General features: G+C 38.0%; 5 protein-coding genes across 6 annotated transcripts in view; 3 read left to right on the top strand and 2 right to left on the bottom strand.

The window, feature by feature from the left end:
* Positions 1–29,898: 29,898 nt before the first annotated feature.
* On the top strand, positions 29,899–68,599 carry LOC145781365 (ATP-dependent RNA helicase A-like). Its single transcript, XM_082593150.1, has 29 exons — positions 29,899–30,033; positions 38,269–38,409; positions 39,187–39,299; positions 47,312–47,432; positions 48,333–48,481; positions 48,799–48,845; positions 49,116–49,255; positions 56,530–56,781; positions 57,169–57,246; positions 57,642–57,761; positions 58,206–58,323; positions 58,904–58,999; positions 59,344–59,426; positions 59,805–59,961; positions 60,384–60,496; positions 60,759–60,879; positions 61,498–61,590; positions 61,667–61,761; positions 62,228–62,301; positions 62,570–62,722; positions 63,141–63,246; positions 63,420–63,586; positions 63,993–64,154; positions 64,322–64,436; positions 64,911–65,150; positions 65,348–65,463; positions 67,418–67,624; positions 67,759–68,005; positions 68,315–68,599. Exons 1-29 carry the CDS (start codon positions 29,923–29,925, stop codon positions 68,384–68,386), a joined length of 3,807 nt encoding a protein of 1,268 aa, XP_082449276.1. The 5' UTR covers positions 29,899–29,922; the 3' UTR covers positions 68,387–68,599.
* Positions 68,600–72,471: 3,872 nt separating this feature from the next.
* Positions 72,472–78,910, bottom strand: LOC145781411 (kelch domain-containing protein 9-like). 2 transcript variants are annotated; one of them, XM_082593199.1, is made up of 7 exons: positions 78,740–78,910; positions 78,026–78,110; positions 74,767–74,891; positions 73,893–74,047; positions 73,623–73,791; positions 73,250–73,412; positions 72,472–72,883 (listed from the first exon to the last, which is right to left on the bottom strand). In XM_082593199.1, the coding sequence occupies exons 2-7, from the start codon at positions 78,104–78,106 to the stop codon at positions 72,539–72,541; spliced, it is 1,038 nt and encodes a 345-aa protein (XP_082449325.1). In that variant the 5' UTR covers positions 78,107–78,110; positions 78,740–78,910; the 3' UTR covers positions 72,472–72,538. The 2 variants fall into 2 exon arrangements, with proteins under 2 accessions (XP_082449325.1, XP_082449326.1); XM_082593200.1 differs by lacking the exon at positions 78,740–78,910 and having other exon boundaries at positions 78,026–78,159.
* Positions 78,911–80,716: 1,806 nt separating this feature from the next.
* LOC145780927 (calaxin-like) lies at positions 80,717–90,658 on the top strand. The gene is made up of 6 exons (XM_082592594.1): positions 80,717–80,735; positions 86,804–86,963; positions 87,435–87,569; positions 87,918–88,022; positions 88,552–88,703; positions 89,288–90,658. Exons 2-6 carry the CDS (start codon positions 86,903–86,905, stop codon positions 89,444–89,446), a joined length of 612 nt encoding a protein of 203 aa, XP_082448720.1. The 5' UTR covers positions 80,717–80,735; positions 86,804–86,902; the 3' UTR covers positions 89,447–90,658.
* An 11,258-nt stretch (positions 90,659–101,916) lies between these two features.
* Positions 101,917–110,221, bottom strand: LOC145781106 (mitochondrial dicarboxylate carrier-like). The gene is made up of 9 exons (XM_082592862.1): positions 110,123–110,221; positions 107,508–107,627; positions 105,766–105,874; positions 105,232–105,322; positions 104,524–104,638; positions 103,592–103,684; positions 103,053–103,133; positions 102,816–102,872; positions 101,917–102,484 (listed from the first exon to the last, which is right to left on the bottom strand). The coding sequence occupies exons 1-9, from the start codon at positions 110,219–110,221 to the stop codon at positions 102,386–102,388; spliced, it is 864 nt and encodes a 287-aa protein (XP_082448988.1). The 3' UTR covers positions 101,917–102,385.
* A 22,956-nt stretch (positions 110,222–133,177) lies between these two features.
* The window catches only part of LOC145781109 (uncharacterized), a 5,752-nt gene continuing 3,486 nt past the window's right edge, over positions 133,178–135,443 (top strand). Inside the window, exons 1-2 of the mRNA XM_082592865.1 lie at positions 133,178–133,272; positions 135,394–135,443. The exon at positions 135,394–135,443 is cut by the window's right edge and continues 66 nt beyond it. Coding sequence (XP_082448991.1) covers positions 133,255–133,272; positions 135,394–135,443 — 68 coding nt within the window. The 5' untranslated portion in view covers positions 133,178–133,254. The remainder of the gene's footprint in view (positions 133,273–135,393) is intronic.

The following is a 135,443-nucleotide window of genomic DNA, read 5'->3' as shown; positions in this document are numbered from 1 at the left end:
CTAAAAAAAGTTGGCCCCCCTTGCTCTGCGGTCTGGCTACGGCCCTGACCCTAAATAAAGCAATTTGGCTTAAATACAAATAGTTTTTAAGACATAAGACACTGCCATCATCCATATGCAAACCTCTTGCAAAACGTTTTCTATACGAGCAGGGATTATTTGCTAAAAAGTTTTAAAAAATTGAGGGAAAATTTCTTGAAAAAAATTGAGGGAAAATTTCACCAGATTTCACCAAAAAGTTATCTGGTTCCAAGGTCAAAAAGCTTGGCAATAAAGACCTCCAAATTTCACCAGAGTTTTTTAATTTGATATTCTATTTCCCCATCTGGCAACGCTGAACGAAAGCGCAACTTAGTTGCTGTCAAGCGGCAGACGAAAAGAATCGCTCGGAAGATGCTGATGTGGCAGGTATGCTGGGGTGTTTCAGAGCCAACTCCTTTAGCAGGGGCATCTGCTCAATGTTGTTATGCCCACCTGTCAAACTATCGCAGAGTCGCATACGCACGTGGATTGAAAAAAGCATTGTGCATGTGTACAAAGCGTGAAGAAAATTGCGCGCTTAGTTTCTTTGATTGCTCATGCGAGCGAGTAACGTAGAGTTGCATGCGCCGTGCGCGCACAACGCGTGCACAATGTTTTTGAAAGTGCGGAACTGCGGATGGTGTCAGTGCAAAGAAAAAGTGAGTAAACCACACTTTTTTTCAGGTCACTGTCTCCAGCTGACAGCTTGCACAAGACTTATTATTATTATTATTATTGTAACTGTCTCCGCCGCCAGTGTAGCCAAATCGTTTGGCATCCGCTGGCTTCGATCAGTCTTTCAACAAGGTTGATAGGATCTTTAAAACTTTAAAACCTTTAAAACCGAATCGTATTACCCGGTTTTATTGCCGTTTCGGATTCGGATAGTTTAGGATCCGAATTCTTCTGGATTCGGTATTCTGAATTGCCCATCCCTAGCCATGATCTCAAAGTCGTCAATGATTGTGCAGAGCGGGCACTGGGCAGTCAAGTTAGCTACTGACTTCAATGAAGTCCTTACGGAAAATGAACAACAGCGCCAGCTCCCCTATCAGGTGGTCGAGCATCACAGAAAGCTGCTTCCAACAAGTGCAAGTAAAAGCCAACATGCCAACAGCTCCATTAAATAAAATCAATGGCTTGACTCTTTACAAACATTCTTTTGCTTTTTCTGGGCAATGTGTTGTCACCTGAAGCGTTGCGATCGTGACTGGTGAACATACTTTTATGCGGTTTTAGCTAAAGTTTAGTGCATTTAATTTCATACCAAACGCTTGTTAATGTGATCTATTTTGTGTATTATTTCTGTTTTTCTGCATGTGGAACACTTATTGTATGATAAATTTAGAGTAAAACAATGGTTAACACAAAAATGCTGCAACTGCAATGTAGATAAGTCAAAAAAGAATTACGTCACATATTCAAGGAATTTTGACGAATTATGCCAAAGAAAGCAAATTTAGAGGTCGGTGGGAGAGCACTTCCTCTTGTCGGATTCACTTCAAATTTTCACAGTGTCATTTTTTCATGAATCCTCCTCAAATGAGAGGGTGTGCAAAAAAAAAAGAAAAAATTTCAATTTTTTTGGCCAACCCAGTGGACAATGTGCTTTTTGTCCAGTTGCACCCAATGATGAATTAATTTGAGATTAAAAAGTACATGTAAAGAACTGTGAAAAGTGTTCAAAGTAGCCTCACCTTATGGTACGCTTAGTCGCTTACAGTTTGGCTGTGGATTAGGCTATAATGGTAAAAGACGAGGGACCGGACCATTTTATTTTGGATGCAACCTACCGGTAGTTCGTACCCTGAACAGTTTGTACCCTCAGTTCGAACCCTGAAAAAATCGAGAGAAAAAATTAAAAAAAGCGGAACCCGCTGATCGCAGTTTCCGCAAACATTTTAAAATTTTCCCTTGAAAAGATCAAGAGAAAGATAGTACAAAGCCTAAGTCGCTGATCGCAGTTTCCGCTAACCGTAACCCTTACCCTAATCCTCGCTGATCGCAGTTTCTGCAAACATTTTTCTGAACTTTCCGCTAACCCTAACTCTAACCATAGACTAATCTATGCTCTAACCCTAACCCTCGCTGATCGCAGTTTTCGCAAACATTTTGCCGTAGTTTCCGCTAACCGCAGTTTCAGCTAACCCTTACCCTAACCGTAGAGTACATTAATCTATGCTCTAACCCCATAGGCGTAAATTTTTTCTTAGAAGAGAGGAATTCTGGGTGGGCGAGAGTTTTCAAACAGATTTCATTGAATGTGTATGTTTGCAATGGTTAGTCTTGCTCACAAAGACTGCGTTTAGCGTCGCTGCAGCAATTAAGCTTTAATAGGTTTGATGTTAGCTTTCTTACGCCTTGCGATCTTATGAGCGCTGCTAAACTAAACAAACTTTTTTATGTTTTCCTTTGCGACCTAAAATCCGCGTGACTCGTGAAAATGGCACCTTCGGATTTGCCGCAAAATGTTCGGACAGGTGACTGCTGACTGTGCAGATATTGCGGTTTTGTACCACGCCAAGCTAACGTACAATGTGGTCATTCAGTCACGCAGCACGAATTCAGTTGTGAAGTAGTCCTAAACAGAAAAAGGTTGGTCAAATAAAGTAGTCCTGAACAGAAAAAGATTTATTTGACCAACTTTTTCAGATTTAAAATAATTTTTCAATTGATCACGCTGCTTACTGTACGTTTGATGAAAATGTATTCAGATTTTCCGAAATGGAAACAAGATGCAGCGTGACATTATACAAAAAAGCAAACGTAACCAACACGGAAAGAAATGTAACCTGTTGGAGCTAAAGTAACAAGTACCATCAGGGTTAAGACGCATCCACTGGAATTCAAGGAAAAAAGGCTTCTTTTGCAACACACGACCTTCCTGAGCTGGAAGCTGATCCGGCTGCATGCTAACGTCAAATGGAGCAGGTAGAGATCCATGGTCATGCTGTCTTCTACAACTACCGGTGCATTGTCTGAGACCTACTGTCCATTCTTGAAGCACTGCTTTCTTCATCAATGTCATTTCTACGTTCATTCGTGCTGGACGTGGTTTCTTCAGCGTTATCATCTCGACGCCTTTTGGAAGCTGGTTTTAAGAATGCACGAATAGATGTTTGGCTTTGCTTCATGTTTAAATTTTCAATAATGAAATGACAACACCGCGCGGTGCCCCAATTTATACCCAGCAACAAGTTTGTGAGAAAAGATTTGTAAAAAGCGATTGTTTCAGTACGTCTTTAGTTTGTATCGGTTAGTTTATTGTCATGTTCGTTATGATGTCATATTCATATTCCCTTACGCTGACCCGGAACTGAAGTTTGATTGCGATGTAACCAAAGTGTGACCATTCGGAGAAAAGATTAAACGTGGCTTTCTCTCACCAGGAATTGCCAGCGTGTGGCCGTTGCCGTAGCAACAACAATGCAGTGAGTACCGAAAATGGTTTGCAGATGCTGATTTTTGTTTCTAACCGCGACGATATTCAATTATGTAAGAGAGTGCGGTAAGAAGAGTGCGGTAAATGCGCGCATCCGATTTAGCGTTTCAAGTACAGACACACTTGTCAGCGCAATTTCGATTACCACGAAAAGCTAGGCCATGCGGATTCTAATTGTCTTGGCTTTCTGCTCTAGACAGGTTTTCAACGAGCGACGTCCCAAGAAAGAGAGAGAGAGAGAGATTTCGGCGGTTTTACAGCATATTGGCTTGATATCAAATCGTGCCCAAACGCCTTTTTTTCAACGCAGCGTTGTTGCGGAATTGCTTTGTTCTGTCGGATACCTAGCGAGAGACATATAGTAAAACAATAAGTTGCACTGCAGTTGGTTGGATAATTCAGGCTTTAACAAAAACGGAAATAATAGTAACGAACACTTTATAAGTGTCATGAAAACAGGGTGGGCGAAACATATTTTGCCCACCCTCATTTCACGGCAGGGTGGGCGTCGCCCACCCTATTTCGACGCCTATGTCTAACCCTAACCCTTGCTGATCGCAGTTTCCGCAAACATTTTTCCGGAGTTTCCCCTAACCTTTACCCTAACTCTAACCATAGAGTAATTTATGCTCTAACCCTTACCCTCGCTGATTGCAGTTTCCGTAAACATTTTTCCGCAGTTTCCACTTACCCTAACTTTAACCGTCGAGTAATCTATGCTCTAACCCTAACCCTTGCTGATTGCAGTTTCCGCTAACCCTAACCCTCGAGTTGTTTGCGGGAACTCCGATCAACGACTTCGGCTTTGTGCTATTAAACTGCAATCAGCGAGTGCCGCTTTTTTTCAATTTTTTCTCTCGATCATTTCAGGGTACAAACTGAGGGTACAAACTGTTCAGGGTACGAACTAGGTTGCACCCTTTTATTGTGCTCTTGTAACCTTTCCACTCGAGCTTTGAAGGTAAAACACAAGGACCTTATCCAAACAGGTTATTTATTATATAAGTGCACATTAAATTTTATAGACAAAGCTCTGCACAAAAGATACAGTATGTATCTCAACAATTTAAAACAAAGGAGTGATTCACATGGCATGCCTTGTGACGGATGCAACCTAATTCGTATCATGAACAATTCGTACCGTTAGTTCGTACCTTGTAAAGATCGAGAGAAAAAATTAAAAAAGCCGATGTCGCTGATCGCAGTTTCCGCAAACATTTTAAAATTTTCCCCCTGGAAGATCGAGAGTAAAAATAGCACAAAGCCGAAGACGCTGATCGCAGTTTCCACAAACAAACTGAAAAGATCGAGAGAAAAAATTAAAAAAGCAGAAGTCGCTGATCGGAGTTTCCGCACACAAACAAACTGAAAAGATCGAGAGAAAAAAATTGAACAAAGCCGAAGTTGCTTATCGCAGTTTCCGTTTTTCCGCAAACATTTTAAAATTTCTGGTAATGATCCTAGGAGTTTGCCGAAGTCGCTGATCGCAGTTTCCGCAAACAAACAAAAACTCTTAGGATCACTACCGGAAATATAAAATGTTTGCGGAACCTTCTATCAACCCTAACTAGGGACGTTACAATATGGGACGCACAACTCTGTTGTTCCGTCAACATTAGAAGGGTTAATTGACAATTTGACATTTTTTTACGCTTTGCTGCTGGCTTGCTTTTAACTAAAAACCTTAAATTATCTTAAAACCAACTTCATGGTACGAATTAGGTTGCACCCCCTTGTGACTCTATTACAGACACAACACACATCTGAAATTTGTATCAACTTCAGAGCTCTCACTTCAAGGAAATTTCCTTATTTTAAGTAAATGTAGTTCTATTTTGAACTTTTAACACTTACTAACACCATTGGGCCACATTGGCTGTCATTTTTGTACATTTTGCATGTAAATGATCGTGTTTTTATCATACTACACTAGTGTTTTTTTTGTGAATCTAGTGTTTTTTTCAGTCAAATCTAGTACTTTTCCATAACAAGAGAGTGGCAACATTGTATAGATCCTACGTTGGCTTATTGGCTAGGCTAGGGGCCCGTGACTTTCCCAAGGGGGCCGGAAACTTGAAGAAATCACCACCTACTCTTTAGATATAGTGACTTTTTCTTGGAGGTGTCTTGATTTGGGGTCCAAAGATCTCATTGGCAGGGAACCCAGAAGAGTTGAGCCGATTTTTCTACGGTACTTTGGCAAATATCGTATTTACCGCAATTTTCAAGTTACACAAATAACTTATTTTGCAAACTGAAGAGTAGCGTAACCATTCACTTTTATACGCAAAAAGGAACTAATCTAACATCACTCATGGCCTTGAGAGTGTAAACTATAAAAGGCCATGCATCATTGCATAGCCTATATGTGTAGGCCTACTTTGCCAATGAAATAAAAAAGTCAATTGTCTTAACTCTCCCGAGAACATTGTCTGCCATCAATAATGGGTCAATAGTTTTTTGGCTTAAACAGTGGTTTTTGCACATTTCAAATTGTAACTAAAGCACTTTTCCAGCAGTTTGCGATCACTTCAAGTGGTAGGTTGGGTGCAACCTAATTCGTACCATGAACAATTCGTACCATGAACAATTCGTACCATCAGTTCGTACTTTGAAAAGATCGAAAGAAAAAATTAAAAAAAAGCTGAAGTCGCTGATCGAAGTTTCCGCAAGGTTAGGGTGTTGGAGTATCAGTTAGGTATTGGTATCCGCAAACAAACAAACTGAAAAGATCAAAAGAAAAAAATAGAACATCGCTAATCGCAGTTTGGGTTTTTCCGCAGTTTCCGCAAACATTTTAAAATTTCCGGTAATGATCCTAAGAGTTTGCCGAAGTCGTTGATCGCAGTTTCCGCAAACATTTCAAAAGGGTTAGGGTTGATCGAAGTTTCCACAAACATTTTAAAAGGGTTAGGGTGTTTCCGCAAACAAACAAACTAGAAAGATCGAGAAAAAAAATAGAACGAAGCCGAAGTCGCTGATTGCAGTTTTCGTTTTTTTGCAGTTTCCGCAAACATTTTAAAAGGGTTAGGGTTTAGGGTTGATTGGAGTTTCCGCAAACATTTTAATAGGGTTAGGGTTGATCGGAATTTCCGCAAACATTTTAAAATTTCTGGTAATGATTCTAAGAGTTTTTGTTTGTTTGTGGAAACTGCAATCAGCGACTTGGGCTTTTTTTAATTTTTTCTCACAATCTTTTCAAGGTGCGAACTGACGGTACGAATTGTTCATGGTACAAATTTGGTTGCATCCGGTAGGTTACTGTAGAAGTGGAAGTGCCCCTTTGAAAAAAGGTTGTCAATACTGTTATCATTAGGCTACCATCCAATCATCTTGTCGTTATAGCCTACACTTTTTAAAAGGGAGATTTCCAGTTCACTGTTAGCTCAATTGGTTAGTGGGTCACTTCTGGAACGAAGAAGCGTCGAGATCAAGTGGCGCTGGTTCGACTCTCAGGGCGTGCGCTTGAGCAACGCATGTTAAGGACTGCTCTCCATTCAGCGGCATCTAATGGATGGAATAATTCCCCGGCAACAAGACTTCAACCATCGGAAACTTCATTCTGTTAATCTCGGTGACCGTGCGTGCGTCAGTGATTCAAAGTCTCTACAAGTATGTGAAACTGCCAGGAATAAGCTGGCAAAAATCGGACTTGGGAAACTGTCCCAAAACCGCATTTTAAATTTACATAGCGCGCCATCTAGCGGTTGTAAATATTTTCTTAAAGTAAAATGCAATTTATGACGCATTTACACGTAATTGACACTCACAAAGTGTATATTACGTGAATTAAAACTTTTAAAAAAAGGTTGTGATCATGGGTGTCGGCAGTGAATAAGTCGGCATATTCATTTGGTTGATGAACACAAGAAATACATACATGCCAAAAAGGAATCTGCTGCCTTAATTAAATTTCGAGAAACACTGACAACACGGTTTGTGATATCTGCTAAGAATGCCGAAAATCTTATTAACAAAAACAAAACATTGCTACCAGAAGATAAGGCAGAAGATATACAGTTTCTTAAATTACTTGAAACAAACCAACCAGCATCTCTTGGACCCCTTGATCTAGAAAGAGGTTGAAACGCTTCACGAATTATGCATTGAAGAATCGAATAAAGGTAATAAAGTATGATGTATGTTTGTTCCCAGTATGCTTAAAGCCCAATGATTTTTAAAGTAACATACGTATTAATTTTTGATACGTATGCATAAACAAGACGTTTTTTACAGATAAATGCAGATTCTCAGCCATCTACCTCAGGACTTAATTTCCTCTCCTCGTCATCTTCTGATGTCATCTTGCCCATAAATTAAGTCGAATCTACATTGAGAATCTGCATTTATCTGTAAAAAATGTCTTGTTTATGCATCCGTATCAAAAATTAATAGGTATGTTATTTTAAAAATCATTAGGCTGTTAAGCATACTGGGAATAAACATACATCATACTTTATTACCTTCCTTCGATTCTTCAATGCATAATTCTTGAAGCGTTTCAACCTCTTTCTATCAAGGGGTCCAAGAGATGCTGGTTGGTTTGTTTCAAGTAATTTAAGAAACTGTATATCTTCTGCCTTATCTTCTGGTAGCAATGTTTTGTTTTTGTTAATAAGATTTTCGGCATTCTTAGCAGATATCATAAATCGTGTTGTCAATGTTTCTCGAAATTTAATTAAGGCAGCAGATTCCTTTTTGGCATGTTTGTATTTCTTGTATTCATCAACCAAACGAATAATTTTGTTTTAGATATTTTGTTTTGTCATCAGTTGAATGCAAGCGGGCTGCCATACTTTTGCTCGACATACTGCTGTGTCCCAAGCTGCGAGCTTCCCACTCTGGTGGCTACGAGGATTTAATTGAAGATGATATATATTTCTGAAGAACATCTCCAGTAGTTGGTCTAAATTGTCCTTCCTTAAAATGTTTTAAAGGCTGCAAATTACCAAGCAAACCACCATTGTTCATTTTACTCTTCCTCAGCTCCATGATGGATACATGAATACACACGGAATATTAGACAGTAGAAGTGTATACAATACGTTATATAATCATACAAGATAGGCTACAAGTAGAAAATGCTTACTGATCAATAGTGAAACCTGAAATGCATTACAGAAGGTTATCGTTAAGTTCAGCTGACTTGCCACATGATTTAGATACATAGACTACATTATGGCTGGGTGAGAGATGAAATTATGAAATTGTGGCGGACTGTGACCATCTTGCACTTGATCAGAGCTCTTTCCAAGCAATAAAGCATGTATTCTAACATCAAGTGCAATGGGTACCCAGATATTAGCTACATTGAGATGATCGGTTCCACGTTATACTGTATATGACTCCAGGCATTTTACGTTTGTGGTGTCTAAGGAATACATCTCGTTGTAGGAATGAAGCGACTGTGACAAAATCATTCATGCATGACTGTTCGTATCAATTTTTTAATAACTTTTTTTCTGTTGCTCTGAGACACTTTTTAATATATTTTTTGAACTCCTTACCCCCAAAAACCCCTTGACAGCAACTTTCACCATTTTTCTAGTATCATTTGGCAATAAATTAACAAAAATCAGTCATGCGTGACTGCGTAATCTGGGTACTTAAACGGTCATAACTCTGGTACCGATTGTCCAATTTTAATATTTTTTTTTTATTTCTTTAGCAGAAGAAATGCTTTCAGATAATCTAGATATCAGGATACTGGGTTAAAAATAACGGAATGGCCCGTTTCGGCTAGTCCGATTCGGCTGATCCGATTCGGCTAGTCCGATTCGGCTATTACCCTTTTCGGCTACAGCCCGATTCGGCTAGTCCGATTTGGCTGATCCGATTCGGCTAGTTCCCTATTGGGCTACAGTCTTTAGCGGTTAGTTCCCTATTCGGCAATTTTTTGAAAATCCAACGATAATCCTTCTGTAATCCAACAAAATCCAACATCGTTTCTTTTGCATTCCGACAAATTTAGCGAAAAATGTTTGAATAATTAAATTTCTTTTACAGTTGAAATTATCGAAGCTTTAGATGAGTGGGGTTTTGACCTAACCATTGAGATCTTAAAACTAAAAAGCGAATTAAATTTATTTTTGAACTATTACTGTTTGCTCAGATGAAATTGACATGTATCATGCGTCGCCGTCTGCATGCAAACTTAGAATATATTAGAATCCTCAACTATTACAAAATTCTAAATCCAACGACGCTTTCTGTTTATTTACTGTAGAGAATTTTGTATTTTGATCTCGAAGCTTTAGATGAGTGGAGTTTAGACCTAACCACTGAGATCATAAATCATATTTATGACACCGGTTACATCCCTAGTGATATGGTACGTTCCATATTCATAACTTTACCAAAGAAAACCGGAGCAACAGAATGGTCACTCCACAGAACAATTAGCCTTGTGAATTACGTAACAAACAGCTTACTCCAAATCATGTTGATGCGATTGAGACCAAAACTACAATCGGAAATTTCAACAGCACAATTTTTATTTGTTCCAGACAAAGGGACCACAAAAGGAATTTTTACATTAAAAATGATAACAGAGAGATGTGTCCGATCTCCAGATCTTATCAACGCTTACAGTGAGATGATTTTGAGAGACATCGAACATATGAATGGAGTAAAGGTTGGGGTACAAAATGTAACAAGCTTGAGATACGCTGATGAATGATGATACAGTCCTGATAGCAGAATCTGCAAACGATCTACAGGACTTATTAAATTGTGCTGTCAATAACAGTACACGAATGGGTAAGAGTTAAATTCAAACACAGAATGTATGACCGTATCAAAAATGAAAACTTATCCAAATTGCAACCATACATTCAATGGTGTGTTGCACTCAATGGTGTGAAACAAGTTGATAAATTGAAATATCTTGGGTACACTATAACTTGCGATGGCAAAGTGACACTGAAATTAAAAAGAGAATCGCTATAGCAAAGGATACTTTCAGTAAAATGACCGTAGTCTTCAGGAATCGCAACATGACAACAAAGACCAAAATTAAACTTTTGAAAGCATATGTAATATCAATTCTAACCTACGGATGTGAATGCTAGACAATAAGTAACGATATGATAATAAGAACAGTTAGAAGGCGCCAGATGCAATTTGTAGGTCATATTTACCGACAGGGAGATTTGGGATGGGAAAAAGAAGCAGTGGCCGTCAAAGATTAACTTATTTAAACAGATTGAATCAATGGGCCACAAACACAACAGTTAAAACGAACGATTTTATACGAATGGCAAATGACAGAAAAGATTGGAAGACCATGATCGCCAACGTCTGTATCAGATGAGACACATAATCATCATCAATCGTTTCTTTTGCATTCCGACAAAGAAAAATAAATTGAATTGAAATTTAGCGAAACATAAAAAGCGAATTGAATTTATTTTTGGACTATTAAATTAAAATGTTGCTCACATAAACTTGACATGTATCCTGCGTCACCGTCTGTATGCAAACTTAGAATATATTCGAATCCTCAACTATTACAAAATTCTAATCCCTAGTTTAACAAGTCAATACAATCAATACGGTACATAACAAGTAGGGTGGGTCGAAACGGACTTTTTCTCCGATTTCATTGCTACAAACTTTCTTTCTTGCGAATAATCATAAAACGACATTCCTGAAAGTTTGAGCTTGATCGAACATCGTCTTCATTTCTAAAAATGCTGATTCTTGCCAGTGTTCACTACCTGTGAAATAAGTAGGGCCAGTAAAAGTCATTAAAGTCATATTTTTTTGGTAATGCAGAAAGTTGTCAAACCGATAACAGTGAAACAACGACGTTTCTACGGTGTCTATTTAAGAAGTTATAAAGTCATAAAAAGTTATATTTTCTGTTTTAGATCATAAAATATGACTTCATTTTTACTTCAAAATACAAAGATTGAGCCGGAGTAACTTTGTAAATGCAGTTCAAACAGCTCCTGTAGACATTGAACTTTGATAATAATTTGTGGAAGGGAGGCAATGAGAGTTCTCACGCTGAGTCTCACTTAGCATTGGAAGCAACATTTTTATTACTTTCTGTAGCCTAGTAATAGCGCTTGCTGTTTGATGTTAATTTGCATTGTGACATCATCTTGACACATTATTTTGCAACACACAATCCAGTCTCTGAACATTATAAACACTTGCAGTAGGCCACTACGTCGCTAATAAGCTGAACCGTCGTAACTCCAAAAATGCAGTTTTGAGAAAATTGAATTTTAAAGTTCACGCTGTGTTTGCTGTACATTGTTTGATCTTTCTAAAAGTTCTCTAACGGAAAAACATGAAAACTATATATACATTGTCTTTCATGGAGCTTTGTTGTTGAAAAAAAGATAATTCTTTTTTGCAAAAATTGAACGTTAGAAAAATGAGTATGGACATACGATAGTTTAACAATAAAAAATTGTCGAAATGTAGTTACAATAAAACAGCAAAATTGTTATGCGAAATAGAAAGAAATATAAGTAAGCCTTGAATATCAACATGCAAAAAACGATTGAAAGAAAAATTACCTAAAAGAAAAGGGAGTGTTAACGTGAAACGTGTAAAATTACTTTCAGAGCAGAGTATCGTAAGTCCCATTTTATTATTTTGCAAAACTATCGTAACTCCAATTTGCGATAGTTCATCATTCTGTATCATCAAAACTAAAGCAGATGGACTTACGATGCTTTAACAAAATAAACTGTAGTTTATAAAGATATCAAATCAACCAAAAACGCAATTTTGAAAAATTTGGACTTACGATAGTTCAGCTTAACGGCGACTAAGTCAACCAGTGCTGAGACCTCAAGAGTCAAGGGTACTTTTCGAGTACAGAGCTTTGACTCGTACTACTAAGTAGCTGGTTTGGTAGGTAGGCCTACACATAGGCGCCGACTTTTATTTTTGCACGGGGTGGCAGATAGCACAATATGGCAACCTATAAACTTTCAAACTGCATGTTTTTGTTTGATTTTTACTAAGCATTCGAAAATTGCATTTTTTTAATTTGAAAATAGATATTCATTTAGGGGGTGGAGCTAATTTTATTTCTGAGTATTTTATAGCTGTCATAATTTATAGCGATATTAAGCAGTTTAAAATTTTTCAAAAAAGATTTTTGGGAGAGGCAATGGAAAGATCGTATTTTATTGATTAATAAATCCCATTGTAATCCTAACAAATGTAACAATGACTTATGAAAAGTAACAAATAAAACGATCCCAACAACAAGGAAACAAATCGTAGCCACGTGTTGCGTAATCTTCACGTAGCTTGCTTGATGTTACGCAAGTATCATGCTTGTGACAAAAACAATCATTTTCTTCGCAATACTGTATTGGTTCACCTCTTGCTTTACGTTGACTTGAAGCGAAAACCAATAATCAAAAAAAGATTTAAACGTCCGTTCAAATTACATTTATTTGCAGTAAGTAATGTAACCTAAACGGGGTGGCTGCCATCATGCCATAGAGGTTATGGGGTGGCGTGGCTGGCCACCCCGCAAGTCGGCGCCAGTGGATGCATTAGACATTTGAATTTTTGTAGTGATTTTCAAGTGAAATAGAAGTGTTTTGTTAGTTGTTCGAGTGTGTTATTGTTCAAAATACATGTAAAAACTTACATACGAGTTATTAATTAGAGATTAGCATAAATTTGATGCTTAAAACAAAGTCATATATTATCATATATTTCAAAAAATAAAGTCATATTTTTCAATTTTTTAGGTAAAAAAATGGCCCTAGTAATAAGTAATAGCACAACGTCACTATCAAAGCAGTTGTTATTATTAGGGTAGGGCAGTCCGTGGTGCATTCCCAGGTCCAACGTCAATGCAGGTGAACAACGGTTGCAATTATTACAATTCAAGTACTTGACATTTCTTGGCACATTTTCTCAAATGATCAAAATATAGTCATCATAATACACATTATTACCTGATTTGTTGCCACACAAGTGTTGATGCGAGCCTTGCATTTCTCATCACGTCGGGAACAACGCCAGTATTTCTTAAGCCCGTCTGGACTATATTGAGCTAGTTGAAACATGAAGCCATCATGTAGAAAAACCTCACCTTTGCGCTGCGTACTAATCGATTCCTCTGCCATGATCAAGTAACATCAACTGAGAGTCTAACGAAGGAACTAACCAAAGGAATTTCAGGTCATGTAACGCCGAAACCCAGGTTTACTCTAAACTGCCACTTAGGTTTTAACTTCATCTTTTATTGCAAACGCTATTTGGCAACTGTCTTTTTTTCGTTGACACGTTTTCGCTGAGACTTTATCTCATTAACCCCTATTGGTAATCATGAAAACTGTTGTTTTCATGTAAAACACATATTTTGAACGAACCCAGACATCAAAACTCGTCATTTTTACATTGATTCAACGTCTGCAGACGTTGAATGAATGTAAAAATGACAGATTTTGCCGTCTGGGAAGGCACTCAAAGGTAAACACTGAATAAAATGCAAGAATGCAAAAGATACCATATTGTCGAATTAAAATACAAAATTCTCTAAATAGACAGAAGAACCGGACATACATTTCTCTGTTATCATTTTTAATGTAAAAAATCCTTTTGTGGTCCCTTTGTCTGGAACAAATAAAAACTGTGCTGTTGAAATTTCCGATTGTAGTTTTGGTCTCAATCTCATCAACATGATTCGGAGTAAGCTGTTTGTTACGTAATTCACAAGGCTAATTGTTCTGTGGAGTGACCATTCTGTTGCTCCGGTTTTCTTTGGTAAAGTTATGAATATGGAACGTACCATATCACTAGGGATGTAACCGGTGTCATAAATATGATTTATGATCTCAGTGGTTAGGTCTAAACTCCACTCATCTAAAGCTTCGAGATCAAAATACAAAATTCTCTACAGTAAATAAACAGAAAGTGTCGTTGGATTTAGAATTTTGTAATAGTTGAGGATTCTAATATATTCTAAGTTTGCATGCAGACGGCGACGCATGATACATGTCAATTTTATCTGAGCAAACATTGATAGTTCAAAAATAAATTTAATTCGCTTTTTAGTTTTAAGATCTCAATGGTTAGGTCTAAACCCCACTCATCTAAAGCTTCGATGATTTCAACTATAAAAGAAGCGATATTACAACATTCTCTAAATAAACAGAAGACGTTGTCTATTTTATGTGAGCAAACAGTTCAATTTAATAGTTCAAACATTTTTCGCTAAATTTCATTTCAATTTGTTTTTCTTTGTCGGAATGCAAAAGAAACGATGTTGGATTACAGAAGGATTATCGTTGGATTTTCAAAAAATTGCCGAATAGGGAACTAACAGATAAAGACTGTAGCCCAATACGGAACTAGCCGAATCGGATCAGCCAAATCGGACTAGCCGAATCGGGCTGTAGCCGAAAAGGGTAATAGCCGAATCGGACTAGCCGAATCGGATCAGCCGAATCGGACTAGCCGAATAGTAGCAGACCCTAAAAATAAAGGGGTTTTAAAGGGAATTTTTGTAGTTTTTATGAAAAGTTGTTGCTAAGCAACCACGAATAACTTCCCAGACGTTGATCGAAAAATAATTTATGCATATTTTTGAAATCAGCATTGAAAAGCCATGCAGAAAAGTCACAATATAGATGAAAACAAAAAAAGTCCGGGGATTGGGGAGGTCTAATGTTTGTGATGTATTTGGTCATTTATTACAGATTAATGATTTTCACACAATTATAATCGCTTACGTTAAAGTGTAATTCAACGTAGACTATATGACATTATGACACTTTAACAACATTAGCAACTGAAACAAATGGTGATACAACGTTGGCAGATGTACAATCAACGTACAATAAAAAGATATACATCAGCGATTTGAGCGATTAATGTCGATCTGGAGACAATTTAATGTTGTTTATTCAGTATTGGCGGCGGTGGGATGGCGCTGCGGATAAGGCGTTGGCTTTCCAATTATGCAAACCTGGTTCGACTCCCGGCTTCAGCTGGTTGTTGACAAACACCGCTTACCTCTACCCAGGGTGTAATAAATTGGGTGGGCGTAGTTGCTGAAGGAAAGGCGGCCGAGAGAAAGGAACTGGCCACCCTACTCTCGTTAGTGCCGAAGGCTTAGTACAATGAGAACCTTATCTTCTCATCCCCCAAAAGCTTGAATCAAGTATGGGACCCACCTATTCAGTATTATTGCTTTGCTTCAATAGAAAAGACAGCGTATATTTAATACAGTATATGCGTTCACTTTCATTTACAAATCATTCATTGCAAAAAATATTTTACTTACAAAAACTACTACAGTAACAATTTAAGGTCCCGTTCTAGGGATGTATCTTAGTCCGATAGTCCGATTCGGTGAGTTCCTAACCTCTAACCCCTAACCCTAAAACGGCAATGATAATTAGGTTACGGTACCCAATAATTTAAAATAAAAATTGAAAAAATTCCTCGTTAAGGGATCGGACTCACCAAATCGAACTCACCGAAACGGGCCATTCCGATAGAGTGTCAAGCAATTCATGGTGCGTAAATAACACGGGAGAGGCATTCAGCTGTTTGATTCGTACGTCTTTCCAAGCACCCGTCTTTACAGCAGTATACGGCTTGACTAAATTGCCAAAATTACCTAATTCCAGTAGTTCAGTAGCACTGACGTGTCGTTTTTCAATAACTAGTGGTCGAGTTGCCATTTTTGGTGTTTGACAATTTATAACGCCCATTACATGCGTTGTATCATGACCTGTCAGAGTATCTTCGTTAAAATCGAAGTTATCTGCTACTTACTGACAGAAAGAGCCGGGATGACTTGTAGAGTCCATTACCTCATCCGTATTATCACTATTTGCTTGGCTTACTGCAGCTGATCGTTGAAACGCTATTACTTGACCATAACTTGCACAAAGACCAAGGGATGATAGTACATCCAAGAGAATACGCGATCTTGTGACCTGATGTATAAAAATGCCAATTGACAATAAAAGAGGAGAAATGTAAGATAGCCTGCTTGCTGACTGCAGAAATACATGGGAGACACCGATTTGTAGAAGTTTCTTCTTTAATTTGGCTGATTCGCTTCGCGATCGAGGCATTACTTCAGACATCAAGACTTTAAGCGACTCCGGTATTTCGGAAGCAAGATATAGTCAAGTGGGGTAAAAAAAAATAGTGGGGTTATTGGGGTAAAAAAAACACTTACCATCTCACATCTAAAATGAGTAGATATTCACTCAACTTTTTTAGTGTCTGTTTAAGTGGTCTTTGGAGATTACTTTGAGGGGTAGAGGAAAAAGATTGGATTTGACAAAGAAGAGCTATGTTAAATAGAGTAATATGGCCAGCGAAGGGTGCAAAAAAAGGTTCGGAGGAGTTTATTAAAGGTTTTTGCTAAATTTTAGTGATAGGTAGTAGAAATGTTTTAATGTTATATTGTGAGCACTGGCGCCGACTTACGGGGTGGCCACGCCACCCCGTAACCGCTGCGGCGGGGTGGCAGCCACCCCGTTTAGGTTACATTACTTACTGCAAATAAATGTAATTTGAACGGACATTTAAATCTTTTTTTTGATCATTGGTTTTCGCTTCAAGTCAACGTAAAGCAAGAGGTAAACCAATACAGTATTGTGAAGAAAAATAAATGATTGTTTTTGTCACAAGCATGATACTCGCGTAACATCAAGCAAGCTACGTGAAGATTACGCAACACGTGGCTACGAGTTTTTTCCTTGTTGTTGCAATCGTTTTATTTGTTACTTGTCATAAGTCATTGTTACATTTGTTAGGTATGCAATGAAATTTATTAATCAATAAAATACGATCTTTCCATTGCCTCCCTCAAAAATCTTTTTTGAAACATTTTAAACTGCTCATAATGTCGCTATAAATTATGCCAGCTATAAAATACTTGGAAATAAAATTATCTTGATGATTGATAGCTCCACCCCCTAAATCAGTGGTTCTCAAACCTTTTCAGCTTGTGGCACATTAGAAAAAATATAAAATGCACGCGGCACACTTACAAAAGAAGAAAAGTTGCTTTAAAAAAATTATTTTTACATGTCAATGCGATGGATGTGCTTGTTTGTATCAATATAAGCTTCGACTGAAACGAGGTTGCATTGTTGACAAACATATACCCGAATTTCATCGTCAATTTCAAGCAGTCTCTCTCGTTTACAGCTTTTAATTTCAGTCAAAACAGAAAAGCCATGTTCACATAGCCATGAAGATGCAAATGGCAATATAATTCTGATTGCTTTTGCACGGATCATGAAATAGAATTTGGAAGCAGACAGCCAAAACGCATCCAAGTTTTTTTGTGGAAACAGCGTTTGAAAAAATGGGTCGTTTCGTAAATCGATGAACTGTTCTTCTTCTGCAGAAAGATTGCTTGATTCATTGCTTCCAAATGGTGGGAAGTACTGTTAGCAATAGCTAACATAGCAGCCCAATAGTGACGTGGCAATTACCCTGCTGTATCGGCAATGCCATAATTGGCTTCATCGTCACATGTGCTTATTTATCATTTATTGAAGGAGTTAAAGCGCTTTTAAGTCGCATGCTTGTCTGAATGGCTTATTTTAAATATTTATACAGTTCTTTTCCAAAATTTCAAAGATTCGCGGCACACTTGAGAATCTGTGGCGGCACACAGTTTGAGAATCACTGCCCTAAATGAATATCTATTTTCAAATTTCATTAAAAAAAATGCAATTTTTGAAACTTATTGAGTTTTATTTAAAAAGTGCACTTAGTAAAGTCACAGCAGTTTTAACGTTTTGCAAATTTGCACGTTAACATGATTCTATTCGAGGAAAGCTGCACTCCCTGCCAATTCCCATAATAAAAGCAACATTTTTCAATTACTTAAGATTTTGGATTATTTTCCGATTTCAATTGGAGTGTACTGTCATCTACTTCATGCTTTAATTTCTGCTTTGTTATCTACTTCATGCAGTAAGTTAATATTGCGTGGCAAACTGTGAGGCGGGAATGTATTGGTCTGACATAGGAGTTGCTTGTTACATCATAAAAAAAATTACGAAACGACGTACTGTAACAGTCTGAGGCGGGAATTTATTGGTCTGACATAGGAGTTGCTTGTTACACCATAGAAAAAATTACAAAAAGTCGTCCAGTTAAAGTTTTCGCCGACATTCCAGTTTTATTCAGCTTAAAGATGCCATCGAAACGCGTTCAAAATTGCAGCCCTCCATTGAGTCATTTTTTGTTGCGTCTAGTCAGGATTTCAGCCAGCATGAAAGTGACCAAAGCCTGAACGAAACGAAAGTGTGCCAATGCTAAAAAGCGTTAGCACGATCAGGGAGGTGGAAGAACCGAGCACGAGCAGGATAATCGTTATTGAAGGGAGAAGCTATCAAAAATCGTGGGAGAGTGAATTCCCGTGGCTAGAATACGATAGATGCAAAGATAGAGCATTCTGTCCGATTTGCAACTATGTCGCAACTGCTTGATCTATTTGCAAGCAATGAAACAATTTCAATAATGCTTCCAAACATGGTCTGCATTGTGAAAATATACTTTGCCTTTGAAAATATACTGAAAATATATCGTTGCCTTCCACCACCTGCGAGGCGGAGCGATTGTTTAGTGCACTCAGGTGCATAAAAACCTACTTGCGATCTACCATGACGCAACAGCGATTGAACCACGTCCTAATTTTAAATGTTTATCAAGCTGAAGCTTCACGGTTACAACTTGACCAGTTGATTAACAGTTGGATTGACAGAGCTGCTGTTCGCAAAAATACTTTTGCCAAATGTTAAATGTCAGAGCAGCAACGTAACAATAAAATTCACGACATACCTCCTGTGCTTTGTTTTAAAATTGCTTTGTAAATTATCGAGCTACAAATCAGGTGTGAAAGACAGTTGCATCTACGAAACACGCTTAGTAAAGATCAAACAAAAACATGCAGTTTGAAAGTTTTTAGGTTGCCATGTTGTGCTATCCGCCACCCCGTGCAAAAATAAAAGTCGGCGCCTATGATTGTGAGTACTATATTGTGAGGCTACTAGATGCAACAAAGACTGGGGCCTCCAAATGTTTGTGTAAATTATTATTGAGGTGTTTTTTTTACCCCAATAAAATTCGTTGATTTGGGGTAAAAAAAAACAGTGCATTTTATGGAATGTTTTGGCTTTGTATTGGTGTTATGTCAACTGCCAAGCAGTATATCACCAAAAAATACAAAAACAAACTTCTGGATGCATCAGTGCCAATGTATGCATGTGTTATGCACAATCAATTGATGTTTTCTGGAGTTGGGGGTCCGAGCTTAAGGTTAGTGTTGCGGGTTAGTCAATCAATAGCGCATATTGAGAGTACAGAGTGATCCATTGATTGATAGTGCACAATACATACAATCATACATACACAAACTGTTGTTTTATTTTCTGTCTGTTGTTTTTTAGTTGTATGTTCATTCACAAACTGCTGGTTGATTTTTTAGGATTCATGATCCGCGAAATTTAATCGCCCACTTGCATGTTCAAACCAGAGCTGCAGATAAAATTCAGGATGGCGTGCATAAGTATACTAGACACAATTTTTTGTCTTGCTGCTGTTTTTATTGCAGTAATGAGACTTTGCGATTTCACAATGTGTATTTTAATAAAAAGTGCATACAAAAATTGTGGGCAAAATCGTTTACATCATCATCATGACCCATCCGGTCAGTTTCGAGTATGGGTTCAGCATCTCTCACAGTCCTTGATATATGAGTTACACAAAGCTTCTTTCCTCTGATGGAGAATCATTTACATTACATATGAAATCAATAGCAAAACATATGAAATCAATATTATAATAATAAAGAAGAAGAAGCTGCTATACTAACAGGTGTTTTTTTTTACCCCATGAAAATTTTTTTTTACCCCAAAGCTGGGGTAAAAAAAAATTCAGGTATTTTGGGCATAATTTCCAAACCAGTTAATGGATTTAAAAAGTTTCATTGGGGGATGATAGACATACATGGTCTGCATATTGTGACCAACTTTAGTGGTCATACTTGATAAGCTAAAAAATCTAGGATAATCTTTCTGAAAAAAATTTTTTTTTACCCCACTTGACTATACTCCAGATTAATATCTTCAGGAACAGGATAAGATGTTTGAGCGTTATCAATTTGTTGAATTTCTTCCTTTATAACACTTCCAGCTTGCTGTATTAGTTTTTTTGACTCTTTATCTTCTTCAAAACATGATTCTTCATAACAATCGTTTAAAATCTTATCCACATGTTTCTTTAGCGTTACCACATTAGGTTTGCCTTTCACCTCAGTGATGCTCAGTTGCTCATCAAAGTGCTCCAGCAAACGTCGTTTTAGATGTTTGCTACTATAAGTTTGAACGTCGCTGGGTAAAAATGTCGACGTTTGATCGCGTAGCTCTTGCAATGTATATTGCCTACCTACTCGATTAATTTCATTCATCCACAAACAGAGTTTTTTGAATGCTTCTTCCTTCAACGAATCTGAGTTGCGGGAGTTGAGCATTAGGGTGGAGTGAAAACACTTTTTTCCTCATTTTGCTTAGCTTGGGGTTGGAAAACTTGCCAATTACTACTAAAAACAGTTGTGCAAAATTAGAATGTAATCTGACGACATCTTGATCTGCCACCAGCCACTTGAAAATTCACTATTTCCTTCTACATTAGGGTTGATCAATTTAGGGGGGTGTAAAAAATTTTTCCTCATTTTGCTTAGCTTGGATAGCCAAAACTTGCCATTGAGCATATAGAACACTGTGCTAAAAGTATATTTCGATCGAGCAAATTTTTGATCTGCAACCAGGCCATTACTTATCGACTAAAAACGCAAAAATACAAGCAAATGTATATTTGAATATGTCGTTAGCATAGAGATTTATTACAATGCAATGGAATTGGTAATATGTATCAAACTTCATCACTTTCGATGAAATAGTCACGTTTCTATTCGAACTTGGGCATTTCTTGTCGTGATTCAATGCGTGAGCGTATAAATCCATCTCGCAAATTAACCCCGCACACCGCCGCTGAAGCTTCCGTCACCAACTTGACGCACCTTTCTACCACCTGTGTGTGACATGGAAATCAAGGGAATAAAAGTTTTGGAGTGTCCTTAGCTGCAATCATGTCTCGCAATTCTTTGTCCCCCATGTTTCTTGTCACAGGAGGCTCGGTGAGATTGAGAGCCTGCCAGTCAACCATATCGTAGCATTTGTTGGCGTCAAACTTTAATGGCGGAATGCAGAATCGTCGCATTGTTCTATATTCGTGATGGCTTGATCGAGCTTTTTGAATTCGCTTAAATCCAAGCTCACGGATATCACTACCAATGGCAAATTTAAAGTGGTAAATAAGAAGCATGCCCATGCGGTGAAGCAGGAATGCAGGTGGCTCTGGAACGCCCCAAGCGTAGATAGTCATTTGTTAGCCCCCTTCAGCAACAGAGAACTTGCATTTGTCATTAAACAAGTTAAAAGTGGGAAAGCACAAGGGCCCGATAATACCCTTCCAGAATTCTTAAGGCACTGTGATCTCAAATATTCGGCATGGATGAAAAGCTTCTATTCTGCTTGCCTGACCCTCCAGGCCATACCTAAAATCTGGCGAAAAGCAACTGTAGTAGCACTAGCCTACTTAAACCAAACAAGCCAGCTGATGATCCTAAGAGCTATCGTCCAATATCACTACTCTGCGTTCCATATAAGATCCTGGTACGGCTACTGCTAACTAGACTCGAGCCAGTTGTATTCCCAGCTACCAAAAGAACAAGCTGGATTTTGGCACGGACACTGTACGACTCATCAAGCAGTCAAGGTGACCGAGGATATTGAGGAAAGTTTCGAGAAGGGCAACGAAGCAGGAGTTATCTTGGTAGACCTCACTGCTGCCTATGATACTGTGTGGCATCAATGGCTAACCCTAACGCTTCTCTGCATGATCCCAGACAAAAAGGTAGTGCGATTTCTCGCAAACATTCTGGCAAATTGGACCTTTTTGCTGAAGACGAGTGATGGAAAGTGCAGCCGGCCCAGCCGCTTAAGAAATGGTGTTCCGCAAGGATCATGCTTATCACTTCTACTATTTAACATCTACATCAGTGACATGCCAGAGACTACGTCACGCCAGTACGGCTATGCTGATGATCTGGCACTATACTCCATTCTGACAAATATACTGGCATGTGGTAGAGGAAGCACTTACAGATGACATGGCCCAAATCGCAGACTACCTGAAGCTTTGGATGCTAAAACTGAGCCTGGCAAAGATCACTGTCACACCTTTGCAACATGGAATCTACTCGCCAATTGTCAGTCTCTCTCAACGGAAACCCACTTCCACACAACCACAACCCATGCCACACCGACCTAGGAGTGAATCTCGACCTACAATTAATCTACAAACACCATGCTGAAGCCCTCCACGCTAAGCTATCAGCACGCAACAATTTGCTGAGATGCTTAGCTGAAACATCTTGGGGTTCTAGTACATCTGCACTTGGTACAAGTGCTTTTGCACTTGGTTACACCACCTCGGAATATGCTTCCTCCACTTGGTGCCGCAGCGCACACACTAGCAAAATTGACACTGCCCTCAACACCACCATGAGAATAATCACTGGTTGCCTGCTTCCAACTCTCACCGACTTTTTGCCGGTGCTATCCGGCATCGCCCCAGGTAGACTGAGTGGGGAAAATCACGTACACAGTCTAGTTTTACAAGCTATGTCAAGGGATGACTACCTCCTCGACCAGATTGTCATAAACTCATACTCCCAAAAGTCCCAGCGCTTGAAATCTCGACGCCCCTTTTCCCGACATGCTGCAGCTATCTGCAAGTCTAACTTCCACTTTACCGAAGTTTGGAACAGTGAATGGTGAAAAGTTGCGAGACCAACCCAATTCACAGGCCCTCCCAATACTAACACACTACCTGGAGCAGAACTACCTCGGAAGGAATGGGTGAAGCTCAATCGCTTGGTGACTGGGGTGGGCCGTTTCAACAGCAACATGTTTCAATGGGGACTCACCGACTCACCATCTTGTGCATGTGCCTCAGAATCTCAGACTGCAAAACGCATTATCTAACAATGTCCTGTATATCGACCCCAGGACAGATAATATATTATATGGAATGTGGACCTCACAACGCCCGATGAACACACAATCCATTGGCTGCTGTGCCTGGATGTAACAACGTGATCTGCGGCGGTCTCAAACGCAAGGAGAAGAATCTTCTCGAACTTTTTGGGAAGATGCTCCATACACGAACCAAGAGATTTTCCAAGAGGACCGGAAAATTCACGCGGTCCGGTTGTTAGTCCATCCAGATGTGCAAATACATGTCTCATGAGAAACGTGTTCTCCAGAGAAATGGATACTTCGCGCACTCAAAAAACATTACGATGGCCATGATCACAGATGAGAGGCAAATAATCCGTTAGCTTGGACTTAAGTGAATTCAGAAATCCCGATTAAGACATCGCGAACAGAAAGCAATGCGACGATTCTGCATTCCGCCCTTAAAGTTTGACGCCAACGAATACTACGATATGGTTGACTGGCAGCTTCTCAATCTCACCGATCCTCCTGTGACAAGAAATATGAGGAACCAAAAATTACAAGACATGATTGCAGCTAAGGACACTCCAAAACTTTTATTCCCTCGATTTCCATGTCACACACAGGTGGTGGAAAGGTGCGTCAAGTTGGTGACGGAAGCTTCAGCGGCGGTGTGCGGGGTTAATTCGCGAGGTGGATTTATACGCTCACGCATTGAATCATGACAAGAAATGCCCAAGTTTGAATCGAAACGTGACTATTTCATCGAAAGTGAGTAAGTTTGATGCATATTATCATTTCCATTGCATTGCAATAAATCTCTATGCTAACGTCAAATTCAAATACATTTGCTTGTATTTTTGCGTTTTTAGTCGATAAGTAATGGCCTAGTTGCAGATCAAAAATTTGTTCGATTGAAATATACTTTTAGCACAGTGTTCTATATACCCTATGGTAAGTTTTGGCTACCCAAGCTAAGGAAAATGAGAAAAAAAGTTTTACACCCCCCTAAATTGATCCACCCTAATGTAGAAGGAAATAGTAAATTTTCAAGTGGCTGGTGGCAGATCAAGATGTCGTCAGATTACATTCTAATTTTGCACAACTGTTTTTAGTAGTAATTGGCAAGTTTTCCAACCCCAAGCTAAGCAAAATGAGGAAAAAAGTGTTTTACCCACCTAAATCGATCCACCCTATTGAGCATACTACCACTGCTTTCACCAACCTGATCAGATTTTATAGTACCGTTACTAAGAAATCGCTGAAAACAATCTCTGTGATATATAGCTTCTACAGCTCGTATATCTCCTGCACAAAGTATCCTAGATTTTACTTGAATTGAGATGTCATCTGTTCTCTTTTCACATTCCGCTATTAATGTTTCCTGTAGCAAACTTTTCTTTTGTTTTTTGTCAACAATTTCCACATTTTCTATCGAGGAAAATCATTTTGGATGCTGCTTGAAATTTTCAAGATTTATTTCTTCACCGCAAATCAAACAATGGGTTTTATAGTCGTACGTAGTTCTCCTTAATCGCGAAGTTTTAGATTGCGGTTTCTGCTCATCTGCTTGTTTTTGAGCAAAAGCTTTCCGATTCGTATAATTTTTGTAGCAAATACAGTATTATGGACTGCAATTTCCCGTTGGTCGCCAATATTCTCATTTATTTGATCACGATACTTAACAGACCACTGGGTTAGTGTTGATATTGCTTTAGAACCTAGCGTTCTTCCATCCTTTCCACAGACAACCACTTCCTGACAAATTTCGCAGATTTTACTTACATTGCTTTCCATATTGGCTCAAAAACTCAACCTTTTAGACTACTTGCTTGCAAGCGTATTAAAACTAAAGAATTGGTAACAAGCTGTCCCATAGCTCCGGCCACTTGTCAAAATCAGAGCAAGTTGGCAACCTGCTGAGAAAATTGCTCCATTTTATCTAAATTTAACGTCTGGCGACGTTGCATCGACAAAAGAATGGCTACCTATGTAACGACCTATTTCTTCAGATAAATACTTTTGTGTTGCTTTGGCAATGATGTAATCGATTTAATGACTTGACTGGTCTGATGTTATAGTTGTTATCTAACTCTTTAATTACGCTTTTTCTGAAATCTTTTCTTTGTGAAAGTTCAAGGTATAAATCATTACCAAATTTTATGTGCCTGTAATTTTCATGTTTGTCAGGATACGTTGTAACAGACGAAATTACATTTTCCGAAATCAATCTTAGTTAATTAGCATTTTGTAGAATTTTAAAACCACTGCACTATCATTGAAGCCTAGTTTGTGTTACATGAGGCGCTCAGCAAACAAAATATGTTAGTTTGCGTCGCCAGACGTTGAATCAATGTAAAATATAAAATTCTGCTGAAGGGTAATTTTAGACACTGTGTTAATCATCCTTGTTTCACTTAAAATTCGCGAATTACCATGACGGAAAATACTTATGTTGTTCTTCCGCTAGATGGCGCGCTGGTAAATAATTGTCCCCCTCAAAAAGGCCTTTCCCCAAGTCCGAATTTTGCCGAATTTTAGATTTGGGGTCTCAAACAGGTAACCCATCTTTTTATGAAGAAAAATGGTTGTTATCAAAAATGTCCATGTCCGGCTATTTTTATGTCAATTCAATGAAATAAATTGACGGCGTCAGCCTGAATTGCCTAAAAACTTTACGGCGTAAAGTGCTGAGTCAGCTCTCAAAGAAATTGACGGCGTCAGCTAGGGTGTGACAGCCGCCCTGACCTTTTTAGAATTTGCCTACCTTTTTTTTGGTGGTGAGGTTTTACCTGTATAAGATTCCTGTAAAGTTTCAAAAAAATTGGTCAAGGTTTAGAGGTGGCCCGTGGCCACTAAAGTTTTTGGGGGGTGCGCGATGTATTTTTAGGGGTGCTTTTGCTATATCTCGGCTCCTAGACATGATAAAAGGTCGTTCTATAGCTCAATCGATGCAGAATAAGCAAATTTGTATTAGACTTGTGAAGAAACTATTTGCCTAAAATGTTTAGTTTTTGAGTTATTTGAGAAAAACCTGTTTTTTGCACAAATTTTGTGAAAAATTGTTACATATGAATTGAATATTTTATCATTTTCACTTTTTTTTTCTTCTTAGGAACACCTGGAGAAGTACAGAAGATGTAACTCTTCAAAGTTTAAACCTAAGTTACCTTATGTTTTGTTAGAAGCATAGAAACTAAACACTAACATTGTGTTTACTGTTAGGGCAATTTTTGTGGTGGTAAGGGCTAATTTATATTACATGCTATGTCACAGTTTAAAGATCATCATCATCAACCAATTTTGATTATACAGGCCATGAATTAATCCTCATGTCGAGGGTGTGGCCTGTCTGTCGAGAACGAAGTCTTCCCCTCCACACCTCATTTATTGGGTTGACAGAGTTCATGTTCAGGGCTACAAGGTCATGTTTTACAAGTTCTTCCCAAAAAAGTTTTGGTCTACCTTGACCCCGCTGTGCTGCGATGTTAACACATCTGACCTGTGAGGTCCAGCTTGAGCTGCGCTCAACGAGACCAAGCCATCTCAGTCTGCCTAATTGGAGGACTTCACTGATGTCTTTTATTTTGAGCTTTGATAGAAGTGTCCCAAACTGGATGTTGTCTTCAGGCTTGACTAGGCGAGTCCATCTTACCATCAGAGCGATGGCCAGCAGATATGAGGATCAAGAAGGGGATGATTGTGAAGATCTGCTATGATGCCCTAGCACAGGGATTTGTGATGGATGATTATGAGGAGCTAGTCAAACTAGTGCTTTTGCATCTTGGTGAGGGAGCTGAGACCTTTGGAGGTTTTTGTACATCCGGGTGCTTGTCACCACGCCAGATGGATGGCCAAGATTTTATACTGCATCAAGATCGTTCTTCTCACTAAAGTTATTAGAGATCTTCCTGCAGGTTTTATATGTTCAAAGCAACAGCTAAAGAAAATCCAAAAATTTGTTCAGCTTGTTGTATATTCCTATGTGCCATGGTGGCTAACCACTTTTGTGTCAACTTCTGCTCCTTGCAACGTACCTAGAACTTATCAACGTCAACGAGTATGAATAAATCGAAAGCAGTATGGCCAAAGCAGCTCTTAAAGCTCTAAAGGGGCACATGTGATATCTTAATGAAGAAGTTATCCCCCTTACCCTTTTCGATAGCAGTGTGTCTGACGGGACAAAGCAGAAAATTGTTCAAAAGCTGACAAGCTTCGAAGATCCTGGACATTCTTTGAAAAGAGAAGCAATTGATTTTGGCAAACCCTCCTTTCCTTCCGTTGCTACAAAACCAACAGATGACTTGAGCTCCTTTGTTGGAGAAGATTCTTGGAGCTTCTTCAGAATCTTGAGGATTGACACGACCTTTTTAAGTGTTGGTGTTGTCGATTGGTGCCAGAACGGCAGCTACTGTGAAGCAAAGAAACAGGTTTCAAATCTTTGTGTTGTTAATGATGCAGCAGAAAGGGGTGTCAAACTGTGCCAAGACTTTATAGACACTACTAAGACAGAAGTTTCATTTCAAAATATTCTTCAAGTAGTTGAGAACAGCAGAAATTCTATGCCCAATCAGCGTAAACAATACATACATCCATCTCGGTGTTGGTTTCTTACATTGTGATTTTTATCATCGCTGTTCCTTGCTCTCAAATGTATTTTGTGATTTTGTTTAACATTAACTAAACATGTGAGTTCATCATTTCATTGATTTTCCATGTGTTTTAACCGAAGAAGAAAAGGTGCTAAGAACATTTTTCTCACAAATATGCAAAAAACAGGTTTTTCTCAAATAACTCAAAAACTAAACATTTTAGACTAAACATTTGTTCACAAGTTTGATATAAACTTGCCTATACTGCATCGATTGAGCTATAGCATGACCTTCTATCATGTCTACGAGCTGAGATATAGCAAAAACGCCCCTAAAAATGCATCGCTCACCCCCAAAAACTTTAGTGGCCACGGGCCACCTTTAAACCTTGACCAATTTTTTTGAAACTTTACAGGAATCTTATACAGGTATAACCTCACCACCAAAAAAAAGGTAGGCTCTGTGAAACCAAGTTTTAAAAATCATGGGGCGGCTGTCACACCCTAGCGTCAGCGCTAATTTCTAGCGCTATTTTAGCCAGGGTCTCACAAAACGGAAGCATTTCAACCAAGTTTAGGCTAACAATAGCTATAAATAAAGAGCAGGTATTATGTTTTGATACTGTATTGTAATTAGCTGCTTAGCTTATTAGTTATTTTCTTGTAGAAACACAAGCATTTCAAAACGTTTGTCTGACAATCTGCTGCGTTTGGGACGCATAATGTCCTTTCCAAGTGAAAACATGCATACCACAGCAGCGCTGGATGGTGTTGTATTTCAAAAACAAGTCTTGAAAACGTTTACTCGGATAGGTAGCCTATCACTGTTCCAAGCGTGCTGTGATGGCATATATATATATATGATATATATACATTTTTAACGAGGTTCATTGCACCAGCATCGCTCTTTTCAGGGGCATAGAACAAATAAAGTATTTTCAACCTCCGCAATGACATTCATTGATGTTTCACTTTCTTTCACTGATCCCTCGTTCTCAATAGCGTACTGCTTATGATATGAGTGATCAACATTTGGCGAACTTCGTCCGCTTGTATTCCAGGTGACTATTCCAACCAACGCGAAAGCTGGTAATTCGGATGAGTTGCGCTGGCCAGAATACATTTTGAAACAAGATTTTCCATGAAAACAAAAAATGACACATAGCGCGTGACGCTAGCCTCAGCGTCAACAAAAAGTTGACGCCGTCAACGTACAACACTGGTAAAAAGCAAAGATTTGTAAAAAGCGATTGTTTCAGTATATACGTCTTTAGTTTGTATCGGTTATTTTATTGTCATGTTCATTATGATGTCATATTCATATTCCCTTACGCTGACCCGGAACTGAAGTTTGACTGTGACGTAACGAAAGTGAGACCATGCGGAAAAAAGATCAAACGTAGCTTTCTCTCACTAGGAATTGCCAGCATGTGGCAGTTGCTATAGCAACAACAATGCAGTGAGTATTACATTTTTTTCAACGCAGCGTTTTTGCGGAATTGCTTTGTTCTGTCGGAAACCTAGCGAGAGACATAGCGTAAAGCAAGAAGTTGCGCTGCAGTTGGTTGGATAATTCAGCATTTAACAAAAACGGAAATAGCCTAATTGTAACGAACACTTCACAAGTGTCATGAAAACGAGAGTGGGCGAAACATATTTTGCCCACCCGGCCCACCCTATTTCGACGCCTATGCATATGTATATATACTGTATAACACATTCATTCACACAGGTGTGTAGATGCAGGCATTCTACTTCAGTAAATAACAATACAATCATTATCATACAGGGTTAAATGTAGAGTTGTGGCAAACACAATTATGTCAGAGATAAAAACATTTCTGTATGCATGGCTGGGAAAGAAAAAGCTAACTCCATCTTATGATATCCAGCCTAGTGGTTCTAAAGCTCGACCTAAGTTTATGTGTGAGGTGAGAAGCTGGTTTTTATAATATATATTATATTCTAGTCTAGCTGGACATAGGTAACTATGATCGACTACATTGAACTTCAGGGTAAGAAAACATGACATTCTGACATAGTGACGCAAGACAATTGTTTGCGGCCCACCTGTTGCAAGAGACATCTTATTGTGAGACGATTTCATGCAAATCCTACTAGGGTTGATGTGGGTATTTGCGACCATCGAAGTAATTACGTCCACTTCATAAGTTTGTAAATATTTTGCAATTGAAAACAATTTGACAAAAAAAAATTTAACAGTTTATTTATCAATAATTTTATCACAAGTTGTGTAAGTTTTGTCTTCTTATGCTAACTATATATATGACTTGTTTTTTAGTTTTCAAATTACGTTTTAAAAAAAAACTCCGTTTTTTATAAAAATAAAATTAATATGGCATCCTGATTCCTGACTTTTAAGCTTCATAAAAAGAAATATATCAAGAAGAAATGGTTTTATCAGGGTCCACATTTTGTTGCTGTTATTGCATTATTTATTGCATGTTTTTTTATGGATTGTTTTATTATGCATATCACGCAAAATTATTTCATCAGAATGACAGCCATGTTTGGATGCATTTTGGAATTAAAATAGCTATCACAAAATGCGCTATTGTAATTTTAATGCACACAACAATACCATCAAATTATGACATGTGTCACGTTTCTTTCCATCTCTTACCAGGAAAGAGACTTGGAAAGGATTAATGACATAGTTTAATGGGATATCACCGAAAAGCAGTCAATTAACTGTCGAATAGTTCGGAATGGCCCGTTTCGGCGAGTCCGATTCGGCGAGTTTAATTCGGCTAGTCCGATTCGGCGAGTGCCCTATTCGGCGAGAGCCCTTTTCGGCGAGTTCCTTATTCGGCGTTTTTTTGAATTTTTTTTTTTAAATATCGGGTATCGTAGCCTAATTATTATTGCCGTTATAGGGGTTGGGGGTTAGGGTCTTATTCAACGTTTAGCGACGTTAAAACGATGTAAAAGCGGCAATAATAATTAGGCTACGGTACCCAATAATTTAAAAAAAAATTCAAAAAACGCCGAATTGGGAACTCGCCGAAAAGGGCTCTCGCCGAATAGCCCACTCGCCGAATCGGACTAGCCGAATTGGACTCGCCGAATCGGACTCGCCGAATAGTAGCAGACCCGAATAGTTCGCTAGTGAAATGATATATGAAGATACTTGAAGGACTCCAACGAATAGCTCAACACTTCCAGCAAATAATAATCTAAGTAACAATAAACACAAACAGCAATAAATTCCAACGCTTATAATTCTTAATCGACTTCGTGATTCACTCACAGCTTTTCATATGATTCTAATTTCAATTCTTGAAAATCATATTTATAAACTTAAACACTTACTCTTTCATTAGGAAGATATCTTTATACTGTTAAGCATGTAATAATTGGGTTGTATTGTATTGTTGTGTGTATTAAAATTAGGGTCTGCTACTATTCGGTGAGTTCCTAACCTCTAACCCCTCAACCTAAAACGGCAATGATAATTAGGCTACGGTACCCGATAATTAAAAAAAAAATGAAAAAATCACCGAATAGACTAGACTAACTGAATCGCACTCACCGAAACGGACCATTCCGTTAAAATTACATTAGCACATTTTGTGATTGCTGTTTTAATTCCAAAATGCATCCAAACACGACTGTCATTCTGTCAGAATAATTATGCGCGATCTGCCTAATTGTAATAAAACAATCTATAAAAATAGTGTTAAATAATGCAATGACAGCAACAACACATGGACTCTGATAAAAGTATTTTTTGTTGACATATTTATTTATTTTTTAAATTTTTTATTTTTTTATTTTTATATCTTTTTTTTTTTTTTTTTTTTTAATTTTACTTTTATAAAAAAACAGAGTTTTTTTACGGCAGTTTATTTGACCGGCATGACATTTTTTTTTTCACCTTCCCTTTCAAAGCAAAAGACAAGAGGAGAACAAATAAAAAAAGTACATATATAATATAACTTCTAAATTCAACAGTCTCCTTCAACTGAATCATTGGTGTGTGCGGTGTTTATCAGGCTGGTATTCCCAAGGATAAGAGTTTGATACTATCCGGAAGCGCTTCCTTTTAAACTAAATTGCCTGCTAAAAAACACTGCCTAAAAGTAAACTGAACATTGATGAAACCATTTTTTAAAGAAGTATTGTAACTTTTTACAGCCACCAAACTAACGTAAGAGCCAAAATGTAATGCATCGTTTGGCAAACAACATGGTCACATTCTCTTATGACAAACGAAAACTTACCCAGAGAAATTCTGAAATTCCAGCAAATTAAAAAAAACTCTAACTTTATTGTAACTCATATTGATTCCACTGATTCAGTTGGAAAAAAATTGTATATGCTTTTTTTCATTTGTTCTCTCGTCTTTTGCTTTGAAAGAGAAGGTGAAAGAAATAATAACTTACGTCATGCCGGTCAAATGGTGGTTTAGATTAAAAGACTGGTGCGGTCAAGTAGCCACTGCCGTTTTTTAAAAACGTAATTTGAAAAGCAAAAAATAATCACATGGCCTAGTTAGCATAAAAAGATTAAACTTACACAAGTTGTGATACCATTATTGATAAATAAACTTTTAATTTTTTTCTGTCAAATTATTTTCAATTACAAAGTTTTTAAAGTGAATGCATTTACCTCGGTGGTCACGAATACGCACATCGACTCTAGAGTCTATAATCTGTTGAGTATGTCTTGCTCTTGCCTTGTGTACTGTATAATATATACTTTTGTTTACTAATGTTTAATTCCCATCATAAATTTTTCACTGGATACTTGCTGTATTACAAGAAGTTATCTAACATATCGCTCACCTAGAACCAAACTATGTTATGTCCAATTTTTGCAAAAATCACTTTTTCAACTTTTCTTGGGTTTTGGACATAGCTCTATCTGATGGCATGCTCAGATTTCTTTTATGTCAATTATTTTAGCTTTTAGCCTATGTTAAGTCCTGCAGAAATTTCAAATTTTTCAAACAGAACTGTGCTATGTCCTTCCCTGGACTTAACATAATGTCAACCTATTAACTGTGTCTGGACATAACATAGTATGTTGGACTTAAACTAGTTGCTACTTTTGACTGATTGAAAATGCTGGACATAATACATGTTGTGAAAAGGTGATCTTCTGGTTGATGTATTGATGGTAAACTCTCAGCACATTTTTGACATTGTGTCACTCAGGGATGACACAGGCTGTGTAAGGCTGGTTGCTATGGGTCATTTAAAACTAATCCTACCATAGTGGCAATCACTGATTTTAGCCAAGTTGTTGACTTCAAAAAATTTGTGAATGATTCACCACAATACTCACATATCATTCGAGGCTCAACTTTTGATTCTGGGGTTCACGTCTTTTAGGCGCAGACAGTTAAGCGCCGGTCAAATAGGTGCGCACACTGTGGCATCAGGATATTTGGGTCTGCTACTATTCGGTGAGTCCGATTCGGTGAGAGCCTTTTTCGGTGAGAGCCTTTTTCGGTGAGAGCCCTATTCGGTGATTTTTTTGAATTTTTTTTTGAAAATTATCGGGTACCGTAGCCTAATTAAAACTCTTAACCCCAAACCCCCTAACCCGAAAACCCAAACCCCCCAAAAAAAACCAAAAAACCCCAAACCCCCAAAAAACCCCAACCCCCCAAAAAAACCCAAACCCCCAAAAAACCCCAAACCCCCAAAAAACCCCAAAACCCCAAAAAACCCCAAAACCCCAACCCCCCATAACCCCAAAAAAACCAAAAAACCCCAAAACCCTCCAAAAACCCCAAACCCAAAAACCCCAAAACCGCAAACCCCAACCCTCAAACCCCCAAAAAATCCCAACCCCAAAAACCTCCAACCCCAAAAACCCCCAACCCCCTAACCCCAAACACCCCAAAACCGCAAACCCCAACCCCCAAAAACCCCCAACCCCAAAAACCCTCAACCCCAAACCCCAAAAAAATCCCAACCTCAAAAACCCCCAACCCCAAAACCCCCCCAACCCCCTAACCCCAAAAACCCCCAACCCCAAAAACTCCCAACCCCAAAAACCCCCTAACCCCTATCCCCTAACCCTATAACGGCAGTGATAATTAGGCTACGGCGCGCAATAATTTAAAAAAAAAAACTCACCGAATAGGGCTCTCACCGAAAAAGGCTCTCACCGAATCGGACTCACCGAATCGGGCCATTCCGGGATATTTAGGTGCACAGCACTGTGGCGTCCACTCATTTAGGTGCTATTCCTAGTAAAGTCTGCAGATTGTATCAGCTCAGGTTTGGCAAAACCTAGTCGGAGTTTTGACGGAAAACTAAGTTATTCACTCAAGCCTACCACCCGCTTGAATATAGCCTACGGTATATTTTTTACTAAAGCATTGCCAGATACAGCAGCTTCACTCACTCAAGCCATGACTAACCACAAATAAATGCACGCGCATTAACAAAACAACATATTTTTTTTCAATATAACATTTTGTGTGAAAAGCATTGCCCTACCTGCCAAGCTGATACAATCTGCAGACTTTACTAAGAATAGCATGTAAATGAACGGGTGCCACAGTGCTCCGCACCTAAATATCCTGACGCCAGTGTTGCCGCCTATTTGACCAACGGTCCAACGCCTAACTGTCTGCGCCTAAAAGACTTGCTCACTGATTCTGACGGTGAAAAAATACTGTGGACCAAGATTATGCAATTAAAGTTTTGCTAAGTAAATCCAGTCAAGCTATACTTCAAGTACAAATATTCAGAGTCGTCTTTCAGTGAGATAGACTTCATAAAATCAAGTCGACAGAGCAGCAGACGACTTGCAACTGAATTTTCATTGCCGTTAGTTATGGAACTACCCAAATGTTACAAATCACAGCTGGCAGTAAAAAAGGACAAAAAAGCCGATTTGATGAAATTATGCAAAAATACCTCATTCCTCCACACCACCACCACTTTTATGCAGACATTCCAGAAGTAGCTCAACAGTGAACACCAATGCTAGTTTTGCTTTTGTTTCAGCTGGACTCATCTTGACTACAGTACTCTTAAAAAGAACTGTTGAAAATTCTGACATACTAAGTATCAATTTTGCTGATATTTATATCAATTTTGCTGATCGGCCACCCCCACTAGTGGGGAACAAACCGACGATGGATTATGATGATGATCAGGTTGCAGAGTTATTATCTTTCCTTGTAATTTCATTATGTTGTTTGTTCGTTCTGTAGATACTGTTAGAAATTAGCATAGAGATTTTATTTAACCATTCCTTGAATTCTAGTTTCATGAATGCATCACTGGTTTGTGACAATGATTAAGGTTGTCAGATCAACTAATTTAGTAAACACAGTATTGTTTAATAACTTACAGTGTTATGATTGGGATGTTTTTTAATGTCCAGATGTTAATTTAGTTGAGCTGTTGGAGATTATTTCAAAGTCTGATGAAAGTTGGTGATTAGGCAGCTAAATTTGATATTCAGAAATCTCAGTTATGGTTCTATCTAACAAACGTGATTGCGGCATTGAGCAATAAATCTTTCAGCTATTTACTAGCTAGGTTTTTTGTGGAGGCCATGTATCAAAAGTCCAAATAAGACCTGGCACATTTTATAGCACTATTGCAGAAGATGTGTAAGAGTATGGCAAAGAAACAAGTGAACATAATTAGAGCTCGACCGATATATCGGTCAGCCGATATGTATCGGCCGATATCAGGTGTAGCCGATATATCGTATCGGTTATTTTTCGCCGATAAACATCGGCTAGCAAGAGCACACTCAAAACCAGCCATACATGCCTTTAGAAGAAACACAAGTTGCTCAAACGTGCTTGCATAGCACAAACAATTGCTGTGAGAATATAATTTCCCGCCCATTCTAGTGCGCGCATCTAGAAAATGTTAATGCTGTATCCCTTAGCTTCCATTCAAGCAGGAAAAATTTCGAGTTTTACGTTGCTTCAACGATTGATGACATTTAATCAGTGTAACAAAGGTGAATTTTTCGCTAAGAATCGATGGGAGTGCGGGTGTACTTCTACACTAACCACGCACAGCTTATTTCAAGTCTTACGTCACAATGACTGGCTTTGATCTCCGAGTGATATTGATAAGACAAGATTCGTTACAAAATTAGATTATACGAGTAGGCTATCGCAGCAAGATGCAGCAAAATTTGTCAAGTTTTGGTATTACAGTAAGAAAGAAAAGGTCCAGGAAAAATTAACTTTCGTTCACATGACATGCAAAAATAAACCCAAAGAAAAAATCCTAGTGAAACTTTGCACAGAAGAAAATTGTAGCGTCATTGTAGAAGTTGCAAAAATAAGAAAAAAATCCTGGTGAAACTTTGCACAGAAGAAAATAGTAGCGTCATTGTAGAAGTTGCAAAAATAAACCCAAAGAAAAAAGCCTAGTGAAACTTTGCACAGAAGAAAATAGTAGCGTCATTGTAGAAGTTTTCCGATTTGTGCCCAGAGCATTGTGACGCAAGAAGCCACACGACCTCTTTCGGTGGAAGTTATGCGGCGTAATTAAGCAAGCAACCACCTGCGCCGAGTCCCGGGCGGGTGGGCCGCGCCCGCCGGACATTTCAGGAATTAAAAAAAAAATTAATTCAATTTTAAGTCCAAAAATTTCTGTAACCATCTGCCACCTTCTAATACTAGCCTACTTACCTTATTCGCAAGGTTTTGTCGCCATATGATAGGCCCTACTAGACCTACTAATTAAGCGATTAGTTTTCGTCAATTATTGCCATGTTACATTCATGCAACGTTAATCAACGTTGATTCGCCGTTAAACGAGCAAAAGTGTCCAGCCGCGCGGTTTGTCTCCACTCTGCCACTCGTAAGCCCAGTGCTATAAATCAAGTAAATTGCGCAAACCTGTGAGGAACTTCATTCGCAGCAAAAGTCTGACCGCAATTTCCACTGCTGTTACATCGTTTTAACATCGCCAGATGTTAAATCGGTTTAAAAACTCTAGCATTGTTCTTCAAAGGAGTAATTTTCTCTCAAACGACGTCATCAATTAACTCTGCTGCTAAAATGCTCTATTTTGTCGTCTCAACCATCACAGTTGCGTCTGTTACGTCACTGATATTAAACTGTGCACTACTGCACAGTGCACACGTGTTGGTTTGGCCGGATGAAACAGTTGGTTGTCATTAGTTGCAATTCAGCTCCTTCGTTATATAACTGTTCTAATTGTAGATTCAATGTAAGCTCGGTTCAATAGCGCAGTTTATCGCTAGATATTTGCAATTTATAGTAGTAGGAACTAGGAAGCCTAGATCTTGGACCTAGGTGGTAGGAAAACAACAGTGGAGTTCTACATTATTATTGGTGATCACGACGTGACGTGACAGTATGTGTTCGCCCGCCCAGCTATTTTGAAAACTCGGCGCCTATGACAGCAACCAATGCATAAACTTTCTTGGACTGGTTTGTTGCTTAATAACCTTGTTGGTAACAAATTTTTTGTAGTTGATAAATATCGGCCGATATATATCGGTATCGGCCTAAAAATTTCATAAATATCGGTATCGGTATCGGCCTGAAAAAGTGATATCGGTCGAGCTCTAAACATAATATCACACAAGTGAAAAGATTGTGTAGGACCAAAACAGAAAATCATGGTTCTACACTGTAAAAAAGTTTACAACTGCTACCTGGATGCTTCCATCTCAATTTATAGCTCCATCTAAAATTGTTTCAATGTAAAAACAGTGGTTACAATACTTCAATCGATTTTATAAATATGCTATGTCCGTTATTTTATGAAATTACCAGTTAGAATTTTCAAAACCAAACAATGTTAAGTCCGTCCGATACATAAAAAAAAACACTATATTGCTCACCCTAGTGGTTAAAAAGTATCATAAATGATGCCCAACAACCAGCAAGATATTACTAGTCACACTGGTATAAAATATTGCATATAAATATCGGGAGATAATTTACAAAAACCCAATTCAAAATCTATTTTCCTGTTTTTCTCAAAACTTGAAAAATGGACATAACATAGTTCGGTTCTAGGTGAGCGATATATTTGAAACAAAAAACCCAAGCTACGCACTTACACAAATGCAACATTATTAACACATTCTATTTATGTGTGTACTGTGTACAGTATTATCTTGTGTACTGTGTAGCATATGATTTTTTCCTTTGAATATTCTGTTTGGTGATTTAGGTTCGAGTAAATGGAATTCCCTACGTTGGCATTGGAAATTCGACCAACAAAAAAGATGCTCAGACCAATGCAGCATATGACTTCGCGAATTATCTTGTTCGAGCGGGTGAACTATCTGCTGCTGAATTGCCTTCCAAAGTGGTAAGATATATATACGGTACTAGATTTTAGGTTTGATTAAATCTTTATTCTCGGACCGAGAAAGCTTCTTGCAGAGCTTAATCCTGGCAGTTTTGCATACTTGTGGACATGTGGAGGCTTTGAATCACTGACGCAGGCCCGGTCACCGAGATTGACAGAGTGAAGTTTCTGATTGTTGAAGTCTTGTAGCCGGGGAATTATTCCATCCATTAGATGCCGCTGAATGGAGAGCAGTCCTTAATGTGCGTTGCTCAAGCGCACGCCCTGAAAGTCGAACCAGCGCCGCTTGATCTTGAACTTTCTTCGTTCCAGAAGTGACGCGCTAACCAATTGAGCTATCAGGGCGGAGCTATTCATACTGAAAATGTATATACTTGTTGTAAATGTATGTTTCATACAAACAAAACAGACAAAATCATGTTTCCTACAAAGCACATAATAATATGTTTCTGCTAATGACCTTAACTGCAGAAATATTTTGTGTTTCTCTGCTTATAATTGATTTTCAAAATATGTTATTTCGTTTTTGTGTTTATATGCTAACTGAAATGTAGCCTACTGTGCTATTGGTTGTTGATTTTTTTTTTGAACATATGCCACACTCTATGTCACTTTGTAATAAAGATATAGCCTATATATTTTATCTGCTGTTTGTTAGAAAGAGAAACATCTTGTTGCTTGAATTTTACATTGTATATAGATTTGTAGGAATAAGTGTTAGAATACGTACTCAGATTTTCACTTGTGTCATATAAACCTTTACATGTTGTATTTCAGCCAATGAGTTTTCAGTCGCAAACTGTTGCAGTGGACAGTGGCAGTACCGATCAACTCCCCTCCGGTCTTGTGCCACCTCATGTTCTGCTCAAGTCTGAGTCTGATGCTTCCAAGTTTGTATTTCATGTGGTTTTTATGATATTGGTAATGCTAATCAGGTATATATATAATATTAGGGTGGGTCAAAATTTGGACTTTTTCTCCGATTTCATTGCTACAAACTTTCTTTCTTGCGAATAGTCATAAAACGACATTCCTAAAAGTTTAAGCTTGATCGGACATTGTCTTCATTTCTAATAATCGCGATTTATAAAGGTACCTGAAGCGATTTTTTTAAGGCTTGAAAATGCATTGTTTTTAATAGACAGTTGTTTTCACGAGATTTGAAAACGTCATAACTTACTTAATTATTATTGTAAAAAGATGATTTATGGGTCAACAGATTCAATACAATTAGGAGAATTCATTGTGTACTGACTCCGAAAAATGATGACGTCATCAATGACGTCATTAAACAGTAATTTGCAAATAGCGATAAAACTGATAATCCTACATGCTTCATCTTTAAGTTATTTGATAATGAATTGATGTACTTCCAAACAAAAACATCATGCTGGTACTTGATGACGTCATATACATTATTAAAATGAAACTGTTAAGATAGCATCAAGAACAGGTGGCAAGATTTTTGTTTGCGTAGATCACTACAGTGTTGTTCAAACACCTGGAAATCAGTATTTAACTGCTGACAGTCCAATATCAGGAACAGCTGAAGATATTACAAATGCTCTCATGGACTGTATCAAGAAATATAATATGGTACATTGTGTCAAAGTAGTTGGGTGTGATTTCGTGAATGCAAACACTGGATTTAAATCAGGTGTGATAACTGGACTGGAACAACGCCTTGGTCATCGTGTGAGTTGGTTTATATGCATGCTGCAGCCAATGAGTTACCCCTTCGACACGTCTTCACTACATTAGATGGACCTACCACTGGTGACACACCATTTAAAGGGCCAATAGGGAAGCTTCTAAGTAGTCTAGTAGAGTTGAATTTGAAGAAGTCAACCCTTATTTGTGCCTGTGAAGAATGAAGATGGGGCCAGGAAATCGTTTGCTACCTAACCGGAGCACATAGTAAAAGATCTATCGACTGATCAAAGGTATCTGTACGAGATTACCAATGTCTTTAGGAATGACTATGTTTCATCTAAACTGATGTACGCAAAGATTGGTCCGTTAAATTATTCCTGGTGGCTAACTTTCGATTCACGTTGCTACAAACCATATAATAGCCTACATCAGTGATCACAAATTGCCAAGTGACATTGCAGAAAACTTGAAAATAATTGTTGCGCATATAGTCATTCAATATGCCCCATGTTGGTTCAATATAAAATGTGAACCATTGTACAAAGACGGAGCAAAGCATATCCTTAAATCATTGCAGTGCTGTTCACTTTTGCCTGATAAAATTCGAGACATTGCGTTGAAATATGTTAAAAAGAATGCCAATTTTGCACACCTGGAAAGGCAGTGTGGAACAAATCTTTGAAGAGTAATATTGTTATTTAAAATCAAGCAAATCATAACTAACTGATAACGATCCATTATATCTATCACAAACATATTTTCCAATATTTTCCAGAAGCCATCATACTGAAATGTAATTTAATAGTGTATATGACGTCATCAATTACATCATCAAGTAGGGCTACCATGTGTCCTCTTTTAGGAGGATTTGTCCTCTTTTTTCGTAAAAAATGAATTGTCCTCCGAGGACACTTGAAAATGCTCAAATGTCCTCTTTTTTGCATAGCCATCATTTTCAACAAGGTTTTATTTTTGTGTGACCTTGGCAAAAGCTAAATAAGGCTAAAAAAGGAAAAGTATGTTACCGTTACCTGGGGATACTTTGAACGATTTTCGTCTTTTTTATATCGTAAAATTTTAAACTCTGAACCAACCAACCTGATTTTGCAATATATAATATTAGGGGCTACATATACCCCTATTGACATGTGCAAGCAATGTTAAAAAATTTTTGCAGAAGTTACCTTTTTTTGAAATTATGTGGTGTTCAAAGTTTCACGAGATTTTGGGGTTACTTTGAACGGGCACTAAATTTCTTTCTGTGTTCAATATTTTTTTGTGTATCACACTGCTTTGAACAGAAAATGGTATTTTAAACACACAAGTCAACGAATATGTACACACAACAGTCAGTTTATGACATTTAACCTTATCTGGGGGGTATTTGAGACAAGGGGAAGGATTCCTCCAAATAGTGTTCAAGATTTATTGTCTCCATTCTTTTTCAAGGTCAGGGAATCGGAACAGGCCACGATTGTTAACAGGAATAGCCTCAAAGTTATGTTTCAAAACGTCTTTCCATTCATAATCGATTTCATCTTTGAACGTTGGCCAATTCCATCCTACGTTTTTGCAATTCCTTGGTATGGATGGTTGGTTTTTGAATCTTTATCCTCGGACTGACAAAGCCTTGAAGGTTATTCCTGGTAGTTTTGCATATCTGTTGATCTAGACGCAGGGCCGGTTACCGAGATTGGCAGAGTGAAGTTTTCCGATTGTTGAAGTCTTGTTGCCAGGGAATTATTTGTCATTTTGTTCATCAGAAACTTGCTCCAACTTCCAGATCATTTTCATCGCAGTTGGATGGACTTGCATCACTCATTATCACTTCATCATCTTCATTTCTTGCCTCACTTGCAATAGAAGCCTCATCTCTTGGCACACATTTTTTCTTACTGCTTGGAACACTTACTTCTGGATCACGTACATCTTCATTGCGAATGCTTTTACCCGGTTCTACAGCCATTTTTCTTGTTCAAAAATACCGTTCAAAGTAACCCCATCAGTAAAATAAAAGCTTAGCTCGCCAGAAAACCCTGATTTTCGTAAAAAATAAGAATAATACAAAAAAATCCGTTTAGATCTAAGATCTTGATGATATTTCCAACATCTGGTTAAAAAACTGAGCTGAAATACCATCAATCGGCTGAGAACCAGATAGAAGTTAGAACACAACACTTGATCATGGCGTTTTGCTAGAATCACTCATTTATGAAATTGTGCACTGGAGCGTGAAGTAAATTAAGTCTCGAACCAAATTTCCAGACCTAATCGAAAGTAATTTTACCATGGACTAAGAAAAAGTGACTTATAACCCGAAATTCCGCTTTATTAGGGGGTTATTAACAAAACTATTACCCTGTCAACTAATTTTGGGGAACTGTTCAAAGTTTACCCCGGTTTCAAAGTATCCTCATTTTACGGTACCACAAAGGAAAAGTATGTTTTCTGTGAGCTGTGGCAGAAGTAGGCTATGCTTGTTTAAGAAAAGTGTTTATTGACTTTGAGGTTGACAATACATTGCTTGCTGTGGATATGGTGAATACATTTATTTCTGTGGCAAACGAAGGGGTCTGCTACTATTCGGCTAGTCCGATTCGGAGAGTTCCCTATTCGGAGACAGCCTTTTTCGGAGAGTTCCCTATTCAGAGATTTTTTTTATTTTATTTTTTTTATTTTTAGTAATTATTATTAATTATTATCAATTTTGAAAATTAATTATTTAAAAATTATAGGTTTACTCTAAACTGCCACTTAGGTTTTAACTTCATCTTTTATGGCAAACGCTATTTGCCAACTGTCTTTTTTTAGTTGATACGTTTTCGCTGAGACTTTATCTCATTAACCCCTATTGTTAATCATGAAAACTATTGTTTTGATGTAAAACACATATTTTGAACGAACCCAGACAACAAAATTGGTCATTTTTACATTGATTCGAACGTCTGCAGACGTTGAATCAATGTAAAAATGACGAATTTTGCCGTCTGGGAAGGCACTCAAAGGTAAACACTGGATAAAATGCAAGAATGCAAAAGAAACGATATTGTGGAATAACATACAAAATTCTCTAAATAAACAGAATAATCCCATACATCTCTCTGTTATCATTTTTAATGTAAAAATTCCTTTTGTGGTCCCTTTGTCTGGAACAAATAAAAACTGTGCTGTTGAAATTTCCGATTGTAGTTTTGGTCTCAATCTCATCATCATGATTCGAAGTAAGATGTTTGATAGGTGATTCACAAGGCTAATTGTTCTGTGGAGTGAGCATTCTGTTGCTCCGGTTTTCTTTGGTAAAGTTATGAATATGAAACGTACCATATCACCAGGGTCTTTCCGGTGTCATAAATATGATTTAAGATCTCAGTGGTTAGGTCTAAACCTCGCTCATCTAAAGCTTCGATAATTTCAACTATAAAAGAAACGATATTGTGGAATATCCTAGTATGCAGGCCTGGATTAACCATTGTGCTAGGGTGTGCTAAAGCACAGGGGCCCCGCAGACACAGGGCCCCACTTTTCCTAAAAATTAAATAAATAAAATAACAAATTTTTTCAGAAAAAAATTTTCAAGAAAAAAAAATTAAGAAAAGTGGGGCCCCTCTGTCTAAAAAAAGTAACACATTTATCAATATATCTCCCCCTTCACGTGATATAAAAATATGGTTCTTGTATTTTTTCTTTGGCAACACCGCAGCAAATAATTGCAATTCTGAATCTGAAGTTTAACCCTGAATGAGACACAGAGACGTAACAGTGTTTTGTTGCATTATGTCTTTTTGCGTCACAATTCGGCATAATGTACTTGGGCTTGAGAGTGACAGCTTTTCGGGTAGACGATGTAGTGGGAAGTCAATGCTAGATAGCCTACACAGAGAACAAGAATAAGATAGAGCCGCAGAGGTAGAGAGAGAGAGGTGAGGGACGAGGGCAGAGATACCGCCACCGCCCACCGGCTAATCTGAGCCTTCTCAGCATAGAGTGTGATAAACTGCAACTTCTCAATTTTGATGCTATCCTTACAGACTTTGAAGCTAGAAAAAAGTCGTTCGACTGAATTTCTTGTTAGTTTTCTAAATCCTATTGGTAGTTAGTAGTGAATGTAAGAGCAGTTTAGAATACAAATTCAGAATAACCTTTTATTGCAATTTGCAGTGTAGTGTGCAGTACTAACAGTGGTCCCTTGCTACAATGTTTTCCCTTGCACGGTTTCCTTGATTTAATGTGTGTGATTTTGCATCCATTATAACGTAAACATTGTTGACTTAATTTGCACATGCTTATTTAATCATCGATCATGTGCTACTTCAAAGTTATCTAACTTACCTAAGCAAGGCTCGGTTTCCTCTGCAAGCGAAACCAGCTTACTTCCATTACGCTCCACGTAAGATGGTAAGGGCCCCCATAAAATTCATTAGCACAGGGGCCCCATTTGACCTTAATCCGGGCCTGCTAGTATGCGTATCCTAGTCAGCTAAAGTTCTCTTCTACACGATTTCAACCTTTAGCAATGTTAAAACGATGTAGAAACGGCAATTTCTGCTGGTCGGAATAACTAGTCTACGGTATTTCAACGTTTAGCGACGTTAAAACGATAGGCCACACATTTGGATATCTGTTACTACAATGTAAAAATGAACTGTTAGGCTAACTTGGTTCTTGGAACAAATTTGTACTGGTCGGGATAACTAGGCTACGGTACCCGATAATTTCCTTTCAATCCAAGCTGTAGGCCACACATTTGTTGATCCAAACTACCGGTAATCATTTTAACTTTCAAAAGTACTAACTTATAGACATAAACATGATTTTTTTTTTGTAACATATTTTTTTATTTTCCCTTCATATCTTACATTTTTCTGAAGGTGTTGCGGCCGTGCCAAATTTCTTTCAACTCAATCACTTACTTTGGTCACAAGCACGTTTTAACGTTTGCGTTTTGTCGCTTCTACCTTTTACTCGACCTTTGCTTTGTTGACGTGTATTGTTTTTGATATGATGGTCACAAATAAAACCAACTCAACTGAACTGACATGACGAATTTTCATTCAATTGTTCAAACATTTTATTTCTATTTTCTCTGCACGATTTCAACGTTTAGCGACGTTGAAGCGATGTAAAAACGGCAATGATAAATAGGCTACGATACCCGATAATTTTCTATTTTTTTCTGCACGTTTTCAACGTTTAGCGATGTTAAAACGGCAATGATAATTAGGCTACGGTACCCGATAATTTTTAAAAAAAATTTCAAAAAATCTCCGAATAGGGAACTCTCCGAAAAAGGCTGTCTCCGAATAGGGAACTCTCCGAATCGGACTCGCCGAAACGGGCCATTCCGCAAACAAAGGCAGTGTTACTCGATGACCATGTTAGATGTATTTTTATTGTTCGACTCTTGTGTTGCCAATTGGATGAATAGACCACTAATTTCATTTTTCGAGTTCACATCCTTTCATTGGATGCTTATTGCTTATGCTGTCTTACACCAAAGAATAGGAAAATGCTTTTCAGCGGTGTGTAGAAGTAGCCTATCTGTCAGTGAAAATTTTGGCATTGATGATGTTAAACTCTTCGATCTATAGCCTACCAAAGCTAGTGCAAAGGCATCTTAAACCTGATAACTAGCTTGCATTAGCTTTGTTTAAATGATGGTAGCCTACATTAGAAAATGGACAGAATAGTTCAAATATAGCAGAACTATAGATTTTTTTTTTTAATAAATTGTTGAAAATCGAGCAATTCTTTATCTGCAATAAGCTATGGTTCAAATTTCAAATGTAAAACGCATGTTTTCTGTTGAGGAAATCAAATGAACAGTAAAATGTTCATTGACTGAATCTGACCAATAAATATGTTATATGTTTTGTATTTGTCACATTTTGCTGCTGTTTAAACGTAAAAATCTACTGGCGTTTTACTTGCTTACTAAACATGTCCTTTTTTTGGGTGATGACAATATGGTAGGCCTACATCAAGTACCAGCATGATGTTTATGTTTGGAAAGTACATCAATTCATTATCAAATAACTTAGAGATGAAGCATGTAGGATTGTCAGTTTTATCGCTATTTGCAAATTACTGTTTAATGACGTCATTGATGACTTCATCTTTTTTCGGTGTCAGTACACAATGAATTGGATTCTCCTAATTGTAATGAATCTGTTGACGTATAAATCATTTTTTACAATAAGAATTAAGTAAGTTATGACGTTTTCAAATCTCGTGAAAACAACTTCCTATTTTAAGGAATTGTTGAACAACGTAAGTAAGGTAATAACAAAACAAAGCACTTATGATGTTGAAATAATACAGTTTAAATCAACGCGTGATTTTTAAGAACGTCGGTCTTGGATTAGTTGTCTTTGAAAACCAAATCGGGATATTTCTCAGTCGGCGGCACCACATTGTTGCAGATTGCAATGTTCAGGCTTTGTTATGGAATGAAGCAGAGAACACTTCTATTCTTTTCCCAGCAATTTTTTTCATTCTCAAGTTCTTCTTTATTATATATTAATATATCATTTACCTCACATTTTAATGCATTATATATACCTTCATTTAAACATTAAAAGTTCCATTGTTAATAATTGATAGTTCACCACAGCAACGCATAAAATCAAAACATTATTTAGTGCAGAGGTTCCCAACCTTTTTTACACCGTGACCCCCTTTAAAAATTTAAAAAAATTAATGGCCCCCCTATTTTTTCAACCTTATGAAAAAATTAAGAAACATCATTTTAATTAAAAAACTTGGAATTCTTATATCATTATTTTTGAAACAACCGGGAAGCAAAGACCATTTCATGAAGATTTGGGCAAAATGTACTAGTATTTTTAATAAATTTTAATTTATTTCTTTTGTTATATAGTGTTGGAGTGGACTTACAGATAATAAATTAAAAAAATTATTGTTTTTCAAATTTTTCCATGGCTCCCTTGAAAAACCCTGATGGCCTACCAGGGGGCCATGGCCCCCAGGTCGGGAACCCCTGATTTAGTGTAAATCAAAACATTATAAGTGTATATTCAAATCAACAACCTGTTTACTGGATGACAAATAATATTAAAAAACATATTCTGAATGCTTATCAAAAGTAGTCTCCAACTTTTTCCAAACAAGAAGACAGTTTTAAAATGAAGAAATGTGAAAGATAATTCCGATCTATCATTAAAAAACTCATATTCTACCGAATTACATTGTCAACTCTATGGAAATAACAATACCACTTCATGTCTTTCAGCGGTGAGAACGCCTACTCAGGCAATGGATCAAACTTTTCCTTTCAACGAGCTGGGCCCTCTCAGCGTGGTGGTGCTCTGCATGATTACTATGATAGGAAGAGAAAGTTGGAAGAAGAAGAGGTTGTGTGATTATTGATTTGATTCAATGTGTGGAGTCAGCAATAAGATTGTACTACTTCGCAATCTAGCACCGCTGGATGCTAAAACAATCAGTAGTCACTCCTGATTTATAATATCAACTGTAAATGGTCTAAACAAATCTTTGGTAGCATTTTTTTAATAAGTTTTGCAGTACTCACAGTAAAACGGTTAGCATTCATTTAAAGAAGTTGTTAAAAAAATGGTATAAAATTGGTCAAATGTATGCTAGTATCTGTACAGTTTGCAGACAGACTTTAGTTAATCAACTTCCGTTTACTCTAGAAACGTAACGTTTCTTACTGGTCTGCTACTATTCGGCGAGTCCGATTCGGCGAGAGCCCCTTTCGGCAAGTTCCCTATTCGGCGATTTTTTGAAATTTTTTTGAAAAAAATATTGGGTACCGTAGCCTAATTATCATTGCCGCTTTTACATCGTTTTAACGTCGCTAAACGTTAAAATAAGACCCTAACTCCTAACCCCTGATCCTAACCCTAAAAAGGCAATGATAATTAAGCTACGGTACCCAATAATTTAAAAAAAAAAATCAAAAAATCGCCAAATAGGGAACTCGCCGAAAAGGGCTCTCGCCGAATCGGACTAGCCGAATTGGACTCGCCGAACCGGGCCATTCCGTTTCTTACATATAACCTATATCTAAAATATTTCATTTCAAATTAGCTGCATAATAATGATCGTGTAAAAGTGTATTATAGAAAAATGCCCTTACCCAGACAGCAAATCAACTGTTTTTTACATTGCAATGTAAAAATGTTTAATTGGCTGTCTGGGTATTTAACATATCAACGAACATGCTGTTTGATTTGAAAACTATTTGCAAGGTCAGATTTGCAACTTATCTGTTGTGTTTAAATTTCAAGACGTTTGAATCCGAAGAAATCGATCTCAACGCAAAACTTCACGGCAACTGGACTGTAGACAACGCAAAAGGAAGACTTCACCAATTTTTTCAAAAAGAACGTATCAACCCCGATTATAAATATAGCCAAGTTGGCCCCGATCACAACAGGTTTTTGTCGACTGTTCAAACCGCGGTTGGGTTGAAAAGAAAGTGTGCTGCGTGATGCAGCCTTGCGACAACAACTGATGCCAACTAACCACCGCATACAGCATCATGTAAAGAATACAAGCATTACGTAGAGTAACTGTTTGTTGTCTTCCACCAGTGGCATCAGCTGTTGTTAAACCACGTGTTTGCGGCACACTTTCTTCAACAACCCATCCTGCTTTTTAGTAATAGAGTGGTGAGTAACATTTTGCAAACAAATGCGTGCTAGTTTGTTAATACTGCTTAAATTCTCTTATTTTTCACTTCATTTCTTACAGGAGCTTTCTGGCCGAGTTGGCTGTTTATGTGAAGAAATTAGGAAGACGTGAGTAGTCCTTGTTTTGCTGATCGAATATTAAGAACGCATAGCCCATACAAAACGAATTCATGTTGAACGGAAACAATTTCTATCTTTAAGATGCCTTCTTTTTTATAGAACAATACCAGCTAGTTGAAGCTGCCATTTTTGTATTTTTTTGCAAGGGGACTTTTTGCGCCTTCGCTGTCCAATTGTGAAATATATTTACATGATGACAGCATTAATTGATGGCTGTAGTTGTAGTCTTTCTTGAGTCATTTCATTTGTTGTCGATAGATCTGCATGCTCGTGAGCACGGTTCTAACAAGAAGAACGCCTCCCAATCTTGTGCCTTGTCGATGGTCAGGCAGCTCTTTCATTTGGGAGCTGTCGAGGCCTACACTGGGGTTACTGCAAAGAAGAAGGCCGTTGATGAGGTATATGACCCGTGTGGTCCATAGTCTATTTATCATTATTTTTAAAAACTCACTAAGTTCAAAGGTTTCGCCTTAAATCTTTATTCAAAATACAGAAATCCTTGGAAATTCAAAACACTAAAATTGTTAAAAAATTTTGGAGCTGGCACTAAATTGCGCAAAGTTTTGCTCTGTACGACATACAAGGCATATGCGCTATCAACTTATTAGGAAATATAAGAATGAAGTTAGCGAAATAAATTTCTGTTTATTTTTTATATAATTCTTCACTAAGTGATCTTACGAGTTTAATACCAAGTCTCTCTGTTTATACCACTTGATAAGAAACCTTAAAAACAGTATTAATCTTCATTTGGCGTCACACATGTGCATAGGCGTCGATTTTTTCTTAGAAGAGAGGAATTTTGGATGGGCGAGAGTTTTCAAACAGATTTCATTGAATGTGTATGTTTGCAAATTCGCAATGGTTCAGTCTTCGAAATTAGCATATTTTTACTTTGGCAAAAACGTTGCCGAGGCCAAACGGCAAAAGTTGAAATTGCCTCGCGGCAATTGCTGTGAACATTTAGTAGGAAAAGATTGTACTAAAACATGTAAAACGAGAAGCGAAAAATATACTAGAGTAGTCTATCACGAACGCATTGTTTGATTTGTTGTGATGTAATAATACCAAAAGTAGTGATAAAGCGAGCAACGCGATACGGACGCTGTTATGACAATTCACGTTAAATAACTCATGGGGGGAAAAGTAAGTTAATTTTGGGTTGATTCAACGTTCGAGTCAGCACATATCGATTTAATTTTCCTGGCGGGTTATATTGCATAACAACAATGCCCAATAAGAAATTTACGTTTGTTTTACATTAATTTGACATCTAGCGACGTTGAATTATCAATTATCATACAATAACGTTAATTGCTCAACCAGGGACAGGTAACATATTAAAATCTGCCTGCGAGAAGATTGCCTCGATTTACGTAAGATTATAAGCCAACATAATTTCGGCACAATTGGGACACTGCGAGCAACACAAAGTCTGTTTGATGAACTAGTCAGAATCGGTATCATCAGATGCTGTATCAGCTGGATGAGATAACGGAAAGCGAGGCGCAATAAGGAGTATAGATCCTTACAATAATTTGACGTCTACTGGAGTTAAATCAATGCAAAAAGGGTGATATTTCTATAAAAGATTCTCCCAGCTGGGCACGTGTCTAAGCGCCGGCGAAGTAGGAAGTAACCCAAATAAAACATCCAGTAATAGTAAGATTGAATCAACATCCTAGTCTGGTGTAGTCTAAGAAAATTAGTTTTTTCTTGTAATCTTGTGGTCCGTACAATCACCTCGGCAATTGCCGACGCTAATTTCGAAGGCTGCGGTTAGTCTTTCTCACAAAGACTGCGTTTTGCGTCGCTGCAGCAATTAAGCTTTAATAGGTTGGATGTTTTCTTTCTTGCACCTTGCGATCTTATGAGCGCTGCTAAACTAAACAAACTTCTTTTATGTTTTCCTTTGCGACCTAAAAAGCGCGTGACTCGTGACCTGTTATCTAGTGACGCCTTCGGATTTGCCGCATTTTGGTTTGTAAAAAGCGATTGTTTCAGTACGTCTTTAGTTTGTATCGGTTATTTTATTGTCATGTTTATTATGATATCATATTCACATTCCATTACCCAGGGGTTCTTAAACTGGGTCCGTGGACCCCCACGGGGTACGCGGACTAGTTTTAGGGGGTCCATGAAGGCCCAATGGAAATTTTAGTGTATATTTTCAAAAATGGAATATTTTTTTCAAAAGAAAAGATATTAACGTCAAACAATGCTGATGATTTCTAGTTTGAGTTTCTACTTTTGTTACGTACAGTTTTTTTGTTACGTACGTTTATTGCGTCACTTTCCACATAATTGTTTTTACCGCTATTTGAACATTGCAAAATTTTATCAGTTGCAGCTAAGCTAGACGTCAGCTAGGCTAGGTTAAGATTGTGAAAGGTTTATGCACATTGCACATCCCCTTTTGGTAAAGAGATCCATGGCTGCTATAATCCCTTTTACGACTACATTAGGGTGTCCCACTTTTAGGCGACTTTTCAGGAAAATTAGGTTTGGGTCAAATTCTGAATGGATTTTCGTCACTGATTTCAAAAATGACGTTATTTTTTCATTATGACGTCATCTTGATGTGCCAGCTAGCGGATTTTTGCTATTTTGGCCTTATCACGAATATGGTAAGAGCTAGAGACTTGGAACTTGTGCCAAAATGAGCGGAAAGGACGATTTCCTATTTGTTGTCAATACAATATGAAACGCTAACTGCAACCGAAAAGAAGTTATTTTAAAAAAACATGTTTTTGCTCATTTTTGGACGAAAATATGAGAAACACGGCAATTTTGCTACTGTGACGCTTTTATTTTTCGATTGTTAAATTGCTGTGCTGCGCCACATTGTTTAACAATTAAGTACAGTGGTAGTTAGTCTAGCATATTGTATTTACAATTGATTTTGCATGCATATTGCAATTACTAATACTAGCTAACTTTAAACCCTTGATCATTTCGTTCAATAATCTATCAAACAAAACCACCATTCAACAACACAACACAGTTCAATGGGATTATTTATCACACCATACAGTGCAAAGCAGCACAAATGCGCAAGTCTGTTTTGGCCAAATCATCTTGGTCATCTCGAATCAAGCCGTTCACAACGCGTTTCAGTCTGCCAATAAAGCGCTCTGTTCCTCGATTGTTGTTGTTGATCATACGCAAAAACACTGATGGAGATGAAAAACATGCAATGCGTGGAGCCATCTTACTTCGGAGAAAAAAATCACTTAAAGTGCGCCTGACAGGTGGGATCCAAGTATAGTAACTTTTTAAAGCATTTCCTAGCGCAGAATTACACTTAGCGAACTTTTTAATCTTAACCTCGTAGCTCGACTGGTTAGGGCGTAATTTAATCAAACGACTGCTCCGCAGCGCCACCCCAGGCGAAACTCCATATTTCACTGCTCTGGGACGACTTTGGTGGTATTACGTCATCCTAAGTGGACGTCGTTAGCAACGGATGAAACAAACGCTTCCTAGATGTAATTGGTGGATCACAGTTTGGTCGGAGTTGGTACAAGCGGTTGCTTTTTTCAAAGATTTATTGTTTTTTGCAGTTTAATAAAACTGTAGGCTACTGGATACGTTCCTACAAAACCTAAAATATACTTTAAGTGAAAAATGAAGAAATCGTACGAATCATCATTCATATTTAATTCATCATCACTATTCAAAAATAAATAAAAGTTCTCTCTCTCTCTCTCATAATGTGCCTTCAGTTGGCCATTGAAATCCTGTGTAACGGTCATCTGGATCTGGAAAATTGTTTCGGATTCGCCAAACAATGCATGACGGCATCACAATCCGATTGTCGCTTCCGAGAGCATCACCTTGTAGTATACACTCCAACACATGCCTGTAGGCATTTTTACTTTAGTGGTATTAACAAAATCATCTTCAGTGAAGTGAACATATACGACTAGTTTTGTATGGCCCATCCCACTTTCGAACACTTGAAGAAAACTTTGATCATTTTCTTCTCAGTACCTTGTTTTGTGGGAAAGTGGGAAAAGAAAGCACACGGTCTTTGTCACTGACAATGTCACATAAACAGCAATTTGTAGGCATTGCCTCAACCATAAATCAAAGGTGCTGTTTGTGAAATACTGTTGTTACACTGCAAATGGCTATAGCCAGATTAAGACAAATAAAAAAAGTATGAAAATTGTAGCCCTGTGAAACTGCAATTTCAGTTGAATTGAGATGCTGTTTGATAAAAGTAAACTCAACCTATTTGATCGAAACCTGATAGTAATAATAAGTTCACTTTTTTATTTCGGTAATTCTTAATTTGCGCATGCTTTAGATCAGTGGTTCTCAACCGGGGTGCCGCGGCACCCTGGGGTGCCAATTGTAATGCTCAAGGGTGCCGCGAGATATTGCAATATTGCGGCCCATTCTTTATTTTAACTTTAACTCGTTAAGTGTGGAATTTATTTATTTATTCTAACTCTAATCCACGGTAAGCCTTTGTTTTCTCGCCTAGGAAAAACAGCGTGAAACAGATTTTGACTCGTTGCTGTTTTTTCCATAAAAACGTTTAAAACGCATCATCATTGCCAGGTTTCATGATTTTATTTTGCGTTTTACGGTGCACAAAGTCAAATTGCAGTGATGGATTAACGGATTGTGTGACCCAGCACGATTATAAAATTCCACGATTGTTTGCGAACCATTATAAAATAGAAACTTTTGCATGGGGGATACCTGCGCATACAAACAATCGAGAAAAGGCTAAGTTATAATTGATTTGTTCTTTATACTTATGAATATATTTTGTGAATTGCTTTGCGATTACAATTGGGTCTCCAAATTAGTGGATTTTCCGTACAAACGAACATTAAAACTAAAAAACAAGAACGACTGCTTATACAGTAGTCGAGGAAGAAGTGTGGGTGGCTTTGTCGAATGTGTCTCGAGATATTAAGGGACTTTGTGCAAGAAGTCAAGCCCAAATTTCACACTAACTTTTAAATAAATACATTTATTTACGCGCGCTATACTGTACAACTCATTCTGTGTTATTTCATACAGTTATTTGAAATACAGAAATCTCATAAAATTGATCTAGTTTTGCCAGGGTGCCGCAAACTATTTATCTCTTTGATAGGGTGCCGCAAGGTCAAAAAGGTTGGGAACCACTGCTTTAGATCAACAGAGCCCCACACATTCACGTTTTGCAGTAGCCGTACCATACTTTACCAAGTCATCACAGAGAAAGAATGTATCCTTCCCGCTTACTGTGACGTCACAGCGGTGTTGCCGTTTTTATTTTCGCAATTGAATGAGTGCCAGATTCGCCGATGTCAACGAAAGTTTGCAAGCGTGTAACTTAGTAGCCTGTTGATATTTTTTACGATTTGCTGGTCAGAAAAGTTTGTTAGTGTCATCTTTTTGGTATCTTAGGTAAATTTAGCAAATTTATTTTCCTGTCAGAGGCACTTTAAGTTGTTACGCTTCAAAAGCGTCTGCTCGATATCAACGTTTCTTGGAAAACTTTTCTATTATGCCGCAACAGCAGCAAAAGGCGGAGCTTCAGCGTGGAGAACTTAAAGCAACGTTTTTAGGGCTCAACCATTGGGATGCATGCTTAATGAAATGTTTCAGAACAGCGTTGAATACTGGTTCATCAACAGATTTATATGCAAGTAATAAATCTCTTGTAAGCAGTACCAGTTGAGGGACCTTCAGCAACGGAAGGTTTAAGATGGATGACTAAAAATGCTGGCAAATAAGCACAAACAATAAAAGAAACCATACGTTGAAGTTTAGGGATATCCTGAGGCCCAACACAATACCCAAAAATCAGCAATTTTAAGTAACCACTCGCTGTTGTTATTCAACGCGCATGCGACAACCTTTCTTGACGATTAAAAAGTAGGGGTTTCAAATTTCCTGGAACATTCATCACTAAATGAACTGCCATAGCAAGAAGACACATATAGTCGCTCCGAAAAGATGAATCTTTGTTTCTTTCTTGTGCTCAGAAAACTAAGATCTTGGCTTTTAAATGATTTGCGCTATAGCTGTGATGAAACTTTACAATATTGTCGGATTTTCATATCTTGGGGCTTAAGTTTTGGTATTTTTTTAATTATGTTCATCAAACCACCATTTTCGTATGCAATAGGGCCTTTCACTTTGCCTTCCAAAAAGCTTTTTGCGTGTGTAAAATAAATCTCATTTACATGGAAGAGACATTCAAGAGTGTGCACCACTATTACTACCACTGTACTTAATTGCTAAACAAGGTGGAGCAACTTAACAATCGAAATAAAAGCATCACTGTAGCAAAATTGCCGTGTTTCTCATTTTTTGTCCAAAAATGAGCAAAAACATGTTTTTTCAAAATAACTCCTTTTCTGTTGCAGTTAGCGTTTCCTATTGTATTGACAACAAATAGGAAATTGTCCCTTCCGGTTATTTTGGCACAAGTTCCAAGTCTCTAGCTCTTGCCATATTCGTGATAAGGCCAAAATAGTACAAATCCGCTAGCTGGCACATCAAAATGACGTCATAATGAAAAAATAACGTCATTTTTATAATCAGTGACGAAAATCCATTCAGAATTTGGCCCGAACCTAATTTTCCTGAAAAGTCACCTAAAAGTGGGACACCCTAGACTACATATTTATGTGAGTCAGGATTTTCATCCTTGGTAACTATCAAAACAAAGAGTCGAAACCGGTTGGATGCAAAGGATGACATGCGTGTTGACTGTTGCCCTATCAAAGACGAAGTCACAATTTCATGTTTTTGTTGAAGACAAACAGCAGCATCCTTCATATTAATGAAATTAAATCGAAGACATTGAAAAACAATCTGCATCGCTATTTCTTAAATTTAATAAAGCATAAATTTTTTTACCTCAAATCTAATGTAGTTACTATACTTTCTAAACCCTTGACAGCCTGTTTCAACTTAAAAGGAGGATCATCAGAAGGTCCTTATTCAAATGGAAATAAATTTTGTCACCAATTCATTTTTATTTTATTGCGTCATGTCCAATTCATTCTGATCAAAAAATTTTTTGGACTAGGCCATGAAGGGGGTCCACACAAACAAAAAAATTTTGTAAGGGGTCCGCATTAAAAAAAGTTTAAGAACCCCTGCATTACGCTGACCCGGAGCTGAAGTTTCATATTGACGTAACGAAACCATTCGGAGAAAAGTTCAAACGTGGCTTTCTCTCGCCAGGAATTGCCAGCTGTGCAGTTGCCGTAGCAACAACAATGCAGTGAGTAGCATTGTTGCGGAATTGCTTTGTTCTGTCGGATACCTAGCTAGAGACTTAGCGTAAAACAAGAAGTTGTGCTGCAGTTGGTTGGATAAATCAGCGTTTAAGAAAAACGGAAATAATTGTAACGAACACTTCACACGTGTCATGGAAACAGGGTGGACGAAACATATTTTGCCCACCCTCGTTTCACGGCAGGGTGGGCGTCGCCCACCCCGCCCACCCTATTTCGACGCCTATGCACAAATTGCACATGTGTCGTTTTTCTATCAATTTTCCAAAAATTAAAAAGAATGCCGTCTGGCAACACTGATGTTAGCATAAAACTGAACGGCTTTGCATCGTTACCAAACAATCGGCAAACAATTAAAATGTGATATATCTAATAGTTGCTCATGCTCTTCCATTCCATGCAACTTTGTCTTGTAGGTTGAACCGTTCCCTGTCAGTGTAGCCCCTGAAATTGACGATCGGCTGACGAAGTTGCTTGAGAAGCTAAACATCACACCGGTTCAGCCGCCCGCCGAATGCCCCAACCCTGTGAACCTGGCTCTGCCTAAAATTCATACGGTCGTTCCCACTGAGGTGAAGTGTGATGCTGGAGTGATCCCTTGGTCTCCTCCACAAGTCAATTGGAATCCGTGGACCAGCTGCAACATTGACGAAGGGCCGTTAGCAAACGTAAGAACTGAAAACTGGAAGTTTGGATCCGCAATTGCTTGTAACTGCGCCCATTGTAGCAATACTAGAAAGAAAATTTAACAGTTTTTAACGTAGAAGAATTGTGAAAAAAAAGCACTTCATTGAAGCTCATTTATATCTTGACTGGAAGCCACGCCGAATCACCGATGCATTGACTTTGGTACAATACCGTGATTTATATGTTATTGATTAAGGCTAAAATTTAAAAAAAATCTTCTGGAAAGATGAAGCGCTTTATGTTTTTTCAAAGAAATAAAGTACGTTCATATGCGCCACATACCGCATGCTATACTGTGCTCCTGTACTCATATGCAAGTTTTTTTTACTGATATGCAAAACAATTTTAGTGGCATAATTTAATTTCAGTGCACGGACGAACAGATCAGCCGTGAGCTGAAGAACGCAATGGACTACGCGTGGGAAAACAACTCCAGAATGCAGGAAGTAAGTAACTCTTTGTCATTCTATTCAAATAACTCTGTCAAAAGATTTTAAAAGCTCAAAATATCACTGTACCTTTACACTGAATTTCTTCGGTAACTTTTTGCTTTTTTGCTGCTCAACGAATTTTGGTACCATATAACTTGTGATGCTCATGCCTACTATTTCCACTTTACACGTAGAAACAACGTTGTATTTTCATCCTCTTGAGCACAAAACGTACCCAGTTAGCAAGTTGGTTGGATAAAATCAGCCCCTTCGCACGTTGGATCAATGTACAGTAGAAGGGACTGACTAACTGGCTGAATGCCAGACAGCAAAATCTGCAGACGTTAAATCAATGTAAAATTACGGATTTTGCTGTCTGAAATAATCGACAATATATCGTGTGTCGTCAGATGGCCACAGAACGCAACAAGCTTCCAATGCAACATTACAAGAACGAACTTCTCAAGCTTGTCGAGCACAATAACGTCATCATTGTTCGGGGACAAACCGGTTCTGGGAAAACAACGCAGGTTGTCATGGTTGAGCGCTAGTAGCCGTTTTTAAAGTAGCAAAACCATTGTATGGAATTCTTTTTGACACCAGATCTGACCAAGTGTACTTTATCTTTTAGTTTTATGAGATTTATCTTAGCATATCCGAAAACGCTGAAGATTTGGCTACCTTGCCTACCGGTTCACTTAATTTAAATCTTTCCCAACTGACTATAGGTCTGGATTCAAACTAATTTAAAAATTGTGGCTAATGCCTACCTTTCGGTATCAGCCTTTGAAGAAGAATCTGCTCCACTGTACCCTAAATTGTGACCCAAGACGTTGTCTAGGGCGCATGGTGCGGTTTTCTCAAGAAATTTTAACCCAAGACTTCACTATTCAAGCGTGCTTGACGTGAAACGTTGGCTTTTTAAGTTTGGAAAAATCCTTCCGGCTCATCAACATTTATCTCCTGCGTTCCAGGTTCCTCAGTTCATCCTGGATAGCTTCGTCGGGTCGGGTAATGCGTCTCGATGCAACATCGTGGTAACGCAACCACGCAGGATCAGCGCTGTTTCCGTAGCAGAGAGAGTCGCAGAAGGTTGTTGCCCTTGTGACTTGAAACTTTTTATCTCTTGTACTTAATACACGCGCAAATCGAACGTTAAATCATTCCATTAACGTTGCTTGGGAAACTCCCATCGGATCAGTTCATGTTGGCGTCTAAAGCTCGGCGTCTTGTGACAAGTCGCAGCCTGTACGATTACGCTTTATTTCGTACTGATCGTATTAAAATGCACCTTAACTTTACTTATCTACGATTAGACGTTTTTACTCTGGTCTTGTAAGATGAGCATTGTTACGATCAAGCTTGCAACTCAATGGCATCGTGTCCACCCGTTACAAGTCGACAGGATCGGATGCAGTCCAATGACTTTACTGCGCTTTGTCAACTTTTTCATACAATAATTTCTATTTTTACATTGCCCGAGTTTTATGAACAACTTTGAAAGCTCACGAGGAGCCGAGAAATTTTGTTTAGATGGAGCGATCCATCTGCCGTCATTTTAGTCGAATTAACTGCGTGACAAATCTGCGTAAAGATTTCGACCAAGCACAGTACGTGAAGAAGATTCTTTCATGTATTTTCCATTCATCTATTTTCTATTAATCACCTACAGAACGTGGAGAAGAGCTTGGATTGAGCACTGGATACAGCGTCCGGTTTGAATCCATCCTGCCCAGACCTCATGCTGGCATCCTCTTCTGCACTGTCGGTGAGAAGTCACTATAATGTTTTGTCCTTTCGAAGATTTCTCGTCATCTGTTGTTTGGATTTTCTGAATTGTTAGCATTCATGTTTTGTGAAAATCACATTTTATAAGTTTTGTTGTTCGATTTACCAAAAACACAAATTGACAATCATATTTGTAATATTTTTATGTTGAAATTTTTTCGTTACATCACCTCTATCAATCCACAAAACATTTTTGTTAGTCAAAAGTGCAACGATGTTAAAATAAATAGTTATGATGATTTTTTCGTAAACCTTGTTATTCCTTGGTATATAACTAAATATGTGATGTCTTGTTTGGTAAAGAGGTGACTTGTACGTTTGCAGGTGTGCTTCTTCGAAAACTGACCAATGGGCTGCGTGGAGTTTCTCACGTGATTGTGGACGAGATTCACGAACGTGACATTAATGTGAGTTTGATGAGAGTGACGCCAAGAGGTCTTTTAAGATTGCTAGACTGGAGCTTTTCAGTTGTGTCTAGAAATTCGCTCGCTTTAGCGCACATTTAGAAGGGTAACTTGGTAAAAGATTAGCTTTCAACACTTTTCGCCAACCGTTTTCACATTGAGGCTTTTTTAGGCCGATAGTTGAAGATTTAGATTCAGTGGATGGGAAGACTAGGAATCCAATCTTCGTGCCCACCTTCAGGCATGTCTTTAAGTGTCCTGCAAAGACACGGCCGCTTTTTCGAACGTCTTACCAGGGCTCTCACCAATCAGCTAAAAGTTTTATTACGGTTACATCACAAATTTTTTCGCAATTCCAACGTTTGTGAACTTCGTTTTCAGACCGACTTTCTTCTGGTCGTCCTCCGAGACATCGTAGTAACATTCCCCGGCATACGAGTCATTCTCATGTCGGCCACCATCGACACCACGATATTCAGTGAATACTTCGACAACTGCCCCATTCTAGAAGTCCATGGCCGGACACACGAAGTGCAAGGTAATGTGTTTGCGTCGTCTTGTCAACGGAAGGCATTGTTTATACCAGCTGGGTCAAAACTTAAAATCTGTAACACGAGTACAATCACTTGGTTATAGCAAACAACACTTTCTCCACATGAACTACAACTTATATTTTAAAGCCACTCCCATGATTAATGATCTACTATGAGGTAACTAGGGGCGGGAGTTCATTGGGTAGGTCACAACTGAGCAATCTGTTGAAGAACATGTATAGAAGTCGCCATCCTTCAATTGCGATGCAACAAACGCTGTAGAAATCCAACGGGATCTCGACTGAAATGACAGTTTTGAGTCTTCAGCATCTAACATGAACGTTCAAAAAGTATTGACAGCAGAACCACCCTCTGCTTGTTGGCATGTCGGCATGTATTGAAGTTACATCGAAGATTAATTTGACAGAGTATTTCCTCGAGGATTGCATCGAGATGGTGAAGTTTGTTCCTCCTCCTCGGGTGTCTAAGAAGAAGGATAAGAAGAATGACGATGATGACGACATGCTTCCGAATGATACCGTGAGTTGTGGTTTCACGAAAGAACCGCATAAAATGTTTCAATGCGGTGTGGTATGATACATGATAATTACTAAAAATTGTGCTACTTGCAAAAAGACCATTTTCGCAATAAAAATATCGAGAACCTTAAATTTCTTGCTTGGAACTTTGTGATAGAAATAGATTGAGTTCAAACGATATGCCTGCGTGGGTTGTTTTGATGTTATAATATTAACATTTATTAAATGTTTCAATACCCAAATATACACCTTTTTTTTTTTAGGAAAACTTAAATTTGAAAGTTGGAGAAAAATATTCGTTTCAAACGCGCCAGGCTATGGCGCAGTTAAGCGAACGTGAAATGAGTTTTGAGCTGGTCGAGGCATTGCTGCGATACATTGGTGGTGAGTTGTTGCGATGAAAATAACACGATCATAATAATACGTAAAACGATATTATTGTAAAAGTTGGTCGGTAATCAACACCCTCTTTATGACGTATCTGTCTTCACAAATTCTCTGAATCTCGGGGCAATCTAATTAAAGAACGAACCAGCCACTTGTTAACAAGTTACCAAGTGACCGATCGATTGCTCAGTGAGGTTTTCTCAAGGCCCTGTTTTTACTAATGAAGATTGTCTTGTAAACCATGTCATGTCGTGAATTTGGTTTTCTTATTTGTATTTCATATGGACGGTATGGACATCACTCTGCGTTATTACTGTTGTTTAAGATTGAACTTAATGAGCTCTGTGTGTGTGTGTGTGTGTGTTTTTCAATTACTGTTGTTTAAGATTGAACTTAATGAGCTCTGTGTGTGTGTGTGTGTGTGTGTGTGTTTTTCAATTACTGTTGTTTAAGATTGAACTTAATGAGCTTCACGACCAGTTATCAGTGTTGTGATGTTAGTAGTGTTGTGATGAAGATCAGTGTTTGTGTATAAAGTTCCCTTCGCCGACACTATGGCTTTAAACTCTTGTGTGAGTTATAACGTTTACTTTTTAATGTTTATTTTTTGTCTAGAACTTGGTGTACCAGGAGCTGTTTTGGTTTTTTTGCCCGGTTGGAATCTCATTTACTCTCTGATGAAGCACCTTGAACAGCATCCATTGTTTGGTCAGTGCAACCGTTTTGCTACGATTGGGTTTACTAATTGCCAAAGATCGTGTTCATTTGTGGTGTGTTTTTGTAGGTGGTCAGGCCTACAGGATATTGCCACTCCACTCACAAATTCCCAGAGAGGACCAGCACAAAGTGTTTGTCACCGCTCCGCAAGGGGTCACTAAGGTATCTTCGCACAGTGTGAAACACCTTTTTGGTTAAGTTATCACAAAACTACACGGTGGGATGGCGCAGCGGATAAGGCGCAAACCTGGTTCGACACCCGGCTTCAGCTGGTTGTTGATAAACGCCGCTCACCTCTACCCAGGATGTAATAAATTGGGTGGGCATAGTTGCTAAAGGAAAGACTGCCGAGAGAAAGAAACTGGTCACCCTATTCTCGTTAGTGTCGAAGGCTTAGTGCAATGAAAAACCTTTTCTTCTCGTCCCCCGATGCTTGGATCAAGTATGGAGCTCACCTTTTTTTTTATCAAAACTAAGTTTTTTGGTTTAAGCTTTTTTATTGGCCGTATATTTTCGCCAACTAAAACTTATTTTTGGCGTAGTAATACAAACACATAAAAACAATTAGGCATCTTCAAAACCCTTTTCAAAATCGAATTATTTTGGCAATGTTTCCATTACTTCACAGATTATCCTTTCAACGAACATCGCCGAAACCAGTATCACAATCAATGACGTTGTATTCGTCATCGATTCTTGCAAGTATGTGTTTTGAAAGTTGGAACGTTAAGGAATGTTGGCGTCCCAAACCCATGTGATAGCGCTAATCCTTTCAACCGTATTGCTCTTGACGTTTGGAAACATTTAAGTCCATTTTGTAATTTGATCTTTACGTCATACAGTGACGTACGTTAAAAATTTAAACAATCCGTTTTAACAAATCGTGACTTGTTTTTGTCTTCAGTGTTTTTTTCCAATTGTTTGGTAGCGATTCTTGTTGACGATATATAAGAACCAAGGTTATCTCCAGGGTGAAGATGAAGATGTTTACGTCACATAACAACATGACCAACTACGCCACCGTGTGGGCGTCTCAATCTAACCTGGAGCAGCGCAAAGGTCGCGCCGGACGCGTGAGACCTGGTTACGCATTTTTCCTTTGCAGCAAAGCAAGATATGAAAAGTGAGTTAATGACGAAAAATAAAATGATTGATTGATTGAATACTAAAGTTGAAGTGTGAATATGTTGGCATTGTTTGCGTTAGGACAACGTAGTTTTATCGCTTTTGTACATTTGTGCCACTGAAGAGACGTAGCCAGCACATGATTTTTTTATGCAATTGTAACATTGCTAGACGTTGAAATGGTGTGAAACAAAAAGTTTTTGCTGGATGGGTTTTGATCATAGGAATATGTTGTAAATTTCAGTAACTCTGTCTCATGGCCTATCTCAAAACAAAAAAAGCTGTTACACAAGTAATATTTCCGCACATGAGCAAAAACTTTGTTGTACGCTTGTTGTGTGGAGATACCACTTGTTAAAGTGTCTGATTTTGAACATTTCTGATATTTGTACAATAAAAAAACATACATTTCGTAGACTGGAATGCCACTCCACACCTGAAATCCTGAGGACTCCACTCCATGAAATTGCGCTCAGCATAAAATTGTTAAAACTTGGTGGCATCGGTCAATTTTTGTCAAAGGTTAGTGAAAATGCAACATACGAGAATTGATAGTAATTCAAATATAATTATTAATTGTTCTCAACAATTTAACTTTTTAGTTTTAACAAAGATTTGTGCTAAAGTGATTTTTTGTTGGTCGCATTTTCGTAAAATATAAGATCAAGCGCTTTCAACGACGCATTTTCCTCTAGGCTCTAGAGCCCCCTCCACTGGACGCGGTCATTGAAGCGGAACATCTTCTTCATCTCATAAACGCACTGGACCGTAACAACGAGTTAACCAAGCTAGGAAGGATTCTGGCCAAGATGCCACTTGAGCCTCGGCTTGGAAAGATGATCGTCTTAGGATGCAGCTTCTAGTAAGGACGTTAGCGAAGACGTAAGCACGTGCTTCGCTAATATGCAGTGGTTTTGTTCTTATCTATCTAGAAACATCTGGCAACCCTGCGTACATTGATTATATTAAGGTCCTCTCGAAAAAGTTGGCCAAGAACCGGTTCTACAAATTGTTTTGCTTTTAGGAAGAGGTTTGCGCGAACCGGTCAAATCCCACCAATAGACAAAAGCCTTTAAAAACTTTAGTGTAGAAATATTCATTGCCACTTCAATGCTTTTGACAGTAGCTCGTCCGAGTCATCTTTTGACAGTAGCCTGTAGCCTTTGACAGTAGCCTTTGACAGTATTCGAGATACAGTGATACGAAGTATGATTCTCAACTTTCGGCTCATCTTACAACATTTCTCTATTGAATCTTTTGCGTTCCAGCATCGGCGACGCCATGTGCACAATGGCCGCCGCATCCTGCTTCCCGGAGCCGTTCGAGATGTTCGGGAAGCGATTGGCCTGGAAACATCGCTCGTTTGCCGGCGAACGATTCAGCGATCACGTCGCTCTGTTGATGTGCTTCAACGCGTGGGAGGACGCAAGGTAACTGGTGAAAATCAACAACATCTTTTAGGCTCCTATTTTGGGTTAGAGTCTGTCTAGCCAAATAAATCAATTTTTTTACTGTAATTCAGCTGCAGATGTTAAATTAATGCAATATGACGGATTTTGATCGATGGATTTAAAGTTTTCTTTTTCTGCTATTTCAGAATAGGCGGCGAAGACTACGAGGCAAGATTCTGTGAGATGAAGCAGGTTTCTCAAGCGACTCTCAGGATGACTTGGGAAGCCAAGAACCAGCTAAAGATGATCCTCATCAACGAGGTAAGCCATCGGCACAAAAATTACAAACTTATCGTTAAGCTCCAGTCACCGCTTAATTTAAATTTTACCAGTTGTTCAATGTTCATGCTGCTGTTAGACGCGTTTTCGTTCTGTCATTGTCAGATCGGACGAGAAGTCACAGTTTTCTTTGAACTGTTGAAGAAGTCGATCATTATATGTGTCGAAACGTATGTAGTAAATCGGTACGGCAAGGAATTGATTTTGATATGTTAGCATCCGTAAATCGCTTCTGTTGTTAATCCATTTTTATCACTAACACTGACTTCACTAAATTAACGAATGAAATCAACAAATATACATAAAAGCTTAAATTTGTCGTTGAAACAGATCAGATTTTGCATTGCGACGTTGTTCTAGAAAACTGTGCTTAAATATCAACAATTGCTCTTATGTCGTTTGTTAGTGCAGTCATGCACCCTTTGTAGCTAAACCTTCATGTCAAAACGTTTTCAGGGTTTTCCTGAGGAATGTTTGGCAAACCAGCCCTTCAACAACTGCGGTCCCGACAACAAACTGGACGTAGCGATATCACTTCTGTGCATCGGCTTGTACCCGAACGTTTGCATGTATAAGGAGAAGCGTAAGGTGGTGTGTGAGTCCAGGGCTGCTCTCATACACAAGTCATCCGTCAACTGCCCGTTTGGAAACAAAGACTGTACTTTCCCGCTGCCATTTTTCGTTTTTGGGGAAAAGGTAGAAAAATATTATGAACTCCGTTTCATGTAACTTTAAAGATGTTTTTTTTTTCAAAAGGCATATTTTCTTGTTATTTATTTTTCTCGCTCTTTCTCTTCATTTTGCTTCAAAGGAGCCCGGTCTTCATCCCGAAGCATCACAGTTATATATATGTAAATTTATGCGGTTTAAAGCAAGCACCAGTGTGGTTTTAGATTCGGACCAGAGCAATCAGCGCAAAGCAAATGACGATGGTGAATCCATTGCAATTGCTTATGTTCACTCCCTGCGCCGTAGTTGCACACGAGAATTATGTCAAGGTGGACGACTGGTGAGTGGCCTTTGTATGTTTTAATTACAAGTCATTTTAAAATAACCTAAAACTGTTGACAAAAAGATGTTCACTGCTCGGTCCATGAAATATTGAAAATTCTTTTAATAATTATGTGTGTTAATGGTGTTTTGAAATTTGAATGTTGGTTTTCATGTTTAACAAGCATTATGTAAAAACGGAAAGAACAAGTTAGTCCTTGGTAGCCTGCTTGATCTCTGCCATTCGAGGGAGTTTTCTTGTATTCTTTTCTAAAGGTGAATTTGTTCTATGCAGCTGCGAGTTAGTCCAAGTCCAGATTGTGTTGATAGAAGTGTATTTTCAAATGCAGGTCGTAGACGGTTTAAAATCAATCGATTGTATCAGTGGTTCTCAACCTTTTTTGGCTGTTACCCTAATCTCCACCCTGAAGTGAGCCAATTACCCCCACGATTAATTTTCAAAAACAATAGTGTTTATTGCTATGTATTTCAAAGGGCTAACTATGACAATCAAAATGCAATACAATACTGAATACAAGATAACAATGGGCGGTAAACATTCAATGCAAAGATTGGGCTTGGACTTCAGCCGCCAGCTTTGTGATCCTGGGCTTTGTGGTACTGAGGGTGATTCTTGTGTCGCTTTCGAAATCCAGGCGATCGCGCTTCTTTGTCTTCGTTCCTATGACAGTTGAAAATCCTTGTTCGCAGTGATACGTTGTTAAAAAGATGTCAGGATATTTGCCCGTGTCGCTAATGTTGGTGTGTCCTGGAGTCTGCCAAACCAGAAGGGTTTCAAGCCTTTCCTCTTGAAATCAAGTTTCAACGCTTCGTTCATTCGAAAAGTGATAAATTCTTCTTTGGCCAGAAAGTCGTCATCATCCACCTGGCTGTCATCATATGTGAAGGGCTCAGTGCACCATTGCAGACTAGCCGTGTCCAAATTCGGAAAGTAGTTGTCCATCTTCTTGGCTAGCTGACCTAACTGGTCAGCTATGTCCTTCTTCAGCGCCGCTGTCAACTCAAGTCCATTACCTTCGAGGTACATGTCAAGCGTCTGAAACTGTTAACTGCGCTACTGTGCCTCTCCCAACTCGCTTGTTCCACAATTTAATCTTTGCGATAAATGCTGCTACGGCTACCTTTGTGTCGATCACAGTTACATTCTTGTCCTGAATTAAAAGATTGTCTTTGTTCAATTCACCAAAGATATCAGCTAGGTAGCACAGCTGGGAAATCGACTGTTAGTGAGGGAAGCATTCGGCCAAGTCGGACTTCTTTTCTATCAGAAAAACATGGACAGCCTCACGAAGTTCGACCTGGCGAGTTATCACTTTGCCACGAGACAGCCATCGTACTTTTATGTAGTACAACAATGCTTCGTATATTTTTCCCATTTTCTTGCACAGTTCCTTGAAAAGACGGCTGTTCAATTCCTTCGCTTTTATAAAGTTCACAACCTTCAGTGTTTCCAAATCGGGTCTCGTTACCCCCCTAAAATAGGCAAATTACCCCCTTGGGGTAATTTACCCCCAGGTTGGGAACCACTGGATTGTATAGTTTTTCTACATTGTTCATTAGTGAGATTTTATAATTACACATTAGCGTTAAGTCTCCTGTGCAAGTTCGTGCATTGTTTGACCTCCATATTTTTTAGCTTTGTTAGTGAGTACCACATTGCATCCTGGTGATTTGTGGTTGCAAAAAGTTTTGATAGCTATCAGCAATTCATGCATTTGAAAAGGCCAAGTGGAGGTTGTAGAGGTGTCTGTATGTCCCAATTTGTCCAGTGAAAAAGCAAAATGCTTTCTGCCTGGAAAAACAGCTTCATACTGTTGTTTTTATTTCTGACCATCACAGCGAAAACAATAGTACTATACCGTACCACTATACTGTGATGGGTCTGCATATCAGTTTGAAGCTGAGCACTCCGATTGCACAGGGCAAACTTTTACCACATCTGTTCCTTGCAGGGTTTTATTAGAGATGAGCTTCCAAACTGCTGCCAAGATCGTTGCTTTGAGGCAAGCGGTATCAAAGTTGATAGTTCAGAGCACCACGGATCCAGAGACTGTCGTTGATCCTCCTGTAGAGGAGCAGGAGCTTCTTGACATCATAAGACAACTCTCCAAGATCACAGCAGCTGGCTCATCAGCAAGTGCGCAAGAAGCTCTTCAAAGGTGGGGTTGGTTTTGAGTTGTTCGGCTTTATCCGGCTTTTGAAAAACGAATGTTATCCTCCAGAGAGGCTAAGTAACTGCTTCTAAGCTAACGTTATTACTATGAATAAGTAACTAAATCTATTGCATCGTTAGTTTTCGGCCTGATGGGGCCCCTCCTCCACCGAAAGCTTTCCGGGGTCGTGGTGGAGCTTCTTATGGAAGAGGAGGGGGTTACGGTGGAGGATACGGCGCAAGAGGAGGAGGATATAGTGGAAGAGGTGGAGGATACGGTGGAAGAGGGGGATATGGTGGAAGAGGTGGAGGATTTGGTGGAAGAGGTGGTGGTGGTTATGGCGGCAACAGAGGATCGAATGGAGGTGGATATAGGGGAAGAGGACAGGTGATTTTAAAACTAATAATTTCCATTACATAATGCAGATTGTTCGGAAATGTGTCCACTGAAGGTGTTAGATTAATATTTGTGAAACCTAATAAGCTCTACGTGCAACAGTGTTTGCATAAAGTTGACACATAGATTGACTAAAATCTACTCTCAATTGCTTATTTTATATAACCGAGTGAACTAGTTTTTTGGACTCAACATATAATTTTTATGACATTTTTTCACCAAACAACGCAACTTTAGCAGCTCAAAAAATTTCTACTGACGCGTAAAGCTTTTTCATTGCTAATCATCCTAACTCGACAGGATGGTGGGAATTGGGGAAGAGGAGGAAGTTCTTTCCGTGGTGGATTTCAGAATTCACGAGGTGGATCTTGATCGGACCATTAGAAGCTCACCTTGCAACTCAACTGCTCGCCACGACTTTTACCACAACGAACTTAATTGCTTTTTTATTATCAGAGAGTAGCCAATTGAAAATGAAGGACTTTTGCTGATTTGTTGTACACTATTGATCATTTCGTTACTCTCATGATGAGTTTTTTGTTGTTTTCTCCGTTATAATGTCAAGTGGAACGAAACTGCTGGGTATGTTCGCGTGGTTTTGGTACAATATTTTAGTACGTGGTTACAGTAATCCTCCTGGTTGATATAATCGTTATCTAAATATCGTACGGAATTCAATAAATAGGAGAAAAACGGCACCAACGTGTGTTGGAAAGCAGCACAGTTCCACCCACAATAAACGATGGATTTCAACAGGGGTCATCAATTTTTTTTCAATAGTGGGCCGTATTACTAAAAGTTTTGCGACTGGAATGAATAATCTTTATGTAGAGTCGCTAGATAGAACGAAAGCTTGGTAGCCTATGTATTGCAAAATTAACAAATCCTTAGCAACCCCTTGGAGCGAGGCGAGAACCGCATGTCTGTAGACGAACTATTTTGATTAACTGGCGTCGCGGCCCGTAGATTGGTCAACCCTGGGACATAGCTTGGAAGAATGTAGACACTAGACAGACTCGCCTTTAAGTCTTCTGGGACCGACACCTAAAACGTAAAGTCTTGAGAAACGAAACATATGATGATTGATTGCTAGAATGTGAAACCGCTAGGAAAGGTGAAGGCTTCAAGTCCCTGACGACGGAGCAATGACCGAGGTTAATAAAATGAGATTTCCTTTTGGTTGCCGGAAAATAATCCGATTTAAATAAGTGGAAGGAAAGCCAATCTTTAAGCTCACCTTATTGACTGCCCCTCCTAGGTTTTTCGACATGCACAGAAAGGAATAAATCAACTACAATAAAATTTTATCCCGTCATGTCCGAACTGCTACCAATCTTCATCAATGGGTCCATCAAAACACACCAATTTGTTCATATTACGAAAAAAACAGGCAAATTAAATTATTAATCATTTGATTTTAGACTGTCCATGGACTGCACTACCCGGTGGTTTCCACACAGTTTACCAATGAGAAAATATATTTAAAAACTGGCTAAAACACAACGAGCTTTAAGTGAAAATGCCATAGGAAACTACTACTATCCCATCTTACAACATGTCATTAAGACTCGAAGAGCAATGCTAAAACAGCCGACGAGGTAGAGAATACAGTAATTAATTAATCATGTAGAGTCAAACTGCAACCTCAAGGAAAACTCACTAAAGTAAGCTAGCGCACTCAAGATTCGTACCCGTACCACAAAATGCAAATTTTTAGCAGTTAAATAGGCACTTGTGGACAGCGCATGATGCCTTCAGTAGCGCCAAAAATCTGTATTGTCATTGTATACAACAGTAGACAAGGATCCAGTTCCATACTTCCAACATTTGATTTCGCATTTTGACAAAAATTGCTCCGCAGGTTTGTTATTGGCCGAATGTAACATCACCCATGGGCGCCGATCCCTATAGGACAGCGGGGACATGTCCCCACCATCTTTTTACATTATTTTTATAACGTAAAAGGGAAAATATTAACCGAATGTCACAATTTTATTAGTCAGACGTTTAAAATCTATTGAAAGGAAGGGACAACATTTTTGTTTTATGGGAGGAAACCCCGTAGCTGTCAAGCTGAAATAAAAAATCTCAACCTCTTGCTAAATATGTGCATTGTGGGGCACATATTTACTAATCTAATTGTATCAAAAGCTGTTGTAGCTTCACCGTTTATTAGAGATGCTCCAAGTTCCACACAAGAACTTGGAAAGCTAGGCCTATAGGCTAAAAGGTTTCTGGGAAATTTAAGCATAGCCTATGTAGGCTACCTGAATCTTTATTCTAAAGAGTCTTTGCCTCAGGCTGCATCAAAACTGAAACTAATTTGTCCAACCAGATTGCTCACACGTGCAGCTGCTGTAAAAGCAGTGCTTGATAATTCTAACGTCAGTATAATAATAAGTCAGTAGGCCTACTGGAAGCCATAGAAGAAGCCGTGAGTCAATTTGATTCAAATGTAGCAACAACTGCAATTTGGCTTTTGAAGCCTTTTTCTCGTGGGTCAAGTGTGCTTAGGTTATTAGCGGCATTGTCTGTCATTCAGTGTCTGGAACGTTTTAACAAAGCCTTGCAAGGTTGCACGGTGACTGTGGCAGTCATGCTTGAATGTGCTGAACTTTGTAGTAGGCCTACTGCTCCGCCATCTACGCAATGAAGAAGAATTTCATCGTGTCTTTGTAAATGCTGAGAGGTTAATGGAAGATTGCAACCCTGAATCATTGAAACTGTCACGTCCCAAAAAGATCCCAAATCGTCTTCAGCATGGACATGGCTAACCTCCTCAACTATCAAACACCAGGGACAAAATATTGGTCAGAGTATTTTGCAGTCATTGACAGCGCCCAGCAAAATCTTACTGACTATTTCAAGTCGACCGTTCTAGACTCTAGAGCAGTGCTACTCAAACGCCGGTACGCGAGCACTTGGCTGCTGGTACGCGGTCAGGTAGGAGAAATTGTAAATTGAGTAATTTGTTTTATGTTGATCAGAACGTCTATATAATAATTTTTAGGCAACGATAATGTTCAATCTGCGTTCCCAGCTATAGACTGTTTGGTGGCCCGCTACTACGACGACTTCCAGTTAGTTCACTAAGAAATGTTATTTTGTAATTGTTATCCATTAATTTAATGCAAGGAAAAAATGCTTCACTTTTTGCAACAGCAGATAAAATTGACAGCATGTAACGAAAGCATGGAAGATTCGAGTCTCGAATAATTGTTACGACATGTTTCCTAAGTTAGCTACCGTACTGTAATTGACGATGCTGGAGACAAGTTGGACGTAAAATGTGTTCAAGATACTGCCACAGAACATTTGTCAAATTTGGTGGAACGTATTCAACATTATTTTCCGGAACAAAAAGATCCACGAAGAGGAAATGAATAGATTCGAAACCCACTTGCACCGGTAGGCACTTTAACAAGCAGATTTCTAATAAACCACGAACCAATCAGAAGCTACGCTGTTCATGACGTCTTCCAGGTTGCGTCTTGAAAGAATAAAGGGAAAACACAGAAACGCGTTGGATATGCATGCTCCTCTTTGAGCAGCTTTGTCTTCCATTGAACCGCAATTGGATAAGCGCTGGTTGCAAATAAGCAAGCGCACACTTCGCATCAAAATTTGAAAGATCATTAATAAAAGTGTTTTTTTACTTGTTTTTTTTTGTATACGGTATTTGTTACAAAACTAATAATGACTTTGCTCTTGTCTTTTTTTAGCAAATTGACCGGGACGCCAAGTGATGGAAAGTGCTCAGCCGGTACACGGCATAAAAAAGTTTGAGTAGCACTGCTCTAGAGCACTACAGAATTCTACAAGGATCACTCTTTAGTAGAAAGATACAATCACATGTGGTAGACGATTATTCTGAGTTCTCTGACACAGAATCCCTTGCACAAGAACTAAGTTATGCTTCTTTCGAAAGCAGTACAATGGAAAGTGGGTGGAAGATTTTTAAACGATAGGCTACCAAGAAGATGCCATCCGCTGGTCGGCAAATGTTTCCGAAAGTGGAACTTTTTGTGCGACTTTTGCTCATTTCACCAGCCAGCTCGTGTTCAGCTGAATGGTCATTTTCAACTTTGCGACGTGTCAAAACTTGGTTACGATCTACCATGACACAGAAACGACTAAATCATGCAATGGCACAAGGTTTTGAATTAGATCAACCTTCATGACCTCTCCAAGAACTTCGTTTTTAATTCGCCGGAGACTCGTTGCCGAGTGTTGGGACGTCTGCTGTCCAATGCTGACAATTAAAATATATACACATCGCATCAGACTTGTACCTACTGTATTAGTTTGTTTGTCAGAACAGACCCCCGATCTTTCTAGCTCGCTTCGCTCGTCGCCCCTTCCTACCTTTCCTAGTAATTTGTCCCCACCAATTTTAGAGAGCGATCGGCGCCCATGACATCACCTAGCAGCAACGAACGGTTTCATGACGCCTTTGCACATAGCCACTTTGCTTCAGATCAATCAAGAGGTTATGCGTCATATCACGTAGCGACCGACTGCAGTTCATTTGTGATCCAGCAGTTCAGGCGTTGGTTGTATTTCGACAACTGTATAAGCAGGGCTCCCTTTTTGAGAATGAACCCCGCCAATAATATACAACCTCTGTTTAAGCCAGGCAATAGAGTGCCCCATCCTTGCCATTGCCGGAAAGTGACGTTGCTGAACGTTTATTTGCCACCATTTCGTAGCAGTTGCGTCATGGATACGTAGATCGGGAACGACGTTATCACGACTTTGTCCAAATATCTCTCCCCCTTGGATAACGCAAAGATCCCCACCTGATACTGCGGCGTGGTGTCGGATAGCTTTCTTCAACGGAACCATCGAGCATTTCGCTTCAGAGATGACCTGAACAAACAAGCAACAACTTGGTTGTGACCGGACCTCGAACCGGAAACTATAGATTTGAATTGGAAGGTTTATTTTATTGGATCTGGAAACTCTTATCATTTTATTTTTCATCACTGGCATGTGCGAAAACAATGAAAGGTTCCAAATGTGCGTGAATAGTGTCTTGGGTGGCATTGAGTAATGAGTACGGTAATCTATCATACGAAACTTTTACGCCAATTAATTAATTCGATTGTTGGTTACAATTTTTTCGAAGAAAAAATGATAGGCTATAGTGAATTTGGCAAATAAAATATCGCTGTAACACTTGCATTTAAAAATCATCACAACAAAAGTAGCTTTCAAATGCAAAATAAGACAAACCTTGTGCAAGACATCGCTTAAGTCAGAGTTGCATAGATTAGCCGATCTCCCAACGTTCAAAAGGTCTGCGCTTTTAGAATCCCTTCCGCCAATGATCACCAAAGAAGCGGACTTTTTTCTTGTTTCTAATTTGTCAACTACGAGGCAACACGTGTGGCCAGATCTAAGCAGGAAATTAATAAACAAATAATTCAGCAATTTAAATGTAAAATTATGGGACACACAACAAAATAACACGATCTGAAATATTTAAACACTAGGTGATACAACTGCTGGATCACAAAAGGCTTAAATACAGGGCTGTCGAGTCGGGCGAAAAATATACCACTCCCGACTCCACAGCCCTACTTCAATGAACTATTCTACAGCTTACCTTGATGCTATATGATCTGGAAGTTCTTTATAAACAGCAAGCCGTTTGACAGGGTCAACAATGAGGTTGTAAACACTTCCAAACCTTCGCTGCATTCTCACTCCACCTTCTCTGCCGGTTACTATCATTTCGTTGCCATAAATCAAAGTGCAGGTGTGACTGCTGAGGCCTACAAAACGGTAACACAAAATTGCAATTCCATCTCACAAGTAACAATGAAGTTGCATCAGTTTGATGTTATTTGAAGTAAATGCAATGACACTGTTATACCGGATGGTGGAGTAGACTGAGGCCCTGGTTGACACAACGTCCATGTTTTGTCCATAAAGTCGAACAACCAAACATCTGATGTTCTTTTCTTCCCATCCCATCCTCCAACTATGCAAATCACTCCATCACTTATCGCCGCCGCTGTGTGATGTGATCTGTGATTTTTTTTAACTGGTTGCATTAAATTTTCTTTCACTGCCTAGACTTTGATTTTCTTTTCGACACTAAACAAACTTTACTATGTCGCCTCCGTGAAAAGCGCACTGAAGTGAGATTTTTCCAAAAATAAGTTTGCAATATATTTAATTATATATTTTGCATAATATATTTCAAATACTCATTTTTTTTAACAATTGAAACTTTTGAAGATAGCGAGAGACAGAAGATACAAAGATAGAAGACGAAGATACCCAACGAACAAGTTAGGTTGGTTTCTGCGCTCGAAGATTTTCGTGCATTTTGCTTTGATTTCGAGTTGACAACGAAACGAACTGGCTCAGTGATTAAGCACCCGACTTTGTACACGAAGAAATCTCAAAATCAATCGGCGCTAGTTCGATTCTCGGGGTGTGCGCTTGAGCGACGCAGTTCGGGACTGCTCGCCATTCAGTGTAATGTGAAAAGGGCAACGTTTGTTGACTGGGACAGCATCAAAAAATTATAAATACTGAGCTTCTTCATTACGTGTGTACAAATGTAGTCTACATGCGAGTTTAACGCCGTACGATTTCAAACAGTAGACACCATTGCTAACTACATTTGAATAAAAAAAAAAGTTTTTTGCAAATAAATGATAGGCAGTAGATATTGGAGGAAATTCTTATCTTTACCCACGATAATTTTCTTTAAATAAATACAAAAACTGTTCTCTTACCTTGATGGACCTTGGCTTTTAGCTGATACTGGCAGCAATGTCGAAGAGTCAGCATCAAACACAATTACGTCATTTAATGGCATGCCACTGCACGAATAGTCTTTCATTCCACCATGCAAATAAAGCTAGAATTAAGAACAAATAACGCAAGTTTTAATCAAGCGAACATAAAATATTTCTCAGTAGGCTATATTGTGTAAAGATTTTGCATTGCAGAAGGTTTATGCTGATATAAAATATATTGTATCCTTGTATGCATGTCATCTGTGGGAAAATTATCATCAACGTGACATTAATCGCTTGCGTATTGCCTTCAATAACGCATTTAGAATTATTCACAATTTTCCCAAACAATATAGTGTTTGTGAACATTATAACATTTGATAGATCAGCACGGAAATATGTTTTTTCTTTTGTTGGAAGATGCGAATCGTCGTCAAACTCTATTGTTGCCTCCCTGATGAGGTCTGACTGCTATCGTAAATCACGAAATGGCCCGTTTCGGCGAGTCCGATTCGGCGAGTCCAATTCGGCTAGTTTGATTGGGCGAGTGCCCTATTCGGCGAGTTCCCTATTCGGCGATTTTTTGAAATTTTTTTTTTAAATTATTTGGTACCATAGCCTAATTATCATTGCCGTTTTAGGGGTTGGGGTTAAGGTTGGGGGTTGGGGTCTTATTTCAACGTTTAGCGACGTTAAAACGATGCAAAAGCGGCAATGATAATTAGGCTACGGTATCCAATAATTTAAAAAAAAATAGTAAATTGCCGAATAGGGAACTCGCCGAAAAGGGCTCTCGGCGAATAGGGCACTCGCCGAATCGGACTAGCCAAATAGTAGCAGCTGTTTGTATACTACTGTAGCCTATGCCTTTTATTATTGTATTTTTCCTTTTTTGCATGATTTGAATATGAACAGTATAGCTTTGGTAGAGAGATAGTTTTTGTATACCATATACAGATAATTGCTCATACCTTGATGGGATTGAATTGCATAATTCATAAACAATACATATAATTCATAAAATATAATTCATGAACAATACATATATATTTAATCAAAAAATAAAGAGCCCAAAATGTAGATACTAAACTCATGTTCAGCAAACAAACGTTTCGAAAACTATACTGTCTTCATCTTCAGTGTTATAAATGTTTTATTTATAATAAATGTTTATATAAATGTTTACATTTATAACACTGAAGATGAAGACAGTATAGTTTTCGAAACGTTTGTTTGCTGAACATGAGTTTAGTATCTACATATATTTTGTTTATCATCATCATAATCCATCGTCGGTTTGTTCCCCACTAGTGGGGGTGGCCGATTGTTTCCGCGCAGCAATTGTTTTAATCCCTTTTCTCCATTTCACTCTGTCCCTTGCATCTTCCTCCTTCAGTCCGACTTTTTTAAATTCATCCTTCACTTGTTGTTTCCACGTTCTTCTTGGACGACCGCGTTTCCTCTTTCCATCCACCTTTAGATCTAGTGCCTTTCTAAGAAAACTTCCTTCCTCCCTCCTTATCACATGTCCATACCATCTTACTCCATTTGCCCTTGCCAGTTGGTCTATGGTCTCTCTCATCTCTAGCATATCCAACAATTCTTCAGTCCTTTTTTCCCTTCTCGTTTTCACCCCACACATTGCTCTCACCATTGACCTTTCCGTTCTTCTCAGGATTGCCAGTTCACTCTCTCTTAATATCCATGTCTCGCTACCATATAGCATTGCAGGCCGCACACAGCTCCGATATACTTTCCCTTTCATCCTTAGTGAAAATTTTCTGCCATACAACATTTCCCCACATTCCCTGAACTTTGCCCAGCCCAATCTTGCCCTTGTTGTCACCGCTGCTTCACATCCACCACTTCCATTTATCCGATCACCCAGATAACAGAAGTCTGTCACTGTTTCGATGCCATGGCAAAACTCATCATCATGGCTTTCCACTTCATTCCTTCCTTTACTGCACTTCCCACAAACAAAACACTTCGCCAATCTTGTTGCGACTCTCTTGACATTAGCACATCTTGCATGTACCCACTTTCCACAATCCTTGCATTGCATTGAATTTCTCATCACTCTCTTGCCACGTATTCCACAGGGATCTACTTTGCTCTCAACAACTGTTCCTTCTGCTCCACTCACCATCACTTTTGTTTTTTCAAGATTCACCTTCATACCCTTGGTTTCAAATGCTTCTTTCCATTTCTCAAACTATGCAATTCAATCCCATCAAGTTACTAGCAATTATCTGTCTATTGAATATGGACATCCTTGTCTGATGCAAATAAGTAAAATTAATAAATATTATAAAAACATAACCTATATCAATGACGTTTAACAAATTCTTGCAATATTAAGAGGGTAGAAATATAAAGTTTAGGGCCTGACATTGTTACTGAACTGGTTGAGTAGGCTATGTGCAATTACCATGAAATAAATTAGGAAATGGACAATTTATTTCAACCTTTTCCTTATAAAGCTTGAACTAATAGCCTACCGTTCCTTATTATGCAAATAAGCAAAGCTTAAAAAATTTGTTTCTCTGTTGATCAACACCAATTAAAAATTTGTTCAGATAAACTGTAACATATGCACAATGAGAAGATGTTTTTAACAATAAGTAATGTAATTTATCTTTTGGAGCTTATTTTGTTTTTCATCAAATAAAACTAACAATAATGTGTCTTTTTATATAACACTATACCCATGCCAGATATGCATTGCTTTTGGTGAGCTGTACAAAGTGAAAATTGTCAGAACCAGCTGCAAAGAAACACAGCAAAGTTTCTACACCATTATCTAATGTAAATTCGTTCCTTTGCTAAATGCCAAGCAGAAATGAGATTTGGTACGGTAGGCTACCACATATGAAAACTCTTTGGTATGACTCAGCAGGGTATTGAACACGAGTCTATCAACTTAGAGGTGGACAATCTAAGTACTGAGCCAGTTAAACTTCATTTACATCTTGAAACACAATTACATAAATGCTGACACTTTTTAATGGCATCTTCCCATATTTAAACAGTCTCTAATCTAACGGAATGGCCTGTTTTGGTGAGTCCGATCCCTATTTGGTAATTTTTTCAATTTTTTTTTTAAATTATCGGGTACCGTAGCCTAATTATCATTGCCGTTTTAGGGGTTACAGGTTAGGAACTCACCGAATAGTAGCAGATCCCTAATCTAATTAACCTTTTAGAGGAAACATAGGTTTACCATTCTTATGAAATAGCCTGCATTGTCACATACCTTGCCATCACAAACTGCTGCAGCATGAAAACATCGTGAAGTTGAGAGTGAGACAGAAATCTCTTTGATATCCCAATTCATTATGCTGTGAATAATTTATGAAAAACTAATTTGAATACTCTATGAAATGCAAATGACTGGGCTTTTGATATCAATTCCTTTCAATATCAATTCCATATTTGATATCACATGATGTTTCACTTTCAACAAATGTAGGTAACTAACCTACATAAAAATCAACCATGGTGAATAGTCCCCAGGGAAAAAATCCTTTTGGTAAATCTCCCAAGTTTTTCAAATGGACAATTGGACATAGTGGATAAGCAGCCATTACTCAACTGTTTAGTAGGTATACAGCATTTTCAGCAGCTTTTAGAAAACTAAATAATTATTTAGTAATTGGTAGTGCTGCTTTTTAAACATGCAAGTAAACTTTAACTTAATCGCTGTCACCAAGTAAAACTTTGATTGTATTTCAAATGAAATATCAAAATTAAATAAAAATTACAATATGTTTAAATAGGCTACGATGATCAAAGCAAAAGTTTGCTTTAAAATGCTTTGTTTCAAGCAGGGGAATTTTTCCAAAGGGATATTTCCCAGGGATTTTTACTGATTACTTATTTCAATTATAGAAATGTGGGGACATGTAGAAGTAATTAAGGCTTCAATTAAAGAAAAAATGAAAGATGCAATAGCCTACTCAAGTTTCACCTTTGTTTGGTGCCTATCAGTGATGATGCAGCATTAGTAGTGTATACTGCATATTCATGTTGTCTTAAGTTTAATTGATCTACTCAGAAGTTCGGTTTCTGCTCAAGATAATATGATATATAGATAAACCACTAATGATCCAACTAAGGGTAAAACTTAAATATGGGGTCTTCCATTTTTGTTCCATTGGGGCCTTTATTATTTAAACCCAATTTAATAACAACCTTCAATTAGTATAAGTTTCTTCAGAAATATATATCCCTTCAAGTTCAATTCAACAAGATTTAGTGAGTTGCAATATCGTTAAGCTTTGAGAGAACATTTACTTTTCTGCAGCAAAAACATGATAAACAAAGCCAAATCACATAATTCAATATTAGTTTAATTCAAACATAACGAGAACTTTATGGAGCTCTAAGTTGGTTAGTTGGTTTTGAATCTTTATCCTCGGACAGACAAAGCCTTGATTGGTTATTCCTGGTAGTTTCACATATTTGTAGAGGCTGTTAAGTCTTGACGCAGGGCCGGTTACCGTGATTGACAGAGTGAAGTTTCCGATTATTGAAGTATTGTTTCCAGGGAATTATTCCATTTACTAGGCGCCGCTGAATGGAGAGCAGTCCTGAAATGCATTGCTCAAGCGCACACCCCGAGAGTCGAACCAGCGCCGTGTGTAATTGAGCAGGGCGCATAACCACTGAGCTAACGAGGAGGACTAATAAAGAAATTAAACATAGGATAAGCTGATGCAAAAGTGACAGAGATTAAATTTTGATATATTAAAGTGGAAAATGATAGTTCTGATGCTGAACAACAAAACCTAGTATAGACAACGACATGACACACAGCCCAGTTGTTATAGGCTACCGTACCACTTAACTAGGTAGGCTACAGTACATATCAGGCAAACACATATCAATATTATAAATCAATTACAAAATAACAACTTTTGTCCTGTAAGCTTTCTATACCAAACAAAATCCAATAAAACAAACATTCTTTGGAGAATATCAACACAAAGAAATTCCCAGATAAATGAATTGTAGCTTATGTATAGGCCTACTGTAGCCTACTGTTATTACATATTACCATAGGCTATACTAATTGACAAGCTATGGTTGGTAATTTAAAATATTTATTATTTATTTAAAATACATCCATATATTTTTTTTTTCGTTGTGATGGTCAAAAATAAAAACAAACTGAACAGATAAAAAAACAGCATTCAGCATAGACATACGGTACGGTAGTAGCCTACATTTTTTCAAGTCTAAATCAAATTAATTGACCTACTTGCCATTGGAATATATGTAGGCTATGTTGAAAATATATCATTGACAAATAAAAACTCTTAATTTCGGCAACTGTTTGCGGCAGGTAATACAAAGCATAAAGATGAAAACATCCAGGCTTCCAGAGTAGACTTAATCATCAGTCAAGTCAAAGTCAAACTTGCAAGTCAATGTATGAATTCAAAATTAGCGATTGCGATATAGGGAACTTCCCTCATAAATCAGCAAAACAATTTAAATTTTTTTATTTTTTATTATATCACGCAATAGCATAATTTTTTCTTTCTTTTTTACTAAAGAGATTTATTAACATTTTTTGCGAACTCTTTACTGCTTTTGACAACCTGAAATATTTCCAATTTCAGCTCTTGTTTTACATTTTGCTCCTTGATTGATTTTTATTTAACCGACTCATTGGTTGTGAAAATAATCACCATGACAACGTCGGAGTTCCGTTCGATTTTGTCTACCTGCAGGTACGGTAGACTACTACTGGGCTGCATTATAAACATGGTTTCAGCGCTTTCTATTTCAAAAAGTTAAAATAAAAGAGCAATACCTTTACTGTGGTTGGTTAAGCTATTATGAGCTGTAACTTTAATTTCTGAATTGTGTAAAACTTGTAATTTTTCTAAGTTTGCAACAATATATTCAGAAAAACAAACTTCTTTCTAAAGCTCTGCTAGAAAATTCAAGAAAAAGAAGTAACGTTGGCTTCAATACATTATTTTTAACTAGCTAGCCTGTTAGAAAATTTGTTAGCAAATGAGCAAAAAGTACGAATCTTGGCATTTTATGATTTTCATAACAATCAGTGGAATTTTATTGTGAACTAACTAATTTGCAAAAAGGATATTCCATGTTTCCGGTACTTAGGCCTAGCCTACCTATTCCAAGCTACTAAATAACTTTCAAAAAACTATTATTTTCATCTAAATAGAAATAAATAGCACCACAACAATTACAGCAGTAGGATTTAAAATCATTTACTCACTTTTTCTTAATTTCAATTTTCTTCATCCTCGGCTTACTCAGTCTGAGAATGGATATTCAAACCAACAGCAGTTGTTTTTCAATCTCAGTGGTGAACTCTTTTTATTCATTGAAGTAGTGTGCCTGCCTCTGCACACTAGTGTGTATGAATGTGTAGTTAGATTTACTGTTATGGGGTGGTGGCTGACTAGATGACTGCTTATGGTCTTTCGCTACCTGATTTGTCTCCTGATTGCGCCATAATCTAACCAACAGTTGTACAATGCATTGTTTTGACAATTACATTTACTCTGCTTGTTGTTATTATATGGTGCTGTTAAAACAAAATAAATTGACTTTATTTTGTCATACCATTTCAGAAAAATATTTTTATGTAGCCGAGTAAACTTCTACTATAAGGCCACTTTTGTATTTACGGTCAGGGCTCCCATTCCTGTGTTTTTAAACCCAGATCTAAGTTTTTTGCTACTTTGGGTTTTTAAGTTGTTTTTTTTTAACTTTGATACCTGGGTTGTTTTCTGCATTTTTAACTGTTCCTAAATAAGTTATCTATTGATTTTACATAAAACTATAGAAATCGCGAGCTGAATTACCACCTGGGTTTTTTTTTGCTGAGACTTTTCGGTCATTTGTCCGAAATGGCTTGAAAAAATTCGGTCATTTTTTATTTATTTCGGTCATTTTTAGTCATTTTTGGTCATATTTTTTCTTTTTTTCACATTTTTTGGTCATTTTCACATTTTCTGGTCACATTTTTTCGGACATTTTGACCAAATTGACTATATTTTTTTCGGACATTTTGCTAAAAAATCGGTCAATGACCGATAAATGACCGAAAAAAAAAACCAGATTACCACTGTAAGTAATCATTTTGCTACAAAATAATTTAGCGTGGAAAATTGTTTGTAGCCTATGATATAATATAATCATCAATATTCATAACTGATTTGGTAAAATCGATTAGAGAGAGAAACCTTTTATTTTGTTTGTTGTGAAAAAATATATACGGTACAATATAAACCGGTACAAATATACCTGTATTCAACAACAGACAGAAAGCAGCAAAATACTATTAGTCCAGTCAATCCAGCTCAAATTAGGGCTTGACCCACCACTAATTGCAAATGTTTTGACCCATACATTTTCTGAAAGCTTACATCATACAGAATAACATACTAAAAATCTGCCACGAAAAACTTAGTGGAACACCCCTTTTTGGGGGTAAAAACAAAATGGCTGCCATGTGTCCCAAAAATCTTCATTGTAACGTATCTTTTCACCTAATTCATGTAATTTAGTTCTGTAAAAGAGCTCGTTCTATATTTCTGGTACAAGGAATTTATAAACAGACACTGGAAAGTTGAAAAATGAGATAAAAATTGGTCTTAATAAAATTTTACAACAAAATTTAAAAATAAAATGGCCGCCATGAATCTCAAAAATCTTCGTTTTTCCTTATTATTTAACCTAATTTGCACAATTTAGTTCTGTAAAAGACCTAATTTTATCAAACAATTAATAGTTCAAACCAAGGCATCATCATCAGAGTCAATGTCTTCCATTGGGCCTAATGACGAATTTGAACATGACCCATGACATTCACCACATGCAACTGTACATTCTAAACCAGATTTCCGGCATGTGCATCGAAGTGTAGAACAGCCGGTCTTGCAGTTGCAGACAATCATTTCCAGAAACTGAGATGGAGCTGGAGGTTTGTCTGTCATCACAGACATCAGACTGCCTTCACTAAAACGCCAACCCTATTTGTTCCGGTGGCACATCTGTCTCATGACCCAGCCACACCTGCACTTGATGATATACCCTGAAACTGTGAAACCTCGCTGCTGATGACGTGGGAGGAAGAGAACATGAGTCTACTGCAGTCGTACTTCTTGCTGTCTTTCCACAGAAAATTTGATATCTTAGATCGTCAAGATTGTCATCTTGCCTTCCATTGTACATGGCAATTAGAGCCGACGTCCCTGCTTTTACAACATCATTTGCATTTGCAGAGAATGACATGAAAGTTGCTGCAGCTGTTCTGAAGATTTTATCAGTTCATAATTTTGTAACAGCTTTTTGTTTGCCTATTCCAAATACCCTTGAAGTGGTATCACATCCTAACAGTGCATGGGCAAAGAGAAGATTATTTGATACAGTGTCTCCAAGAAGTTTTCTGGTGACTGAAATGTTCCAGCACTTTGATGGTTTTTTAGTGCCCTTTTTAGATGCTGTTTGCAACTAGATGTTGTGTGTGGTATTACTCTTCTTGTAATGTATGAGCAAAATCAGAATGTCAGTATCACTTGCTAAAATTACAGTGTCTTGTTGCTGTGCAGAATGCAGATGACATCGCGGTTTCTACTATCAGCACATCTGCATCTCCTCTGGCAGGTGGACAACACATCCTGCTCTTTCGAGTCTGTCCCCTATCATATGGATTAGTCGCTGTTTATTTTTATGGTTAGCAAGAAAGTCTTCCTTTTTGGTTTGGAGCTTCATTGTTGGATCGAAGATTACTTCAGCCCCAATCCTACCAACAGTTCTTCAGAAGTGAGCACCATCTTTTGTGGCAGGCGAATCTGTGTAACCATCAAACACAACAATACAGGCTCCATATTTGGACATCACATAATGAGTGTACATCTGCATGATTTCATCCCATGCAGCTTCTTTTGTCCAAGGAAGTTTATGGAGCAGGGCACCTCCATCTAGTACATGCTGGACTAAGGGCTTAAATGGTTTTGGAGCAGACTCAATTGATGAAGACCACAAGAAGTCAGCCAAGGAGGCCTTGTTGGCTGGTCTAATGATGGACTTTGATTCAAACAAGGCTGATGGAAATTGACAAAGTTGATACTAGAATACCTCTGGTAGCTGATTCGTTGTTGTGCCAGCACAGACTGAACGTTGAAATAGGAAGATGGGATCAACACTCACTTCCCTGTCCATGACTTTGGCCGATTCTTTTGCACCCATGGTGATGGCTTGGTGTTTCTTTCTGAAGGAATGCTCAGTCACGTTTACTCCAGGCATTAGTGCAAGGATTTTCATACCTACATCCCATGCTGAGTCACAGTTGACACTGTCATGAGCTGCAATGCCTGTCACTATGCTTCTCAGGCTTGGTGGGCCATCCTTTCGAAATGGATTTCTCACTGTCAAATACTGAATTAGATCTTGAAGATCTTTCATATCTTTGCTCATCCTTGCTGGGGTACTCTCTTTGTGTTGCTCACTGATGAGAAATTTCACCCCTGTGAACTCTTGCATGGTTTCATTTACTTGGGCGCATGCTGGTGCAGATAGAACCCAGATGAGTCGTTGTGTCTCTGTCAATCCACGCCCCCTTGTAAGTCCACCCCTTGACTTCAGGCTCCTCATTAGACATCCTTCTCATTGTTCGATTGTCAGGTCAGTCCAGAGACCAGCCCAGCATCTGTCTGTGCGACGAGCAACGTGATGTCCTTCCATGAAGTGCTTGTGGACAAGAGGCATCTCACTTTGAAGTTTGGACATCTTGGCTAGGTACAAGTGGATACTTTTCACATAGTGATTGTGACCTGATGCTGCCAAGTACGGAAGTATTTCATACATGGACTGCAGATGCAATGGCCATAAGCCTAGTCGCTCTGCTTTAATGAATCTGCACAGGATTGTGACCATCGAAATGTATTGTAACCAAAGTCGTGCTGTTCTAAATTTTTTTAGAGTGTCTTTAGTTTGCTTTTAGGTTGTCTTTAGTTTGCTAATCACCATCAAAAACTTTTGGAATGCTGTGGCCAGTGCGAAAGTTGACATTACAAGCAGTATGGTAGACTGCATCTGCCGCTGGCAAATCGTGTACATAGAGGACTCTCCCCTTGACAGCATCAGCTCAGGTTCCAGGAAAAGCAACACATGTTCGACTCCAGCCACCCGTACCTGCTGTTGTTTCTCTGGGCAAGAAACTTTACGATAATTGCCTCTACCCAGTGATCGATTTCGAGTAATGGGTAGTACCAAATTTAAGTCATAAGCAGAGTAGACAACCGGAAACATACATTGCCGTCGGCTGCAGCGTGGGTCAGGTGTATGTCGGAAGGCGTACACCGATGCATAGCGCTCAAGTCCGCTTTCCCGCAATGCAGGATAAAGATAAACAAACAAACAAGTAGCTTATCACGGAAGTCCAAAGCTCTAATCGGAATAAGCTTATGATCATTTTTTTGCCATCATACATATCAGGACATCCAAACAATAAACAGTTGTCTCTGTAAGAGAAAGTGCATTCTGAATGCAGTGAGTGTTGACGATGATCTTCATCTTGATCTTCCTGACGCTTTTTCATTTGTACCAAGAGTGCTTTTGGATTGGTGTAGCGTTTTCTGCACTCCACGTGTACAGACTGACCAACAACAATGTTCAGATTTTCTCCTCTCTGTGCACTTGCTTTCACAATTTTGTCAACACCTTTCGTTGTCAAAGTCACAGCTGCATCACATTCCAGTATAGAATTCGAGCGAAAACACATTCATTCATAATGTAGATTGTAGAGATATCAATAAAGTCCAACACACTTACAAGAAAGATATACAGTCTTTCCCAGATCATCAGATATAGAGAATGAGGTCTGTTGCAGAACTAAATTTTTCAGGCAAAGCACTAAAGCAGCGCAATTTTCACGATAGTTAGGCCTACGTCATAATACAAACGGTAATGTTTGTGAAATATTGATTTGCAAGTTGAAGAAACATGAATATGATTAAACTAGCAAACTTTTTAAGGGTTTATGTTCGATTTACAGTGAGTTATTAACATAGCTCTTTTGCAGAACTAAATTAGATGAAAAGATATGAAAAAATTAAAGATCTTTGGGACACGTTTTTGTCTAATATTGCAACTTTCCAATGTCTGTTTTTGAATTCCTGTACCAGAAATATAGAATGAGCTCTTTTACAGACTTAAATTATATAAATTAGGTGAAAAAATATGGAAAAATGAAGATTTTTAGGACACATGGCGGCCATTTTGTTTTTACCCCTAAAAAGGGGGTTCCACTAAATTTTTCATGGCAGATTTTTAGTATGTTATTCTGTATGATGTAAGCTTTCAGAAAATGTATGGGTCGAAACATTTGCAATTAGTGGTGGGTCAAACCCTATTTTGACTGAACTATATATGGAAAAGCTGCTGAAAATGGTAACCTCTCGACACTTTTTCATAGTATTCTCATTGTCCTTTTGAGTTTTTGGTTTCTGTTTGAACTTCTTTGCGATTACTTTGCATCAGAGTTATATAAAATATATATAAAAAAAAAACAATGAAAACTATTAATACTACAAAAAAGTGCTCAATGCTAAGCAAAAAGGCAAAGCAGAGCAAATTAAATCAAATATATTTATTACTATATTTGATTTAAAATATATAGATATTACTATCTGAATCCTTAACAGCCTGTTTCACCTACACGGATCATCAGAATTTCTTATTCAAATAAAATAAAATTATAAAAATAATAAAATTCTATTTGAATAAGAACTTCTGATAAACCGTGTAGGTGAAACAGGCTGTTAAGGATTTAGATGGTAATAACTATATTTCATTTAATTCGCTCTGCTTTGCTTTTTTGCTTAGCATTGATCACTTTTTGTAGTATTAATAGTTTTCATTGTTTTAACATATATAGATATATAATATGCATTATCACTATTGCATTGCTGTATTATATATTGCCTACAACAATTTTTTCGTGAAAAAAAACTTACATAAATATTTTAAAGGCTATTCATTGCAGGTTTATTTTAATTGTAACAGAGTGGTGGTATTATTTACTGATTGTGTATCCAGTAAGTATATATTTGGTTTCGTTTGAATCCATTTTTCAACATCTGCAATGAATAAGAAAAGTCATAAAGTTGCTGAAGAAATGTATAAAACATCATGTCAAAGACATTGTAAGTGTTGTTTATGAAGTATTTAGAGATTGTTGATATTTATTACTTTGTATTAAATCGATTTAACATTTATATGATATACCTAATAGTATACAGTTTATTGCGATATTAACAGAGATTATTTTGAAGGGTGAAAATATGTACTATTGTACTAAAAGTAGCACACCAGTTGCAACTAAACATATATATATAGTTTAGCCAACTGAATAATCAGAAATCTGGCACGTTTAATAAACTATATTGGTTCCAGTCATAACATGAATAAATAAAAAGCCATAATTATGTTTCCTTTTACAATGTTTAGTTTATTTTTGTGTTACCAAGTTTGGTTACAGTCTTGGTTGTAATGGAGTAAACCTTTTACTACAAATGCAGAAGTAGGCTACTTTCGTTTTCTATTAAAAAATAAAATCTCTTTTAACGTAAGATGTTTTGATGAACAATTATCCTGTTCTACTGTTGAAATTTTAGTTAATAAATCCGAAGTTGAAATGTTGATCGGATGTTACTACAATTTTTTTGATGGAGTAAAGATGGACAGAAACCAATTCCGTGATATTTTGCACCAAAAATTCAACATGACAGAAGATTTGCTCATGGACAGAGGTGGGTTTCAATTGTATAAAATGGTAAACGTTAAGTTTAAACTATAAACCAAAATCAAACTAAATAAAAACATATTTTAAAGCTGAATCTTAAACTACAGGATGCTATGCTTTTCATGTTTAACAAGTAAACTATTAGTGTTGTTGTTTGATACAATTACATCCATGGCTTCTTATGCATTGTTGCTTCGAAGTCAAGTCATGCCTTCAATATTTGTTAGTCTAATCATTCAACAATCAGGCTATTGATGTTTTTATTCCAACGGTTAATAGGCTACAATTCTGTGGCAATATTGCCAAAGAGCATAGCTTGTTTGGATGAGTTCTTTAAACATATTGTTGTTTTCAGTGTTCAGAGCCTTTGATAAAGACAGTGATTCTTACATCAGCCTTTCAGAATGGGTGGAAGGTTTATCAATATTCATACGAGGCAATTTAGACGAGAAAATTGAATGTGAGTGAATAGACTAACGTTGTATGAAAACATTTGTTTTGTTTCATAATTATATACATTTTGTTCTTTATTTTCAGTGTTATTTTACTTCATTCCTATAGTTGTAAAAAGACGCAACACTTCATCAGTAGCCTAGTTTGTGTGACCTGAGCTGTTAAATCTCTCGTGGACCCTAGAAACGACAGATATCTCCACTTTTGGCTAATAGTAATTTGACAAGTCTTTCGTGTCATTGACAGGTTATAACAGTAACGTGGTTTTGATATAGCGCTGTATCCATGTTAGATATGCGCTTTACGAAGCAGGCGCTTTCGATATAGCTGTGTAGTGTAGCCTACAAGCGCATTCGATGAGGATGTTTTGTTTCCCTAAATCAACATCCTCAATACTGAGCAAGAGATTCAGTGCCATTTTTATAAAGTCTTTGGTGTGACCTGATGGAATGTCTGGTCTACATCTTCTGAAAAAGGCGTGCTCCACTGGCAACTCCTTCACATCAATAATCACCTTCATTTATATGTTTTTGCAGATGCATTCACCGTCTATGATCTCAACGGAGATGGCTACATATCACGGGAAGAAATGTTTCAAATGCTCAAGAATTCCCTAGTTAAGCAACCCACCGAGGAGGATCCCGACGAAGGCATTAAAGACCTTGTTGAACTGACCTTAAAGAAGATGGTAACCGCTCGATACTTTTCTCACAGTATTCTCATTGTACTTTTGAGTTTTTGATTTCTGTTTAAACTTCTTTAAGTTGTCAAACCTGCGTCATATAAGTTGGTAGTTCACAGCATGGCTCTGGAGTTTTTGGAAGCACACGAAAAAGATAATTTTGTTCGGTTTCTTGATATGCCACTTTCATTGCGTTTCTCGTTTCCTATCTCTTTAAAACAGACTTTGGTCACGTTTGACCTGTTTACAATTGTGAATAATTTTTGCATTATTCGAGATCAAGCCTATTTGCTGCCTTTCCTCGAATTTTACTTCATGCAAAGTGCTCAACTAATTTATGCTTAAATGTTAGGCTATCGGTTTTAAACGTCGCTTGGACTAATTGGATTTCTTTTAAAGTTTTCTAACATACGTAAAAGGATTTTGAGGAAACGTTAGGGAGTACTTGCATTGGTGCGAGGGTAGGCTAACAAAAATGCAAAAGTCACATATTTTGGTAGAGATACAAGAAACCAGAAATGATGTTAGACACCGGATTTTATTTTTTAACGTAGCGCTATATTTTTCATGACGTTTTTTAACTATTTCAGGATCATGACCACGATAGCAGATTATCTCGAACTGATTTTGAAACTGCGGTCAAGAGTGATCCTCTTTTGCTGGAAGTATTTGGCCCGTGTCTACCAGATGAAAAATCTGCTGAACTTTTTGAGACAGAAGTCATGTATCCAAAGAAGACAAGAATCTAAATCCATTTTCAGTATTTATAAAAAATTTATTGTGTGAAGTAACCTCTCACTGTGCATGATATCTTTCATTCGGGAATGCAGCTGCAGTTCACTGTAGGCTATGAGAATAGAATACAACCATGAAAAAACACTGCTGATTTTCTAGAACTGCTGTTTTTAGATCCTGTTTGATCTGCATTTACATACCGGTATTGTCTGTGTGGCTTATTCAAGAAATAGAGCTCGGGTTAAATGTGTACTACCATCAGTAGTTGAGTAAATGTTTGCAAACAATTTTCTGTTTGCCGGTTAAAGTCAAGCATACGAAACTGTTCATAACCCGCTACATGCAGAGTCTAGTATAGGACCGACACGAATAAGAATGTAGCCTATGTGTTATGTCATGCATGTAGTCCCACAACTGTCCATGATTACAGAGCTGTAGTTGACAAGAGAAGCGAATCACTTCTTTCTTGCGACATATCAGCCTACAACAATTTTTATTCAAATTTTTGTAATCACTATCTTTAAATTTTTTTGTAATCGTAATTTTACAAGTACTCGTTTGTTCGTGTTTGTGTTTCTTTACCGGTGTGACCACCTTGTGTCTGATTGGCTGCAGTGTAGCCTACTGTTTAATGAAGGGTTATATAAATTTATAACGTGCAGGTCTTTCTTCAAGTCGACCATCGCCAATTTGAAGGGTCCACGTCTTTTTGGCACATACAGTTAGGCGCCGGTCAAATAGGCGCGCACACTGTGGCGTCTGGATATTTAGGTGCAGAGCACTGTGGCGCCCGTTCGTTTAGGTGCTATTCCTAGTAAAGTCTAAATGAACTGGCGCCACAAACGGGCACCTAAATGAACGGCGCCACAGTGCTTCGCACCTAAATATCCAGACGCCACAGTATGCGCACCTATTTGACCGGCGCCTAACTGTTTGCGCCTAAAAGACTTGCTCCCAATTTGAATGTCTCGTCTGCATTAATTATTAGCATATGCGCAGTTGCGCACTGCAACAGGCTTATGGTGATTTAATAGGCTCAAGTTTTATTCAGATTCAATAACAGTCTAGTCAATTAAACTTCATCATAATTTGTCAGCTTGTAGGGGGCCCATAAAGAGCTTCACAGCACTTAACACAAAATTAAGTACAACTACAGCGTGACGTCTACCGCCAGATGCAGTGCAGCCTATGTGACCTGTCCACGTGGACGTGTGTAGGGGTCTATCGCTAGAATAAATGTATGGAAATATGTGATGTCATGTTTATTTAATAGCCCATTATTCAAGCCAGTCATTATAATGCATGCAGCGGTAGACTTCACTCTACAGTGGCAACGGAGGTAGCCTCAATATGCAGCAGCGAGGTTTAGCCGATGTTCTAGCACAGCGATCCCCAACTTTTTTCTCTCAGGGACGGTTTTAAAATGAAAATAGCTTCGCAGACCGGTAATAGGAAAGATGAAGTTTGACATCTCGACTACGTATCGGGCTATTTTTTGTATCGCCTTCGACTAGCTTCAACACACCTTTCGCCTTTTGAGGAAGATTTGTAAAATAAAATAGACAATGTAGCCTAAAAGTGGAAGGGGGAAAGAAAACTATTTTAGCAGGGGGATTGATCACCAGAAAAAAAATTGACTAACATTTAACGTTGTTTTGATCACCGTAGGCTGTGCATTTTAGGCCAAATAAGTAGCCTAGGCTAGGGCTGTTTTTCTATCAAAACACACACTTTGTATTTGACCAATAGGCCAAGTTATCATGAAATTAATACTGGATTTCTTTAGACGTTTGAGTGTGACAAAGTTTTGATTTAGGATAAAATTGAAGCTACGGTTTAAATGTAGCCTATTTTCTTTCACGCCTATACAGAAAGATTTCCATAAATTATTTGCTGAAGGTTTGTGTAGCATGGTGTGGGTTAAAAGTAAACTTTCCAACATCCATTTGAGATTTCCCCACCTTTCGTAACTTAGCCTATAGACCAGGGGTGGGGAACCTGCGGCCGCGTGACTGTTCCATGTGGCCGCGTCAAAATTGGGCTCCTTGTTTGCAAAAGTGAAATCATTTGAAGCTAAACTAACTTACATCTGTGGAAAGTAGGCTACAACTTGAAAACAATAACACCGCACATTTCCCTACCTTGCAAGAGCAAAGGCCTTTTACAACAGCCAAATATGCCTCATGTGTCAGTCTTATGGAGACATTTAATGCAAGATTTTTAGACATAAGCCTAAATAGTAAAGAAATGGAGTTAGATATTTTTGCCTCTTCTTTCAGTGTGATTGCAACTGATGTTCCTAGTAACTTCCAACATGAAATAGTAGAGCTCCAGAGTGACGGTACGTTAAAAGCGATGTACCAAAACATTTCACTGCTCAACTTTTATCAACGCTACATAACTTAAATGCTGATGATTTTCCAGTCATGCGGAAACATGCTTTGATAGGCTATAGGCCATGTGTCTCTGTTCGGAAGCACCTACCGTTGCGAGCAATTTTTTTCCAAATTGAATCTAACAAAAAGTCGGCTTCGCTCTACTAGACTGACTGATAAAAACGTAGAGATGCAGTTAAGAATTGCAACTTCTTCCGTGTCAGCAGGCGTCACACGACTCACCAAAAATAAAAACTTTCAGCCATCCCACTAGCTGTGAAAGTGAAATAAATCATTGTCTACTACGCTGCATTTTTTATCTGTAAATAAAAGTTCGAAATTTTTAGTGGCCCGGCTATGTTATTTCTCATTTTATGTGGCCCGCAATAGGCCTACTAAAAAGGTTCCTCACCCCTGCTATAGACTAACATCATAAGCTACAAGACACATTTCACCTCATCCCTAAAATAGGTCAATTAAGTGTTGGGTAGGCCTACGGAACCGTAGTGTAGGATACTAGTTAGTGAGCAAGTTGTTTACTTGGGAACAGGGCCTCCGAGAGAAGTCAGCACTGGTCGGGAAACAATACGAAAAATGGGCCCCATAATATTTTTTAGCAAATATACAGCTAATTTGTATCTTGCGTTGCATGTTCGTGTTAAGCTGAAATTAGCCTACTTTCCTCAGCATGAAAAGAACTTCGTTCAATGTAAAAATCATCAATAATCACTGGATTACACTTGCAGCAAAAATGCCATTGAGGCAAACTATTTTGTCTACAAAGCTTTGTAAACACACAATAGGCCTACAGGCATCAAAAATAGTTCAACCAAGCATTTAATTCAGGAGTGACCAAACTTTTTTCCACGCGAGCCAGATTTGATAATAAGTGTTCGCGGGCCAACCAACAGCCACAATAATTTTTCTGAAAACTGCAAGTTGAATTTATATGATTTTTGTGTGTCTGCAGGCCAAAAATAACACATTGTACAACAACAGGCGCCGGCCATACAAAAACATCTCGTGTACCGGAGTTGGCCCGCCGGCCGGACTTTGGACATCCCTAATTTAATTCAACCCTTTCTGGGACTTTTTGCAATGCAAAGTTACGGATCACAGCATCAAATGATAAAATTTCGCGACGTCTGAATATGTAGGCTATAGTTAGGCTTTTCAATCGGTTTTGAGTCATAGGCCTACTGGAGCGCAAACAAATCTTTACAAATTTCAGTAATTGCTAAAACCACGTTCTCAAAGCGCAACCGTTGAAGGTAGCTACTGGAACACAAAAAAAAATCATAACAAAACTATTTGGAAAAACCTTTCGAAATATGGGGTGGTTCGTTCTGGTTTGCAGCTGAAGTTTGCTGTGTGGCTTTTTGTCAAAAGTACCAACTCATCCAAAATGTCTTGAAAAATATCATTGTTGTAGTAGCCTACAAAATGATTTAAATTTGTCCTACATGCCCGCAACTGCACAACAGACATACGATGAAATTTTCATGGAACTTCAAACTCATCGACGATATGTTTGAGTTTGTTGATACATTTGTCAATTCCAACAACTATCGAATCCTTTGCAATGTACGGTAGAATACATTTCCTTCGAATGATTCAGCTAGTTAAGTGGAGTTATCAAAGCGTTCTGTCCTCAGGAAAAGAAAACCATTTTCTTTTAAATTTATAATTGCCACTGCAACTTTAGCTTGCGAGTAGTAGCCTACTCTTCTCAGCTTTCTCTTACTTAGATTACATCTTCCTTTAATTTCATTAAATTCATCAGTGAATCTTGTTTAGGACGGTAATCCACATAATGCAAAGCAGTCACAAATTTAAAACTGCTAGTTGTAGGCTACTTTAGCATTGACTCAGCTTCCGATCAAGCTCTTGTTGGTTCCAACTTGATGCATTTAAGAAACGTCTTTAGAGCTTCAATTGCAAAAGGGTAATGTACAACATTGGGTTTGACTGCACCACGCCTTGATTACCCTCTCGAAGTCAATTTTCTTTGCAAGATGATAGGACAGCTTTCTTTAGATTTTTCAGAATTTTTCCTCTGACTGGGCTATAACTTCTTTAAAGATGCCACAAGCTTACAGATAATCAATTATTAAAGATGCCAAAAATGATCAGACATTTGAACAACGCTGTCTGTAGACAACATTATGAATTCCAACTAGATTTAGCCTAAGCAACAACATCCATAAAGAAAAAACTCACTACCTTCCAAAACCACATCATGAGAAGCATGACCACCAAAAGGCTACTTGACCACAAGAAAACAGAAGATCTTTTAACTATGACAAAACTACATCCTATTGCAGCAATAATAAAATCAAAAGGTTTAAAACTGTTCGGCCACACTAACAGATCACAATTCGGAACCAGCAAAGTTTGCACAGAAGGAAAAGTAGAAGAAAAAAGAAAACGTGGCAGACAACCAAAACGATGGCAAGACAACATCCAATCTTGGACCGGACTCAACTTGACGACACTGGACGAGCTGGCTCAAAATCGCCACTCTTGGAAGCAAATAACTCATGTTAATGCGCATTCTGCTGCAGGCGGAGATGATGACTGATGATGATGATGATCCATAAACAAAAAATATACAGGATTTACTTTCTTTAATCGTGCTTGGACTGATACCTTTAACTTTAACAGATAACTTATGTTGAATACAACTTCCTATGCCTGGCCAACGCAGATTTTGAAGTTAAGGTTCAGTTGTCAAACAAAATAGTTCCCGCTAAGCTAAAACAGCACTACTTTTCAAGTTGAAACTATCAATACAATCGAAACCGTTCAGTGATACAGAAATCATTTTAGCTTCAGATTCTACGTCTAGAAGCTGTTCAATATCGCCTACCTTAACACGAAAATGATTTGTTCTTGATGAGAAGCATCGAGAGTGACATTTACAATGATTGAGAAATAGGCTACTTGGAACTACGCACTTCATTTTTTACTTTAGTACTAAAAATGGGCCCCCCTCAAAAGTGCAAAAACAAAAAACTACTCGTTTTTCCTTTACAATGTTTTGCTAGGGGGGAAACTGGCCCGACTTCCCCCCCCTCTCGGAGCCACTGCTTGGGAATACTTCATTAGTAGCCTAGCCTACAGTAGCATGGTTTTTAAAGGACCCTTAAAACTTCACAATTAGGCCATGGTAGCCTATAGTCCCAACTTACTATTTTGTAAGTTCACTGCTGAACTGAAACCATGCGTTCCCAATTCCACCGGTTCGGTTCATAACATGGAATTAAGCGAGCATAACAAGTAGAAAATTTTGCTAAAACATAGAAAATTTACGCGTTTTTTTTCGATGTTGAGAGAAGTAGCCTACGTTTCCAAGTGCCCCTACCAGAATCCGTTACTGTTTCGACAGATAAACAACACCAAGTAAAAGGTAGGCTAATATTAATTTATAGGCTACGTATTTTGTGCATGGCTGCAATTGCTTCCATTGTAATCAATTTATTCTATGGCCAGGGCCGGATTTAGCCTAAGCGCTGCCCTAGGTAGATACGAAAAGTGCTTCCCCCAAAAAAATTTTTCAATGGTGCGCTACGATCAGTGGCGTAGCCAGGAAAAAAATTGGGGGGGGGCCAAATATTTGATGATCTGAAGAGAACAACAAAGTGTTTGATTTAAGCCATCGCCACTTGATGTGCAGTGGCGTATCCTGGTGGGTTGAGCAAGGGAAGCAATGAAAGTGGTGGGGGGTTAGAGCGTGCCGAAGGCACGCGTAATCTAGGGGGGTCCGGGGGCATGCTCCCCCGGAAAATTTTTGAAAAATTACACTCAAATAATGGATTATAGCGCTTTCTAGAAACACTTTTAGGGTAATATTTGTATGAAATTTATTAGCAGATAAACAGCTATTAACTTATTAAAGGTAGCTCTTACACACCAACGGGCAAACACTGCAGCTAAAATTAGAGAACACCAAAAACTCAGCTACACAAAAACTCAATAACTACACAAAAATCCAAACTTGGAAAATTTGGGGGGGGCCATGGCCCCTTTCGCCCCCCCCCTGGCTATGCCTATGGCTACGATTTAAATTTTGAATTCCTTACAAAAAAGTTATTTACACTGTTTATTTGAATAGGCTACATCAATGAATGTCATTGTATAATGAACTAATTGTTTAAAATCGCTTCCGGCGGGCTTTTTCTCTTGCAAACAAATCAATAATTTCTTCAAAGTCTGTAGAAACAAGTAAAGATGAGTTAATGCTCAAAAATGTGAGATCATTCATTGTTTACATAGCCTACTTTAAGCATCAAGGCAAGTACACAAAATAGCCTGCAACTTTTCCATCAACCTAACATTGACTAAAAGCATTTTTTCTAGGCTCCTTTAAATTTACTAACAGTGAAACAAACCGAACAAAGATTAATAAAAATTGCAGACAAAGCCTAGCCCTCCATACTAAGCGAGACAGATAAATAAAAGAAGCGCTAAGCAGTAAGCAGCACATATTGTTGAAAACCAATCAAGCGTGAAGTACTCTAGGGGCGATGACTTGCCATACGTGACTTGCTGCACTGTTTATGAATGTGTGTGATGTGATAACATATTTATTAATTCCTATATATTCCACCTTGATAAAGTCAGTCGTGCTGACTGACGAAACGTCGGAAATACAAAAGCTAGTTATCATCTTTAACATCAGGAGGTAACCTAGTAAATAGTCACCAGAAGAACGCAAATTACTTTTATTATAAAATGCCTGGTGAACAGTCTCTCTCTGTTTTTTCCTATATATCTGTTGTGAATTATTATATTCACGTGCAGTGTTATCAATGTAATATATTCGTATATTTTGCCGCCCTAGGCAACTGCCTACTGCTAAATCCGGCCCTGTCTATGGCTAAGGACATAGCCTACTTTGAACCAACTCGAATTCTTGACGGCCGTTTTGGACGTGTGTTCGCCCGACCTGGTATTTTGGGGCCCCTGTTCTAGCAGACAGAATTTAGGAATTTATTTAATGAGAACCCGTTTATGCAAAAGCGAAGAAAATCTTTGCTGATCTGCCTATTTTCGCTGTAACCCTCTAGCTGTCAACATCGCAAGAACAAATAGTAGGTTAAAGCAAGCCGTCCCGCCTATTTCGTTATGTGTAGGCTGCACTATTATACTTTCTGGTTTCAAATGAGCCTGGTCATCGGCCGGAAACACAAGAAGTCGACCAGTTGTCTGCAGTGACTCCTCCATTTATTTCTATTGTTGGCCACTTCATTCTTTAAATTAGTTTGTAGTTGGCTACTAAATAGGCCTACATGATTGGTTGATTAAAACAATGAAAACTATTAATACTACAAAAAGTGCTCAATGCCAAGCAAAAAGGCAAAGCAGAGCGAATTAAATCAAATATAGTTATTACTATATTTGATTTGATTGATTGATTATGTAGCCTACTAGGCCAACAGTTGACGAAATTCCGATTTTGTTTTTGAATGACGTTTTTCGGCCAGTAGCTAATAAAACTAATCTGAATATTTAACAAATCTAGTCATTAACCAACCGAGGTCTAAACTAGAACAACCGAGTGAGATTGACTAAAACTTCATGTACGTTTTCATATTATAAAAAACTGTGAGGCAAAGCAGCCTGTTTGAAGACAACTTTTGCTCGCTTTACGCCGGCTGTATCAAACGTTTCGATCACTAACAGACGGTGGAAGACTTTAATTGGGCATATTCTAATCTAAATGCATGTAGGCTAGTTGCAAACAGTAAATGAATGTGAATTTATCTTTTGCACTTGCAATATTCTTTATTGGAGGGCGTAACTCGGGCAAAGCATAGAATGCAAAACACACTGCAATCAAAATCATTACAATCAGTCATTTTTTAGCTAAAAAGCAATTCAATGTTGTAAAAGTTCATTTCTAAATATAGAATCGGAAACTCAGGTAATTCGAACAAAATGAATACGGTTTTACAATAATAGTGCTAATACGCATTATTTTCCAATGAAACATCTATAAGAAAATTCTGTAAATTTGCACTGTAAACACTTTTAGGCTACGGTGCCACACTTAACACAAATTTGCGTGATTTCATGGCTTGGGTTTTCCAAACGCCATAAAACCTTTTATACAAAAGCCTTACGATTGTCTATGGGGCATAGTATGTTACGGCGATAGTGCACAACTTCAGCATGTTGCAAACATGAATTTTTGTTTAACTTAAAAAACACATCAGTCAGAAGACGTGTCACGGGTTTGTTGTTTTTTTAACCATAAAAAAAACACAAAAGTCTGAACCTTGCCAGTTACAAAACTGCCCACTACGGAACAACGAGATGTGTAGGCTACCACCAAGAACTGTGTCTACAAGATCATATGCAAGAAATGCATAGAAAACTGATTCAACCAAGGTTCTCAGCAATAAGGCCTAGCAACACAGAAACTCAACAGCCAGCAGCCTCAAGCCAAACAAAAGAGCCGCATTAAAGAACGATTCACTGACTTCAACAACTTTCGTCATAGCACATGACTAGGGAACTGTTCTGAAAGCTAGTGCAATTCGCTATTACCACAGAGAACTCGCAGCATCAGGCTAAAACAGGTCGTTAATATCTACATCTTAAGTAAACAAAGATGTTTTCAACAGAAAAATAATTAAAAAACAAAAAAAATTCAAAAATGATTGTTCTACGCACTGATTAGTCTGAACAGTAGTAGGTGTGGTCTTTGGTGATTCTTCGAAGATACGATTTAAATTTTAATGCCACGTAGTTCAAATTGTAATGTGATTTCTTCCGTGCGGAGAATCTTGTGCGCTTTGAGTTGGCACCAAACAAAATTGCATTAATTTCGAAACGAAAGAACAAAATACTTCGTTGAAAAACTTAATTCGAAACGAAACGAAGAAATTTTGCAGCAAACAAAATGCTCAAAAATTCCTTTTTCAAACATTGTTTAATTTTAAAAGCTGTCCCAAACAAAAATCGTTAGCACAAACAAGATTTTGTTTTGATGTATAATTCCTAAGTAATTTAGTTACTACGAGCTCGAGACGCACAAGAACACCAAAGCTTTTGAGCTTGATTGATTTACTATCATAGCTATTGGGGTTTATGAGCGTGTAAACCAGAATTTTTTCTGCCAGAACAAAGTGAATTTTTGTTTCGACCAAAATTCCTTCGTCATGTTTTGAAATCAGTTTCTTAATGAAACCTCTATTTCAACGATATAAAATTTACTTAAAAAGCTTCAGAAGTGATTTCTAATTTTGATGGCGGCATTGACTCGGCACCTCTAAAAACAATCATGCGGCTGGGAGCACTTCATTCTCAAGTTGCAAACTGTCAACAACCGTTAGTGCCGTTAAAGTACAAAGCAAGTTAGTAACTTACAAACGAAACAGTCTAGCAAACCCAAAATGGGTGAATATCTCTCTGACCTCATGTTGATGTATGATATTGCATATTTAACATTAAAACTGTCAACAAGTTTGCTTCTAACCAACCATCAATGTCAAGATGATTCACGTTAAGGCTTCGGGGGAGTAGCCGAAAAGCAAAGTTGAAAACGTTTGTCAAAAACAAACAGACATCCCTTAAAACGTTTTCGCGAGTGGTTGCAACCAGGGATTCAATCCCTGGTTGCAATAAACACTTGAATGGAATTCAGTGAAAAATGACATTGTTTGCTGAACTACGTTAGAAGCAAGATCAACTCCTCCACGTGCAAACGAAGTTACAATTGGATTTAATGTTTTTTTGTTGAAATGAGTAACTATAATTGCAAAAGTTTTTTTTATGTATTGTCTAAGACTCTAAGTGAACAACTGAATAGTGTTCACACTTGTTTTTACCACTCTGTGCTATAATAACCATCTACAAACATAATAAAAGCGAAAGAAAGCTCTCTCCGCAAGTACATAACAGTAAAGTAGCAATTGCAGTAGAATGCTATTCTACACTACGACCAAACAGAAAATCAGTCGTTTTTTTACATCGAATCAACGTCTGGCGATGAATCAATGTAAAAAAAACGATTGATTTGCTGTCTGAAATGACACTACCATGACTGTCAATATTATTGATTAATTGGCAAATGCATGTCACACCAGAGCAAGCTGCAGCAATTAAATTCTTAGTTTGATTTACTGACAAATTAATTTTACCTGTCTGCAGATATGGAAAATAAATTCTACCGCGTCAGAAGAGAATCCAGCGTAACCTAGATGTTGAATCAATGTAAAATGGCTGATTTTGGTGTCTGGAAAACATGTTGACCGTCGAACCTACGGCATCTACATTGAAAATGCAAACAGCTGACAAACGGGAAAAAGTTAAATGCCAAAAGGGATGGATATTCAGCAGCAACTTTACCGCAGTGAAGAATATGACATTAAACGTGGACAACTGCAATACGGTTTGTTCAATGGAAAAAAAAATGTTGGAAATGGCCAAACAAACTTGAGATGCGCAAATCTAAATATTGCCGAGAAAGGGTATCCCAGACCAGACAACAAAGCAATCGTATTTTTACATTGATTCAACGTCTGCAGACGTTGTGAAAAACGGTTGCTTTGCTGTCTCGGATAGTAGTATACCACAAAACAGATGACAATACGAAAAACGTAACTTTGCAATGCATGGTATTTGATAACCAGCCTTCAAATCAGTTCATCACCAATTCAGTGGCCGGGTGTGGAGTTGGTGGAATTGACACAGAATAGAAAATCATTGCAACAATTGTAGGATGGCCGCGTCATTGCGAAAACACGTTGATGTTTGCAAAGATAAAGAAGAATGGCACTTTTGCTGGATAGGTAACACAGTGGAGTAGCAACATGTCAGAATTAGCCAAAAGATTGAAGACAAAAAACTGTCATGCTCATACAGTAGCAACGATTTTGACAATACTAAAACAAGAACGAAAAAGCCGTTTGCATGAATAGACACAGAAACAGGGCTGTGGAGTCGGGCGAAAAATGTGACATTGTACGACTCCGAAACTCCTCCGTTTATAACAGACCGACTTCGATTTCAATGTTGCCAGATTTTTTTTAAATTTTTGATCTTTTTCATTCTTTTCAAAATTTAATTTCACTGAAGTTGAAACAATAATTTTTCACAAAAAACTGACAAAAATAAACACTTCTATTTTCTAGTAAAGTATTAGAGCGCATTACGGAGAACAAGGATCGATGTTTTGAAAAAACATAGTCAACAAAAACTTTATTGTTCATCGTTTTGTATCAAGCTGGAGTAGGCCTTTTTTAACGACTTAGAATCAGGACACGCCAAAATCCCTTCGACTCTACAGCCCTGCACGAAGGTATGCCTCACTGACTGTGTACATTAAAAGCGTTACGTTGCAAAAACCATCACTTGCACCATTGCCCACATTAAAACATTGGTGCAAGACCAAAGTCTAAGTAATGCAGCAAAAAGCGATTTCATGCCATAAAATGGATAAAGCACACACTTGTCTTTGCGAAAACCTTATTTTCATGTATACCAGTATTTTACATGTAGTGTGCAGTGTGCACTCAAACATTCTTCTGTTTATTTAGAGAGAAGGTCAAGATGTACCAACAAAAGAAGTTTGATTGAGCTTCGGCGGTCGGACATGCCCTGACTGCATTGAAAAATCGCGTCAGCACTGTTTAAGACAAACTTACGGTTAACTTTGCTATTTTTAGACGACTATGAAAATAGCTTTTTTTTTCATCGGCCATGTGGTTCTTTTGTGATGAGGCTTTTTCCAATGTCACTGTTCTCATTAAATATTGAGTTGATCGTTTGAAGCAGTGGAAACATTTGCTGAAAAGAATGCTGTCCCAACAAATGAAGCCGCATAAAAAACTAGGTCTATGACTTGTGATCAATGCAACATCTCTTGGTCAAAGACAAAACCAACCCAGACAGGAGATCAGACGTCTGTAGATATTGAATTAATGTAAAAAACGACTGAGTTCCAGCCTGGAAAACGACATTTGGTAACATATATAGTTAACCAAAAACGACAAAAAGTGAGAACCTGGATCTCGTTATCAATCTTGTGGAAACATCAGCTTTTCCAAAGCAGCACCAGCCAGAATTTAAAACAGCTCTCGGTTTTAAACGGTGGTAAAATATTTTATAACTTAATCAAAACCGAAAATAACTCGTTTTCTATAATAAAAATGAAAAAAAATAGAAAAATATTTTGAAAAACATGTCTCTATCACTGTTTGCTTCTCGGTGTAATAAAACCATTTAATTTTTGAGAGCATCTCATCGAAAAAGTCCCATTTTGAACGATCTAATCATTCGCACCATTAACTTCATCTCTGTGTGTCGCAACCAAGAGTTCTAGACCAAGTGTGATATATATCACTTACTATGAGTAAAGCGGCATTTTGCAGATTGACCGACTTGAACAAAGCAGAATACAAGCCGTGAACGCCAAACAGGTCTCTTTTCTGCCAATGTCAATATTCGAAGCAAATCTTCCAGTGAAGTCATGGCAAAGTAATTTTGAGGAAACACTGACGTGGACAAGGGTGGGTTTTGAATGAACCACCTTTCGTGAAGTTGACAGATTTCGCAATTCATTTGTTTAAACTAAGCAGGGTTTCTCCCAAACTTAAGCCGTAACTGTTCTTTAAAAACCCAGGTTAAAATCGTCTGCGGTCCAAGCCTTACAAACGCAGGAGTAAATCCCTGAAAGAAATGCACATATCATTTTTATTCATGTAGCACGTTGTGAAAAAAATAATGATAATGACATAGATCTCCAGAGCAGAAGAGTTGAAAGCACCCGTATTGACAATCAATCGACACTAAAATAAATTGGAAATCGGTATTATCGTACATCAGAGATTGACGGAGTACGAAAATCACCTGCTGCAAAGAAAAAAACACAATGTTGCAAACAAAACTACAAGCTCAGTAGTGTGTTGATTTGATAATAACTTTTAAAATACTTTCGTAAAAATAACATACTCAAACACAGCACTACTGCAAAACATCAAGTAACAAAAAAAAAACTTACTTTGAAAAAGCTGAGAGGTCCCTGCTTTGCTGAAGCAATGACGCAATGCCAAGTGCTCTAAAAAGTAAAACGACTTGGAAGAACAGAACTTAAAATATATAGAAAATCTCAACAAGTAGCGGTGAGCTCGCTAAAACCACCTCAGAACTACGGAATAGGCTTTACAATGTCCACAAACGTTGCAATAACGTGTGATTTTCTTGAAAACTTCAAAGTACAGTATCTCATTAATATTACCTTGTATTCTCCAGGTTTGGCATTCATAAGTCGCGTTTTCATCACATCGACAGGCTGTGTCATTGCTGTAGCAACACCACCCTGTTAGGCATAAGGAATTCGTTAGAAGATATCAAAAGATTCTCTACTGAGCAAGATGCGGCACGAAGTGAAGAAATCCTATTTAAAACTACAGCATCACTACCAAAAGCAAGCCTGCATCAATGCTTGGAAACCACCCATGTGTACAACATGTTTAAACCTAGATTAGAGGCCAGTTACGACACGTCTGGGCACAAAACGCAAACGCACTTTACATCTGCAAATTCAGAAGTGTATTTTAATCAAAGAAACACGGAGTGGGTTCAAACATGCGTTAGACCGACCCATGATTTTCAATGACTTTTCACGGCATTTAAAACAAAATGCATGAACCATAGAAGTTCCAATCAAATCGAATAATGAGTTTACACGTTACCGGTACCTTTAAGATTGTCTGGTGCGGTCAAAATTGTAAGGCAAATCGTGACAGAAAGACATAAAGAGAAGCGGGTACTTACAGCAAGGAAACTAGCTAAGAAATGTGTCTTAATTGTGTCCTCGAACCACGATGACCTCAGCAATATTTCTTTGATTTGGTCGTAAAATGCAAGCTGTTAAATACATCAACCAACAAATTAATATTTAGCAGTTTAACACTATTAAACTCCAGTATTAGGTTTTTGCTCAGTCCCTATCGCTGTCGCATTACCGTGATATAATAGTGAAGTCATGCCGAGCGTTTAGCTAGTTTCTAACTAGTTCTTGAGACATCGACCACACGTGAAATCTTTAACGGCGATAGTTGCTTTAGCAATGAAAGATAATGCCTGCAGGGTAGGCGCCCCATAAGACAGGCTTTCATTGTCTAAGCACCAAGCATCCCGATACAACCAAACTTGATGGAAGTTGCACATTAAAGAGTCTTTACATATATATTATGCGACCACAACCAGTAGATAAAGTATCTCACAAAAAGCGTCTGTGGATAAATGGTTGGTTTTGAATCTTTATCCACGGACTAACAAAGCCTTGATAGGTTATTGGTGGTAGTTTCGCATACTTGTAGAGGCTTTTGACGCAGGGCCAGTTGCTGAGATTGACAGAGTGAAGTTTCCAATTGTTGCCAGGGAATTATTCCATCCATTAGGTACCGCTGGATGGAGAGCAGTCCTTAGAATACGTTGCTCAAGCGCACACCCCGAGAGTCGAACCAGCGTAGCTTGATCTTGAACTTCGTCGTTCACGAAGTCACGCGCTAACCAACTGAGCTGTCGGGGCGAAATACACAACGACAATCGATCCATTCCTGTCACTCAATTAACTACAATACCAGATACAGTGACAAGTGGCAACGGGCTGCATATTCAAATGATACTGAACGTGCAGTCAATAAAATATCAGTTCGTATGCAATCACGCGCAAGGCGATCGACAACTTGGTCCAAACCAACCTGTCCGTTAGTGATGAGGATTGCTCGAGCAGTTGCCATGCCAACGCCGTTGAATAAAACCGAGAAGCCTTCTTTTGTGGCAACTTGGTACAGTCCATCGAAAACGTGCTTGTAACTTGTCCATGTTAATGAAGTTGTTAATACACGCAAGTAACAAAATCAGTTGTTTTCATATTGATTCAACGTCTGCAGACGTCGCTTTTTGGCTAGTTGGCATATACCGAAGGTTATACCAACTGCACAACATGATACGTGACTGGGTGCACGACTGAATCACAACAAACACTGAAAACAATAAAAACGCAGACGTTTTGCAATTTTTCTAGAAAAGTTCAACGCAACAATGAATTAACGTGCACCAACAGTGAAATGAACTTATTTTTTTGTCCAATTACAAATCAATGTATATACAATTCCTACACAGCCATTTTCATTCTCTGAACCATTGTTTTGCTCATGAGAAAATACCCAGACCAAAAACCCCGCCATTTTTACATAAATTCAACGCTTGCAGTCGTTGAATCAATGCAAAAATGATGGATTTTGTTGTCTGGATACTGAGTCATGCAAGAACTTGTTGAGCATGAGATTTAAAGACAAGGTTCCCTCACTACCACCAAAAGAACACAATTTCAGAGATTATATACAGGAGTTGCTGAAAGTATGCGTTTTACACACAAGACAAAATGAAACTAAACTTCCACCTACTTTCGTCTCATGTGCTTTTCCACTTTAATATCATTCTGCATCCGCACATTCACCATGTCGCATGGAGTTCCAACTATTCCGCCGAAGAAACCTATCAACAAATAACTAGATGGACAAACACGAACAAAATAAAATTGACACAGGAAAAAGACACCTTTTGCACAGTGATGCTTAGCAGTACTGTAGTAGGTTGAACCGCCATGAAGTTGAGAATAAAAAGATTAACATGAAATTGAAACAATATATATTATACATTGTTTTATGACCAGAAACTGAAATCAACGATTACTACAAAGAAGCCATATCTTGCCCAAAAGTACCGTAATTTTCATTACACTGCAAACATTGATTTTCACTTACACTGCGTTATTTAAGCGATTATGCGCAACCTTCAAGAAGGCTAACTACCGGTAAAAATAATCTGAAATTTAAAAATCTTTTAACAGACACAGTGTTAATTAATAAAAGGAATCGTGATGTATGAGCTGCAGGTCACAGCACACATATGTCTGTTCTGCAACATCCTAACCATACCTCCTGCAGAAGCAAGCATCATCTTCTGCAGCAGCGTCGGGTCGCCGTGTGGGACTGCAGCTTGCTTTAAAGTGTCGTATATTGCAAATCTTGTCAATGAATAGGTCAACTAGATAAGAATTAAGACTTGTATGAATAAAACATTTAATTATATCGGTACTAGCAACACTCGACAGCACAGCTATAGTTGTGTTGGTATACATATCAATAGAACAAATATATACGGTACAACCAGTGGCGTATTTAGAAATTTTGTTAGGGGGAGGCCAAGACATTGTGTCAGTCAGCCTGGTAGCGGTTGAATCGGCGGCTAGTGGCCAATGGGGGTCTGGGGGTAGTACACATGGGGTAGTCAACGGTAGTAGGCTACACAGAAAGCTCAAAGTTGATGAAAATGGCAGTTAATTGGTTCAAATTTTTTCTACTTGGGTTAAAATTATACTTGTTTGACCCTTTAAATAGGGGTGGGTTATATCAAAATGTCATATGATGCGTCACAACGGGGGGAGGTGGTTAGCTGAAACCGTCAGATAAGAGGAGAGGGGGGTCCAAAATCAAGAGCCAATCCGCAGAAGTAAGTTACTGTTCCGATCAATGAACCAACGAAAGATATCGAACACTTCAGAACACAAACAATAAATTAGTCATTCCGACCTCTAATACCTTTTGAACATTCTCGGCGATTCGCAATGACAATTTACAGTTTAATGCGATGGCTGCGCTTGGCAAATATATCAATGACTGCATCATACTCGAGTACAATATCCTTGTTTAAATACATCTGAGCTAGACCATCCAAACGTGGCTCGGTCATGGTCTTGGTCGTGCGGTAATAATTTGTCAGGTACCGGTACTTTAGTGAACTGAAACATCGCTCATTGGAGGCAGTTGTAACTGGAAGCGTAGCAAAGATTCGAAGTAATTTATGGATAATTAAATCGGATAAGTGCCGAGTTGTTCAGCCGCTTGACACGCATCCACAAGAATCGTAGGTCGTTTATCCACAGAAACTGCAAGCCAATTCACTCTCCATCTTCGCAATTCAATAGTAGCTGCAAAGCAATTGCTTGGTTCAACATCCAGCATTTCTTGGTAGAAGTCGAAAATCTCGTCGATCGTGCAGTCCTCATCTTCATGAATCAATGAAGGCAGAAATGTGCTGACTTTAAAAGCTAGCGAGCAGTGCTCATTGAATCTCTCGTGAATTTGTGCCAAGCAATTGTCAAGAAAAGGAGGAAAAACTGTTGACAAATTACATTGCAAAAAGTAGGTTCTACCCCCGCCCCCGCGCTAGGATGAATCATCCAAGCAATTATTGCGCTACAACTTTTTTTTTTTGCAAAATTTGTATTTTATTTTTTTACCTGATTATTAGGGGGAGGCCATCGCCCTTTATCCTCCCCCCTAAATACGCTACTGGGTACAACTATAAAAGTATGTAAATAAATTGTATCAAATATTATATACTTTGTTATTTAATACCATAAAGGTAAGGTTACAACAATTTAGTTTTGGAGTCAAAACATTTTTGCACACACAACTTGTTCCCTGTCACATTGGAAAATAACCAAATGCCATTATAACATGGCTATTAGCTAGCATTACAGGCGTTTCATATGATGATCAATGTTGATACTGTATATATATATCTTATTAAATTTGCATAGAACCTGGACCTGGTAATAACTGTTTCTTTCAACTTAGAGACATGCGGTTTGGCTTTGAAATTGTATTGCATTTACCTGTCGTCCAACAGATGCACTTATTCCATTGTACAAGGCTAAAACCCCTTGTGTTCGAACAATGTTTAGAGCCAATTGTGAACCCCGAGCTCCAGCACCTTGTTGAGTTTGTAAATGCACCTGACAATACACAATATAAAACAGTGTTTTGTGTTATAACGATCTGTGTTCTACTGTGTGTCTTTACATTTTGGGTTTTACGGATCAAACATGGACTAGCTTGTCCAATACTCTGATACAAATAAGTCATCATCTCTAATAAATAAAGAAATAAAACAAAGTAACTTCAGCGGGTTTAACATGATGTATTACATACACAAATATAACATAATTAAAATAAACTCAAACGTTTTCGACACGTACATGTGTCCTCATCAGGAATTACATATCTGCAATATAAATAAAATGAAAATTGTAAGGGAAATTTGACTTTGCATTATAACTGTAACTGTATACTAACGACACTCTAGACTGAAAAGCACAAACTGAACGAGTGACACAGGAATGATTACAAGTAAATTATACGGTGGAAACAGATCTCATGAGGTGTAAACTACCGGAATGGCCCGCTTCGGTGAGTCCGATTCAGTGAGTCCGATTCGGTGAGTCCGACCCCTTAACGGGGGATTTTTTCAATTTTTTTTTTAAATTATCGGGTACCATAGCCTAATTAGCATTGCCGTTTTAGGGTTAGGGGTAAGGGATTAGGGGCTAGAGGTTAGGAACTCACCGAATCGGACTAACCGAATCGGACTCACCGAATCGGACTCACCGAATAGTAGCAGACCCGTAAACTACAGGCATTTGACAAACAATTAGAACACACACAAGAGGAATGATGAGCCACAGGCGAATAACTGCCGGCTGAGAGACGGATTATTACGTTTGATTCTTAAGGCTTCCATGATCTTAGTCTGAAATTCAGATCTGCCTCGAGAGATGATTTTAAATTGGTCGATCGAGACATTGTCAGTGCACGTTTCACAAGAGGCGATGTGCTCTTTAATTGCACTTTTGGTTGTTAAGTTTGGGTTTAAGTGCTCCCGGCCCTTGTCAACAAATGTCTGGTTGACATACCAATGTATGTCTGGTTTGCGTCACGCAAACAACTAAATTTATATATACACAACATTCGAAGAAAGAGCAAAGGGGGTAGGCGACTTCAGTTGAAAATATTGGTGCACTTTAAACGTTTTATATATATACAGGATGAATGTCACATGAAAATTTCTTTTTTATAAGTTTAGCTAGGTTTTTGGCAAATCTTGTTGAATCTTTTCCTAAAAAGGGTATAATAATAAAATAACTAAAATCTACTTCTTCAGGCGTGTCTTTTGGTTCATCAGCCATGAAGGTGTTTAAAACTTTATTGAAAAAGTGGGAAGGATATCCATTTAACTAAAACATGTTTTTCAATTTCTTGATTTCTTTCTGAAACAACTGATTATCAGAACACACCAAACGAGCACGAGACAACAGACACAAAGTTAAACCAGATTTCCATTTGTAAGGGCATAGAGCGTTATAACTTAAAAGCAAGCCAGTGTTGGTAGGTTTTCGCCAAATCCAGGTGTCAAAAGAATTGGGTTTAATTTCGATTTCAACATCAAGAAAAGCGATAGTATCATTAGATTTTTCAAGTGTAAATTCGATATTTTTATGCTGAGAGTTTAAGAGGTGTAAAAATTTTGAGCACGATTCATCATCATCAAAAATGGCAAAAATATCATCGACATAACGTAAATACAGTTTGGGATAAAAATCACGATAGAATTCAAATATTTTGGTTTCGATGTGTGCCAAGAAGAAGTTTGCCAGTGTTGGGCCCAATGGGGAACCTATGGTGACGCCATCTATCTGTTGAAACAAACTATTATTGTACAAGAACATGCCTTCTGTGGCTAAATGTAATAATTTTATGAATTCTCTATGGTTCTACAAAGGTTCTCTATGGTTCAACAAAGCAAACTCTCTACCAAAGCTTTATCTAATAAATAATACTAAGAATATTAACTAATACTATTTTCTGAAGTGCGTAGAATTTCCTTCTGAAACTTCACAGCTCATTTATATATGCCATAACTCATCGCTTCCTAAACTTTTATAGCTGTCACCAAAAACAAACATTTTTAAGTGGAAATAGTATTTCTTCAATGAAAGTCTCTGTTCAAAATGAGGCGAAATCCAACAAATTGCAACCACTAAAAATTTTCCACAAGGCAAAAACAAAACTAGCTTGTTTATTCCAAAAAACTACAAAACTGGAAGTGGAAACTCTGGAAAATATTGTCTTGAAATTATAAGGTGATGGTGGTTATAGATTATGACATCTGCCAATAAATGCGAAGCTGTTTTATTATGTATCAGTGAACCTTCAACCCTGCCTTCAACCTTATAGAAAATATGCCAATGCACAGTGTGAATTAAATGTTTTTTGAAAAATATAACTAGTGACCTAATTATAGTTAGATTCATATTCTTGTGTAAGCAAATTACACATAAACGCAACAATTTTTACACATTTAGCCAATTTGGGAACAGCTTCCATAGTGAATTCGCTTCCACAGAAAAACATCAAAATAACAGATTTATTTTGTTTAACTTTTAACTTGTACCTTTAGTAAGTCCAAAGGATGTGTACAACATGCGGCAGAGGCAGATGCAACACCGCCATGATACCACAAAGATATTTTTTTAGTTGGATCAGCAGTCATTATCGAACTTTTATATAACGTCTTCTACAGTATAACCTTGAAAAAATATTCTATTGAAAATAATGAACATTTAAAAAATATTTTAATAAAACTACCTACATAATTTGTCTAACATCAGAGTGGTCTTATGTTAAGTTAAAAGGCTATATTTACCATATGAATATATTGTGAATATAGCCTACTGATAGGTTTGAGTGTTCATCAGGATAATTAATGGTTCCAGTACCAGTTGGAATGTTTAAAGAGTGAAAGTTATCCTATACTTTCGTTTACTCAAGCAAGAATTTGACCTCAATATTCACTCAGGCGTATTGCATGCAAAAGCTCTGTATCAATCATGTTGCAAAATGTAAAGTCATCCATATAATACAAAATAAACGGAGCTGGTACCGGTATATTACCAGGGGGGAGGGCCGGAGGGGGGAACTTGTATACCAGCTCCAAATAAACATATAAAGTCGACAGCAATAAAACAACTGCATAATTGAAACTTTAAAATTATAATATATAATAATGCATTGATGAAACCTTTTTTTGAAAAATATGTGTTGTTAATTAATCAACATCCTGAGCAAAGATTTCATTCAATTTTGTTTTTCATTGCTGGCTGTCACAGTTTCTTTCTATCTCTTACTAGGAAAAAAGACTTGGAAAGGTTCAATGACATAGTTTAATGGGTATAACCGAAAAGCAGTCAATTAAATGTCGAATAAGTTCTACTGGTGAAATGATAATGAAAATTCTTGAAGGACTTTCAGGCCTCGAAATTCACGGCGGACATGTCCGCAGTTACAGCATGCGATGTCCGCGGGAAGTACCATCTAGATCGGTCATATTTGTCCGCCGAGAAATAACATAGGAACTGGCGATACAAATCGTCATTGCATAGCACAATTGTTGCAAGAATATAATTTCCCGCGCATGTATAAAATGTGAATACTGTATCTCTTAGCTTCCATTAAAGCAGGAAAACTTTCGATTTTTACTTTGTTTCAACGATTGATGACATTGAATCAGCGTAACAAGGGTGAATTGTTCGCTAAGAATTGGTGGGAGTGCTGGTACTTCTACACTAATCACGCACAACTTAGTTCAAGTCTTACATCACAATGTCTGGATTTGATCTCCAAGTAATATTGATAAGGCAAGGTTGGTTACAAAATTAGATTATGCGAGTAGGCTATTACAGCAAGATGCAGCAAAATTTGTTAAGTTGTGGTATTACAGTAAGAAAGAAAAGGCCAGGAGAAATTCATTTTCAATCACATGACACGCAAAAATACACCTAAAGAAAAAAGCCTAGTGACACTTTGAACAGCAGAATATAGTAACGTTAGTGTAGAAATTTTCCGACTCGTGCCCAGAGCATTGTGACGCAAGAAGCCACACGACCTTGTTCGGTGGAAGTTAATCACTTATACGGCGTATTAAGCAGTATGTCATCACGGCGCTTTGACTCTTCAAGCGCACGTCGTTGGTAAGGTGAAAGCGTTTCAGAGTGATTGAAATTTTAAAAAGCCTTCTAAACCGTTTCTATAGTTCTCAAATGGCGAAGAATTATCAAGATAAAGTGATTAAGCATGACGATCGACGCTAAAACTGGTGTGTCCGGCGTGAGACTTAATTTGTCCGCCGAGATAGCTGCTCAGACCGGACACGTTTGTCCGCCGTCAACAAAAACGAATTTCGAGGCCTGACTTTAACGAACGGCTTCACAAATAACTCTAATTTCGAACACAATTTATATCAGCACCAATTCTCATCTACTTGTATTCAATTACTTCAAATCTCAATCACCAATAGTCTCTGCACCTATTACCAATCCACAACTCATAACACAACTCTTATCATCAACTCAAAATCAACTCATAACCAAAAAGTCTCAGCGAAAAAAAAAACAGGGTACATGACATATATACAGCACCAAAGCCAAATCAAGCAACCACAACTTCAGAGAAAATGAAAGCAGCTTAACCTTAATGTTTAAAGTGGAGATACAAAATGTGTCAGGCTTGAGTGAACAGGTGAATACAGCCTCAGAGGCTACTGGTATGTTTACAATATATATATATGATAAAAATAACAAAGTCTGCATATAAATTATAAATGCTACTTCTACTGACTCGTGTAATTAGCAATGCCTTTAACTATGCTCACCCAATCTCAGAAGTGGGCACCCGCTACTTTTAAAGTAGCGCGCTACCCGCTACCGCTACTTGGGCCAAAGTAACACGCGCTACCGCTACCCGCTACCAATTTACAAAAGTAGCGCGCTACCCGCTACCGATACTCGGGCCAAAGTAGCGCGCGCTACCGCTACTTCTTCCGCTACTTTTGTCTAAAATGACACTAGGAAACACTCAAGTCCCTAGTGACACAAAAATGACCTTGAAAACGAATGTTATCATTCGTTTACGCTGTCATTTTAACGTCGTTATAGAAAACACATTCTAAGGGAAATTTATTGTTACGCATCTTTCAAAAACACGAGCATTTCAAAATGAGAGTCACCAAGTCCTGCCCGCTTTTTTGGACCCTAAGTCCAGCACATCACTAAGTCCTGCACATCTTTTCCAACAGAGAAAAGTCTCTCCACCGCAGCACTGGAAGGAATGGGGGTGTTGTATTTAATGAACAGATGTTTTAACTCAGTATTCGAAAAGCTCAAGGACTTGCTCATGTCCGAAAAAAAGGCGTCCACAATTGCTGCTTCCTTCTGCACCGACGTTTCACGGGATGGCGCAAACACTCCAAAAAATACATCCTCGGAGTCATGACTGATGTTGGTGTCACTCTTCTCGGTATCAACCTGGCTTGATGTCTCCCGCAACAGTCGAATTACATCTGTCTTGACTTTTTCTCGCAGTGCGTCAGCATCATCCGTGGAAACGTAGTGCAGAAATTGTAGCCACGACGTCTTGAAGGAGGGATGAAGACATGATGCCATAACGCATTTCATGTTGTTGAAGCACTTGTTGAATCGTTTCTTCACCCCTTCAAGGACTTTCACTTTCAACTCCTCACAGGTCACAAGATCACTGATCTCGGTCAACTTCTTCCCGCAAATTGTGATAGTTGGAAGCAAGACTCCGTAATATGCCTTGGACTCGCCCTGGAGAATGTCTAAAGCCTGGCAGATAGGCTTCATCACACGGAGATATTCGCCGAAGAAGTTGACGTCAGCTAGAAAAGACCGAAACTTTGCAACCAAGCCGATTATATAGCTGCTTGACCACGCCAGTATTGCAAAAAAAACAAGCATTTTTTTCAATTTAATTTAAAAAGTAGCGGGTAGCGGGAGTGCGACTTAACAAAAGTAGCGCCTCTCCCGCTACCGCTACTTTGGAAAAAAATAGCGCCGCTACTGCAGCCGCTACTCCAACTAAAAAGTAGCGCCGCTACCGCTACTTTTACCAAAAAAGTAGCGCCGCTAGTAGCGCCGCTACAAAAGTAGCGTGCTACTGCCCACCTCTGCCCAATCTATGTGACCGTTTGCTCACTGGTGCAGACATGTGGCGTTGGGGCTTAGCAGAGAGTGCCGCATGTGAGTGTGGTGAAATCAGGGATATCTATAACTACGGGATTGGAAACTCTGTGGAACTGAAAACCATGTTATACACCAGTAGGGTCATTTTTCTTTGTGCGCTGCTGTGATAAATAATCACATAAATTGACCTCAAAGGGTAGCAAGTAGTAGGCTAAACGAACAACCAAAAGTGTAATCATTAATTCACCTGTAAATTGTAAGGTCTATGCTTGCCTGATTTGTTTATTTGTTTGTATTCCATTAGTGCAGTTATGTTGTATTTTGTTTGCTGCTTAAAAAATTTCCAGAATGACTATTGGTTTTAGTTCTGATGACGTCGTAAACGGATTGGTTTCGCACTGGATCGATCAGTGAACAAGTTGATGATACAACCGAATATTTCACTGATTGCTGAACACTCCTCATTTACTTCTGATCCGATTTGCAGTACGCACAATGCTAAAGAACAACAGTAGGCTGTTTCTGGACTCGTTGCATTCATTCATTTTTTGGATTCATCGTCTTTTTTTCTAGCAGCGTAAATGTACTTTTATACATCAATTAAGTTTATGTGAGTGTACATTTTGTATTATTATTGCAAAATCTAACTTTGTATATCTTTTAGTCGGTATTTTATTTTGTTAATCTTTCTGTAGTCCTAGTAATGTGATGACCCTACTGATGTATAGCACTGGATAGAGTTTCCAATCCCGTAGTTATAGATATCCCTGGGTGAAATGCAGATGGCATATCACATAATTAAGGATTACGGCACCCTCTGCACAAACTACCTCATGGTATAGAAGGTCTAGTCTCCCTTGACAATAACACCATGTCTAAGCTATATTATAGCAATAACACAAGAGAAGAACTAATCAGAATTTTTCTATTCATTCGATTTTGATAGCTGAAGGTGGTTGAATTAAACAATCCTTGTAATATGTGACAAAACATACATCCAAGTAGCTAATGCAATCATATTGCAGTTCAGACTTCAGAATGCTGCAGCAGTTGCACCTTTTAAATGTTTAGAACAGTGATTCCCAACCGCGGCTCTTAGAGCCGCATGCGGCTCCAAGCTAGCCTTCTTGCGGCTCTCATTGACCCCTGAAAATCCCACAAAAAATACAAAAAATCTAATTATAATAATTAGGGCGATTACTTTTTGACTTGTCAAAATTATTTACTAAGTCAAAATTGTTAACAAACTGCATTGTCGTGGTGTCGTAGAGGTTGCACTGTCAGTGAACTTTTCATCTTACACCTTGTAGCCTACTGTTGTGAATGGCCCATTGTCGGCTTATTGTGAATCATAAACCATTAAGTGAAATAATTAGGTTGATATGGTGTGGTGCTCAACACACCTCAAAAGTCAAAACGTGTAAAATTTCTGGTAGGTCCTTTAAAACAGACTGAGAAAAGCAGTAAGTTATTGCCGCTATAAAACTGTGATTGAATAATCAGCCATTCGCTTAAGTTTTAGTATACGGTATTCAACCAAAAATTATGTCAGATCAGCCTTCAAAAAAAAGCACGTACTCTTCAGCAGGAGAATCGGGTCTTTCAAAGCGCTTGGGAAGAAAAGTATTTTCAAATTGAGGTAGACAACAAAGCGCATTGCCTTCTATGTCCTGTGGTGATAAGTAGACAAGTAGTGTAAAATCTTTTAACATTGAGAGGCACTACAAAACTCATTCTACAAAATATGATTGCTACCAAGGAGAATCAAGGAAAAGAAAGTTGGAATCTCTTAAGTCGGCACGGAATAAGCAAACAAATATGTTCAAGGTTAGTAATAAATCTGAAGGAAAACGCAGCTTGCAGGTGGTGTTAGGCCTACAACACATTTCCCAACGCTATCTGACCATCGAACCAATGGATCATTTGAAGCATACAGCAGACTTAGCAGTAACTTGATTGATGAGTTCAACCGCCGCATTAACGGAATGAATTTATTTTTGCCAATGGTGAACATGTTTGCAAATCCTATTGCAGTTAATGTGGCCACTGCGTCTGATAATTTTCAATTGGAGTTGCTAGACATGCAGTCAGATATCTAGCTCAAACACATCAACTTACGTATGTGAAGCACTTTTCAGGAAAATGATCAGAATCAAAAATATATATCGCAATCGGTTGACCGATGACCACCTCAAGCAGCTATTGCATCCTTTGCATTTGTGCCTCGCTTTGACAAACTTGGCTCAAAGCCAATGCCAAGTTGGACATTAAATTGATTTGTGTTATTTTTCTTGTTAGTGTTGCTATTTGTTGGTAGCTTTCATGCTTTAAAATTTTCGTTATAATTACTTGAATGTTTTCATGCGGCTCCATATGTACTCTGAAGTTTCAAATTGGGCTCCGACACCAAAAAAGGTTGGGAACCACTGGTTTAGAACCTCTCACTCAGTCTTATCAAACGCACTTTTCGATTCGAAACGTTCAAGTTGAGTTGACACAGAGTGAGAGTTGCCAGACGTCCCCGGGTGAACTTCTTCGACGCGTAAAGTAAACTCTCCAAACTAGGGACTATCTCTAAACGCAACTTCATATCAGACATCTTTCTACCAATTTTTCAATTGTGCCGTATAGAATGGGAGAAGGTGGAGATATAGGCGTAGCCAGGAGGCCAAAGGGGCCACGGCTCTCCCAAATTTCTAAAACTTTAACTGCCAATAATTGTATTTCTAGCATTTTATTAGCAAACAGTCGGTCTTTTCTTTATTAAACCTGTTCCATACAATGTTAACCTTCATTGCAGACCATCTATATTGGTTTTACCACTCATGCAAGCCTACTCGATTATGATCTTCGCCATTGAAAATACATTGTATCTTATTTGCAGTTAGATAGCTTGGTCGAGATGGTTTGATTGATTGATTGATTGATTGAATCTTTATCCTCGGACTGGGAAAGCTTCTTGCAGAGCTTAATCCTGGCAGTTTCGCATACTTGTAGAGGCTTTGAATCACTGGCGCATGCCCGGTCACCGAGATTGACAGAGTGAAGTTTCCGATTATTGAAGGCTTGTTGTCGGGGAATTATTCCATCCATTAGATGCCGCTGAATGGAGAGCAGCCCTTAACGTGCGTTGCTCAAGCGCACACCCCGAGAGTCGAACCAGCGCCGCTATTGATCTTGAAGCTTCTTCGTTCCAGAAGTGACGCGCTAACCAATTGAGCTATCGGGGCGGACAATTTGTAGGCGATTTGTAGGCCTACTCGAATCTCGAACGTTTAGCCATCTTATTAGGCCTATATTAGTTTTATATGAGAGGGAAACACATAAACGAGCAAAATTAGATATTTTTTCGACAAGATCTCAAGATTCCTAGAAATTCATCGAGAAAATTGTTGACCACCAAGATGTTGGTCATCACAAAGAAGCAAAATTTTCGTCAAAAGCAAGGAAACTGGTCAAAATGCTTACGCTAGCATGCAGGCAAAATATGTTATGCAAACGAAAAAAACAGTAACATAATGACTTGTCTTCCACTGTCAAGATGTGATGTTCTGTGCCTCAAGTAGCCTCGCATCTTTTAGTGCGGATATTTCTAAATAAAGGTAGTTTATTTAAGCTTATTCTATTTAGACTATTTTGCATTGACGCCGAAAATAATGATTTCAAAATCTTTTTGCTCGAATTTCCGGAAACTCTCAGTAGGCTCGGCCTCTGTAGGCTAAACCAGTAGTTCTCAAACTGTGCGTCGCGACGCCCTGGTGCGTCGTTTCAATTTTCCAAGGGCGTCGCAGAAGAGTTTCGTTTCGTAGCTGAAATCAGTTTATCTTATAAAGATGAGGTTAATCCAATTGATTAGCAGTTTCAGTTGTCATCAAAGTTGTTAACTTCATTAAAACACGCCCACTGAAGTCAAGCGTTTTCAAAAAACTTTGTGGAGAAATAAATGCAGCGCATCGGAGTTTGCTCTTTTAATTTTCATCCAGGTGGCTTTCGCTTAGAAAATTCTTTGAACGCTTCTACGAATTGGTGGATGAACTTGAGACTTTTTTGCAGCAAGAAAATAATCCACTTGCAGATTGTTTAGCTCAGAACAATTTTTTGTTGAAATTGGCTTACTTTACTTGTGTGATATCTTCGCCAAACTGAACATTTCTATGCAAGGGCCGAATAAAAATGACATTTCAGATAAAATTGCAGCATTCGTTAAAAAGCTGCTATTGTGGAAGAAAGATATAGCAAACCTGTCTGGAAGCTCTCGATACTTCACTTTCTTGTCCAATTTGCTTGAAAAGAAAAGTATGACGCTGCCTTCAAATTTGTGAAGCATATTTGGGCAACATTTGTCCAAGCTCGAGTCGAAATTTGCAAAATACTTCCCGAAAAATTTATCAAACTACGAATGGATTCGTGATCCTTTCGTCCAACTTACTCCACTGTCTTTTACTGCACAAGAAAAAGAAGCCTACATTGACCTTTCTTGTGACAATTTCCTGAAAAGGATGTTTAATTCAGGAAATCCGGCAAATTTCTGGATTTCAATGAATGGCGATTATCCAGCTTTGGTGAAGAAAGCACTACGAATTATTATCCCATTTGTCACGTCATATTTATGTGAAGCAGGATTTTCTGCCTTGGCGGTGATAAAAAGCAAATTTCGATCACCAATAAACACTGAAAGAAAAATGCGGGTGGCAATTTCAAAAATTCTCCCAAGATTTAATGAACTTTGTAAAAACAAACAAGCCCACACGTCACATTAAATAATATGCATTGCTTTTTGTTGTTGTATTAACAAGCAAAACTTTAATAATAAGTTTCCTCATTAACTTTTATTTGCTGGTGCGTCGCAAGTCCAGAAAACTTTTCCAGAGACGTCGCAACAAAAAAAAGTTTGAGAAGCACTGGGCTAAACCATAGATATCTTACATATAGATATGCAACTCAGTGGTGCGTAACAATGTTTGAAGGCTAACAGCGTAGCTATGGCTGTATGCATTTACTTCAAACTTGGCACAGCAAAACAACTTTAGTTTTAATATATTTTTTTTGTTTTTGTTTAAATAAAACTTTCTTCGTTTTCAAGTTGACGTATGGATTGCTTGTGATGACGTCACATTTTCGTTCCGCATGGACTGCTTTATGAAGATTCTAGCGATTGGAAACAAATCAGACTAACTTTCTGGCGGCTGCATCAAAATCAAGGGACAGCATCAAATCGTAGCATGGACTAGTAAACTACAGTTCGTTATCGTTACGGCATCACCTTAAGGTTTCCAATAGGCTCGTCTAAGTTACAACCACTTGAGGAGTGTACCTTTTTGCAGTAGCTTGGTTGCTGTATTTCAATATAAATAGGCTATGCCAAATTGTTGCATTCCTGGATGTACTTATGAATATTCAAGTGCACACAAACGTTCACTGTTTTCTATAAGACGTCCAGATCTTGGCAGGACTGAAGAAGAAGAAAGCATCGATCCGATTTGACAAAGTTTATTTTGTCCATACGTGATGCAAGCAAGGGTGATAGATTCAAAAAACTTCTTAAGATATCTATGGGTTAACCTAATGAAACAAATGAGATTCCAGGAGTAGGCTAGTCAGTAATATAACAGTGCAACTGTGCAAGAGATGGTCATCGAGGCTGACAAATCGTTTCTGTTTGCAACAGGATAGCTAGTCGTGAGGTAGTTCTGGCAAAGGACAACTCAGCATTGTTTTAAGGTGTACAGCAACGCAAATAAAAGCTTTACGGGAATCGCAGAAATAAATTTTGTTTCAGCAGAATCGATTTCATCAAGTAGCCTACCGGCATTTTTGCCCATCTCTTAGGATAACAGTAGATTTCCAAAAAAATTGTCCAGCTATATGGTACATCAACAATGGCACCTCTCTTGAGTCGTGTAGGCTACAAACATGCATTCGCAATATATGTTATTGTGGCGTTAGGCCTACCCGCAACAACTGGTGAAGCTGAGAGGTTTTTTAATGCAAGACACGGCTCAGCGATGACTTCGCATCTCTTCGTAGACTAACCTATATGCAAGCTACTTTACTGCCATCATGACAGATCAATGAGGAGAATCTACCCATCCTAGCAGGCATCCAACCCGCTGAGCTACGCCGTAAAGGAGCCACGATTTCTCTCGCTCGCCGCGCTTTGGACCCCGACCATCTCCTCCATGCAACACTCAAGAGACCACCACCTATAAAGCAGCGCTTGAAATCAAGACGCCCCTTTGTGCCTGCCGCACAACAACTCCTTAAGAACGCAGAAGAACTTAGTTTAAGTGCGGCACACTGGACGAACCACATGTGGAACACGGAGTGGCAAAATCACACCTCCACGCTCCGTGACTTCATACCCAACGCCGATCCCCGTCCACCAGGGATGTCCCTCGCAAGGCTTGCGTGGGTCAGGCTTAACCGCCTGCGAACTGGCGTCGGCCGCTTTCGTTCGGACATGCACAAATGGGGCCTGGCTCCTTCATCAGAATGCGAGTGTGGTGCCACGGAACAGACCGCAGACCATGTCATCCACCACTGCCTAACCCACCGGCCTCCACACGGTGCGCATGGTCTGAGAATCCTGGACGACGAGACTGCCGAGTGGCTGAAGATTTCCTGCCCTCCAATCTAGCCTGGAAAGATCGCTCATACGCCATCATCATCATCAATGAGGAGAAGACAAATAGAGTTAGGCTATTGGCCTTGTTGTCGAATCATTTGTTTATATAAAGTCAAAAGTTTTGCTGCATAGCTTACAACGTAGCCTAAGCTCTCATATAAAAGGAAGTACAGAGGTTGAACTAAAATGTAGGGTTACGGTAGGGCAGTGGAAATTGAAAATAATCGTTTGAAAAAGATTTGATCAAAACGTGAGCTTGTTAGTGAATAGCCTAGTGATCATTTAACTAAACCCATGGCAATAGGGAGACTTCGGTGTCTGAAGTATCTCCAAATACATTTTTACATTTGTTATGTACAAATAATAAACATGACTAAGTTAGGTCTAAACGAAAACTTTAAACCACTTTGCCACGATCTGAAACAATAAAGGAAGCAGTTCAAAAAGCTTTGAAAAAAGTTCAGTATTCGACAATGTGTGTTGCATTACAATACAAAGCGATCTACACTTTTGATTATCGCATGTTCATTGTTCAACGTAGGCAAACGAAGATTTCTAAGAAATAAGTCATAACCAAAATAGTTTTATTTAATTAATTTGTAGACCTACTTTTTTGTTGTGATATTTTTTAAATTGTTCCATTTGAAATAAGCCAATTCTTTTGAATATGTAGGGGAAGTGTGGGACCTATCGGACATTGGGACTAATTGGACAGCGGTATTTTTCTGTTGTTTGGTGTTTTTTCATGCCAATATTTTCTGTTACGTAAACCATATTTCACTGTTTACCACGTGTTCTTATGACAAATCAATGAACAATATAGATGTTGTGATAAAAGGTATGTTTTTGTAGGCTACCTCAAAGTAAAAAAAGACAGAGGTAGGCCTATAGTCCTTGTCGAATTTGTAGATAGTAAACAAAAGAATTTAGGATCTTTAGTGTTTTTAAATGTATAGGCCTAAAGTATGCTTAAACTTTTGCATGGGGCAATGACACTTGAATCAGTTGAATTTTAAATCGCAACATTTTTGCAAATGATTCAGAAATGGCTGTCAGGGGACTTTTCGGACGTAAGATTAGATTTTTAAAGGTGTCTGAAAGGTGTCGTTTGCAGAATATAGTCTACGATTTTTACAGTTGTATTAATGCTAAAAAAGAGAAACAAATTTGTCTAAAGGCGCCGATGTTTAAGAAAAGTTAAGAATTTCTCTTTTTTAGCATTAATACAACTGTAAAAATCGTAGACTATATTCTGCAAACGACACCTTTCAGACACCTTTGAAAATTACGTCCGAAAAGTCCCCTGACAGCCATTTCTGAATCATTTGCAAAAATGTTGCGATTAAAAATTCTACTGATTCAAGTGTCATTGCCCCATGCAAAAGTTTAAGCATACTTTAGTTTAAGCAACTTTAGTTTAAGCAACAAATTTGTCTAAAGGCGCCTATGTTTAAGAAAAGTTAAGAATTGAACGTTTTTACACATAACCTATAACCTACAGCTTTAGGTGAGTTTGAAAAGATCATAGGGGGCCATTCGTACACTTTAGCAATGTTATTTAAATGCAAATTAATTTTACGGAAGTTAGGCTATAACTGTAGTTCTTTCTTTTTAGTAGGCTAAACTTGTGACCAATGTGAGTGTAAAAAACAACGAAAAATCTTTAATTTGGACAAAGAGATTTTGCAAAAAATGAAATAAACTGAATTTTGTCCAATTGGTCCCACACTTTCCCTACATAAACAGGCCTACCTGTCCGAAGTTTCCACTAATGGAATGACTTGATACACATTACACATGCTATAGCCAGGCCCGGATTTAGGAAAAATTTTTTGCACGGGGGCCCCCCGATCTAAAAGTGCCCCGGGCCCTCCATCAGTTAAATCCGGCCCTGGCTATAGCCTATCCGTACGTTTCTTCATAAGTTATAATATTTGTTACTAAAAATGTAGTTATTTAAATTTACTACCCTCTTTAGGCTACGCAATAATTTTGAACATAAACGTTTATCTTCCTTTTCTATATTTTTCATCCAGCAACCAAACTTCAAAAATCTGTCCGAGGTGTCTCCACCTTTTCCTGTAACTTGCCAAATAAGATAATGAAAAAAAAGTAACTTAAATTGAATATTCCCTTCTTAAGTAACCTACGCGAAACTAAAATAGCCTATATAAACTACTGTAGCTTTAAGCAGGAGCGAATCCAGCAAGTAGTGTCACGATTTCTTTCTATCTCTTACCAGGAAAAAGACTTGGAAAGGTTCAGTGACGTAGTTTAATGGGTCAAACCGAAAAGCAGTCAATTAAATGTCGAATGGTTCTACTATGAAATGATAATCTAACTTCTTGAAGGACTTTAACGAACGGCTTCTCAAATAACTCTAATTTTGAACACAATTTATATCAGCACCAATTCTCATCTACTTGTATTTGATTACTTCAACTCTCAATCAACAATAATTTCTGCACCGACTACCAATCCACAACCCATAACACAACTCTCATAATCAACTCATAATAATCATCATCAATAAATAATCATCATAATAAATCATTACGCAAATTACACCACTATTTATAAAAAATTTGTTCGGTCTAGTAACTTCGAGAAGGTTACGTAATGTTGCATCACACGAACTCATCGTTCGGTCACGTTGCATTGAGCGGCATAAACAAGCAAGTTTAAAGAAGACTCTAGAACTGCACGTAGCAATCGAATGACCTAGAATACACGTTACATAATACAGATTTCGTAATCAGAGGTTACTTCAGGATAATGACCGATGATAACCTATAGCATAAGAATTTTACAATCAAAACAGCACGCTCGATCGAGATACAAGCGGCCCGTCGTAAGACTTCGCACATTGATTGTGACACTTAAGGGGGGGGAGGGGTTTAAGAAAGAACACAATGGTTTATAATGATTTCAACACAACTAAATTAATTCAACCTAACAAAGACATCGTGAATAAAGTTAATTTTTTTAGTTTTGGATGGGAGAAGGAAGCCAATCTTAACGTCCACCTTCAGTCATGCCTTTAAGTGTATTGCTAAAGTCACAGCCATATGCTCTCGAGCGGTGTCGTACCAGCGTCCTTTCGAGCTTTGAACCAAAAGCTCTCACCACTCGGCACCTTATCATCATTGGCGTATAAGAAGATCTTTCCAGGCTAGATTTTAGGGCAGGAAATCATCAACCACATCAGCAGTCTCGTCGTCCAGGACCCTCAGACCATATGAGAACTCCGAAACAGGATTTCGTTCTTGGAGTCGCAAGCTCCAAAATATAAAAAGCTAGCACAAACGAAGGATTCATGGCTCTTTTGCTATATCTATAGGCTACAACTCTAATGATGATTAAGTTCCTGATCTGATCCAGACGTTGGCGATCTGGTCTTCCAAACTTCTCTGTCATTTGAAATTCTTACAAATCGTTACTTTTGATTGTTGTGTTGGTAGCTCAATGCTTCAAACTGTTTAACCGTATCTGTTACTGCTTCCTTGGCGGCAAGAGTTACTGGCCGAGACCATCAGGCCTACGTCTCTCTTATTGCTAATTACTCCGTCGGCTTATATCAAATAACAACGGGAAAAAGTATGCCGTTGGTCAAAAGCCTTATCTATCACTTCAATCAATTTATTTCGCAAAATATATTCGTGATTGCGTATTTTAGGTAGAAAAGGTGATAAAGACTCAGTTTTTGACCTATTTTCGCCATTTCGTGGTCAAATTTCTCAGTTCACATTTTATTTTGAAAGTCTTCTTGCGTTGAATACAGAATTTCATCAATTTTTTTTCCGTTTCTGTGCAAACAGTATTCCATGCACTTTTTGCACTACAAAGCAATTTGCGCAAATAACAAATTACCTTCCTAATTATTGTCTGCCAGCAAAGAATGACTCATATCGCGTCAGATCGCGACTCCCTACCCAGACAGCAAAATCGACATTACATCAATGTAAAAATCACGGATTTTGCTGCTTGGGTACAGAATGGAATTTTAGCGCCGCCGACAAACACAAAACGAAACCGCAAGCTAATAGTAAACTGTCAATCAAGCTGTTGAATATCAGGAAATTTCTTGCATTTCATAACTGGCTGTGACAAAAGGTTTATTGTGAACTTCACAATTATCCGATACCAACATAATCGGGATTAAAAGTTGGGGCAAGAAAAAAAAGTAAAAGTCAAGAAATCTCAGGTTTCTAGCGTCACTGCTTCTATGTGAAATTGCTGAATTAGCAGAGGGCGGGACCATAGGGTCTACGCCAGTAACAGGTAGGCTACGGTTAAATGGGTTAACACTTTGCTCCTCAAAGGGAGGCCAGATTTGGCCCCCCCCTCATACTTCCTTTAATTATTTGAAGCACAGTAACGCCATGCACTTGGTTTTTCTTGACTTTTCCTAAAATTGCCAGGCGGATCTGATGATATTAAATTTGATGCTAAAAGTTGTGTAGTTTTCCTGTAAATTCAAGATTTTGGTGAATTTTTGCTATTTCTAGCTCACTTCCAGCAAAGCGTGAAATGGATTACATTGCGATGACAAGCCATAAGCTCATAATTGCTTCGTGCATCGATATGCGTGAGCAGAGAGAAGCATCCTCTTGCTTTCCTTTGTTTGGTTTGACCTCAATAATACAAAGCGCGTTATTTCTTATGCTACAAAGAAAGGCCAGTGATCGTAAAGCTGTTAATTAGAAACAATAATAGCAAACGTTTTTTGCGTTATCAGCTCTACAAAGAAGAATAGCAATCCACGATCAAAATAGTAGGCTATGGAGGCCACAAACTATTCAAAACAGTTGTTTCAAGCAAATAATATTCATTGACGAATAAAAAACGTTACAATAAGAAATCTTCTCTTGGATAAAGACACGAAAACCTGGTTTCGAAATAAACGTTCTATGGAAATGCTCTCATTGACAAAACTTGCAATTGAGGAAATGAATCACTGCAAATGCTTTTGGGAGAAGCCGGAGAAATAGCGTTTTTGCAAACAGTAATTGTGAGATACACTCAAAATTATGAGATAGGCTCCATTTACACGTATCAGCTAACTCGATGGCGTCCCTTCAATGCTTTATGTCGCCTACTTGTTGTTATGTCCTGTATTTTTGTTTCATAGTGCACTGTGTTTTGTTCCAACGAGCGCAAAATAAAGATGATAATGCCTCATCTACATTACAAAATATTTTGTAATGTAGGCCTACAAACAAAATGTACAATGTACATTACAAAATATTTTGTACTGTAGACGAGGCATGAAGTTAGGCGTCACATAAGACAAACAACAAATCAGCTTTCTTCATCATTGATTCAACATCTGAATACGTTGCGCCAATGTATAAGAGGCCGGCTATTGTGAAGACCCGCCATTTATAAACGATCCGATTATACCAAAAGTGGGACAAACTAGTGGATCAAAGAATGAATAAACAATGCTGAGAAAACTAAATCTAAGTGACGAACAATACCGATGTCTTCATTTATCTTGGAAAAATGCTGCCTAAACTTATCAACAAAAAATACCGTAAATAACGGCAAGGATCCCGAAAGCAGAATTTGCTCGACTTTGGCATGAATTTAGTCAGACATCTACAGTAATAATTCCACACATACAATAACGGGCTCTCAACTGCTGTAAGATACATAATAATCAACCTGGTTCTGGGCGATTTGTGTAACAGTTTAGGGGAAGACACTACTTGAAATGATGCACCACACAAAAGATTTTCAATGAAGACTGAGTCTAAAAACCGATGTGGATTGTGCTGCACAATAACTTCAAGTTTAGGACAGAAGAGGCACAAAATATCACGATAAAAATAAAAACCTTGTGGGAAATTTTCGAGAATCATAACACGATGCAAATACCATAAACGCTTAGTTTGCATGCTGCTCTAAGCTGGCCGGCAACTACAAAGGTAGACAATAGCCTACAGGCAGTTTATAATTCGATAACAGCGCAATAAACATTATAAATACGTAAACCGACAATATTCTTTTACAAACGTTTTACGTCTAATAGTAAATTTTCCCCCAACAATTTTTTGTGAAGCACTTGCAAACCACGGTTTTGTAAAATAATTCATCATTATTATTTTTTACTTCTCGGATATTGTAAAACGTCATCAGCAAAATCACAAAAAAAATTTCATTACTTCAATGTAGTAGGCCTAAGAATTTTTTATAAAATTGTAGCCACGTTGTTTCAACAAAGAAGCCATTTTTTAGCAATATAAAGTTATGGATAATAATTTGCAATCCTGCAAATGGTTGGAAAGAATCTAGGAAATCTTCTCACAATCTGGCACAAAATGATTATGTTTATTGTATCTCTGTAAAATTTTTTACGACAAACTTTGAAGCTTTGTTATAATCATTTTTATCTTTGAAGTCAAAAGTTTTTTGTTTTTTTTGGCCAGAAACATAATCACTGCCTTGCTGATGTTGTCGCTTTTACGCGTATTTTTAGTGCTTCAAACAATAAGGACCCAGTCAGCAATCCAGTCCTTTTACATTGATTCAACATTTGTAAACGTTAAATTTATGTAGATTTGCTGACTGTGGGTTATTTCACATTTCTTTTGTTTACGCATGTTCCTCAATTCGCTGTTGCATTATTACGACGCTGGCGGACTAAAAATGTATTTTCAAATTGATTGACAGAATCTTCAATAAAAAGTGAGCTTCCAACTTAGCTTTGTTGATGTAAATGCTGTATTTTTTGTGGATGTAATTTATGAGTCATGTTTATAAACACCCGTAAGCGAAATGACTTATGATGTGGCCTGCATGATATTTGTGATGCGACTTGACACAAATCCACAATTTCAAAAGCACCTAATTTGAACTTAGAAATTTCAGATAATTTCAACAACATGTTCAATTGTCTTCTCTCTACTAAAAATATTCATACTACGAACTCAATTGTAGACCTAAAATACACAAACGAAGATGTAAACAGCTATTCAAGCAGGCTAAGCTGTTACTTATGAAAAATTTGGTTCCATAAAACTAGAAGCTAGCCATGAGTTTTGGAATGCATTAGTTTAGGATAAAAATGTAAGACAACAAACGCAGTTTTGATTTTTTTTCAAATTCGTGTAACAATGCTACTCTGACTGATTGTAACTATTTTAGAATCAGTGAGTAGCTTACAATAAGATTTGCTCGCAAGTCGTAAATTCTAATCAATGTAATGATTCGGCACACCGCACACACACTTCGTGCGTTCGATCGAGCTCTTTGTTATTTAGAAGTTTGCATGAAATCGGATTAGCACGGTAATTAAATAGCGGCAAGTTAAATCAAAATTGTCGTTTTTGGGTACCTTTGCAAAAATTGAAATATCAAGTTTAACATATAAAATTTTAAAATAATGACTTTTCAAACTTATAGACAAATGATTTGCTTTCACACCAGTGCAACTTCTGTTGAAATAGCATCAGCGGATAACACGTAACAGCTGATTGAATTTGATCCAAAAACGGCCCCCCCTTGAGCAGTTAACTTCCAAAAAAACGTTGAAAAGCAAAGGGTTAATCTTTGCCGAACTCCGCTTCTGTTTCTTTGTATCATGCCCAATAATGCTAGTTTTTCCAAATCTCCATGTGTGTGAATATGACCTATAAATTCCATCTGGCCCCTTCTAACTGTTGTTAATAATCTCTTTTCTATTAACGGTGTAGCAATCCATTATTTCAACATATAAGTTTTCCTGCCTTTTACTAAAGTTTCTGTAATTTTCCATGCAACTGCTCCCAAAGAAAATAGAAAAAATGGCGCACACAATAAAATGGTTTGTTCGTCCTTTGACGAGAGCTCTATAAAATCGGACGAGCTCCATTACATCAAACCAGCTCAATTAGACAAAGAGCTCTATCAAATCGGACGAGCTCACACGCAACTAGCTCACATCAAACCAGCTCAGTTAGACCAGTTCAGCTCTCAGAAAAACATTAAATTGATTGTTTAATTAAAATGTAATAACTCGTGATAATGTTTCACGATCCTGTAATTTCATTAATCTGTACTGTTTAAATTCAAATTGTGTTATAGACCTACAACATTATACGAACACCTTCTGATAACTTGAAATTATAATTCGAATAACAATTGTGTGGAAATTATTTCATGGAGTCAGATAGCCAAACTAGATAAATTAGATAGATAGAAATTTCACCAAGCAGTTAGACAGCCTTCATCTTAATTCAACTTATAAACAAACCATTCTCATACTTAAACTCATACTTAAATATAAACAATCCTTATACGTTAAATATAACCTAAATAAAATATTACCACAACGGCAATTCCAGAACCTTGCCATTACTCATTTTTCAGTCTAATAAAACTCTACAGATTAAAAAATATGTGACAACAGCGTAGAATTTTGGCGCAAATTCTACGTAAGAGAATGTCTTTTTGACTGGCACTGAAAAGTTGATGAGCTTGAAGTCATGTGTCGCTTAGAAGAACACGGTTTTGAAACCGCAGCGTTTCTTAACCGGGGGTGCTAGCACCGCCTTGGGGGTGCTGAAATAGACTGTATAGGGCAGTGGTTCTTAAACTTTTTCACCTTGCGGCGCACCAACAAAATATAAAAAAAATAATTCGCGGCACATTCACTATAAAAACAAAGTTGCTTTGAAAAATTTTATTCTGCAAATTTTAATGCGATGGGTGTGCCTGTTTTTGGAAATAAATAAAATTAAAACGAGGCTCGGTCGTTGCCAAGCATACCCGCATTTCGTCGTTAATTCAAGAAATCTTTCTGCTTTTTGTTTTTAATTTCTGTTAGAGCAGAAAATTCGTATTTACACAGCCATGAAGATGCAAATATCAAGGTTATTTTGATGATTTTTGCACCGATCATTGAATAGCATTTGTAAGCAGATAGCCAAAAGTCATGGAGATAGCCAACTACCTGCATGCCTATTTGCATTAGCTTATTTTCCAAAATTCAACAAAGTTCCGAGGCACACCTGAGAATCTCCCGCGGCACACTAGTGCGCCGAGGCACAGAGTTTGAGAAACACTGGTATAGGGGGTGCTAAATGCATGCAGTATAATATCAAAAAATGCCATTTTACTTTTCTGCATGTTTTCATCTTTCTGCCAGTATCAGCAGTTGTCATATCAATGATTGCTGTTTCGAAGTAGCCTATACATGATTTGCTGTTATTGTAGTCATCTCCCAGTCAAGTACGCAAATTGATCCTGAGTAGTTTGTGCGAACTTACCTGGTGGGTGCTTTGTTGTAATATTGTTGCTCACCTCTCGCTTCCAGAAACCACCATGGCAAAATACGTTCCCACAAATCACTCATATCCAGAGTAGATACAGCTTCTTGGCAGACATGAGTGATCATAGGCTAATAGACTAAAGGAGGAGCTATGATTGACATGCAAGTGAATCAGAGTTGTCGGACAAAATTTCGTCCTTCCGCTTGCTGATTTCTGGTGTGATCAGTTGACAGCATATCCTGCACTGGCACGAGCAGCATTGGAATTGATCGTTCCATTTCCGACTAACTACTGTAGGCTATACCTGTGTGAAAAGGCGTTCTCCACCATGCTCCAAATCAAAACAATTGGCCGGAACCGTCTTCAACATGGGTTGCTCCACGATATGAGAGTGGCTGTGACCAACACGAAGCCTCGAATTAAGAAATTGGTCACACATAAGCAACAACAAAAATCACATTGATACATGTGTAACTAGTTACCCAGCTGGGTAACTTAAGTGTGCTTAAGTTTGTCCATGTTCTTTCACTATTCTCGGGTATTCCTATTTTGTTTATCACCAATCACCAATTTATCACTAAACAAAATGATCAATTTGTACTTCGCTTTCCTTTCAATAGTGCAGGCCAAAGTTTAATGGCGGTGCCGAAATTTGACATGCTTTTTGATCGCTGGCGGTATATTTTGTATATTTTTGTCGCCTAACAAACGGTGCTGTTGTTTTAAGAGAGTTGATTCACTTACATATGGTTATAATTGAATTTCTGTTGGTGAATGAAAGCCAATTACCAAATCCTGAATCAACTTCGTTAAAACAACTGCACAGTTTGTTAAACAACAAGAGACTTCATTACAAAATATATCGCCAGCGATCTGAAGGCATGTTAAAATTTCGGCTTCAACTAAACTTTTGGTCGGCACTGTAGTAGTCGTATGTCAATGATAGATTGATAGTTAGGAGGTGCTAGACTGTTCAGGCCTGTTTACAGTGGTGCTAAAGTCAGAAAAGGTTAAGAAACGCTGCTCTATAACAAACAAACCAAGTTGATTCAACAGGGTAATGCGGTCTTGTGTTCTGTTAGGTTATGGTGGCAGATAGTTCACATGGTCGTTTTCCATAAAACCTTTTCCAATTTATGACACAGGATAAATTTTAAACTGCTCACTTTACAAATGCGGTTCCCGGTCATTTGGTCGACAGGACGTTTGGTCGACAGGACGTTTGGTCGACAGGACGTTAGGTCGACAGAACGATTCATTTTAGGGTTAGTTAATTAACCTTAACCCTAACCTAACTCTAACCCTAACCCTAAAATGAATCGTTCTGTCGACCTAACGTCCTGTCGACCAAATGTCTTGTCTACCAAACGTCCTGTCGACCAAACGACCGTACACCACAAATGCAGTCACAATGAATTCAAGAGAATCTTGTCTACGATACTTTGATGATCAATACGTAAATGTTCACTTTGCTGAACTATTATGCTGATGTAGCAAGCACAGAAAAATTGTGTTAGGCCTATATAAAGACAAGAGTAAAAAAAGGGACCATAAATAGTGTGCTAAAGTTGAAATACGCAGGCAAATAAAAGTAGCCTAGTTCGCTAACGTTGATACTGAATCTTTTGACACATTAACAGGCTACACACGTAGGCTATGCCCAATCATAGACAAACAAGTGCCATTTAAATATTAAATCAACCAAGCCACGCTATGCCAATGTTTGAATGGACTTTGACAGACACCATTTAATTCTCAGTCAGTGCGCATGACAGCACAAGCTGTTTTCAAGGAAGCACGATTTCAATATATCAAGAAAATGAAATAGTTTCTGACAGGTTTCAAACTCACAACAATGCTTGATATTAATACATTCCAGTGTTAATAGAAGAATGAGGTGAACTGTGCCTTGTGACTGTGCCTTGTGACTGTGCCTTGTGTATCTTCATTGGTTTGCTTTTGAAGTTTGTTGATTATAGCCATGGATTTTTCAGCACAATATTGGAAAAATTGAAAACATTTTTCAAAAAATCTTGACCTGATTAAAAAACAAAAAAACAAACCCATATTCGGATTTGGCACCCTTGAATTTCGAGTTCGGTTGCACAGTGTTAGCCTACTATCAATTCACCACGCCAGAAAGTTGCTTCATCAACATTACGTCAAAACAATGCAATGTAATCAACCGGAACGAGGGAAATTTGCTACCAAAAGCTTATAAATTTTTGTTGTTAAGCTTTAAAATAACGTTCGTTTCATTTTGTTTTTACTTTCCTTTAACCGCACTGCAGTAGGCCTGTATAACTTTGTAAATTTTATTTTGTATGTTTTTCGCTCTGAGGATGCGCATTGTGATGATGCGCGAAACGTCAGTGAAGCAATAAATCAATTTATTTTTTGCCTCCACTTTCATCAGATGAACGTTGCAACTGGTGCTAGAAGCGATATTTTTCTTCATAAACAACCAAACATTTAAGTATTCAAGGCAGAATTTGTCAAAATTTTCTGGGGTTATGTTCCTATTTGCATTTTTGAACTTAAAATGTTACACTGTCTATATTGTCTCATAGAGTTTTTGCTTTGTTAAAACTCTGGTTCCCCACACCCTTTTCACATTTTTTTGTCTAGATCTGCACATTTCACTTCTACCCAATTGAATCGCGACAGCTAGAAAAAAGACAAGCAAGTGAAAGAGGTTGCAAAGGCAATAGATGCTTATGCAACAACACATCTCTTCTACAAAATCGTTTTAATAAACGCTATAAAAGACTAAATAGTACTTTTGGACCTTTTGAGTAAACTATTTCGAATCACAATTTGCAAAAAAATATTTTAATTTTAATATTGATTTCCGGTCGATAATCCACTCAAAATCGTTGCCATTTTCCTACCGCAATGACTTGTGGCCAAGCAAATTAACGTAAACAACCTTAACTATGTGTTACCCCTGTGGCTGTGTGGTACGTAATGATGGCAATGAGATAAAAATACAAATATAGGACTAAGAAAAAATCCACATCAACAGATGCCATGAAATATCTTGTCTTTACAAAGATTACAGTCCTTAGAATTCTAGTCAAATCTCTCGGTGATGTAGGCTACGTCAATAACCAGATCAGGTAGGATAAACTTTTTACCCTTTTTTTCTCACTAGGTGAAGATCCACAGCTGTCAAGTAAAAATCCAAAAAACTCTTATAAATGATGGAAAACACAAGTTACGGTAGCCTATTTGATGACGTAGCAAGGCTTAAATAAATACACAGTAGCCCATAAGTTTATTCAGTGTAGCAAAGTCCATAAATAATAAACATACCCTTCCTGGATAAAAGGTTCTTGCTGAACAATAGGCTGTGAATGAATAGCGCTATAAACAAACGTCAGACAAACAAATCCACAACAAGATCAAACAGCTGATTTAAATCGATTGTGTTTACCGATGAATTATATTTGCTCATGTCCGCGGCATTGTTACGCGGGCCAGATAATTTCATTTAAAACAAACCGACTACCAAAATTTCCATGACTCGATTAGTTCCTCCGTGGCGATTATATAAAAATCAGCTCTTGTACTCACAGGTGTCATTAGCAAACTTTTAGTAGTCAAGTAAAGGTGAGCCAACCACACTAGTATAACAAAGTTTTGATTTCAATTTGCAATACCGAAAATGATGAATTGGAGTGCTGTAAGTACAACTATTATTTTTTATTTGCTTTATAAGAGAAGACTCGAAAATATTTGCAGAATAATATAAGAAAAATGGAAAAAAAATAACCTCTCTACCCAAGTTATAATATTTATAGAAAGTTTAAAATTAAAATGATTTTTCCAAGCTAATATCTCTTATAAAATACACTCATCATGTCGGATAGTTTCTACATCATGATGAAGTTCCTTCCTCTCGTCGAGGGTTGGAGGCAATGAAGCGCCAAGTTTCTTTGTTGTGAGATTTTTCTATCGCAGTTTTCTGACCAGTTTTTAATATCACTTCTACAAAAGATATTAAAAATAAATGACACTAAACTTAAATTTACTCTTACGGTTGCATTAAAGCTGTCTTAATTTGTAAAGCTTTGAGAACACCACATAGCCTACCTGCTTTGGGAACAGCTCTGCATAAAACAAGATATTATCATTGACAGTGAAAATGTGTCTTTCAAATAAGGTGATCGGTGGTGTTTGACACCCACAGTCCTAACCATGTCAAGCTGGACATTGCGGCTTTCGTTTCCCATACAATAGTTTCAAAACAATTCTGAACGAAACAGTAGACTATGCGTTTCAGATTGAAAAATCTTGGCTAAAAAGCCTTAGCACAATTGCAGTGAAATACACACTTCTCGTAGATGTTACATTTCTGAATTTCTATTGTTATTTACATTTCTAATTCACACTTCTAGGTTTTGATTTAAATTTATATTAAATTAACTGTAATTTTTATCTACAGAAATAGACATTATAAAAATAAGATTTTTTTTACATCAGTTGGGTTCAAAATAGTCGAAACATATATCTATACATATCTAGACTTTATTTGCAAATTTATGTGTTCCGTCGTATGCTAAGCCGTGCTTTGTGTCTGGTTAAAGGCTACTGTATAGTGTATATTGACTGCACTTGCAGCATGTTGACAGCTTCTTGATAGGTCCGCAAAAATAGTCTACAGTAACCTATATACAGTGTTAGTTAGGCTCACCAAAACAAAATTTTACTGCGTCGTTACTGACAAACTGGTTATGCAATTACTTTCAAAGTTAACTTGTTGTCCTTGTTATGCCTTCAACAGAACAAACAAAGATCCACATTTTGCTGCTTTGCAAATAAAGTTCCATTACATCAGTTTTGCGTTCCAAAATGTCATTACAACATAAACATTGGTAGGGTAAAACAAATTAATAGTATGATCGGATTGGACCGTAATCTGATGATGTAATAGTTAAGTCCATTTCTAAAAGAGGCATATTGCTATCCTATAGTGATGGTTGTACAACAAAGAACAGTTCATATTATGTTTCAACAAAAGGAATGTAGAACTCAATTTCGCTTTTAGGGGAATTCGTAAACCATACCAAATGAGGCGTTTGGGAAATATCGGTTGGGGCTTTTGTGTTAATGCCTATGCCTAGCTGTCAGAATTAGATGTTTTTATATTGATCTGAGCTATGTGAAAGATGCCGTCTTTGTTAGCTTTGTAAAGTTTTTATTAGCAATGATATTTCATGAGGGATTTGGACTTTTCTATAACAGAAAAACATTTTAGGCTATTCTTGGAGGGCAAGTCAATGTAGTGATGTTCGCATCTCATGGCAAAATTTAAATGACGAAGAGCAAATTATCTTTTTTCGATCGCAGCTGAAGCATTTTGAGGAGACATCTGTCTCCTGCCAGTTAATTTTCTGATTTGATTCATGACATCGTAATTTGAACTTGCAAAAATGTTTTATAAATTTTTGACACAATCAACTTAGTAAACAGGAGCAAGTCATCATTTTAGGGGGAGTTAAAAGTAATGCTGAATTTTCTATTTGTTTTAACAGATTAACAACAACTCTAAGATTTTCATGGCACTGTGGAAATAAACGCCCGATCTTTTTTAGTAGTTATGTTGCGTAATATAAATAAATCTTTGATGAAATTTTTAAGCAATGGTTGCCGGGATAACTTATAAGTTGACCAAGAAAATATAAACAAAAATATTTTAAAAGTTGAAATATTTCGGGTAGGCCTATAGGCTACATTTCATTGTAAAAATGGACAGAAATAAGTCAAAGGTTCATATTAATTGAAATGTATTTATGATTTTTAGATCTGCCTGTTTGTGGCTAGTTGGTGGTTTATAAGTGCGACAGCAAACAA

This window comes from Aplidium turbinatum, chromosome 12 (genome assembly GCF_918807975.1).
Source record: "Aplidium turbinatum chromosome 12, kaAplTurb1.1, whole genome shotgun sequence".
NCBI lineage: Eukaryota > Metazoa > Chordata > Ascidiacea > Aplousobranchia > Polyclinidae > Aplidium > Aplidium turbinatum.
The sequence above is the reverse complement of the archived record's forward strand: the minus strand, read 5'-3'. Positions and strand labels throughout refer to the sequence as shown.

What these genes read in the sequence shown, in the direction of transcription:
- LOC145781365 (XM_082593150.1), top strand. Translation starts at nt 29,923, where the DNA reads ATGTCAGAGATAAAAACATTTCTGTATGCATGGCTGGGAAAGAAAAAG. An exon ending in TGTGAAGAAATTAGGAAGAC is followed by an intron (nt 48,846 to 49,115) that starts GTGAGTAGTCCT and finishes TGTTGTCGATAG; the next exon opens with ATCTGCATGCTCGTGAGCAC. An exon ending in TTCGTCATCGATTCTTGCAA is followed by an intron (nt 62,302 to 62,569) that starts GTATGTGTTTTG and finishes GGTTATCTCCAG; the next exon opens with GGTGAAGATGAAGATGTTTA.
- LOC145781411 (XM_082593199.1), bottom strand. Translation starts at nt 78,106, where the DNA reads ATGAATTGGGATATCAAAGAGATTTCTGTCTCACTCTCAACTTCACGA. An exon ending in CCAGATCATATAGCATCAAG is followed by an intron (nt 73,413 to 73,622) that starts GTAAGCTGTAGA and finishes TTTCCTGCTTAG; the next exon opens with ATCTGGCCACACGTGTTGCC. An exon ending in TAAGCGATGTCTTGCACAAG is followed by an intron (nt 72,884 to 73,249) that starts GTTTGTCTTATT and finishes TTGTTTGTTCAG; the next exon opens with GTCATCTCTGAAGCGAAATG.
- LOC145780927 (XM_082592594.1), top strand. Translation starts at nt 86,903, where the DNA reads ATGAATAAGAAAAGTCATAAAGTTGCTGAAGAAATGTATAAAACATCA. An exon ending in AACATCATGTCAAAGACATT is followed by an intron (nt 86,964 to 87,434) that starts GTAAGTGTTGTT and finishes TTGAAATTTTAG; the next exon opens with TTAATAAATCCGAAGTTGAA. An exon ending in TTTAGACGAGAAAATTGAAT is followed by an intron (nt 88,023 to 88,551) that starts GTGAGTGAATAG and finishes ATGTTTTTGCAG; the next exon opens with ATGCATTCACCGTCTATGAT.
- LOC145781106 (XM_082592862.1), bottom strand. Translation starts at nt 110,221, where the DNA reads ATGACTGCTGATCCAACTAAAAAAATATCTTTGTGGTATCATGGCGGT. An exon ending in ATCCTTTGGACTTACTAAAG is followed by an intron (nt 107,628 to 110,122) that starts GTACAAGTTAAA and finishes GTGTATTGTCAG; the next exon opens with GTGCATTTACAAACTCAACA. An exon ending in CCAAACCTGGAGAATACAAG is followed by an intron (nt 102,873 to 103,052) that starts GTAATATTAATG and finishes TTTACTTTTTAG; the next exon opens with AGCACTTGGCATTGCGTCAT.